A 121,896-nucleotide genomic window follows, 5' to 3' on the forward strand; every position below is an offset into this window, starting at 1 on the left:
CTCTCTCCCTCTTGCTCTCTCTCTCCTGCTCTATCTCCCTCTCTACTGCTCTCTCTCTCTTGCTCTCTCTCTCTCTCTCTCTCTCTCTCTCTCTCCTGCCCTCTCTCTCTCTTGCTCTCTCTCTCTTGCTCTCTCTCTCTTTCCTTCTCTCCTGCTCTCTCCCTCTCTCTTGCTCTCTCTCTCTCCCTCTCTCCTGCTCTCTCTCCCTCTCTCTTGCTCTCTCTCTCCTGCTCTCTCTCTCCTGCTCTCTCTCTCTCTTGCTCTCTCTCTCCTGCTCTCTCTCTCTCGCTCGCTCTCTCTCTCTCCTGCTCTCTCTCTCTCTTGCTCTCTCTCTCTCTCTCCTGCTCTCTCTTCTGCTCTCTCTCTCTCTCTTTCCCTCTCTCCTGCTCTCTCTCCTTCTGGGATGTGGGAAAGGAGAACAATCTAAAAGCACAATCCTGCAGACCACAGTAGCCTACAAAACTGGGTCTCTCTCCCTCCCTCTCTCTCTCGCTCTCTCTCTCAGGGTGTAAGGTGACATCTGTTCACAGCAGGCCTAAGGGACCTCACCTGACTGACTGGGGCCAGAATGTCAGGAATGCGAGTTCAATACTTGGTCAATCGGCCAGAGCGGTCGGCCAGTCTACCAGCCATCCATCTGAGGCATCCCAGGTCAGAAGAACTCACACCCTCAGTTTCTCTCGGCCCAGACTGAGGAATGTTATTGCCCCTTGAGACCTGGGAGAGAGGAGGAGAGAGAGGAGGAGAGAGAGAGAGAGAGAGATAGGGGACCACCCTGCTCCAACCCAACAGCTCATCTCTTACATTGTCCAGAAGGTTATATTTTGGTTTGTAAGGGCATATTGAGCATACACTCCTGATACTGTGTTGACATCAGTTGTTAGGAATGTCTGTCAATGCACTAATCTTTCCCACCCGTCTCAACACACAGTTGAGTGTAGCGTATCACTCTGTTTTGAAAAGGGGACATGTGTGGGAGGTGTGTATTACTTCCTTTGATGTTTGTCAGGTCCTGAATACCACTGCAGAAATATGTTAGAGTGGTCAGAAAGAGAAACAAGATATGGCAACTCTTGACTGGCTAATCATACAGTCGTTTTAAACACAGTGGTTTGAAGAAAAGCAACACTTCAGCAACTAGGAAATGGGATGGAATCTCTCCTCTGTGAATGTAAACACAGTCTCTCTCTTTCTCTCTCTCTCTCTCGCTCTCTTTGTTCTCCAGTGTTTACCATTGTCTTCCTCTTCTCACTCTCCTCAAACCACATGGGCGTGCCGTGCACCCCTCTCCTCTGTTGAGCTCTTCCACATCCTCTGACTCTCTACCACCTGAAGCCCCTGGCACTCAATCGGTTTGAGCCCTCTAATATTCTTCAGCTGTCCAGAACAAAGACCCCTTTCCCCAGCTCTATCCTGCTCTCTATCCCGCTCTCTATCGCGCTCTCTACCTCTCTCTATCCTGCTCTCTATCCCTCTCTCTATCCCGCTCTCTACCTCTCTATCCTGCTCTCTATTCCGCTCTCTATCCCGCTCTCTATCCCGCTCTCTATCCCGCTCTCTATCCCTCTATCTACCTCTCTCTATCCTGCTCTCTATCCCGCTCTCTATCCCTCTATCTACCTCTCTCTATCCTGCTCTCTATCCCACTCTCTATCCCTCTATCTACCTCTCTCCATCCTGCTCTCTATCCCGCTCTCTATCTCTCTCTATCCTGCTCTCTATCCCTCTTTTCTATCCCGCTCTCTATCCCTCTCTCTATCCCGCTCTCTACCTCTCTCTGTCCCACATCAATTTACATCCAGTCCAGACTACTCAACTGCATTTCTCCCCCTCCCCTTCTGCATCATCCTCTCTCGTGACACCCTTCCATTCACATCTCCTTCCCCCATCCTACCCCAACCAATCTCCAGACCGGTTTGGAGCGTTGCGTGAGACGGGGAAAAGTGTAGTCTTTCGTCAAGCCCGCGCAAGTGAAAAGAGGGGGTCAGAATGGGGGGAGGGAGGGAGGGAGGTTTAGGGGGAGCGGCGGGATCGAGGGAGGGGGCTGCTGGGACAGATCCATTTTCAAAGGGCTGTCTCTTCATTTGTTTTCCTTCAACATTTCACTGCTATTTAAAAGGGGAAGAAAAAAAGTGGAAAAAACCTCCCAGAAATGGTCCAGATGGCCATCAGTCATAAAAGGAATCTTTCAGGGACGACTCACCCTCTGCATTAGGAGAAGACGTTCCCCATGCTTGTGGCTGCCAGGGAAGGGGCGGATAGAACAGTATCTGTGCCCAAACAGCAAAGCATCTCTCCCTTTCCAGCTGTCACCTTAAGTGAGCGTCAAACGGGACTCACCTGAAGTTGCTGAGTGGTTGCTTTTGTTTGAAACCTGACACCCCCAGAAGAACTCCTCCACCCCGTCTTGGCAGCCATTAGCAGGGCTAGATATCTGTCTGAGAACACTACCTCCTTCAAATGTAACCAGGATGTATGAATAGATCACCTGAGGGCTGCTTTAATCCACCGTCATTAGAACAACCACAAAGCCACAAATGTACCTTCCCACAAGCCTGCTGAGGACAAACGGGACATTTTAATTCATTTATCTGAAGGGATCTTATAACATTTGACATCGACATACGGTCGTGACTGAGAGCGTTAAGGCATGAACCCTGGTGCAGGGGGGAGCGGAAGGGTATTTGCTCTGAGAGAGAGAGTGAGTAAGAGAGAGAGAGTGAGAGAGTGAGAGGGAGAGAGAGAGTGAGAGTGAGAGAGAGTGAGTAAGAGAGAGAGAGTGAGAGAGAGTGAGAGAGTGAGAGAGAGTGAGAGAGAGTGAGAGGGAGAGAGTGAGAGAGAGAGAGAGAGAGAGAGAGAGAGAGAGAGAGAGATTATTATTTTTTTATTATTATTTACTACCATTTTATATTATTATTTGCTATCATTTACAATTTTGTTACAATGTATATTGTATACATTGTTGCTTTGGCAATATTGACACAATGTTTTTCATGCCAATAAAGCAGCTTGAATATGAATTTGAATTTGAGAGAGAGGGGGGGCACAGAGAGAGAGAGAGAGAGAGAGAGAGAGAGAGGGGGGGGACAGAGAGAGAGAGGGGGGGGGACACAGAGAGAGAGAGAGAGAGAGAGAGAGAGAGAGAGAGAGAGAGAGAGGGGGACACACACAGAGAGAGAGAGAGGGGGGGGTGGCACAGAGAGAGATTGCCTCAGTGGTTAGCACTCCATTACCTTGTGTCTCACATTGTTTTATGTGAACTGCCGTGTCTTTGGTCAGCTGTAACAGGATAGTGGATGTCAGGCCCCACACACTCACTCTTGTTCCTGAAACACCGTAGACCACCCTGATGTCAGGCAACCTGGAGCCGCTAGCTCGGGCGTTTCTGCAAGCCAGCTATCTATTGTCCCCGGTTCAAAGAGGTCAGATTACAGTGTAGGCTAGAAAGTGGTCTCAGTTGCTATTCAGATGATTTGGCCTGAGTGGATTTACAAACCTGCTCATGCTGAAGCTGACAGCCTAAGCCTATCTGTTCACTTACAGACAGGTAAATGAATTTACCAGAAAGTGAAACCAAAGTCAGTGTGTTGCTAATAGTATAGCATCTCCACTGTCCCTGTCCCATACCGGGCTCGAACTCGTGGTCCTCTGATTGAAAACACACCTACTGCCCTCCTTGACAACGTACCAACCAATTGAGCTTTTGAAAAGGATCTAACTTCGATAGCTCCACTGGCAACATTTTCAAGCTGTCTGTGGAGTGAGCTTACGGCACATTCTTATCTCCGTTACACAAGCTTAACTGATGCTTTGGAGTAGACAGTTGTCTTGGAATGGACGGGTCTGGCTAACATGCTAACACGCTAAACTAAACCTGCGTTTCGTAGCAGCTAACAAGCAAACACTTAGTATGGCCAAAACACTAACCCGTTTGTGTCTGCTGATATTCTCCTTCTCCAAAGCAGGAACCTCCACCTATCTCTGTCTGTCGTGGGTCATATCATAGCCCTGGCTGTAACCAGACCCCCCCCCCCCCCCCCCCCCCCCCCCCCCCCCCCCCCCCCCGTGTGAATGGCTACTTCTGAAGAACAGAGAGGAAGAGGAAGTGAGACAAGGAGGCCACAGCCCTGGACTGGTCACATCAGTCATAATCATGTCAGTTTGAAGACGTGCAGTCTGTTGCCCTGGGTGATAAGGGCATGTGACAAGAGCCATTGTGTCAGGAACAAGATGGTACAGCGTAAGAAAGAGTGGCAGTGATGGAGGAATGAGGCAATGCAGTACTGTACACCATGACATAGACACTTAAATCCTCATCTTAATGTGAATTGTGCTACAGGAAATCTAGGAACTAAAACATGAACAAAGCTGCCACTTTTACAGATCTCCACTACTACATAATGAGCCTATTGCCAATCCGAAGTGTTGCAGGCCTGTCCTTTGTTGTTATATTTTTGGCCCATAGTATAGTGAGTTTCCTTCACCAGTTTTGAGACAATTTAAACTTTATATGAAAAATGGTTAGTCAGAGAGGAAAATGGTGGTGAGCGGAAAGAGAGGGAAAAAATTAAATAAACTTTAATCCCAGAAACACTGACCCAGAAAAAAAGGAGAGGAAGACACAAATGGAAACCAGAGGAATTCGATCCAGCTGGGGGATGCATCCAGCCCGTCCAGCCATCCAGCCCAGTCTGCTGCATTTCTACCTAGACGGGAGGCAGGGGTGAGCTGGAGGATGGTGGTGGGGGGAAGGGAAAGGTCCGGAAACAAAAACCAAATTGAAGGAAGAGCTAAAACCAGCACCACTCAAACCCAGAGTCCCAAAGAGCTGCAGAGCTGCTGGCCACACATCTCTGGGCCCTGGCCAAGACTCATTTCTCAGCCCTCCCTCTAGTCTTCACACCCTGGGGAGAGGAGGGGAGAAGAGGAGAGGAGAGGAGAGGAGAGGAGAGGAGAGGAGAGGAGAGGAGAGGAGAGGAGAGGAGAGGAGAGGAGAGGAGAGGAGAGTCGGGAACAGGCAGACAGCAGGGCTGTTTAATTATCTGACTGGCCCAGCAGGATCGGCCACAGCCGCGTCTGTCTGACAGGCTTCCTCCCTCCTGGCCCGGGCCGGTCTCCACGCCCCAGTTGCATACTAAAGCTAACCCACATCCCCTTCTGTACTGAGAGCCAGGCCTACTGATACACACACTGGAGGCTACATGCTACCAAAGCACACTATTCACATTTCATGCTCTCTTACTGTAAGCACACGCTACGTTGACAAGAGGAATATGGATGGATTTGGAAAAAGAAACCCTTCCTCTTTCTCATCAGCTTGCACAGGCCTAGAATGCATTGACACTGCAATTCAAATCAAAGTGTTCTCTGCTGCTATGTTATTCCATCGTCAGCTCCAGAAGAAGTGAAAGCTTCAGGTAACCCTTCTTTGCGAGCTTGGCTGTGTGTCACTTCATCATTGTTTTGCACGCCCAAACAACTCGTCCTCGGGGGGGGAATCGCAATTCACTTCTCAAACCGGATGAACTTTTTCAACGCCATTCTAAAGTGCTGGTTCATGTCATTAAATACGCAAGACAAGCATGTAGTATACACCCCTTGGCTTTTGATTTGGCCTGATGGAGAGAATTTCTATCAAAATGATCTGCTGTTGACACTTAGCAATTGTGTTCTGTGAGAGCTTGTCAGATGTGCCAATGAAATGTGGAAAAATCTAGAGGGACCGAAAGTCCCCTTCAAACAACTGACCTACTGTCCCCAACAGAAACTGTTTGTTTAATCTGTTAATCAAGGATGCCTTTACGTTCCCTATCCTTGTAGAGCACCATCCTCTATGTTTTACTAGCCTTGTGAAAAAGATTTGGTCCGTTGATGTTGTTGAGTGGCATGCAGTGTGCCTCTCTGCACAGAGAGCAGCTCCAGCGGATCTGAGTAATCATGAACAACAGGTGTGCTGGATGCCGTTACTTCCACTGCAAACAATTTGCTTTGAAACCCAAAAAGCCGATCCAAGACAGGGAAAACTTCCCATTAGTGCTGCTTATTTTCTTTTCATGGACCACACAAGCGTGCACATGTACGCATATATATACATATACACACGATTGCGTGCACACATGCACACGCACACACACACACACAAACACACACACACACACAGGCACACACGCACACACACAAACACACACACACGCGCACACACACACACACACACACACACAGGCACACACGCACATGGCACATCCTCTTCGGAAGTCAATCATAATAAACAACATGAAATCATACGAGCATGTGTCTCCTTAAACACACACACACATACACGCACACACACAAACTGGATCCAGAGACAGAAAAACCGACTCATCTGCACTTTCTCCTTTCCTTTCTTCTGGGTCTGTAGCTCTGCTCTGGTGGAGAGAGAGGGCAGAACAGAACAGAGCTAGGGTCTGTAATCAGAGCCCCGGGTCGTCCGCCGTGCCCTGGGGCCAGACATTCCTGAAGAGATCGCCGCCCAGACATCCAGCAGCAGCCAGTCAGCACCGAATTCCAGAATAGCAGTGCCCCCGCTAAAAATGTTCCTCTAGACAGGAGAGCCAGGGACAGGACCGGGTGCAGGATGGGGGGACAAAAGAGGAGAGAGGAAAGGAGAGGAGAGAGGAAAGGAGAGGAGAGAGGAAAGGAGAGGAGATGGAAAGGAAAGGAGAGAGGAAAGGAGAGGAGAGAGGAAAGGAGAGGAGATGGAAAGGAGAGAGGAAAGGAGAGGAAAGAGGAAAGGAGAGAGGAAAGGAAAGGAGAGAGGAAAGGAGAGGACAGAGGAAAGGAGAGGAAAGAGGAAAGGAGAGGAGATGGAAAGGAGAGAGGAAAGGAGAGGAGAGAGGAAAGGAGAGGAGATGGAAATGAGAGGAGAGAGGAAAGGAGAGAGGAAAGGAAAGGAGAGAGGAAAGGAGAGGAGATGGAAAGGAGAGAAGATGGAAAGAAGAGGAGATGGAAAGGAGAGGAGATGGAAAGGAGAGAGGTAAGGAGAGGAGAGAGGAAAGGAGAGGAGAGAGGAAAGGAAAGGAAAGAGGTAAGGAGAGGAGATGGAAAGGAGAGAGGAAAGGAGAGGAAAGAGGAAAGGAGAGGAGAGAGGAAAGGGGTGGTTTATTCCATCTCCATTCACCATGTTATCACAGTGGCTCAGAGGGAAAGGAGAGGAGAGAGGAAAGGAGAGGAGAGAGGAAAGGAGAGGAGAGAGGAAAGGGGTGGTTAATTCCATCTCCATTCACCATGTTATCACAGTGGCTCAGAGGGAAAGGAGAGGAAAGAGGAAAGGAGAGGAAAGAGGAAAGGAGAGGAGAGAGGAAAGGAGAGGAGAAAGGAGAGAAGAGAAGAAAGGAGAGGAGAGAGGAAAGGAGAGGAAAGAGGAAAGGAGAGGAGATGGAAAGGAGAGAGGAAAGGAGAGGAAAGAGGAAAGGAGAGGAGAGAGGAAAGGGGTGGTTTATTCCATCTCCATTCACCATGTTATCACAGTGGCTCAGAGGGAAAGGAGAGGAGAGAGGAAAGGAGAGGAGAGAGGAAAGGAGAGGAGAAAGGAGAGGAGAGAGGAAAGGAGAGGAGAGAGGAAAGGAGAGAGAAAAGGAGAGGAGAGAGGAAAGGAGAGGAGAGAGGAAAGGGGTGGTTTATTCCATCTCCATTCACCATGTTATCACAGTGGCTCAGAGGGAAAGGAGCACCGGGGAGATCTGAACTTGTGACCGGCGTGTATACAGAGTGGCCTTCACTCACACACAGCCCCTAGCTCCTTTTAAAACAACGTGTCAGCTATCTGAGGAACACACGCTCTCCTGTACTCAGGCCTGCTCTGGGCCCGACCCTGTGTTTATTTTTTCCGGCTATGAACGGGCAGCTCGGTTTACAACACCCACCCTAAAACCCTCAATGTGGAATATCCTGACGGCTGCTTGCAGCAGCAGCCAAACGTGCCAAGGCAGCACTGACTAGGCCAGATCTCAACTGCTGTTCTTGCTCTATTTGCAGAAATTCTCCTAATTGGCTCTCATTTAAAACCGTTTTTTTCTTCAGCCTAAAGATTAGTCATCTGAACAGAAGTATTATTTGCATTTTATATAGATTCTCTACCCTGTACGCAGCAAATTCCTCTCTGCGGGTTGTCTTTTGTCCATTGCAGCTTAGTTAAATAGAATGGAAAAAGCAGTGGTCCCTTTTGACTAGACGCTCCGAGGCAAGCTGTAGTAGGATCCAAACCCTAATGTATAGTATATCGACTTCCATGTCTCCCAGGCAGAATCAGGGTCAAAATATAGGACCGGATGGGGGATTTGAGTCTGGGTATTGGGTCTAACCCCCTCCCCTCTCCTTCCCATCCATGGATAAACTCACAGGGTTACCTTCAACAGAAAGGGGGGGGGGGGGGGGGGTGAAGGGAGGTAGTTCAGAAGGTCTGGCAGCTGCATTTTATTTGAGGGTCAAAAAGTGAAACGGGTTTTTCCTGAAGAAGCCAGAAGAAAAAAACAATGATTTGAAACTCAGGTCAAATCAATGTCAGTAGTTATAGTGTGTAGTTCTGATTTGAACATTTCCAATCCATGCTATTGCTGGCTGTCTGCATTATTTTACCTAGAGGATGACAGACATCAGATTTATTACATAATTATTCCTTTGTACCTAGCTACAGTGTTTTGTAACTTCCTATCTCTGTTCTGACCTGCTATTCATTTCGGGAAACTGTTAGCTGAAGACTGATCTGAGGGCAGCACTGAGGTAAACCTGGCTCATAGCCCAGCCTCACTAAAACTACGGATCCTAAAGAGCTGCTCAGTCTAGTTCCTAATTTCATCCTGTTCATTCACCTCTGATATTCTCCCTCCGAGGCTTTTCCAAACACACATTATGGAAACTCAATGCCAGGAATCTAGTTACAAATTAAAAAGACTGATTCATAGTGGTGTATAATGAATGGTTGAATTTGTTAGTGTTTTCAGGGCCCAACAGTTTATGAAGCACAGCACCTATAACAGTAATGATGTGTGAGACTAAAAACTGCTGGAGGTACATTAGTTGTTCTGTAGATGACAGATTATACCCTATATCATGTAGATATTGAGTAAGCCAGCATGATATTTGGTGAGAAGTTTCTAGATCACTTTAGATATACCATGTTTCTCTTCCTGGGCTTGTTGCCCTGTCTGGTCTAGACAGCACGAGCCAGGGGTGCCGCCCCACACATCAGCACCAAAGGCCAAAGACTCCTTAGCTACAGCCAGACCAGCCAGCCAGCCAGCCAGCCAGCCAGCCAGCCAGACCAGCCAGCCAGCCAGCCAGCCAGCCAACCCAGCCAGCCAGCCAGCCAGCCAGCCAGCCAGACCGGCCAGCCAGCCAGACCAGCCAGCCCAGTCCAGCCCAGCCCAGCTTGCCAGCCAGACCAGCCAGCCAGTCCAGCCCAGCCCAGCCTGCCAGCCAGCCAGACCAGCCAGCCAGCCAGCCAGACCAGCCAGCCAGACAGCCAGACAGACCAGCAAGCCATCCACTCCCTCTTAAAGTGGATCAAATTAACCTCACAGCAGAAATGTTCTCCAATGACAACCAACCGATTCTCTCAGTTCTGCGCTCACTAACAAAAACTATTCTTTCTCCAAGACACACACACTCACTCACTTTCTTGTCTGACCTTGAAGTTTCTCGGAGAGATCCCACTGGGCACAGACGTAAGTTCAACGTCTAGCTTTGATATACATTTGGTTGAGTTGTCAGCTAATGTGAATTCAATGTGAAATCAACCAAAAATGTCACCCTGTCAGTGGACTTAGGTTAAAAGTTGGGTTCCCTTTTTGCAAATACAATCAGTTTTCCACTTTGATTCAACATCATCACATTGAATGTTTTGGTTGAAATCACATGGAAACAACGTTGTTTCAACCAGTTTTTGCCCAGTCGGATTCAACCAATTCTCCAAATTTTGCAAGGAGATCACAGTAGGACTTAAATGCCAAGAGAAGCAAGACAGAGGAAAAAAATGAACAACACAGAAAGACAGACGCAGAAACACAACTTCTTTGACGTGATCCATTTATTTGAGTTGGTACAGTACTACAGTAGACGGTTTGTAGTAGAGGGACACATGGCGTTTGGTTCCTCGCCAGAAAATGTCTTGAGACTTATTCATACACGATGAAATCCGATTGTAACTCCCAAAACACATACTCCGACCAATGCTTTCACAATGACATGAGACATCATCACTCCCTTAAGGCTGTATCCCAGACAATGACATCTCTCCATTTACGTTATGAACACATCCCCAAGCAGGCCAAAGCATGGACAGAGTAGCTTTATACATCAAATGAAATGGCTTAAATCGCCAATAAATACAAGTATAAAAAAAACACCTTGATAATAATTAGCATTATCAACAAAGAAATACCTGGATCATACAATATAGAAAGGGCATTCAACTTAAAGCACCTTGGCAGTCCAGGTTCACCAACTGATACCAAATCAAAATCAGAACCATGGCAACAGCCAAGAAAAAGAATGAGCCGTAACAAAAATAATACTTAAATAACATAATAATACTATTATTATTATTGTCTTAATACCATTATCCAGTCAGGTTTCCCTATGATTAGACCTTCTGCTACTAACGGATATGCACCAGTTAATTCCAGTTTGGCAGATAGAGTTTAATCAGATTCTTTCCTTTTTTTTTCTCCTGATATCACTCCCTTAGTTTAGGAATTCCCTGCTTTGGTACAGATGGAGTCTTACCATGACTTGTCTGGGGTCAAACAAGTGGTTGTCAATGTGATGGCACCTACAAGTATGTGTTTATCCCCGTGTTATGCTATGTGTTAGTATTTTAGAGAGGTCACGGACATAATAAGAGGCCATGGATTTCCCTTTTGGGGGGTGTCAATGGTCACCTCTTTCTTTGGAAGTGTACAAATGTATAAGGCCCTGTTCTCTGTGGTTGGGTCACCAGGCTCTATAACACAGTTGGTTCTCTATCTACGTGATGTAAGTTCACAGGTACAACACCGCAATATGACTGATCTTAGGTCAGCTGTTCTCACCCCTCAGGTGTACCAAAACAGAGGGAATATTCAGATCCCACTGACGTCAGATCAGTCCTCTAATCTCTTACGGCCAAACTCAGGGAAGAAATACTTTCTGCCATAACATAAAGCAATATAAAGTTTCTATATTTTGGAGAATCAAAAACAGAAGCGTAATGAAACAAAATACTAACATAGTATAATTTTATCACTGTAAATCCAGTTGACAATAAAAGGCAATACAAAGGGCAATAAAATGCAATATAATACAGAACGGGTCTGTCGTTTCAATCAATACCCAGGACTTTGCACCAGCAGACCTTTGACAACATTCAACATGTTCATTCTGCTGCTTTGGGGGTTGCTATAGTTTCCCATACACATGTTCTGATAATATATGGGAAGTATCAGTCACAGATCTGACGCCCCATCCCAGGGTTGAAATGTGTTGCACACTAAGGCCATTCTAAACACGCCACACAAACACATTCCACAGAACACACTCGGCCTATGACACAACTTTCTTTAACAGCCTCTAGCGTTTGGCTTAAAACAATTCCTTAACACTGAAGTAGAAATATAACAAAAGCCTGCCAGGCTATTATTGTTGTAAAATGAATTCATTTTCAGATGGGGTTCCCCCATCTATGGTTAAAAGTTCCAGGGGCACATACAGAACCCAATCCATTTCATCCCCTGAATCATTGAAGCTTCTTCTCATCTTTGGTTAAAAAAAAAACACAAAAAAACACAAAAAAACTTTCAATTTCCTTTCTTTTTACTCCGAACTCACTTTCTCTATGTCACTTTCACTAGTCTACATATCTGTTTCCTTCAACTCTTTCGCCCTTTCCAACAGGAAAGGCCTCTCAAATCGCACCATCACCAGGAACATTTCTCTTTCCCTCCAACACTTGTTTCCCACTCAAACCTCTACTACACTCTACCTCTCACTTTCACTCCACCATCATTTTCCTCTCTGCTACACGCTACTTTCCTCTAATAGAAACAATAGCTGGCTAATTATGCTAAGTTGACATAATGGCCCTGTACACACAGCTGGAGGCCTGACAGCACACACACCACAGAACCCCCCCCTGCCAGGTGCCGATAACATCTCCCGCACCAACACGTCTCCAGCCATTGTCTGTGGAATGTGCTGTGTCATTAGAGCACTGAAACAAATCCTCCTGCTTAGCCCTTTGTGGAGTGGGAGGGGGCGCCTGGGTTCAAAATGAACTAGGCTATAACATCCACAAATAACAACCTGAGCATTGTGTGGGTCTACACATGACATGGACACTCTTAGAAAAAAAATTACGCTGCTATCTAGAACCTAAAACGGTTCTTCGGCTGTCCCCATTGGATAACCCTTTGAAGAGCCCTTTTCAGTTCCAAAAGGGTTCTACTTAGAGCCAAAAAAGGTTCTACCTAGAGCCAAAAAAGTTTATCCTATGGGGACAGCTGAAGAACCAATTTGGAAACCTTTTCTCTAAGAGTGTAGGGTTTCTTTGCCATTTCCAGCTGGTATGACTCTGTAGCCTAGTTATGCCAATTGAGAGAGAAGTCCTCAAACCAGAGGCAACTCCAGCACTATAGACAGACAGACAAAACAACCACAGACATGGCTGTTTATTTGCCAAGAACATTCCAGGGCTATGAGAGGGCATCTGAGCCATCTACCTTCACTAAGGTGAGCAGCTCCAGACCCCTCCAGCTCGCCTGTCCAGGCCGTGTGTTTAAACCAAATCCCCAAACTGCTGACACATCTATGGGGGAACAAAAAAAACAAGAAAGCACTGCATGAAAAGGCTTGTTTAAGACTGTCATCTCTCTGGGCTTGGATCTTGTTCCTGACAGTGTTTTTTGGGGGACAGAGACGGGACTGTTTCCTCTAAACTGCTGTTTTAGGTCTGTGTGACCCCTGACCTGTGACTGTGTAAGGCTATAGGCTGCTGTGGGTTCCATTAAGGTCCTGGGTCTCTCTCACCACATTCACATGTATATGAATCAAAACAGCACAACTGGTGACAGGTTGGCCTGGCAACCATCTCTCTCCACTTTCAGGAAATGACATACATAATTTTATATAGATCTAAAAGGCACTTCCTACATATTCCCTAAGACCATATGCTAATTTATAGGACATGCGCTTTTATGGTGATATACATAGCTGCATGTTTTACTTATGCGGCCATATTAATATATCATGTATACATGTTTCATTTTAATGGGTAACATAATAATTATATATGTCAATCCACACAAAGGGTTGGAGACAATGAGCTTTGGACTCTTCCAGTACTGCCAGAACCCACCAGTTTTCTATTCAACTAAAATCTACGCAAATATGAATAAATAATTAACATTGTCAGTTATTTTGGCGCAAGACCCTGGTTTGTTTTTTACAGGAAGTAAAAGATCCCAAAAAACATGTGCTCTGTGTGAGTTCTAAGGTGCTTTTTTAAACTCCAACTCAATTCATGGCTCGCTTCGAGAGCCAACCAGTTTCTGGTTGCTGCAATTGTGATTCTAACTTGCCTTTTGCTGAATATGTAAACATTTGAATACAGCAAAGTCTACGGGCGGCTGGAGGAGGCAGGCTGGGTGGCATTCTCTCGTGCCAGTGGTTTTTCTCTCTCCATCGTTTGAAAACCCTGCTAACTGAATTTCCTTTGACTGAGAAGTGCATAGTAGTGTATGTATCAGTGTGTGTATGATATAGTTTCTAACAAGGATTCAATTCCCGGAAAGAAAACAATAACCTCCCAAAAAGTGCAGGCAGGCTATCCCAGCAACACACTGGTCAATGGTTGTCAATGACATACACATTCATGTACATACACACCAACAGAGACAGATGTTATAGCCTCAGCCTGGCCAGCTGGCTGCCTCTTCTCTCCCCCCCCGGGCCCTCCCCGGCTAGGTGAGGTTGCTGCTGATGTCCAGGGCTTGCTGGTACACCTGAGTCATGTCGTCCAGGTCCCCCAGCAGGGAGAAGCTGCCGTTGTCCCCCGGGGACCCCAGCTCTCTGGGGGACCGGCTGAACTTTGACCCGTGGAGCGGTGGGGCCGCCTGGAAGCCCTTGAAGCTGGCCAGTTGCAGCAGGTTTTCGGCTGACACGCAGGCCCTGATGTTGGGGCGGTGGGGGGCGGTGGGGGGCCAGTCAGGGGACAAACTGGGGGACAGGACGTCGTCCTCCAACACCATGCTGGACGGACGGCTCTGGCTACGGGACAGGCCTGAGTCACCCGCCAAGGAAGGCTCCCCGAGAGCACCAGCTGAGGGAGGGCCGCTGTAGGTGGAATACTTCCCGTTGCGCTTCAAGATGCCCTTCCTCCCCACCACTCTCCTAGGAGGGGAGCTGCAGGCGGTGACCCGGGACATGGTGGCGCCCCCTAGCAACTCGGAGGACTCGCTGCGCTCCGGGGAGGAGTAGTACCCTGATTCCCGTTGTTGGTTGTTCTTCAGGATGCCCTTCTTGGGGAGGCTGGGCACCATCTTAGCTGGCGAGCCCCCTGCCAGGGCAGGCTCCTCCTCCTCCTCCTCCTCTCTGTCGGGGCTAGAGCAGCTTCCTTCTCCCTTGGCTGGCCTGAGCTCCATCATCGCTCCACCACTCCCCAGCTCCACCTCCTCCAGGCTGGGTGAGCGCTGCTCTTCCGTCACCCTGGTCTTGAGAATCCCCTTGGGCCTCTTCAGCCCTGGCTTGTCCCCCTCCCCTCCACCGTGGGGCCCATCCCCCAGTTCATTCTCCTTCTTGGACTTCTTGGGACGCTGGCGGAGGACCAGGGGCAGCAGGGTGGTGGGTTTTCCCGGCCGGGGCTCGGTGCGGTTCTGCCAGTCAATGAAGCGGGCCAGCATGGGAGAGGAGGTGCCGCTGTCACGCTGTGTCTCACAGTCGCACACGCTGCTCTTCCAGCCCCAGTTGACCCACCAGTGGTTGGCGATGTCTTCCACCGTGGCCCGCCGCTCTGGGTTCACCATCATCATCCAACGGATCAGACCGCGGGCATCTGGGAGGGGCAACAGGAGGGGAGCATAGACTGACATTCTGGATATGAGCACAGCACAGGTTACACTTCAGGGTTTTATTGTTGCTACAGTATTATCTAATAATAGTTCTACTTAGACCAGGGCCGGGCAACGTTAGTGGCAAAATGGCAAAATGTGTACAATTGCACAAAATGGACTCTAAAACGTACAGAACATTTCTCTCCGCTGTACACCTGTACGTTTTAGAGTCCATTTTGTGCAATTGTACACATTTTGCCACGGGGCTTAGAGTAAATGTGGCCGTTTTAAAGCAAGTTTGCTTAAATTCCACACATTTTGTTATGGGGCAGAAAGAAGATTTAGACATTGTATAACTTTTTTTCATGAATTTCTACTCATTTTGAAATGGGGCAGAGAGGCAAATTAGTTGTTTTATAGCCAATTTCATGCAATTCTACATATTTTGCTTTAGGGTGGAGATGAATGCTTGCAGTTTATAATATGATATCTGAGTGAGACTGACAAAAAATATAAAATGGGGCCCCCCGGCCGGTATGACCATGATAACAAGTTTAGATAGCTGGCTGCTAAACTACTTTAGCAAGCTAGCAAATTTTAGCTGACACGGGCTAATTGACTGACTATCAGTGACTGACATAAAACAAAAGAAAACTGCTAATACACAGCCACATTTCAAAATTGCACCATGTGTATTCTACTATTCTAACTTGCAACAGTAAGTTGGGGGGGGAGGGGGGGGGGGGGGGGGTGATCCGAGGGCCTTCAAAAGGGGGGCTGCGGGGCGCATGGCCGCACGTTGCCTATCCCTGACTTAAGACAGTGTACTGTAGACACTCTTAGAAAGAAAGGTGCTATCTAGAACCTAAAATGTTTCTTTGGTTGTCCCCATAGGAGAACCCTTTGAAGAACCCTTTTTGGTTCCAGTCAGAAACACTTTTTGGTGCCAGGTAGAAATACTCATTTGGGTTCCACATAGAACCCTTTTCACAGAGGGTTCTACATGGAACCCAAAAGGGCTCTACCTGGAAACAAAATGGTTCTCCTATGGGGACAGCCATAGAATCCTTTTGGAACCCTTTTTTCTAAAAGTGTAGAGTAGAGGGTGTATACATAGAGGGAGGCTAGATCTTCGACTGTGTAGGTTGAGGGTTTTGTTCTGCACCTGAGGACTGGGTGGGCTCTCTGTACTCCCCATTGCTGATCTGGCGGATGAGGTTCTTGTGGTCTCCTCCATCGAACGGCATGGTCCCATAGACCAGGGTGTACAGCAGCACCCCCAGAGCCCAGCTGTCTACCTACAGCAATACAAACACACGTGTCAATACACAGGTCCCTACACAGATCAGGATCAGATAGACTCAACGTGAGAGACTCAACGTGAGAGATCAATCAGTTAAATCAGTCACCGGAGACGCAGTTGAAAAGGAATCTCACATTTCCCTTTTCCAATTTCCAGTAACTGATAAATGAGGCTCAATGCCATTACTGAGTTAGCAACAGATTATCAAAACATTAACAAGGAGCGTACTGTGTCTGAACTGGAACGACGTAGCTATGGTGTAGCAACAGCTGAAACACTGTAAGCACCGCACAGCTATACCATATTGCTCTTGGCCCTACTTTCCTTCTCCATCCCCTCATCCATAGAAACAGTGATAAACACCAGAGTGTGGAGTCGGGAGTGTGCCAGTTTGTTTCCATGTAGATAGAACCAGTTCTCCCTCTGTTTTACTTTCTGTCTCTGTCTGTGTGTCAGCCAGAAGCCTGCACTTTGTGACCACTAACCTAATGCAATGTGGCTTTCTTAGTAAATGGGTTATGTAAGACCAGTGTCTGGGGCATAGGGGGGGGGGGGGGGGGGGGGGGGGGTGGAGGGTGGTTAATGAGTCCAGCAGAGATGGCAGAGCTGTGATATCCTGGCCCTGACATATCTCAGGAGACACACTGCCAGCCACTGATTAGCCAGACGTCAAGCTTGGGAAGGGAAGGACAAGACTCCTGGAGGAATGTGGCTGGCTGTTGATGGCCACGGGGTTATAGCCAGCCCAGCGCTGGGACTGAGGTCTGGGACTGACTGTCAGGGACTGACTGTCAGGGCACAGGAAAGTAGATAGGGCTGCTCCAGCAGCTCCACACTGACTGGACTTCCTCTAGGGCCAAAGCCAGGAATGCCTCACCCTGAAACCACTCTGTCATTGGTTCACTGACTGAGACCTCTCTGTCATTGGTCGGCTGTCAGGGCCGCTGGGAGGGTGAGACAGGGCGAGTGCCATTGTTGTGTTCTGTTTTTGTGTCAGCTGTAATTTGTGGATTTTCTGCAACTGGGTTCTGCCATTTTAATTACAATCTCTGTTGAGTTTTTTTGCACAGTGAATTATATACATTTAATGATTGGACTTTTCGGTCTAAAAATACGACTTTATTTTATAACGCACAACTCTTCTTGCAATTCGGGAAACGCCCTGAAGAACAATTACTTTGGAATTAGTCAATAAATAGTTTGAGGCAATTTTGTCACTCTTTCTCCCTTTTCTCAACCAAACAATTTCTCAGTCCCACCCATCATTGGCAATGAAGTTACTGGGCCTGTCTGTGTAACTGCTAAAGTCTGGAAGTTTAAAGTCTTCAAAGGGAGCTGAGACACCATCTGAGGCCTCCCACTGAGGATGTGAGAGTTGCTGGGAGTAGTAACTGACTGGGGTGTAATCCCATCAAAGAGGAGACCTAATGCCTCTCTCTCTCCCTCTCTCTCTCTCTCTCTCTCTCTCTCTCTCTCTCTCTCTCTCTCTCTCTCTCTCTCTCTCTCTCTCTCTCTCACTCTCTCTCTCTCTCTCTCTCTCTCTCTCTCACTCTCTCTCTCTCTCTCTCTCTCTCTCTCTCTCTCTCTCTTTCTCTCTGTCTCTCTCTCTCTCTCTCTCTCTCTCTCTCTCTCTCTCTCTCTTTCTCTCTGTCTCTCTCTCTCTCTCTCTCTCTCTCTCTCTCTCTCTCTCTCTCTCTCTCTCTCTCTCTCTCTCTCTCTCTCTCTCTCTCTCTTTCTCTCTTTCTCTCTCTGTCTCTCTCTCTCTCCCTCCCTCCCTCCCTCCCTCCCTACACCACTATCTCTCTATTAGCTCTGGGACTCCCACCCCACAGTGCCAGGTCCTGGAGATTAGTAATAACTTCTCCCAGGGACAAAAGAAACCCAGTCTCATTGTGTCCTGTCTGTGACCTCTGACCTGTGTGGTGCCTAGTCCCTACCTCTGGGCCGTGGTAGGGTCTTCCGTTGACTATCTCCGGTGATGCGTAGAGCGGGCTGCCACAAAACGTCTGCAGCAGTTTGTCCTTATGGTAGAGGTTGGATAGCCCAAAGTCAGCAATCTGGCGGGGAGACGGAGACAGAACATCATAGTGGTTTGGTAAAACATCATAACAAAGGTCATTCAAAGTATCATGGCACTGACAAGGTGACAGAAAGGACGCCTTCAAGCACCGGCATATCTAAACTCTATTCAAAGTTACAGACTCTGTTAAACATTTACAGACACTGCTCCAAGGTCACAAGCCAGGTTGATAGAGCTGATTAAAAATGACTCTTTCTTACCTTAATGTTACAGTTTTCATCCAGTAGCACATTTTCCAGCTTCAGATCCCTGTGCACCACGCCGTTCTGTGAAAGACAAACAGTCCATAGGTTGTCTCTAGCTCGGTACAGTAGAGGGCCATTCGTTCGCAGTTCAATCTGCTTGCTGACGGTGTGGTGATTTACAGAGACCAAACTCCTGTGTTGCTCTCAGGGGATAGAGTCAGAGTGGGCCAATTGGTCTCGTGCTGTTTCATTTCCCTGCCTCACACTCTATCGTCTTTGTGTTGACATCTGCAGAGATTTTCCCTCGAATGTGTCACAATAAAAAAAAAGAGCCTGTAATTACAGACCCAGATAAATCATGTTCTCACAACAGCCCCGGATTAAAAACAACTCTGTAGTTAGTGGCCCTTTCAAGGCAGGCACTAACATGTGGTACACACAGGGAAAAGAAACACATGCAGCCATTTCAGATCTGGAAGTGATGGGGTGACTTCATTACAGCTGTGGCCGGGTTCTGTGTTGTGCTGTGCGTCTTCAATTGGTTAGCAGTGACAGGGAACACTTGTTCACATGCTTCTGATTGGAGAGGGGGGAGGTGTCTCTAATCAGCCCTCTCACAGTGCACCTCCTTCCTGTGTCAGTCAACCACACTATATCACCCCTGGGATAGGATGACATCATCCTATCCCAGCTGTAGAGATGAGGACTATGGGGGGGGGGGGGGGGGGGGGGGGGGCAGCCAGACATCCACCCTTTCTGGAGGACCATGGTCGAGGGGAGAGGAGGAGAGTGTGTGTCCCGGTTTGAGCTAAGGGGTGATCCAGGGACATGGAGAGACATGACCGCAGATGAGGACCCAGGGAACCACGGCAGAGGCTGGGTCTGCTCAGCACACTATGGGTGACACTGGCTTGCATTGAATCTGTCCTCCCAAACACCAAGAGGCCAAGGAAAGCATAGCTAATACATCAGACTGCTTGACAATGTGAGGGATATATACGGTTATAGGCACACGGTTCTGATATTTCGCCCTGCGTCTGATTAGTAGAAGTATGTGTGTGTGTGTGTATGTGTATGTGTATGTGTGTGTGTGTGTGTGTGTGTGTGTGTGTGTATGTGTGTGTGTGTGTGTGTGTGTGTGTGTGTGTGTGTGTGTGTGTGTGTTTCTCTACAGAATCTTACCTTATGACAGTGGTGCACAGCAGAGACTATCTGTCTAAAGAAGTGTCGTGTCTCTCTCTCGCTCAGGCGCCGGCGCTCACTGATGTAGTCGTACAGCTCGCCCTTACTGGCGTACTCCATCACGATCACGATCTTGTCCTTGTTCTCAAACACTGGAGGAGGCAGAAGCAGTGGAATGGACACAGTCAGCGTGGACACACAGACAGATACCATCTGTTTCAGTCAGCATGGACACACAGACAGATACCATCTGTTTCAGTCAGCGTGGACACACAGACAGATACCATCTGTTTCAGTCAGCGTGGACACACAGACAGATACCATCTGTTTTAGTCAGCGTGGACACAGACAGATACCATCTGTTTCAGTCAGCGTGGACACACAGACAGATACCATCTGTTTCAGTCAGCGTGGACACACAGACAGATACCATCTGTTTCAGTCAGCGTGGACACACAGACAGATACCATCTGTTTCAGTCAGCGTGGACACACAGACAGATACCATCTGTTTCAGTCAACGTGGACACACAGACAGATACCATCTGTTTCAGTCAGCGTGGACACAGACAGAAACCATCTGTTTCAGTCAGCGTGGAGACACAGAAAGATACCATCTGTTTCAGTCAGCGTGGACACAGACAGATACCATCTGTTTCAGTCAGCGTGGACACAGACAGATACCATCTGTTTCAGTCAGCGTGGACACACAGACAGATACCATCTGTTTCAGTCAGCGTGGACACAGACAGATACCATCTGGTTCAGTCAGCGTGGACACAGACAGACAGACACCATCTGTTTCAGTCAGCGTGGACACACAGACAGATACCATCTGTTTCAGTCAGCGTGGACACACAGACAGATACCATCTGTTTCAGTCAGCGTGGACACACAGACAGATACCATCTGTTTCAGTCAGCGTGGACACAGACAGATACCATCTGTTTCAGTCAGCGTGGACACACAGACAGATACCATCTGTTTCAGTCAGCGTGGACACACAGACAGATACCATCTGTTTCAGTCAGCGTGGACACACAGACAGATACCATCTGTTTCAGTCAGCGTGGACACACAGACAGATACCATCTGTTTCAGTCAGCATAGACACACAGACAGATACCATCTGTTTCAGTCAGCATAGACACGCAGACAGATACCATCTGTTTCAGTCAGCATAGACACACAGACAGATACCATCTGTTTCAGTCAGCGTGGACACACAGACAGATACCATCTGTTTCAGTCAGCGTGGACACACAGACAGATACCATCTGTTTCAGTCAGCATAGACACACAGACAGATACCATCTGTTTCAGTCAGCGTGGACATAGACCGATACCATCTGTTTCAGTCAGCGTGGACACAGACACCATCTTTTTCAGTCAGCGTGGACACAGACAGACAGATACCATCTGTTTCAGTCAGCGTGGACACAGACAGATACAATCTGTTTCAGTCAGCATGGACACACAGACAGAGACCACCTGTTTCAGTCAGCATGGACAGACAGACAGACACCACCTGTTTCAGTCAGCTTGGACACAGACAGACACCATCTGTTTCAGTCAGCGTGGACACAGACAGACAGACACCATCTGTTTCAGTCAGCATGGACACAGACAGATACCATCTGGTTCAGTCAGCGTGGACACAGACAGATACCATCTGGTTCAGTCAGCGTGGACACAGACAGATACCATCTGTTTCAGTCAGCGTGGACACAAACAGATACCATCTGTTTCAGTCAGCGTGGACACAGACAGACACCATCTGTTTCAGTCAGCGTGGACACAGACAGATACCATCTGTTTCAGTCAGCGTGGACACCGACAGATACCATCTGTTTCAGTCAGCGTGGACACAGACAGATACCATCTGTTTCAGTCAGCGTGGACACAGACAGACACCATCTGTTTCAGTCAGCGTGGACACAGACAGATACCATCTGTTTCAGTCAGCGTGGACACAGACAGATACCATCTGGTTCAGTCAGCGTGGACACAGACAGACAGACACCATCTGTTTCAGTCAGCGTGGACACACAGACAGTTACCATCTGTTTCAGTCAGCGTGGACACAGACAGATACCATCTGTTTCAGTCAGCGTGGACACAGACAGACACCATCTGTTTCAGTCAGCGTGGACACAGACAGATACCATCTGTTTCAGTCAGCGTGGACACAGACAGATACCATCTGTTTCAGTCAGCGTGGACACAGACAGATACCATCTGTTTCAGTCAGCATAGACACACAGACAGATACCATCTGTTTCAGTCAGCGTGGACACACAGACAGATACCATCTGTTTCAGTCAGCGTGGACACAGACAGATACCATCTGTTTCAGTCAGCGTGGACACAGACAGATACCATCTGTTTCAGTCAGCGTGGACACAGACAGATACCATCTGTTTCAGTCAGCGTGGACACAGACAGCTACCATCTGTTTCAAAGAAGAGGTTTCATCACAAAACATTTGTGGAAAAATCTACTTCATCTTCTCAGTGGACATGTTGAATATCATCTAGATGAGAACCTCTGCCAGATTCACAGCAAACTGGTTGTGTTCAAACTCCAGAGCACGTTGCATCTCTGATTACATTACATCACCACCAACCCCACCTCGTGTGTCTGGCTTGAGTCTTAACAACACTTCTGGGAGGGAGGGGGTGTTTTAGTAATCAGCCAAACGCCTTGGAGAGGAGAGGACATGAGAGGAGAGGACCTAGGAAGAGAGAAGAGGAGAGGAGAGGAGAGGAGAGGAGAGGAGAGGAGAGGAGAGGAGAGGAGAGGAGAGGAGAGGAGAGGAGAGGAGAGGAGAATAGAGGAGAGGACATGAGAGGAGAGGAGAGGAGAGAAGAGGACATGAGAGGAGAGGACCTAGGAGGCAAAGAAGAGGAGAGAGGGGAGAAGAGGACATGAGAATAGAGGAGAGGACATGAGAGGAGAGGAGAGGACATGAGAGGAGAGGACCTAGGAGGAGAGGAGAGAGGGGAGAAGAGGACATGAGAATAGAGGAGAGGACATGAGAGGAGAGGAGAGGAGAGGAGAGGAGAGGAGAGGAGAGGAGAGGAGAGGACATGAGAGGAGAGGAGAAGAGAAGAGAGAAGAGGACATGAGAGGAGAGGACAAAAGGAGAGGAGAAGAGAAGAGAGAAGAGGACATGAGAGGAGAGGACATAAGAGGAGAGGAGGAGAGAAGAGAGAAGAGGACATAAGAGGAGAGGAGAACAGAAGAGAGAAGAGGACATGACAGAGGACGAGACTAGAAGAAACTAGTAAAGAAAGGAAGAAAAGGGAAGAGAAGGGAAGAAGTAAAATAGAAAATAAATACAGGAGGGGGCCTAGTTAACAGAAGGTCCTTAGTGCCTTCTTGCCTTGACCTGGACAGTAAATCATCAACTTCTCATCATGCCACTAACTTTCACCACTCTCTCCCACATTCCAAGCCCCCACACTAAGCCCTATTCACATGGAGAAGAGATAGGAAGCCTCAACGCCCTACAGACTAGACACAGGACAACCTGTTCCACCACTATCTATCTAGCCTCCCATGTATCATTACGTCTACCGCCAGGGCATGTTGCCGTGCCAACAGCAGTGCACCATGTGAGGGATGAGAACTGTCAATGTATTTTCCCACACAACAGGGACTCCAAGGGTGGAGACCTAGTCACCCATGAGCGAGCCCCTTCACAGGCCCACCCCTACCCTCTTCTTCCCCCTCCACTTCGGAGAATAATCCTGTGGTTAAAAACATGTTGATGCTGATTGATGGTAACCCTCCCTGATTTTGGCTGTTCCGCCGGGCAGGGCAGGCAGCACGGAAACCGGGCCAGCTGTCCTGGGGGTCGGATCTGATTGGCTGACAAAGCTTCGACCCGGGACGACCCTTCCGGTGAGCCATGGCGGGGGTCCGTTTGAGAGCCAGCCCCCCAAGATTCACAGGGATAATTACCTGGTTCACATAACGGAGGCCTGTTATCCACGGCCCGCTGGGCTGGGTAGCGCTAGCTAGCTGCCCCCTCCGTCTGTCACTCATTGATTCTTTGTTCCCGCGGCCAGCAGGTCTCAGATCATACTAATTAGCACCTATTGTCCCACTGCCCTGGACTTTGCTTGGTCAGCTTAGGGCCTAGCCCCCTGAGCTGTTAACATGAGAGTCACGCTTAAATCGCTACTTCGGCGGAGCGCAGGGGACAGTGAAGTTACAAAGAACATTTACTTTTGTGTGTTCAAATGTGTGTTGTCTGACAGAGGTTTTTAACATGGGCATTTAGTGCTTTGTCATATTTCACAAGGAGGGCAATGTACAGTAGTCACAAGGCAGAGCAGTTTCCATTCAAACCAGAGAATGAGTAGGAGAAATCTCCCTCTTCTTAAAGTCCTGTCTTTTCTAAACCAGAGAGGGGTGGTGCTTGTCCCTGTCACACCAGGCTTGTTTTACAGCCTTTAAGTTCGCTAGGGAACAAAACACAAAACACTACACAAACAGCCGTCTCAAAGGAATGGACCATACTGACTGCTTCAGGAAGACTTGTCTTGAAATTGTTCCCTTAAAATTGAGTTATGAGGTTATGAATTATGCTGGAAGTGACAAGCAAATGTGCTTCAATTGCTCGCAGGCCCGCTGATGGAGGCAGAAGAATATATTTTTCAAAAAAAAATCCATCAACACTACACATCTGGTTCAGCTTTGTTTCACACAAGCAGTTAGCTGTTGACACGGGCGTTGCCGGATACGCATGTGTGTGTCTATACATTTGCAACGCTATTCTGGGCGGGGGCCAGCCCCACAACAGTAAACAAGAGAAACACCAGAAACCAGGCAACCTCTCCAAAGAAACGACTGGCAAGTGTTGGTAGCAGACAGCGGGTCTGACTGCACGGCACACGCATAGGGGGGAGCAGCACCCCCGTCTCCTTGTAAGCTGGTTTATAGAAGTGTTCTCCTAATCAACCTCTCAGACACACACAAACTAGGTTTAAAAAACAATAACCACAACACTCACGGACGACTGGCCCGTTCCCATGACAAATGTCTCTGTTTGACTGTTCGTCACCAACACGTGGGGTTTGGTAGACTTTGAACCCAATCAGAACAGTCATAGTCAACCGGTTTGGGCACTGTTGTTAGGCGATGTGGCACAACAGTTCTGACGTGGCAGAGAAAATTTTTTTTGAACGACTTGGGATATAGAAATAGGTACTAGGCATTAGTCTGATGTTGACTCATTGTTTAACTGTCCTTTGAAATGGCGGTTCAAACTTGAATTGGAAATGTAAGGTAATGTCAGCTGCATCAACATTCTCTGTTGATCACAATTCCTCTCTCAAACGGAGGTGTGGGGTCAAGTCAAAAGAGTGAATATGCAACACAAGACATGAGTGAAGCCTTTGTTTCTTGGAGGGTTGTCTAGTGGGACTGATACACTGTATGGATGTGGCGTTAGCGTGAGCTTAGGGCCTCTCCTCCCTGTGCATATCTGTGGAGTCAGGCTCAGGGCTAGCCTTCTCTCTAATGGAGTGTTAACCACTGAGGCAATCTCTCTCTATGACTACCTCTCTCTACACCTCTCTCTCTACCTCTCTCTCTCTCTCTCTACTTCTCTCTCTCTACCTCTCTCTCTCTCTCGCTCTCTCGCTCTCCCGCTCTCTCGCTCTCCCGCTCTCCCTCCTACTCTCCTCAGTCTCAGTCTGGCTCCCAGCTGGAGATCTCTCTAAGCACTAACAGATGTATGGCCCTGAGACCGCGGAAGACACAAGAGGAGACCTCTCAGATGTGGGAGAGAGAGGCAAAACCTCACGGACACCCCCCCCCCCCCCCCCCCCCCCCCCCCCCCTCCGACACACATACGTGCATGCACGTGTCCACACACTCTCTGAAAGACACTGGGCTCAGACAGAGAAGCAGAAGAGGAATAACATCTCAAAACCCAAAGGTCCAGATTGTATTATGACATCTGCCTGCCATAACATGGCAATCCTAGAGCAGCACCAGGAAGGGGAAGGAGGAAGAGATTGAAAGCTGTGTGTGTGTGTGTGTGTGTGAGCGTGCGCATATAGACAGACACCCTACCTTCGTAAATAGAGATGATGTGGGGGTGTTTCAGGGAGGACATGATCTCTATCTCCCTGCGGATGTGAACCATGTCCTGCTCCTCCTTGATCTTCTCCTTCCGGATGGACTTGATAGCCACCTGGGGAACAGAGGACAGACACGTGTTCTGGTCAGTTGACCTGGACTACTGTGGAAAATTAGTGGGCAGGTCAAATCAAACCCACAAAAGAGATTGTGATGATAAACCAACGCAGGCCAAACCGCGAGTCGACACACCCACACAGCATATCACAGACACCTTGTTGCACGTACATCAGCAAAGACATTTGGACAGCCAGAATGCTTGCCCTGTTGACCTTCGCAAAATACAGTATGTCTTACATAACATAATCTAAATGAACACTCTTTGACCCTCCTTCCCAGAGCCCCATAGTGACCCACCCGTTGTGACCTCTGCTCTCCACTCAGCCAGTCAACACAGACAGGAGAGGCACTGAGACTCGGTCATCAGAGGCTCCTGCTGTGTAATTCCCCGTCTCTTTAGAGGAGAAAAGGAAGGTGCCCTCGGTGGAAAGAAACAGCGTTGGCGCATGGTGCAGTAATGAGAACTCCTTTGTACGGAGTGTTCACCCTGGTATTAACAGACAGCTGGTGCTAGGGGCTTGGTCTATCTAGTCTGTGATGTGTGTGGAGTGGGGCGGGGGCGACTCCCTCTAGCCTGACTCCGGTCTAATGGACATATCAGGTAGAACATCAAGGAGAATAGGGAGTTTCTGGGCTGTGGGTTTCCATGGCAACTGCAGCTCGGGGGCGGTGTGTGTGCCTGCCAGCAGGGGGAGTGGATTGATGAGCTGAACCTTCTCAACTAGCCTGTGAAGACATTACAGTAGATGCAAGTGCCAAACGAACACACTTTCAGACCAACGTATCGTGTTGATTTACACCATGCCGCCCACAAACACTTACACACGGCGTACAGTATGTAGGCTTACACCCACATCTGTTGTAAAAACTACAAACCAGAGGCCTAAGGTCATGGGCGACAGGCAGCCTAGTGGTTAAGAGTGTTGGGCCAGTAACCGAAAGGTTGCTGGTTCGAATCCCCAAGCAGACTAGGCGAATATGTCGATGTGCCCTTGAGAAAGGCACTTAACCCTAATTGCTCTGGATAAGAGTAAAAAAAAAAATTGGGTCAGCAGAGACTTCCTCCTAATTGGCCTCCCCCTAGTCTCTGTTAGCTAGCCCATAGGGACAACAAAAGCTTTCCTTACTAAGAGAGAGGTCCATTACAGTGGATGCCAATTCTACTCCAGAGCCAGGCAGCAGTACAAACCACACACTCAGTGTGCCAAGCTAATTACTGTGTAAATTCATAAAAATAACCCAACCAGAATAACTCTCCTCATCCAGAGCATGACTTGATTACATAGAATAAAAAAAGATGTAAATATAAACAAGGAAAGGCCCTGTTTTGTTTCCACACGCTGAGTGGTAGTCTTTAGGTCTTAGTTAGTCGCTGGTCTCTATTGGTTAAGTGTTGTACCTTCGCTGTTATTAACAGCATTAGTACTGTATTCACTTCATGCCAAATCCTAAACCATGAGTGGGAACGTAAGTCCCCAGTCTGTCTTTATGTGAAGCAGCACACTGTCTGCACTGCCGGTCCGATTTTCAATTGTGCTGTTTTTCATTGAAGGCTGGGATCTTTCAGTTCCTATAGAAGTACAATACAGGACACACTCTACTTGGAGATGGTGATGTAGAAATAGGGTTGCAAAGGGTCGGAAACTTTCCAGTAAATTTCCGGAATTTTTCTGGAAAATTTCCATGGGAATTTAAGCTCGGGAATTTGGGGAATTTTGCTTAAATTCGTCTAAAAATGTATCTTATAACAATTAACCTTTTTGTGGGATACACATAAGGCAATTCTAGGTCTTGCGGCATATTTTGGTTCAACTATCACCAATTCAATGGAATTGCAACCCTCTGCATGCACAGTGTATTCCTCCATCACATGTGCAGTGCACTCTTCCATCACATGTACAGCTGATTCTCAAGATCTTGCACACTAATGAGATGCTATTGAGCCCACACTACTACACTGTCTGAGCCAAGAACTACATGCTTTCTGGTAAAATTGTATTACAATACTGGGTGAATATATTTTATATCACATACATTGTTTTTTGTTAACTAGTAAATAGTAGCCTACAGCAAAGTGTGTTTAAATCATTTATAACCTGTTAACAATTTCTGCTAGTTAGTTTTTGCTACCATGTGGGTTTTAGCTTGCTTGAGCCTGCTAACTGAGGAGTGTTAATTCACCTGTTTCCATACATGTTTCGTTTTAAAACATGTACAATGCCTTACGAAAGTATTTGGCCCCCTTGAACTTTGCGACCTTTTGCCACATTTCAGGCTTCAAACATAAAGATATAAAACTATATTTTTTTGTGAAGAATCAACAACAAGTGGGACACAATCATGAAGTGGAACGACATTTATTGGATATTTCAAACTTTTTTAACAAATCAAAAACTGAAAAATTGGGCGTGCAAAATTATTCAGCCCCCTTAAGTTAATACTTTGTAGCGCCACCTTTTGCTGCGATTACAGCTGTAAGTCGCTTGGGGTATGTCTCTATCAGTTTTGCACATCGAGAGACTGACATTTTTTCCCATTCCTCCTTGCAAAACAGCTCGAGCTCAGTGAGGTTGGATGGAGAGCATTTGTGAACAGCAGTTTTCAGTTCTTTCCACAGATTCTCGATTGGATTCAGGTCTGGACTTTGACTTGGCCATTCTAACACCTGGATATGTTTATTTTTGAACCATTCCATTGTAGATTTTGCTTTATGTTTTGGATCATTGTCTTGTTGGAAGACAAATCTCCGTCCCAGTCTCAGGTCTTTTGCAGACTCCATCAGGTTTTCTTCCAGAATGGTCCTGTATTTGGCTCCATCCATCTTCCCATCAATTTTAACCATCTTCCCTGTCCCTGCTGAAGAAAAGCAGGCCCAAACCGTGATGCTGCCACCACCATGTTTGACAGTGGGGATGGTGAGTTCAGCTGTGTTGCTTTTACGCCAAACATAACATTTTGCATTGTTGCCAAAAGGTTCAATTTTGGTTTCATCTGACCAGAGCACCTTCTTCCACATGTTTGGTGTGTCTCCCAGGTGGCTTGTGGCAAACTTTAAACAACACTTTTTATGGATATCTTTAAGAAATGGCTTTCTTCTTGCCACTCTTCCATAAAGGCCAGATTTGTGCAATATACGACTGATTGTTGTCCTATGGACAGAGTCTCCCACCTCAGCTGTAGATCTCTGCAGTTCATCCAGAGTGATCATGGGCCTCTTGGCTGCATCTCTGATCAGTCTTCTCCTTGTATGAGCTGAAAGTTTAGAGGGACGGCCAGGTCTTGGTAGATTTGCAGTGGTCTGATACTCCTTCCATTTCAATATTATCGCTTGCACAGTGCTCCTTGGGATGTTTAAAGCTTGGGAAATATTTTTGTATCCAAATCCGGCTTTAAACTTCTTCACAACAGTATCTCGGACCTGCCTGGTGTGTTCCTTGTTCTTCATGATGCTCTCTGCGCTTTTAACGGACCTCTGAGACTATCACAGTGCAGGTGCATTTATACGGAGACTTGATTACACACAGGTGGATTGTATTTATCATCATTAGTCATTTAGGTCAACATTGGATCATTCAGAGATCCTCACTGAACTTCTGGAGAGAGTTTGCTGCACTGAAAGTAAAGGGGCTGAATAATTTTGCACGCCCAATTTTTCAGTTTTTGATTTGTTAAAAAAGTTTGAAATATCCAATAAATGTCGTTCCACTTCATGATTGTGTCCCACTTGTTGTTGATTCTTCACAAAAAAATAAAGTTTTATATCTTTATGTTTGAAGCCTGAAATGTGGCAAAAGGTCGCAAAGTTCAAGGGGGCCGAATACTTTCGCAAGGCACTGTATCTTTCAAAGGAGTTGTTTAATGTAACTACTTAACTATTTATCTGTCCATGGAATTGTATCTGTTTTTTTAACCAATTGTTTTCTAATCTTTACAAGAAAATGCCACGGGCTCTATCTGATGTGTGGGGACATTTCACCACTGCAGCTAATGTAGAAGGAAAAGCTGTATACATTTGCAAATACTGTGCCAAATCATATGTGAAGAATGCAACAGATGCAGAATCAACTGGCCAAGTGCATAACGTTCCCTCATCACTCACAACTAGCAACCTCTGACAAATGTCCCTCTGCTTCTATTCGAGGTGAAATGATGAATCAGACACCATATCGATAGCAACAGCTCATGGTCCTCCTGGAATCAGAAGGTTTTTTGACTCAATAAAGGAACGTAGTCAGAAAAATGCTGATGAATGTCTTGCTCGAGCCGTGTATGCAACTGGTTCACCTCTGATGCTCACAGGCAATGTGTATTGGAGAAGATTTCGGAATGTTCTTCGCCCAGCATAACATGCAGACATGCTTAATCTACTAATTTGCTGGATGCAGAGTTCCACAGAGTTCAAGTGAAGGTCAAGCAAATCATTGAGAAAGCAGACTGTATTGCAATCATCTCTGATGGGTGGTCGAATGTTCGTAGGCAAGAAATAATTAACTACATCCTCTCCACCACTCAACCGGTATTGTACAAGAGCACAGACACAAGGGACAACAGACACACCGGTCTCAACATTGCAGGTGAGCTGAAGGCAGTCATCAATGACCTTGGACCACAGAAGGTATTTGCACTGGTGACAGACAATGCTGCGAACATGAAGGCACATGAAGGCAGCCTTCATGAAGGCTGGTCTAAAGTGGAGGAGTCCTACCCTCACATCACACCCATTGGCTGTGCTGCTCAAGCATTGAATCTGCTTCTAAATGACATCATGGAACTGAAAACAATGGACACACTCTACAAGAGAGCCAAGGAAATGGTTAGGTATGTGAATGGTCATCAGGTTATAGCAGCAATCTACCTCACCAAGCAAAGTGAGAAGAATAAGAGCACCACATTGAAGCTGCCCAGCAACACCTGTTGGGTGTTGTCATCATGTTTGACAGTCTCCTGGAGGGGGAGGAGTCTCTCCAAGAAATGGCCATATCACAGTCTGCCAATATGGACAGCCCCATCAAGAGGATCCTCCTGGATGATGTATTTTGGGAGAGAGTGGTAAGCAGCCTGAAACTTCTGAAACCTATAGCAGTAGCCATTGCACAGATTGAGGGAGACAATGCCATCCTGTCTGTTCAGACTTGCAGATGTAAGAGAAGACATCCATACTGCCCTGCCCACTTCACTGTTGCTCCAAGCAGAGGAGACTGCAGTTCTGAAATACATAAAAAGCGCAAAGACTTCTGCCTGAAGCCCATACATGCCGCAGCGTACATGTTGGACCCCAAGTACAGTGGCTTGCGTAAGTATTTTCCCCTCCTGGCATTTTTCCTATTTGTTGCCTTACAACCTGGAATTAAAATGTATTTTGGGGGGTTTGTATCATTTGATTTACACAACATGCCTACCACTTTGAAGATTAAAAATATTTTTTATTGTGAAACAAATAAGAAATAAAACAAAAAACTTGAGCGTGCATAACTATTCACCCCCCCCCCCCCAAAGTCAATACTTTGTAGAGCCACCTTTTGCAGCAATTACAGATGCAAGTCTATTGGGGTATGTCTCTATTATCTTGGCACATCTAGCCACTGGGATTTTTGCCCATTCCTCAAGGCAAAATTGCTCCAGCTCCTTCAAGTTGGATGGGTTCCGCTGGTATACAGCAATCTTTAAGTCATAGCACAGATTCTCAATTGGATTGAGGTCTGGGCTTTGACTAGGTCATTCCAAGACATTTAAATATTTCCCCTTAAACCACTCAAGTGTTGCTTTAGCAGTATGCTTAGGGTCATTGTCCTGCTGGAAGGTGAACCTATGTCCCAGTCTCAAATCTCTGGAAGACTGAAACAGGTTTCCCTCAAGAATTTCCCTGTATTTAGCATCATCCATCATTCCTTCAATTCTGACCAGTTTCCCAGTCCCTGTCGATGAAAAACATCCCCACAGCATGATGCTGCCACCATCATGCTTCACTGTGGAGATGGTGTTCTCGGGGTGATGAGAGGTGGTGGGTTTGCGCCAGACATAGCATATTCCTTGATGGCCAAAAAGCTGAATTGACCAAAGTACCTTCTTCCATATGTTTGGGGAGTCTCCCACATGCCTTTTGGCGAACACCAAACATGTTTGCTTATTTTTTTCAATAAGCAATGGCTTTTTTTCTGGGCACTCTTCTGTAAAGCCCAGCCCTGTGGGGTGTACGGCTTAAAGTGGTCCTATGGACAGATACTCCAATCTCCGCTGTGGAGCTTTGCAGCTCCTTCAGGGTTATCTTTGGTCTCTTTGTTGCCTCTCTGATTAATGCCCTCCTTGCCTGGTCTGTGAGTTTTGGTGGGCGGCCCTCTCTTGGCAGGTTTGTTGTGGTGCCATATTCTTTCCATTTTTTTATAATGGATTTAATGGTGCTCCGTGGGATGTTCAAAGTTTCTGTTTTTTATTACCCAACCCTGATCTGTACTTCTCCACAACTTTGTCCCTGACCTGTTTGGAGAGCTCCTTGGTCTTCAAGGTGCCGCTTGCTTGGTGGTGCCCCTTGCTTAGTGGTGCTACAGACTCTGGGGCCTTTCAGAACAGGTGTATATATACTGAGATCATGTGACAGATCATGTGACACTTAGATTGCACACAAGTGGACTTTATTGAACTAATTATGTCACTTCTGAATGTAATTGGTTGCACCAGATCTTTTATAGGGACTTTTCTGTTTTTTATTTTTTAGAATTCTTTTTAACATGTAACATGTTAACATTTCACTTCTCCAATTTGGACTATTTTGTGTATGTCCATTACATAAAATCCAAATAAAAATCCATTTAAATTACAGGTTGTAATGCAACAAAATAGGAAAAACATCAAGGGGGATGAATACTTTTGCAAGGCACTATATGCTGGCAAATGCATCCTGTCTGGTGCAGAGATTAACAAGGCCTATGGTGCCATCAAAAATGTGTCTCGCCACCTTGGCCTGGATGAGGGCAAGGTTCTTGGTAGTCTGGCGAAGTTCACTTCCAACCAAGGGCTTTGGGATGGAGATGCAATATGGCAGTCGGTTTTGTGGATCTGAGGCTCTTTCACCTCCTGCCTCCATCATCCTCCAAATCCCACCAACATCAGCCGCCTCAGAGCGCAACTGGTCCTTGTTTGGGAATACACACACCAAAGCACGCAACAGGCTCACCAATACAAGGGTTGAAAAATTGGTGGCCATCCGGGCAAATTTTGGGCTTTTTGTGCCTGACAACGAGCCATCCTCAACAAGATTGGAAAGTGACAGTGAAGATGAGGCCTCAGAGTTGGATGTTCAAGAGGTGGATATTGAGGAGGTCCAGGGAGAAGACATGGAAGCCTGAGAGGAAGACAACCAAAGCTTTAGTTTCTAGACTATCATTTTACAGACATATGTTGAAAACGTTTTTGGGAGATGCAATGGATTATTGGGGATTATTCAATATTCCCTTTCTTTTGTTGTTCAGTGAAATCATCCCATGTGAAGAGTCAACTCATTTAATTAACGTTAAATTCATAACAAAATTATTTTTTAAATTTCCATTGGAAGGATTTAATAATTTGCAATTGTCTACTTATGATAAGGTCAAATGTTTATTTCTGTCTCCATTTGATATGGTAAATATATCCAATGCAATAAACATATACATTTAAATGGTATTAATATTAATTTGCATATATTTCCATTAATTCTCATATATTCCTGTTAATTCCCATATATTCCCGTTAATTCCCACAGAAGGTTTACACCTCTTGTAACGGTTGTCTGTGGTGGAAGAAGGTGAGGACCAATGCGCAGCGTGGTAAGTGTCCATATTGTTTTAATAAGAATCTGAACACTGAACAAAAACAATAAAACGACAAAACGAACAGTCCTGACCGGTGACACAGAACAGAAAATAATCACCCACAGCTCAAGAGTGAAAACAGGCTACCTAAGTATGGTTCTCAATCAGGGACAACGATTGACAGCTGCCTCTGATTGAGAACCATACCAGGCCAAACACAGAAATCCCAAATCATAGAAAAAAAAACATAGACTGCCCACCCCAACTCACACCCTGACCATACTAAAACAAAGACAAAACAAAGGAACTAAGGTCAGAACGTGACATCTCTGAATATTCCCCAAAATGTGCAACCCTATGTATAAATACACAAAGGTCTTACTGTGGTGTGTGTGGTTTAATTTTTAGAGAGATTTGTGGACGACTAGACTGCATGTATTGCAGATAGTACAGTATCAATAGACACTGCCCTTTGACCCTCATTATACTGTAAGTTATATTTTTAATGTCACGTGTGAAATGCCTTTCTTGCAAATGCAAAACCCAACAATGCAATAATCAACACGAAAAACACACGAGAAACAATAAGAAATATGTCAACCTATTAGAGACAGCATTCCAACAATACAGCGCAGACAAAACCCCATCCATCCCACCGGGCTCGTCTCTTACTCCCCTAGACCCTGGAGTGGGTGGGATCATTAAACACGCAGGCTTGTGTATCATCCACCTGCCAGCTGGCTGACTGGCTACAGTACTGCAGCCCTGCTTTTGTCTTTAAGTGGTGGGCTATTACTGTCAGTCACACAGATGGCTGCCCTGCCGGCCTTGCCCAGCCACCCTGTGCCAGGTATCGTCCTCCTCTACAGGCTGTAGGCTGGAGTGTGTTTGATGCGAGAGGCCGCGCTCCGCTCCCCTAGAGCCTGACAACGACCGGCATTTTCTCAGCCCATTAAAATAGATGAGGTATCCATCACTAGTTCCCCACTAGATCATGTTCATTTGTGTGGATGGAGAGATTGTGTGTGTGTCTGTGTGTGTGTGTGTGTGTGTGTGTGTGTGTGTGTGTGTGTGTGTGTGTGTGTGTGTGTGTGTGTGTGTGTGTGTGTGTGTGTGTGTGTGTGTGTGTGTGTGTGTGTGTGTGTGTGTGTGTGTGTGTCAGGGGAGTTAACAATAGCAGGGAGGACCCTATGATTGATTGAGAGAGCTGAGCCATCTTTTTACCACAGTGCCAGAGTGAAGAAGAAAAACTGCTGATAACTGCACAACTACAGCCCATAACAGTGAATCTCAGTCATTTTCTCCTCCCAGTTAATCCCCAGTGAATCCATTGTTTGGGGGTGAGGTAATCTAGTGCTTTAAACTCAAATGAATGTGACTTTCTAACCCCTAAACTGAAGCCCACCCCTTCCATTATGATGGGGTTCCCTATCTTGAAACTGCTCCCCTCCTCCCATCTCCCTCCCTCCCTTCTCCTCCCCCATCCCTCCCTGACTCATTCCCTCCCTCCCTCTGCTTTGGACCCCCCCCACAGGATAATAACTTTCCATTCGTGTCTTATTTCCTGCTGGGGACGGCCTTTCATGTGTCAATGCCCACTGCTGTCACCACAACTTTTTTCCTTTGTGCAAGGCATCTCCTCCCTAACACACACTAAAACGGACAAGCATACACGCATGTAAGCACACACGCACCTTTCATTAAAAAATATATGTTTATTTAACAAGGCAAGTCAGTTAATAACAAATTCTTATTTACTATGATGGCCTAGCCCGGCCAAACGCTAACCTAGACGACACTGGGCCAATTGTGCGCCACCCTATGGGACTCCCAATCATGGCCGGTTGTGATACAGCCTGGAATCTAACCACGGTCTGTAGTGACGCCTATAGCACCGAGATGCAGTGCCTTAGACCGATGTGCCACTTGGGAGCCCTTATGCATACAGTAGTCAAATCAAACCACACATACAGTAGTCAAATCAAACCACACATACAGTAGTCAAATCAAACCACACATACTGTATGAGGACACAGACACACTGACGTTCAATCCAAAGTGAGCAGCCGACAAACACAACAGATTCTATGTCGACAGGCTGTCACACTTGAACACATGCTCTCATGCACCCCGACATCTAATCAATCTCTCTGCAATGATAAACCCACAAACACAAGTCATCAGTCTCTTCTCTTTGCACTTTTGCTCTTCTCATTTAGTCCAGCTGCAAAGGAAGCTGGGGCATGGCAGGGAAAGTAATACGGGCAGGGTCAGCAGAGGGATTCCATAACGATCACCCTGTTGCTATCTCTATCACATGGACACCGGGGGCTCTTTAGGTCAGGGGTCATGTACACTCTCACAGCACCATGCCAGACACACGTGCCCTGGGGCCACAGTCTGCACACCCTCTCTATCTCTGTCTGCGTGCCTCTGAACTGAATGTACTCAAGTGTTGATTTACAAAGGGCCCATGGCCACTTGTACTGGTAATAATGTTGTGACACATTCAACGGCAACAGTTCAGGTTGATTTATAATTAGCTACCACCTACACACTGTTCCAGGGTCAACTCTGCTGCCTGCGATTTGAAGTGGAATAATTAAGGGCTGAAGAACTAAGGCAGGCCAGGCTAACTGATAGAGGAGGAATGCATGGGGATCAGGCATTACCATCACTCCATAAATCTCTAGAATGATGTCAGGGCATGTGGAGATGGCAATGACGTACAAAGTGGTGAAACTGTGGTAATTAATGGGATATAACATAATAGCCTTAAACATTTCACCAAATGTGACTAGGCTTTTAGAAACAGACCCAAACAGATCTTGATTTTCACTTGAACCAAGCACCCTGTCTGTTTAATGAGTTGGAAAACTTGCAATAAGGCATTGATGCCATAAAGCAATGGCACCAGCCAGGCAGGCCATGTGAGGGTGCTATTTGAGCTATGGGCTAATGGTGCCCCCACCAAGCATGCGGGTGCCAGGAGCTATGGAACACAGAGGGACGTGTTGACCCGACTGAGTTTCCCCCCTGGCATTCTGAATCTGAACACACGTAAGGAAATTTCCTCTCGTTGTGCCAAAAGGGGATCATGGGTAAAATTATGCAGCACATAGAAATATCTGAAGAGGTGAGGTGCATGGGTCCCCAAATATGGTGCATGGGGGCAGATGACGAGCACTCAATGACATGCTACTGTCCTCCCAGTCATGGATAAACTCCAGGAAAGTGTTGACCAAAACAACACCAAGACACAAACAAAAACAAAACAGTTTAGGGACATTGGTCAAAGAGACACAGTCATAGGTCCGGTAGGTAGCCTAGTGGGTGAAGCATTGGGCCAGTAACCGAAAGCTTGGTGGATTGAATCCCTGAGCTGACAAGGTAAAAATCAGTCGTTCTGCACCTGAACAAGGCAGTTAACCCACTGTTCCCCGGTGGGCCGTCATTGTAAATAAGAATTGGTTCTTAACTCTCTTGCCTAGTTATAGTTGAAGTCTGAAGTTTACATACACCTTAGCCAAATACATTTAAACTCGTTTTTTCACAATTCCTGACATTTAATCCTAGTAACAATTCCCTGCCTTAGGTCAGTTAGATCACCACTTTATTTTAAGAATGTGAAATGTCAGAATAATATTAGAGATAATTATTTCTTTAAGCTTTTATTTCTTTCATCACATTCCTAGTGGGTCAGATGTTTACATACACTCAATTAGTATTTGGTAGCATTGCCTTTAAATTGTTTAACTTGGGTCAAACGTTTTGGGTAGCCTTCCACAAGCTACCCACAATAAGTTGGGTTAATTTTGGTCCATTCCTCCTGACAGAGCTGGTGTAACTGAGTCAGGTTTGTAGGCCTCCTTGCTCGCACACGCTTTTTCAGTTCTTCCCACAAATGTTCTATAGGATTGAGGTCAGGGCTTTGTGATGGCCATTCCAATACCTTGACTTTACTGTCCTGAAGCCATTTTGCCACAACTGTGGAAGTATGCTGGGGTCATTGTCCATTTGGAAGACCCATTTGCAACCAAGTTTTAACTTCCTGACTGATGTCTTGAGATTTTGCTTCAATATATCTACATAATTTTCCTGCCTCATGATGCCATCTATTTTGTGAAGTGCACCAGTCCCTCCTGCAGCAAAGCACCCCCACAACATGATGCTGCCACCCCCGTGCTTCATGGTTGGGATAGTGTTCTTCGGCTTGCAAGCCTCCCCCTTTTGCCTTCAAACATAACGATGGTCATTATGGCCAAACAGTTCTATTTTTCTTTCATCAGACCAGAGGACATTTCTCCAAAAAGTACTATCTTTGCCCCCAAGTGCAGTTGCAAACCGTAGTCTGGCTTTTTTATGGTGGTTTTGGAGCAGTGGCTTCTTCCTTGCTGAGCGGCCTTTCAGGTTATGTTGATATAGGACTCGTTTTACTGTGGATATAGATACTTTTGTACCTGTTTCCTTCAGCATCTTCACAAGGTCCTTTGCTGTTGTTCTGGGATTGATTTGCGCTTTTCGCACCAAAGTACGTTCATCTCTAGGAGACAGAACGCGTCTCCTTCCTGAGCGGTATGACGGCTGCGTGGTCCCATGGTGTTTATACTTGCGTACTATTGTTTGTACAGATGAACGTGGTACCTTCAGGCGTTTGGAAATTGCTCCCAAGGATGAACCAGACTTGTGGAGGCCGACAATTGTTTTTCTGAGGTCTTGGATGATTTCTTTTGATTTTTCCATGATGTCAAGCAAAGAGGCACTGAGTTTGAAGGTAGACCTTGAAATACATCCACAGGTACACCTCCAATTGACTCAAATTATGTCAATTAGCCTATCAGAAGCTTCTAAGGCCATGTCATATTTTTCTGGAATTTTCCAAGCTGTTTAAAGGCACAGTCAATTTAGTGTATGTAAACTTCTGACCCACTGGAATTGTGATACAGTGAATTATAAGTGAAATAATCTATTGGAAAAATGACTTGTGTCATGTACAAAGTAGATGTCCTAACTGACTTGCCAAAACTATAGTTTGTTAACAAGAAATGTGTGGTTGAAAAACGAGTTTTAATGACTCCAACATAAGTGCATGTAAACTTCCCACTTCAACTGTAAATAAAGGACACATAAAAAATATAGATATATTCTTTTAACATGCAGTTCAATTATTTCAACAACATCAAAAAGAGGTGTTATTCTAGGCCAGCTCTCAAGTTTTGAGTTTGACAAACTAGAAACCTCTTAACCTTACCTCAATAAATGGCACATTCCAGCCCATTCAATGTGAGTAGGCTGAAGTGTCTTGGAGGACTGTTGGCCTGTTTCAATGATGTGTATCGTTGAGGACAGCGCGTGCTAAAGATATTCCCAGGGTCTCTAGGGCCTTATGAGCACGGGGAAATTCCCATAGGAATTTAGACACACATGTCTAGAGCACAGCAAAGTAGCTATTTGGGGCCTCTTTGTTGTAGCTATGTTTTCTATGGCTCAGGATTGGGCGTCTCAGGTCTGTAGACTTAAATTACACAGGCAGCCCAATTCTGATCTTTTTTTCCGCTAATTGGTCTGTTGGCCAATTACATCAGATATTTTCCTGATCTGATTGGTCAAAAGACCAATTAGTGAAAAATAGATCGGAATTGATTGCCTGTGTAAACGCAAGAATAACTTTTACAGATGTCTCAGGCATACAGGGTTCTTGAAACCCCTATACGCAAAGAGTGTTTAAAACCGCTATGCATAAATAAATGTCTCACCTCTCTGCCGGAGTGTCGTTCAATTGCCTTCTTGACTTTGCCATAGGTCCCTCTTCCGAGAGTCTCGAGCAATTCGTAGCGGTGTTTCAGGTTATGCTTGTGGTGGTGTTTCTTGAAGCCTGAATTTCTCCTACTGCCATCGCTAGCTGCCGGTGTCTCTGCCATTGAATGACCGGCAGGTAGCGATGGAGGGGACAGATCACCCCTAGATGGTTTACCCACTGAGGTGGGGGTTTGTTTGGCCTCAGGACGGGTCAGCCCTCGGTGGGCCGAGAGACAAGCTGTTTCCATCTCTGGGGAAGTATTCAAACTAACTTCCCACGGTTAAATATCTTAAACTAAGCTATTTGTTACAAATATTTATACTATAGTTATACTTATTATAGGCCTAATAATAGTCGTAATAAATAAAATAAATTACAATGAATAATGCGTAAATATTATAGTAATAAACATAGAAATTATTCAGATTGTCTAATGATCACTCCCTTTGTTCATTCTTTTCCTGATCAAAGAATTCTCTCCACATCTAGTCATTCCTTTGTCGGCTTTAAAGAGTGAGTCATTATTATACGATTAAATAAAAAAGCAAAAGGTTATAAACGAGACATGTGACATCACCTGTCTTTGCGCGCCTGATACATAATGCAATGCATATTATATTTTTTTTACTATGAAGGTATATTCTAGGGCTGCAGTCCTCTAAATATGTATTCAGCATTCGACAGACGAATGCATGTCGGAAGCTGAATCCACTTTCGATTGTATGTCTCCTCGGATATGAACAATGGTGCTCAAAATTTAGCAATCCAGAAATATTTTATTTTATTTAGGTTATTTAAACATCAGGCTATTCTATTCTCGTTATCCGTGTAGTAGCCTATACTGGCATTATTATCTCATAGTCTTTCGTTTATTCTAGGCCGTTCACATAATCTACCGTAAAAATGCTGCCAACATCGTTAACTCACAACTAACAGGCGAAACCTTCAGCGTCATTGCCTCCCGAGAAAGCAGCGACGAAACCGGCGTTCTGGATGAAGATGACCCTCATTTTGTCCTCAAACCAGGTGTAACGTCATTCAGCTGAGCTCTGTGTATGGCGCGAGTGCTCCATGCCCAAGTCGACGTTGCAAATGCGCTATGATCGGATATGTCAAGCTCAGACGTTTTGATTATTGCCATTGTCGTTTTGCTCTCCTTCTTCTTGTGCCCTTCTTCTCCCTTTCTCTATATTCTCTAACGTGAGGGGCTGTGAATAAGGAATGTGAAATGATCGAGTCCGGAGGCGGAGTTTACAGTCCTCCTTCCTTCTCTCCGCTGTGCTCTCTGCCTCTCTCTGGATTTTGGACTGCTGCTGCTGACTGCTTTTCCCTTGACAGAGGCTGTGGAAGTACAGCCCTGTTTTTGGCAACCTACAGTCATTTTACTATAGCCTAATGACTAAACTGTGTTTCAGATACAAAAAACAATAATAAAGTCATGATAAAACCTAACATTGTAATAACCCGTCAATGAATATCCTCCTACCTGCCTGTCATTCATTATTTTAGCTGTGTCAAAATTATTAGAGTGCAAGAGAACATACCGTTTTGATTGGCAACTCAGGTTGAGGCAGTTTAATTATTAATATTGCTGAAACCTTTGTGAAGTCACAGGAGTTGTCTTTCACTTTCACAGGAGGTCCTTCACTTTCACAGGAGGTCTTTCACTTTCAAACCAATCTTTTTTCCATTAATAATACAACCACTGCTGTTACTGTGCGCGAGTCTATAAGAGCCAACGGTACTTATGAATCAGGAAGCAGAAACAGGTATCCAATGTTAGGTTTATCACTAAATACATGTTATGCATTCCTACTCTGGCATGACAATGACGGATGACATACAGTAAGACCCGTTGAGAACCTGGCTGTGCAGAATTCACAATCTATCTCAGTGTTACTGTCATTCCCTGGGGATACCACAGTATGTATGTTATCATTACGCAACATGTTTGCATCTGGTTGTTAGAATGGAAAGGAACGCAACAGAATATCATAAGGGATTTTCTAATTAAGGCCTACCAAGTTGCTGAAGGCCACATCACATTGTATAACACTACTGATCCCTACGTGCAAGAATATCACGTTGTTGTCTGTAGGTTTTTACAGAGTGGATATAGTGGCCATTTACTGCGGAATAATAGATTGTCATGGAAATATTCTTGAAATATGACTTTTATTTTTAAGCAGCAGAGGTCAAAGGTTGCCATATTAACTCTAACACTAATCCACAATAAATGTATTCATTTGATTTATTATCTATAGATTAAATATTTAAAGATTATTATGAGTGAGTCCAGGTTTTATCCCTCTTCTGAAGGAAAAAAGAGCCCTCTACTGTAAGATATCACTTGCCTTTAGTAGCCAGGGAAGGAGAGTAGCGTAGTGAATTCTTCACCCCTGGGCTATGCCCTCGTCCTGCTCAATCTAGCTGCAGTATCAGACGGCCCAGTGCCATTCTGCTCAGGGAGCCTCACCTCACCTCTGGTCCTAAACTGGTTTGTATTTAGTGAAACATTCAGAATGTTGCAGCTAGAAATTCAGTCTACTTTCAATTCTACTCGGCAGACGACCATAGTTCTACACAATACATTTCTACACAATACAATAGTTCTACACAATACATTTCTACACAATACAATAGTTCTACACAATACATTTCTACACAATGCAATAGTTCTACACAATACGTTTCGATCTGAGGGTTCTGTAATGTTGCACACCCCAGAGAGACTCACTTCACTTCTGGTCCTAATCTAGACCCAGACTCTGAGACGTTACCAGGAGATGACCTGATGCAGCCTGCAGCTCATTGGGTTTACTGCAATTGCGCTTGTTAACGTTGGGCTGTGTATGGTGTAATTTATGCACTAATTAGAGAGAGGGGAAGTTTATGTCAAACATCATCTGATTAGAGTGACCTGTTTTCCTCTATGACCTATATGATAGCAGAATACATGCAGAACATTTGTGTTATTTTTTCTCTCTAAACATGGTCATTGGGTATCCATTTACAGCAACACGGACTCAGTCAAAGATTTATATTTGATATGATGCAAAGTTGGCCTTATTTGCACTCGTGCAAATATTTGTTCTTGGACAAATATAATGTACATACTGCCCTCTAGTGTGGAGAGATATGGAGATGTCCCATCAAATCAAATCAAATTGTATTTGTCACATGTCCTGAATACAACAGGTGTAGAATGCTTACTTACAAGCCCTTAACCAACCATGCAGTTTTAAGAAAAATACCAACAAAAAAATCTAAAATTAAGTAACAACTAATTAAAGAGCAGCAGTAAAATAACAATAGTGAGGCTTTATACAGGGGGTACCGGTACAGAATGTGTGGGGGCACCGGTTAGTCAAAGTAATATATACTGTACATGTGGTAGAGTTATTGAAGTGACTTATGCATAGATAATAACAGAGAGTAGCAGCAGCGTAAAAGAGGAGGGGGGGGGGGGTCAATGCAAATAGTCTGGGTAGCCATTTGATTAGATGTTCAGTAGTCTTATGGCTTGGGGATAGAAGCTGTTTAGAAGCCTCTTGGACCTAGATTTGGCACTCTGGTACCGCTTGCCGTGCGGTAGCAGAGATAACAGTCTATGACTAGCGTGGCTGGAGTCTTTGACAATTTTAGGGCCTTCCTCTGACACCGCCTGGTATGGAGGTCCTGGATGGAAGCTTGGCCCCAGTGATGTACTGGGCCGTACATACTACCCTCTGTAGTGCCTTGCGATCGCAGGCCGAGCAGTTGCCATACCAGTCAGTGATGCTCTCGATGGTGCAGCTGTAGAACCTTTTGAGGATCTGAGGACCCATGCCAAATCTTGGCGTGCTTGAACCATGTTAGTTTGTTGGTGATGCGGACACCAATGAACTTGAAGCTCTCAACCTGCTCCACTACAGCCCCGTCGATGAGAATGGGGGCGTGCTCGGTCCTCCTTTTCCTGTAGTCCACAATCGTCTCTTTAGTCTTGATCACATTGAAGGAGAGGTTGTTTTCCTGGAACCACACAGCCAGGTCTCTGACCTCCTCGCTGTCTCGTCGTTGTTGGTGATCAGGCCTAAAGCTTTACCAAGTCAACCAAGAGGACAGGCTTAACAGTCACATTATTCTCCTGACGCAATTTATTTCCAAACAGTAGCAGCAGTTCCAAATAAAAATGTATTCCTCTCCACTAAGGTTTTTTATTTATGAATTTATGATTTTAGAGTTCCCAGCTAGTCAGAACCCAATGAGTTAACCATTAGACAGAGGATGATTGCTGCCAAATGGCCATAAAAGTGGATTCTGGGCAGCACCTGTGGAAATATATCGAATGGCTTCTACATAAAAGAGATGTTGATCTGCTTGTATTTGTCACAGTCGCCTCTAGGAACCTATTTACCACTATGTCATATTTTTGAAATAATATTCTCTAATCAGTAAACTTGTATTTTGTAGGTTACCCCATGTAGGTTCAAATCAAATCAAATCAAATGTATTTACATAGCCCTTCTTAGATCAGCTGATATCTCAAAGTGCTGTACAGAAACCCAGCCTAAAACCCCAAACAGCAAGCAATGCAGGTGTGGAAGCACGGTGGCTAGGAAAAACTCCCTAGAAAGGCCAAAACCTAGGAAGAAACCTAGAGAGGAACCAGGCTATGAGGGGTGGCCCCTTCTGGCTGTGCCGGGTGGAGATAAGTTATAGCCTATGACAGTCAGTGACAGATGTCACAATAGATCATTTCCAAAGCAGTGGAACCTGATATGGAACGTATTTTATGTTTCAATGTCAGTGTGTTCAATAATATTAGGCCTCAGCTATAACACTATACATAGCCCTGTCCCAAATGTCAATTTCCATTCTCTGCAATGTACCCAACCGAAAAGTTATACCATGTATTTATAAAAGAGGTTATGTAACTTTATGGTTATAAAACACAAAATAAAAAATCAGAGTAATAATTCACAAACTACAATTTCATGTTGTGCTCTTGGTGAATCCGAAAAACATCTCTGAACTCTGGATCAGTGATTTCCGTGAAATGCATGGCCACGTCCCCAATGGCACCCTATTCTCTACATAGTGCACTACTTTTGAACTGAGACCTATGGGTACTCTGGTCAAAAGTAATGCACTATATGGGGAACAAGGTGCCATTTGGGACACAAGCCTATGTGTTTCTGCCAGGTATTCAGAACCCCTGGGCCACTGGCAGAGGTAACTCACAATAACAACTTCAAGATCAACAAAACTATTTGGGCACACAGTGGGCATCCAAAATAGAATATTTTTCATATGACATAAGAAACTAGGCCACTGTAAAAGAGAAAACAACACTGCTGTATTTAGAATGCCCAAAATAGGGACTGATCCACACTTCAAGAATTCAGACCTACTTTGTGATTACATTGGATATCTGGGATACAGTCATAAAAAAAAGCAATAATTAAGAAACAATGTAATCATTACAGGTGAATAGGCCTATACATAGCCCTGTCCCAAAATAGAAACAAAAAAAGAGGTGGGGGTCAGCCTAATTGGGCATATAGTTTCATCCCAATGTCAACAGATCATTCCATCTTTCTCGACTCACACTGACTTACCAAATCACCTCATCATAAATTGTATATAGTGAGTGTCCCACCTGTCTAAGATGGAAAGTTGTGTTAACTGCCAATAGACCAGGAATAGCCCGAGAGGAATGTGGACAGAGGTGAAACAAGGACACGCTGTATCCAAATATATGTATATATTTTTTTTTACATAAACTGATTTGACTTGTATACTGTGACTTATGCAAAAACACAACCACAAGGAAACACGTTTGGCTGGAAAGTCACTGCACATCCACTGTGACGCCTACCCCACATGGACCAACATCCAAGCAAAGATGTCGTCCAAGGTCAAAACAAGGTTATTTTCAGTCCATGATGGAGGGGTCTTGAAGCTGGCAGGCCTTCCCAAGGATAGAACAGCAATGCTGGTGGACCAACATCCAAGGAGAGATGTCTGCCAGACACACAGAGATCATATGTTTCATGAGGGTTGGGTGAAAGAAAGTTGAGTGCCGTCAGCACTCAGAGAAACCATGTGAGGATGTGAAAAACAAAACAAGTGAACCAACACCAGGGAAGGGATAAGGTGCGGACACTGATACTTTCCATGAGAGAGTGCAGAGCCGGAGACATGTTTGGAATAATATGAATATTACAGGTACAACCTATCTGTGATTCGGCATGCGTTGCATTACCAGCCCTCTCTGCTTCGGTCTCATGAAACTCCAGAACTGCCAACACAGAGAGAGAGAGAGCAGAGCAAGAGTAAGGAGTAGATCATTCTGCCTAAAATCATTCTAACAATCGCCCAGGCCAGGAATCAGCATATGTTTTTACCAATTTTAGTGTGAGGCTAATGTATAGGGTTTGTTGACAATGATATTCTTGACAAACAATTGAGTAAAACAAGCATGTATTTTGAGTTCTGGTGGGGTACGACAGGTGAACTAAGTTCATTAAGTACTTATACATGTTCCACTCTTCAAGAATCAATAGGCCTAGCTATTTAATTGATTAAAATTTCTAATTTGTCAGTTTGTTCTATTGGCAAGTGAAGAGGAACTATTTCGCACTGTCTCTCGAGGCTATGATGTCCCCTGATCAGGGGTACACAAGTCTGTTTTGAAGGTAAAGTAAACAAGAACAAGCAGTAGAAATTTAGCTACTAGCTGGGTGCCCAGGAAATAACAACTCTTATTTAGTGTAAAATGTGTATTCTAAAGGGCTTTGAATATAAAAGTAGGTGTTGTTTAAAAACACAGAGATATAGAGTGAATTTTATGTGTTTTGTTTTTAGTGGATGTAGGGTTTGTTGCCATGTCTCTGTGTGCTACTAATCAACTTCTATGAGAAAAATAAGTAATTTGTCACGCCCTAACCTTAGAGAGCCTTTTTATGTCTCTATTTGGTTTAGTCAGGGTGTGATTTGGGGTGGGCATTCTATGTTTTGTTTTCTATGATTTTGTGTTTCTATGTTTTGGCCGGGTATGGTTCTCAATCAGGGACAGCTGTCTATTGTTGTCTCTGATTGGGAACCATACTTAGGTAGCCCCTTTCCCTCCTTCTGTGGTGGGTAGTTAACTTTGTTTGTGGCACTTAGCCCTGTTAAGCGTCATGGTTGTTTTGTTAGTTCTTGGTTTTATATTTTATATAAATAAAAGAAAATGTACGCTCACCATGCTGCACCTTGGTCACCTTGGTCTCCTTCCAACGAGAAGGAATAAGAATAAGGCTGTCTCCAGACCTGAACCCAATAGAAAATCTTTGGAGGGAGCTGAAAGTCCGTTTTGCCCAGCGACGGCCCCAAAACTTGAAGGATCTGGAGAAGGTCTGTATGGAGGAAAGGGCCAAAATCCCTGCTGCAGTGTGTGCAAACCTGGTCAAGAACTCAAGGAAACGTATGATCTCTGTTATTGCAAACAAAGGTTTCTGTACCAAATATTAAGTTCTGCTTTTCTGATGTATCAAATAATGATGTCATGCAATAAAATGCAAATTACTTAAATCATACAATGGGATTTTCTGGATTTTTGTTTTAGCTTGTCTCTCACAGTTGAAGTGTACCTAAATTATTAAATATTTGAAGTCTTATTTTATAATCCTACTTAAAATCTCTCTCATCAAAATTTTTTGTTTTCATGATTATTGTATTTATTATTATATTTAAGATGCTTTGTGTCCCTGATTTCACTTTACACTATTGTTTGTAGTAATCCCCTTAAAAAAAAACAGCCACTTCCCACAATGACATCACATTCAGGAAGTCTCCACATTTTGGGGGTGGGAAAACAATGGTCTGAAGCTAAATAAATGCAAACCCTTAGTTTTATAAAATGTTTCATGATGTTAGTTTGTTTGTCTCACTCAAACATTTCCACCCTGTTGGGCTAAATTATAGAGAATGTATCAAATTTGCACATTTTAAATTGTCTACTCATCCTAGAATGAGGGGGGGAAAAACGATTTAATCAATTTTAGAATAAGTCTGTAACCTAACAAAATGTGGAAAAAGTCAAGTGGTTAGCCTCAGTGAAATCCATGAGCGGTTTCTTTCTTCTTCAACTGTAGTGACTGGGTGTATTGATGCGCCATCCAAAGTGTAATAACTTCACCATGCTCAAATGTCTATTTAATGTCTGCTTTATTTTTTTACCCATCTACCAATACAGTGGGGAGAACAAGTATTTGATACACTGCCAATTTTGCAGGTTTTCCTACTTACAAAGCATGTAGAGGTCTAATTTTTATCATAGGTACACTTCAACTGTGAGAGATGGAATCTAAAACAAAAATCCAGAAAATCACATTGTGTGATTGCGCACTGTAATCTTAGGCTTGTGTGTGGCTGCTCGGCCACGGAAACCCATTTCATAAAGCTCCCAGCGAAGTTATTGTGCTAATGTTGCTTCCAGGGGCAGTTTGGAACTCTGTAGTGAGTGTTACAACCGAGGACTGCCACTTCGCGGCTGAGCTGTTTCTCCTAGATGTTTCCACTTCACAATAACAGCACATACAGTTGACCGGGGCAGCTCTCGCATGGCATAAATTTGATGAACTGACTTGTTGGAAAGGTGGCATCCTATGACGATGCCACGTTAGAGTAACTGATCTCTTCAGTAAGGCAATTCTACTGCCAATGTTTGTCTATGGAGATTCCATGGCTGTGTGCTCAATTTTATACACCTGTCAGCAACGGGTGTGGTTGAAATAGCCTAACCCACAAATTTGAAGGAGTGACCACATACTTTTGTGTATATATAGTGTATTTAGGCTTCCCATAACAAAGGGATTAAATAGTTGTTGACTTAAGACATTTCAGCTTTTAATTTTTTTGTATTTTGTAAAAAATTCTAAAAACATAATTCCACTTTGACATTATGGGGTATTGTGTTTAGGCCAGTGAAAAAAATTGTTACACAACATGGAAAAAGTCAAGGAGTGTGAATACTTTCTGAAGGCACTATGTTTTTCTGAAAGTCAAACGTCCTTTTCTGAAAGAACACATTTTATTTTTAAATTATGACATCCAAAATGTGCAACATAGTAGAAATGACCCAGCTAGCTACATTTTGAACAATGACCTGTTGAAAAGCACATAATCCCTGCAGATGAACTGAGAGGGATAACACCACTTCATGCTTTATCCAGCGATGTTGCTCCGTTTTCGCGTCTTCTTTTATAGCAGACTACACCTACTGTGCGGGGTATTGAAACAAAAAATATTCCGTTGCGGGATGGGGTGGGGAGCCCGACATCATACAAAAGGTTTTGTTTAAAAACACCCCACTCCTTCAGTCACAGCTCAAATTCCATCCCTAAACAGGCTCAGATGCCTGTGAAGTCAGAGCATTCATCAACAGGATTCTTTGTAATGCCTCTGCTCTAAAATCCTAGTCACAAAAAATCTCAGCGGTACTCACAATGATGCGTATTTTCTTAGATTTCCTCTCTGTTTGCGCTGTGCAGTTGATAACCAAAGTAATACACCCTACATAGTCCACCTTCTTAATTAACATGCTACACATGCCTCTGTTGACAAGGAATATTCTCTGTTGTCTCTACTCCTACTACCATTGTTTCTTCAACTTCACTCATCTCTTCCACTCTTCTCACTGCCTCCAGATAGGAGACATGCTGGTCTGCCCTGATTCTTACCACCTCCGTCTCCTTCACCCTAACAGGACATTTCAGAAATTCGGGTGCATGTTCATAACCACAATTGTAGCATTTAGGTTCAGCTGGCATAGGAAACTCTTGCCATCTACATACACTTGACACATGACCAATACATTTGCATGTATTACACTGCATGGGTTTGGGCATGTCCTGCTATCTCTTTCTTCCCTTTCAAATATCGTGCGATTGATGACGTTTCCCATTTCAACCAATCAAAATATCCAACTTTTTTATCGATTTTTTTTTGCCCTATCATACATAATTCGGTTTGGTGGCCCTTTTGGAAGATCTGTCTTGCCAAAAAAGGTTATAACCAGATAGGTTAACATCAGTGTTCAAAACACTATTTCTTAACCACGTCTCAGTAATGACCAACACATCTGGATTGGAGCTGTGAACCCACACTTTCAATTGATCCATTTTAGGTAATAATCTTCTAGTGTTAACGTGCAGAAACCCCAGGCTTTTAAGAGATCAGAAATCAGTGAAGCAGATGTCAGAGCACAAGTCAGAATTGGGGCTAGCAACAGTAGATGGGCCAGGGTGTACATGCACATTTCCAGATATCATCAACAGTAATACAATCAAGGCACCGCATAGGACAGGGAGAGCTCTGCAGTGCTGTTTTATGACATCTGAGTGTGCATCGAATGGCAACAAGATCATATTGTACAGCAATTTCATCAGGTAACATGAATACAAAGCCGGTGAGAGGTGGTTAGAATAGGATGAGTGGCCAAAAGTCTATGTAACCAATAGAGAGTCAGAGTCCCGAGTGTGGGAACAAACATAGTCTGTCCCACGGTTGGGTAAAGAAAAGTTTGTAGTCAAAGTATACAGGAGTCATGAGGCAAAATGCACAAGAAAAAAATATATAAATAACGACTTGGGGCTAGCCATTGTAAGTTCAAAGTCACTCGTCCCAACAAGTAGGGCGAAAGCGAAAGCTCGGGAAGGAGAGGTGAGTGTGGTGGGGGTACCTGTACCAGACAGGGGTCTGCTACCTGAATTGTCTCAGAAAAAAGAAAAAAATACTCAGAAAAAAAAACATAACTAGGCCTACAGTACCACAGCGTGGTCAAACAGGTGTGTGTGTTTCATTATCTAGTATCCACAGCAACAATATTGATAGTTCTCAACCCTCAGTGCATGTGATGTACTATCTTAGCCGTGCTCTCATTAACCCTAATCTGTTATCTTTCTCCACTTCCGGAGGCCCTGAGGCTCTTGGACCTCAGCGTTTATCCAAAACCCCTTCAAAAGTGGCATTCATTTCCCCGTAGGCTTTTACCAATGAACCGTGGCAGAGTTACTCCTCATCCTGAAGTTGCGCCATCGACTAGCTTTTGGTGTAGCGCCGACTGGTAAAACGCTTCAGATGGGTGGTCACGTGTGCTAGCAAGGAATTTGAGGTGGTGCGATGAGACACTTGAGGGAGGACGGTCAGGTGGTGTGTTTGTGAGGCAGAGTTCCCAAGTTCGAGCCAGATATGGGCCGAATCGGGAGGCAGTGTTACTCGTTAAGCAAGCAGCGTGACGTCCTTTACACCAACAAAAAGATGCCATTTCTATTTCCCTCTATAGTAGTGTTATATTAACGAGGCTCTACTCTATGTCCCTGTCCAGTGTGTGTATGAACCGGTGATGATTCACTCACCCCCCTACTGACCAGGAGATGAGCCAAGCCACCCGGCCTTGCTACCTCCCAGACTGTCTGGAGGGTGAGATACAGTATATAGGTCTCTCCATGGGTGGAAGATGGACATTTAAGCTTATAAACACTCTCTTTAGTTTACTGACTTGTGGAATGATTGATCCATTCATCCCTCCCCAGCTTTCCTCTCCTCTGAGTGCCCAGTGAGGGTGGAGCTCAGTCAGAGAGCTGTTGAGGGACTGGTTAGGAAGAACACTTCTACAGCCAGTGAGGTGAGAGGTCACACATGGTTTTGATGGTAAATATTTGTCCCGCAAGTAAAAGGGAATATGTTACATCATCTATGTTCATTTACATTAGTGCAAATTGCCCACCGATATTCATGTAATTTCTCACCCTTTTTGGTTGTATGAAAGTTTATTTCCCCTCAGGCACACACATTTGTTTTTTTGTCATTATGAAAGTAATTTTCCCCACATTTTTCTTTACATTGCTTATGTACTGTATATTTGGTGGCCTGATTGCATCCAGACCTTCACTTGGATTCACCTGTTCAGACTGTCATGGAAAGAGCAGGTGTCCATAATGTTTTGTACACTCAGTGTACATACCATGCACAATTTTGACAAGGTGGAAGATACATACTGAATTTATACTTTTTTTCATACTAAGATGAACTAAGATATGTGTTTTGCAAGAATTGGTTGATTGGTTGGTTCAATGGTTTTCCAAAATGTTGATGCCATTGGGTAAAATAGTAAGAATAGGATACAATGTCTAACCCAAACTTTAAGCTTGTTTTACTCCATTGTTTGTAAACAATATAATTTTACATAGCAATTCTTAGTTGGCTGGCTTTTGGGTTAAGCGGGCATTGTGTCAAGAAACAGTGCGGCTTGGCTGGGTTGTGTTTCAGAGGATGCACGGCACTCTACCTTCTCCTCTCCCGAGTCTGTACGGGAGTTGCAGCGATGGGGCAAGACTTTAACTACCAATTGGATACAGCAAATTTTGGGAGAAGAAGAAGTAAAAAAAATATATATATATAAACGATCCTGGTGAAGACGATGAGCACGCAGATGAGCTTCCCTGAGACGGTTTCTGACAGTTTCTGCAGAGATTCTTCTGCTGTACAGGTGACTGGTCTCAGATGATCCTGCAGGTGAAGAAGCCGGATGTGGAGGTCCTGGGCTGGCATGGTTACACATGGTCTGAGGTTGTGAGGCCGGTTGGATGTACTGCCAAATTCTCTAAAATGACATTGGAGGTGAAATACAACTACAAACAGCTCTGGTGGACATTCCTGCAGTCAGCATGTCAATGGTATGCTTCCTCAAAACTTGGGCCATCGGTGGGATTGTGTTGTGTGACAAAACTGCACATTTTAGAGTTGCCTTTTATTGTCCCCCGCACAAGGTGCACCTGTGTAATGACCATGCTGTTGAATCAGCTTCATGATATGCCACACTTGTCAGGTGGATGGATTATCTTGGCAAAGGACAAGTGCTCACTAACAGGGATGTAAACACATTTCTGCACAAAATATGAGAGAAATAAGCTTTTTGTGCATGTGGAACATTTCTGAGATCTTTTAGCTCAGCTCATGAAACATGGGACTAAGACTTTACATGTTGCGTTTATATTTTTGTTCAGTGTCAATATTACATGAAATGTAAATATGAAATATCAAAACTGAATGGAAACCCATTTGTTAAACCGAATCAACCGCGGGACGCCAGACAGGGACAGACCTGTTGTTTCAATGCTCTTGCTAACGTTCGAGTTGGCGGGACTATTTGAAGAAAGGTGTCCGTGTGCGAGCACGCAATTACATCTTTTTAGTCGCGTGTGTGAGAAAGCAGCACGTGAACACATTTACGAAGAGCAATTTGCTGCAACAGAGGTATGTTGCCTTGTACAACAATTTTTCAGGAATAAAGCAATATTTTATTAGTTAGGTTATGCACCGTGTTGTATTTTCATCACGTTTATATAGCTACAAACCTGCAATAAAGACGAGTTTTGGAAGCATAATGTCAGTCAACTAGCGACTGTTCGCATAGCTGGCAACATTAGCGTGCTAATAAATTAGATGCAACGGCAATTGTATTAGCTATCAAGTGCAATGCGTTGCATGACCGATAAAGCAATCAAGTGCAATAGTGGCCACACTTATGTAAATTAGTTTGATAAACCACCAGTCACATTGTTTTGTTTTCCCCTCTTCAGCATCTAGCTACTTGCAGACATGGTAACAGCAGTGCAGTGTGTGATAGCCAAGTTGCTGGCCCCACTATGGAGAAAGGTAGAGGAGGCTGAAGTGGATGGATTATATGGCACAGGTAAGTTTTCAAATGAGCTCACCAAGCAGCCTGACAGCTTCTCAATGCACCTGTCCTGTTTCAGTCGACAGCAAATGAGTGCTATAAATCCCAGAATGTGATCGATCCAACATTGCCAGTGGCTACAACCCACCTGTTCTCAAAGGAATTTTAACTACTTTTCTTTGTCAAATCTCTGATTTAGTCAACCCTTGACAGTTACAGTGACGAGAAAAAGTATGTGAACCCTTTGGAAATACCTGGATTTGTGCATAAATTGGTCATAAAATGTCCTATCTTCATCTAGGTCAAAACAATACAAACACAGTCTGCTTACACGAATAACAAACAGTTATATGTTTATGTCTTTATTGAACACAGTGTGAACATTCACAGTGCAGAGTGGAAAAAGTATGTGAACTCTTGGATTTAATAACTGGTTTACCCTCCTTTGGCAGCAATAACCTCAACCAAATGTTTTCTGTAGTTGCGGATCAGACCTGTACAACTGTCAGGAGGAATTTTGACCCATTCCTCTTTACAAAACTGTTTCAGTTCAGCAATATTCTTGGGATGTCAGGTGGGAACCGCTCTCTTGAGGTTATGCCACAGCATCTCAATCAGGTTGAGGTCAGGACTGACTGGGCCATTCCAGAAGGCATATTTTCTTCTGTTGAAGCCATTCTGTTGTTGATTTCTGTGTTTTGGGTTGTTGTCCTGTTGCATCACCCAACTTCTGTTGAGCTTCAATTGGTGAACAGATAGCCTAACATTCTCCTGCAAAATGTCTTGATGAACTTGGGAATTAATTTTTCCGTTGCTGATAGCAAGCTGTCCAGGCAGTAAAGCAGCCCCAAACCACGATGCTCCCTCCACCATACTGGTTTTGATGTTGGTGTGCTGTGCTTTTTTTTTCTCCACACATAGTGTTGTTTTGTTCCTTCCAAACAACTCAGTGCTGAATTTTCTCTATTTATAGAGAGGCTTTATATAGGCTTTTAGAGATACTTTTGTAACCCTTTCCAGCTGTATGCAAGACAACAATTCTTAACCTTGGGTCTTCTGAGATCTCTTTTGTTCGAGGCATGGTTTACATCAGGCAATGCTTCTTGTGAATAGCAAACTCAAATTGTGAGTTTTTTTTTTTTTTTTTTTTTAATAGGGCAAGGCAGCTCTAACCAACATTCCAATATCGTCTCATTGATTCAGGTTAGCTGACTCCTGACTCCAATTAGCTTTTTGAGAAATCATTAGCCTAGGACAGGGATGGACAAACTTTTTGGCTCGAGGGCCACGTTGGGATTTTGAAAGTCAATGGAGGGCTGCATTTTGAGGGACCAATTGTTTGTTAAAATCAATTTGCGGGGGCCTCCCGAGTGGTGCAGCGGTCTAAGGCACTGCATCGCGTCACTACAGACCTAGGTTTGATCCCAGTCTGTTTCACAGCTGGCCGTGACTGGGAGACCCACGTGGCGGCGCACAATTGGCGTCGTGAGGGTTTGGCAGGCAGAGATTTCCTTGTCCCATCGCGCTCTAGTGGCTCCTGTGGCGGGCCGGGGGCGTGCACACTGACACGGCCGGCAGGTGTACTGTGTTTCCTCCAACACATTGGTGTGGCTGGCTTCCAGGTTAAGCAGACATTGTGTCAAGAAGCAGTGCTGCTTGGCTGGTTCGTGTTTCAGAGGACGCATGGCTCTCGACCTTCGCCTCTCCCTAGTCCGTACGGGAGTTGCAGGGATGGGACAAGACTGTAACTACCAAACTATGAAATTGGGGGTAAACAACAGTCTCGTGGGCTGTACTGTGCCCCCAAGGGGCCTATACTTTTTCCAACCTACACTGTGAATGTTTAAATTATGTATTCAATATAGACAAGAAAAATACAAATTGTGTGTTATTAGTTTAAGCACTTTGTTTGTCTATTGTTGTGACTTAGATGATCAGATCAAATTTGATGACCAATTTTTGCAGAAATCCAGGTACTTCCAAAGGGTTCACATACTTTTTCTTGCCACTAAGTTTTTCAATGCAATGATCAATGACCAGTCATAATCTTTTGTGTGTCAGCGATGGAGGAGGTCCGTAACCTGCGCTGCGGCGTGGTGACCCTGCTGTGTCAGGACTACGGCATGATCGACGACGATGTCTACTTCACCACTGGAGAGGTGCTGGGTGGCGTGCCGCTCAGAGTCGGGGATGCAGTCAACGGCCTTGCAGTACGAGATAGTGCCCAAGGAGGGTGGAAAGCACTGAGGGTGAGACACTTTGACCAAGACCTTACTTTAACCAGTATGGTTTTGTTATCTACGAAGATGAGACCTGGCTGGGTCATACTATTTAAATTGGTTTCTTACTTCGTATCCTGGCCTTTATTGCAATTGCCGGGTGAAATGACTAGAGCCCGACCGATGTGAGATTTTTGGTCCGATTTTAGAGTGGAAATATAATATACAATATCTGCATATTTTTATTATAGCTTTAATAATAAAATAAAAACGTCTAAGGATTGTGCTTTCAACAGCCCTATAAAGATACTCAGAAAGCTGATTTCTTAAATTTGAGGAAAGAACATTAATGTGAATGGTGTCAAGTACACTCATAGGTAGTTAGCTGGCTAGCTAGCTAGCACTCGTCATGGAAACGGGGTTGTCGAAAAGTGAATTTGCACCAGTCCCTGACAAGTGACAACAAATGCATCCAAGCGTAGCTATGAAGCACTACTTTGTAACCTTCTATGTTTTTTTAGTGTCTCGGAAAACATTTGATTGACAGAGCTTGAGGAATACCCTTGGCAAAGAGCAAATATAACACTCCAGATTTTTGCAGTCTTCACTAAAGGGCTGTAACGATAATATTACCACAGAGTAGAACATTCTGCTTGCTATACATTTGGGCATAGCATCCATTATTTGTCACAACACCCTACCATGACACTTTATGTAACAGTAAATGGCCAGTGTGTAAGCTTCTATCTACTCAGCACTCACCGTAGAAGCAGTAACTTCACTCTCCTCTCTGACTGGTGTAGTTGCGTTGCAGAATAGTGTTGAGTCTTGCTGTAGCGCTCAAAGGAAAGATAGGCTTATTGCCATGTAAAGAGCGCCCTCTTTACAAAAAGTCAGTTTATGATGGGGATGGGGATTTTGGTGTGTTTTCTTGCATCTTATATTGGTCCTTTTCGGAGGATTAAATATATTTAAGTTTCAACATTGTATTTTTTTACAATATGTTATTTTTATTCAAAGACTTAATCAATGGACACTTACTGACAGTTGTGGCTGCTTCACGTGATGTATTGTTGTCTCTACCTTCGTGCTGTTGTCTGTGCCCAATAATGTTTCTCCCATGTTGTTGTGCTGCTGACATGTTGTTGCTACCATGATTGTAATGTTGTGTTGCTACCATGTTGTTGTCATGTGTTGCAACTAGAGTTCGACCGATTAATCGGAATGGCTGATTAATTATGGCCGATTTCAAGTTTTCATAACAATCGGAAATCGGTATTTTTGGACACCGATTTTGCTATAAAATGTATTTAATCTTTATTTAACTAGGCAAGTCCGTTAAGAACACATTCTTATTTTCAATGACAGCCTAGGAACGGTGTGTTAACTGCCTCGTTCAGGGGCAGAATGACAGATTTTCACCTTGTCAGCTCGGGGGATTCAATCTTGCAACCTTACAGATAAACAAGTCCAACGCTCTAACCACCTGCCTCTAACTGCACTCCATGAGGAGACTGCCTTTTACGTGAATGCAGTAAGCCAAGGTAAGTTGCGAGCTAGCATTAAACTTATCTTGTAAAAAACAATCAATCAATCATAATCACTAGTTAACTACACATGGTTGATGATATTACTAGTTTATCTAGCGTGTCCTGCGTTGCATATAATAGATGCGGTGTGTCTCGTTGCTCCAATGTTTACCTAACCATGAACGTAAATGCCTTTCTTAAAATCAATACACAGAAGTATATATTTTTAAACCTGCATATTTAGCTAAAAGCAATCCAGGTTAGCAGGCAATATTAACCAGGTGAAATTGTCACTTCTCTTGTGTTCATTGCACGCAGAGTCCGTGTATATGCAACCGTTTGGTCCGCCTAATTTGCCAGAATTTTACGTAATTATGACATAACATTGAAGGTTGTGCAATGAAACAGGAATATTTTGACTAATGGATGCCACCCCTTAGATAAAATACGGAACGGTTCCGTATTTCACTGAAAGAATAAACGTCTTATTTTCGAGATGATAGTTTCCGGATTCGACCATATTAATGACCTACGGCTCGTATTTCTGTGTGTTATTATGTTATAACTAAGTTTATGATTTACTAGAGCAGTCTGACTGAGCGATGGTAGGCTGCAGCAGGCTCGTAAGCATTCATTCAAACAGCACTTTTGTGCGTTTTGCCAGCAGCTCTTCGTTGTGCGTCAAGCATTGCGCTGTTTATGACTTCAAGCCTATCAACTCCCGAGATTAGGCTGGTGTAACCGATGTCAAATGGCTAGCTAGTTAGTGGGGTGTGCGCTAATAGCGTTAGCTAATAGAGTGGTTGTTCCCCTTGCTCTGCATGTGTAACGCTGCTTCGAGGGTGGCTGTTGTCGTTGTGTTCCTGGTTCGAGCCCAGGGAGGAGCGAGGAGAGGGACGGAAGCTTTACTGTTACACTGGCAATACTAAAGTGCCTATAAGAACATTCAATAGTCAAAGGTATATGAAATACAAATCGTAGAGAGAAATAGTCCTATAATTCCAAAAATAACTACAACCGAAAACCTCTTACCTTGGAATATTGAAGTCTCATGTTAAAAGTAACCACCAGTTTTCATATGTTCTCATGTTCTGAGCAAGGAACTTAAACGTTAGCTTTTTTACTTGGCACATATTGCACTTTTACTTTCTTCTCCAACACTTTGTTTTTGCATTATTTAAACCAAATTGAACATACAGTGCCTTGCGGAAGTATTCGGCCCCCTTGAACTTTGCGACCTTTTGCCACATTTCAGGCTTCAAACATAAAGATATAAAACTGTATTTTTTTGTGAAGAATCAACAACAAGTGGGACACAATCATGAAGTGGAACGACATTTATTGGATATTTCAAACTTTTTTAACAAATCAAAAACTGAAAAATTGGGCGTGCAAAATTATTCAGCCCCCTTAAGTTAATACTTTGTAGCGCCACCTTTTGCTGCGATTACAGCTGTAAGTCGCTTGGGGTATGTCTCTATCAGTTTTGCACATCGAGAGACTGACATTTTTTCCCATTCCTCCTTGCAAAACAGCTCGAGCTCAGTGAGGTTGGATGGAGAGCATTTGAACAGCAGTTTTCAGTTCTTTCCACAGATTCTCGATTGGATTCAGGTCTGGACTTTGACTTGGCCATTCTAACACCTGGATATGTTTATTTTTGAACCATTCCATTGTAGATTTTGCTTTATGTTTTGGATCATTGTCTTGTTGGAAGACAAATCTCCGTCCCAGTCTCAGGTCTTTTGCAGACTCCATCAGGTTTTCTTCCAGAATGGTCCTGTATTTGGCTCCATCCATCTTCCCATCCATTTTAACCATCTTCCCTGTCCCTGCTGAAGAAAAGCAGGCCCAAACCATGATGCTGCCACCACCATGTTTGACAGTGGGGATGGTGTGTTCAGCTGTGTTGCTTTTATGCCAAACATAACATTTTGCATTGTTGCCAAAAAGTTCAATTTTGGTTTCATCTGACCAGAGCACCTTCTTCCACATGTTTGGTGTGTCTCCCAGGTGGCTTGTGGCAAACTTTAAACAACACATTTTATGGATATCTTTAAGAAATGGCTTTCTTCTTGCCACTCTTCCATAAAGGCCAGATTTGTGCAATATACGACTGATTGTTGTCCTATGGACAGAGTCTCCCACCTCAGCTGTAGATCTCTGCAGTTCATCCAGAGTGATCATGGGCCTCTTGGCTGCATCTCTGATCAGTCTTCTCCTTGTATGAGCTGAAAGTTTAGAGGGACGGCCAGGTCTTGGTAGATTTGCAGTGGTCTGATACTCCTTCCATTTCAATATTATCGCTTGCACAGTGCTCCTTGGGATGTTTAAAGCTTGGGAAGTCTTTTTGTATCCAAATCCGGCTTTAAACTTCTTCACAACAGTATCTCGGACCTGCCTGGTGTGTTCCTTGTTCTTCATGATGCTCTCTGCGCTTTTAACGGACCTCTGAGACTATCACAGTGCAGGTGCATTTATACGGAGACTTGATTACACACAGGTGGATTGTATTTATCATCATTAGTCATTTAGGTCAACATTGGATCATTCAGAGATCCTCACTGAACTTCTGGAGAGAGTTTGCTGCACTGAAAGTAAAGGGGCTGAATAATTTTGCACGCCCAAGTTTTCAGTTTTTGATTTGTTAAAAAAGTTTGAAATATCCAATAAATGTCGTTCCACTTCATGATTGTGTCCCACTTGTTGTTGATTCTTCACAAAAAAATACAGTTTTATATCTTTATGTTTGAAGCCTGAAATGTGGCAAAAGGTCGCAAAGTTCAAGGGGGCCGAATACTTTCGCAAGGCACTGTACTGTATTTGTCATTTGAGGCTAAATTGATTTTTATTGATGTATTATATTAAGTTAAAATAAGTGTTCATTCAGTATTGTTGTAATTGTCATTATTACAAATACATTTAAAAAATCGGCCAATTTAATCGGTATCAGCTTTTTTTGGTCCTCCAATAATCTGTATCGGTATCGAAAAATCATAACGGTCGACCTCTAATAGAGACACATGCCTACTATGTTCTGTGGTGACAACTGTGGCCATTCCATTCCTCAGGTGGAGAAGAACGCTGATGCCTGGGAGGAAGGAGGGGGAGGAGCCTCCCTGGAGGCAGACAGCAACCAGCTCCGTCCTCTGATTGGTACTGTGACGTCATGTGACCGGGACGGTGGCTTCATCAATCAGACCACTTTTTTTCCACGAGAAGCTCTTTGTGATGGTACTGTCAACGATCAAAATAGATTTACTCCTATTTATGTTCTACTATTCTATTTCTATGCTGCCAAGCTGTCCCAGATGCTATACCTGTTTAGCCTTTAATTTCCTATTCTATGCTTCCTTTTTTTCAATTCCTTGCTCCTGTCCATCAGGTTTTGAACCCATGAAAGGGGACTGGGTCCAGGCCCAGTACTTTATTAGTCCCACCCAGTGGAGCAGCCAGGCCCGGTCTGTGTCCCCCTTACGCTACCGCCGCATGGACCAGGTCAGTCCCTCCTCTAGAACTTCATTCATTCCTTGCAAATGGCATTTCAACTTTACCTCACTGAAGACATGGCAACATGCAGTACCTACATGTTTCGTACCCATGGATTTTGATCTGTAGTCCAATTATCACCGTCAAGTCCACATTAATGTGACGATACAAACTTTTAGTCTCACCCCCTTCTGATTTGGAAAGGCACACACCTGTCTATATAAGGTCCCACAGTTGACAGTGCATGTCAGAGCAAAAACCAAGCCATGAGGTCGAAGGAATTGTCCGTAGAGCTCCGGGACAGGATTGTGTCGAGGCACAGATCTGGGGAAGGGTACTAAAAATATTTCTGCAGCATTGAAGGTCTAGTCTCACTTCCTTCTCTGCACACACACTCTCCCCCCCATACCCCCACCCTACCCAGGTGCGTGTGTCCAGTGTGTTTGGCAGCAGCGGCGTGGTGGAGGACAGTGTGTTCTTCAGCCTGGACAACCTGCTACTCCCGGCCGGGTACCGTCCCTCCCCTGGGGACATGGTCAGCCTGGTGGTGGTGGAGAGCAGCCAGTCCTTCTACTGCTGGAGGGCTCTGTGCATGGCTACCAGCCAACACAGGTAAATAACCACAAACAGATCTGTTGGAGGGCTCTGTGCATGGCTACCAGCCAACACAGGTAAATGACCACAAACAGTTCTGTTGGAGGGCTCTGTGCATGGCTACCAGCCAACACAGGTAAATAACCACAAACAGTTCTGTTGTAGGGCTCTGTGCACGGCTCCTAGCCAACACAATTCGCTACAAAAATAGGCCCTGGACAATGATCAGTGAATTAATACATTTCCCACTGCTACACACACAAACCCTTGTATCAATGAAATGACCTATGATGGTCTCATGGCATTATCAGAATTCCACCATGTATGTTGGGTGAAATCTAAGGAGGAATTCATATGATATTAAAGGCTGATAATGAATTAGGACTTGGGCCACTAACCTACACCATTACCTCTGGTCTTTTTCCTCAAACAGTATGAGTACTGTCAATAACAGGTCCGTCCCAGAGGCGGAGATCAATAGTCTCCTGGAGGACAAGGGGGGCCTGGTGGTTGGCGACAAGACACACTTTGGGGTTCTGCTGCTGGGAGAGAGCCGGGAGCTGGTTGTCTGGATACAGTGAGTCAGCCATGGAGTGTCTACTTGTCTTAAATGAGAGAGAACTACCCTGTAAATCTGTAAATACCCTGATGAAGGCTTTTGTAGAAATGTGTTTGTTTTACAGTGCATTCGGAAGGTACTCAGATCCCTTCTTTTTTTTAACCAACTTTTGTTACATTACAGCCTTATTCTAAAAATCATCATTAAAAAAATGTTTTACTCATCAGTCTACAAACAATACCCAATAATGACAAAGCGTCCTGTTTCCATTGATCATCCTTGAGATGTTTCTACAACTTGATTGGAGTCCACCTGTGGTAAATTCAATTGATTGGACATGATTTGGAAAGACACCAACCTGTCTATATAAGGTCCCACAGTTGACAGTGCATGTCAGAGCAAAGACTAAGCCATGAGGTCGAAGGAATTGTCCGTAGAGCTCCGAGACAGGATTGTGTCGAGGCACAGATCTGGGGAAGGGTACTAAAACATTTCTGCAGCATTGAAGGTCCGTAAGAACACATAAGGGACTGCGACTCTGACTCGTCTTTTATGCATCGTGCATCGTGTTATGGTCATCAGCGAGGACATCGCTAAGCAACTGATTACTGACAGATCTGTGGCGCCGTGTTTTAGTATTGCGCTTGACGAAAGCACTGATGTAAGTGACATTGCCCAATTATGTGTCTGGATCCGCTTCCCTCAAAACGAGGCGTTCCGAGAGAAACTTTTAGGTTTACTGCCCCTTCAGGGACAAACACGAGGAGAGGATATTCTGAAAGCCCTTGTTACATTTTTTTGCTGTTAATAATAATGACCGGTCAAATCTGGCAACTATGTGCACTGCCGGTGGCCCAAACATACGAGGGAAGGGGAAGGGACTCATAGGCCAGATGAGAAAAAGAGAGGATATTCCCATATTTGTTATGTTTCATTGTATCATTCATCAGGAAGCACTTGTGGCTAAACTCAGACCTGTGACTTACAGAATGTGATGCAGCAAGTCGTGCTCGTGGTGAACATTTATTATTGCGAGGGCACTCAATCACCGGCAATTCCACCAGTTACTGGAGGAATACCAGACAGAATACGGCAACTTGATATTTCACAATGAGGTGAGATGGCTGTCTCGTGGCAGAGTTTTGAAAGATTTCTTTCTCTCCACCCTCATCTGTGAATTTGTTGCAAGCAAGGGGAGAGAGGAGCCAGAGCTGGATGATCCACACTGGATATTAAAGCTGGCTATTTTTTTTAAACTGACATCACCTGCCATCTGAACACAGTGTATCTCCAGCTCCAAGGGAAAGCTAAAACTCTGGGCAAAATGCTGCGTGTGGTCACAGCGTTTCAACATAAAGTCACCAGACTGTTCATACCTGATAGTTTGTTCATTTCCCAAACCTCAGAGCAGTCACCACATCCAACCCTGACATACTGCCACATTTAAGCTATGATGCATTTGTGCGTGTGTTGGAGGAGTTGAATTTGGAGTTTGAGTAAAGATTCATGGATATGGAGTACAACATAATTGAGAACCCCTTTTCATGTGCTAGTGTCATCTCTGACCCCAGTCATCACAACCCTCTGTCCTGACCGTGCTGGAATAGAGAGTGAGATAGTGGCGCTGCAGGCCTATGACACATTGTAAGGTGAACTAAGATCAGGTGTTACCCATTTCTGGAGCCTTGTGTCAGACACAGAGTATCCACTTCTAAAGCAGTGTGCAACATTTTCAACAATGAACATTGTGAAACTAAAGCAGAGAAACAGACTGACCAATGCACACCTGGATTGCCTCACAAGAATAGCAACAACAGACTATACATTTAGAATGAATTCAGTCAAGGAGCAGAAGGGACATTTTTTGCTCATCCAACTACTGAGGTAACCCTTAATATGGGTCTAATACATGTGATGTAGCCTATTTGATGTGTGTATGTATATATTTGTGATGTGCTGTACATCAAATCAATTGCATGTGCTCTAAATTTGCTCTCAATTGATATTGGAATAAAAAGTACAACAAATAAAGATCTGTGCGGCCCTCTGTATCATCTCAAAGTGGCCCTCTGTCTCATCTCAAAGTGGTCTCCTTACAAAAAATAGTGAGTAACACTCCCCCTAATTATTGCCGTCGGGGTGCCCAGCACAGGTACTCCCAGCAGATGGAGCCAACGTCGCGGCACATACCTCCCCTCTATCACAAACCCCCGGGGTAGACCTCCCAGGATACCGCGAGGGGGAAAAAACTATTTAACCTTTTGTGACTAGGGGGCAGTATTTTAATTTTTGGAAAAATAACGTTCCCGTAGTAAACAGGATGTTTTGTCAGGACAAGATGCTAGAATATGCATGTAATTGACAACTTAGGATAGAAAACACTTTAAAGTTTCCAAAACTGTAAAAATATTGTCTGAGTATAACAGAACTGATATTGCAGGCGAAAGCCTGAGAAAAATCCAATCCGGAAGTGCCTCATGTTTTGAAAGCGCTGCGTTCCAATGCCTCCCTATTGAGCAGTGAATGGGCTATCAACCAGATTACTCTTTCTCCATATTCCCCAAGGTGTCTACAGCATTGTGATGTAGTTTTACGCATTTATGTTGAAGAATACCCGTAAGCGGCTACATTGCGCAACTGGTCACCTGATGGTTCCCAGAGTGATTCTCGCGTAAAATACAGAGGTAGCAATTATTCCAATCGGTCCTACTGAAAAACCAATTGGATATATTATCGAATAGATATTTGAAAAACACCTTGAGGATTGATTATAAACAACGTTTGCCATGTTTCTGTCGATATTATGGAGCTAATTTGGAGTATTTTTCTGTGTTTTCGTGACTGCAATTTCCGTGCGATTTCTCAGCCAAACGTGAAGAACAAACGGAGCTATTTCGCCTACAAAAATAATATTTTTGGAAAAAAGGAACCTTGGCTATCTAACTGGGAGTCTCGTGAGTGAAAACATCCAAAGCTCATCAAAGGTAAACGATTTTAATTTTCTGAAGTTTTTCTGATTTCCGTGACCAAGTTACCTGCTGCTAGCTGGACAAAATGCTATGCTAGGCTATCGATAAACTTACACAAATGCTTGTCTAGCTTTGGCTGTAAAGCATATTTTGGAGATCTGAGATGACAGGGTGATTAACAAAAGGCTAAGCTGTGTCTCAACATATTTCACTTGTGATTTTCATGAATAGGAATATTTTCTAGGAATATTTATGTCCGTTGCGTTATGCTAATTAGTGTCAGGCGATGATTACGCTCCCTCATGCGGGATGGGGAGTCACTATTAATCCATTTTTGAATAAGGCTGTAATGTAACAAAAAGTAAAGGGGTCTGAATACTTTCCAAACGCACTGAAATAACATTTAAGCACACTTTTTTGGACCATTGTCCTACCAAGACTCTCTGAATATCATTTTATTGTGAGACATATTTAACCTTTTTATTTCATCAGGTGAGCCCTGAATGACATAAATCATAGAAATAAACACATCAAAATGCAAGCAGAAAGAAAACACGGTTGTAAAAAAACAATAAGGTCCTCAAAGAGCTTTCTGAATTGACCTAGAGGCACCAGAACGTTTAACATTTTGAAGATTTTACCCCCAAAAACAGTGCAGAAAAAGCTAAACGCTGATTTACCTAACGCTGTAGAGACAATGAATTTCCAGAGTTGGCCATCCCTGAGACTGTGTGGAAACTAGTATGTCTAAAGGTTAGTAATGATGTTCGATACAGTGGGACTTTTTTCTAAAAGGGCTTTATAAATGCAACCATAGCAATGTATCAACCTACGTGACATCAGAGGGCCAACCATGCAGTGATGAGTACTAAACCTAATGACCCTGCGTGGCATATCTTTGTCTATATATATATATATATAGCTTCTTCAGCTTCTTGATATGCCACACCTGATAGGAGTGGCATATCTTGGCAAAGGAGAAATACTCACCAACAGGGATGTAAACAAATTTGTGCACAACATTTTGAGAGAAATAAGCTTTTGGTGCTTATGGAACATTTCTGAAATCTTTTATTTCAGCTCATGAAACATGGTACCAACACTTTACATGCTGAGTTTATGTTTTTGTTCAGTATAGATACGCTTTTGGCACGAGCGCATCCAGTGGGGGAAAAAGTGCCCAATTGTCATCCTTGAATAAAAGTAAAGATACCTTATTAGAAAATGACAAGTGAAAGTCACCCAGTAAAATACTACTTGAGTAAAAGTCTAAGTATTTGTTTTCAAATATACTTAAGTATCAAAAGTAAACGTATAGACCTTCCCGAGTGGCGCAGCGGTCTAAGGCACTGCTTTTTAAGACACTTTAAGGCACTTTTCTAAGGTACTGCCCAGATATTTGTAAGCAGGAACACAATCAATATGGGCACCATTTTTAAAGTACATAAGCTTAAATCATCAGTTATTTGTATGTCTAGAGAACAACATATACTTAGTTTTAACTGTATTCAATACTAATTTCAGGTCAAGAAAGTTTTTCTGTAATACAATGAAGCAGACTGTGGTTCAGATAGAGCCTGTTCAACTGTGGTGGCAATACCATACACAACCGTATTCTCGGTATACAAGTGGTTACATTTTTCTTTACAGACAAGTCAATATTGCTAATGTAAACAGGGTGAAGTACAGGACTATAACTCAATTTTTTTTTTTTCTTGTGGGCAATTCAGGATGTCTCTCAATTAAAAAATAAAATAATGATTGTTCTCTAAGCGGCGTTGTACAATTAAAGGTCAAATACACTGCATGTCAAATGAATTCAGGACTTGTGAAGTTATACCCAGGCTAAATATAAGCCTTCCACAAGACCCACTAATAACTTTATTTTATCCAAATAGTTTAACATTTGTAGAAAAAAAATATGCATCTAGAACCATGCATAATGCACATTACCTAATACTGACTAAGTTCTTGTAGCAGACGTTAGGCTATCGAAAATGTAACTGCTTGTCGGAGGAACATGTGCTCTCTCAACTTTGTTGGCGTGTCACGCAGGGCGAGGGCTTGGTTTGTGTGTAAAGCTTTTTGGGTGCTTTAAGCAAAAATGTCATGTGGGCCCCCCACTTTGCGAGCAAAACATATTTGCGCCTCCCCTTTTGACAGCAGCGAGAAATTGAACGTTTTAGAGTACATTTCCTGAAGTCTGCACATTTTGCCATGGGCGTAGAGAAAATGTTGCAGTTTTTATAGCAGGTTTGCGGCAATTCTACACATTTTACGATGGGACAGAGAGAAACGTTTGCAGATTTGAGTCATTTATCTGAGCGAGAGTGACTAACAATCATGCCCCCCCCCCCCCCGGTCATTAGTTTGGCCATGATTACTATACGTTTAGATAGCTGGCTGCTTAACTACTTTACCAATCTAAAAAATGTTAGCTGACATGGGCTAATTGAGTTACTGTCTGTGACTGACATAACAAGAGAAACTGCTGATGCGCAACCATATTTGCACCTTGTGCAATTTTCCATCCCTGAGCTGCAGATACATGCAGCCTGGTCTAGCCAATTTGAGGAAAGCCTCTGAATTAGCAAGTGATCAATAGTATCGAAGGTCTTTGACAGGTCAACGAAGAGGGCAGCACAATGTTGCCTTTTATCCATTCAATTATCCACTTTTATAACTAGGGATGCAGTGCAATGACCTGGTCTAAAACCTAACTGATGTACATTTAGCTATGAAATGTGTTCTAAGAAAGATCTGAGAATTAATCAAGGATTTTAATATTTTAGCTAGGTAAGGAAGTTTTGAAATTGGTTGATTTTAGTTATGTAGGCCACAAGGGTCACCAGCTTTGAAGGGGGAGTAGATGAGCCGCCTTCCAAACCTTGGGGATAGCACCAGACAGTGGAGGCTGCTGACGAGAGGACGACTGTTAATAATGGCTGGAACGGAGCGAATGGCAAAAAACATATGGAAACGATGTGTTTGATATTGTTGATACCTTTCCTCCTGTGGTACCAGATATACAGTGGATTCGGAAAGTGTTCAGACCCCTTCACTTTTTCCACATTTTGTACGTTACACATAATACCACATAATGCCAAAGTGAAAACAGGTTTTTAGACATTTTTGCTAATTTAATAACAAAAATAAAAACTGATACCTTAAGTATTGAGGCCACTGTGTTCAAGTTGTAGAAACATCTCAAGGATGATCCATGGAAACAGGATGCACCTGAGCTCAATTTCGATTCTCATAGCAAAGGGTCTGAATACTTATGTAAATAAGGTATTAGTTTTTTATTTTTAGTACATTGGCAAACCTGTCTAAAGACCTGTTTTCGATTTGTCATTATGTGGTATTGTATGTAGAGTAGGGATTTTTTTTTTTACTGTAATCCATTTTAGAATAAGGCTGTAACGTAACAATGTGGAGAAAGGGAAGGCCTCTCGATACTTTCCGAATGCACTGTATTCTCTTTTCTCTTGACAGGAACCGAGGCTCTGAGACCCATAGACTGAAGTGCTGTGAGTTTGCTGGCTGGGACTCAGAGGAGCAGTTCAACCTAGGGACTGTGACAGACCCACCGGGACAGAGAAAGGGTGTTGTACAGCTTCCTGCTCTAACACAGATCCTCAATCGGGGTATTCAGGGCCTATCCAGCAAGCACACTCCCATGGTGGGTCCCGCTCTCTACCCGCAGTCCGGGTCTGCTGGGCCTACTGTACTGCTCAATGGTGATGGGAAGGAGATGAGTGAGATAGATGGAGATGTGGTTGGAGAAACTGGTGAGGCACATCAGGACACTGTTCACAAGCCTGCCATACGGACAGATGAGCGAGACGTGGAGATCGCACCAGGGGAGAAGGTATCTGTGAAAGTGGGCTGCCGAGCCAAGTAAGTCATGCTTTAGCTAGCTGCGCTATACAAGTCTGGTATAGTTGTCTATTTCTGGTGGTGTCACTATTATCTGACTGAATCAATATGTTCTGAAGATTCAGGTTTTTTAAAACATTGATTATGTATCCCTCCATCTTACCCTAGGAACTTGGGGCGTTGTGCGGAGCTGCTACTCCTGCACTTCCCCTCTTTCACCATTGGGAGGCGTCTGGAGGTCACAGTGGGCAGTAAAGAGGAGAGTCTTCTCCAGCCCGTTGCTCCCTACTGCCCGGCAGCCCCACTGCCCCTTCCTCAGGCTGCCCAGGTGGTCACTGTGATGGCTGCACATCCACCTCAACGGTAAACTACACCCTGATAGTGTCTGTGCTGTGTTGTGTAGGTATGTTCGGCCTACCTGCAAACCACATTTCCCTATAGAATAATGGCGATTATCTTGACTAGTTGGTGATACTGTCCAACGTTTTCTCTATAATCAAATGTTTTTTTCCCCCGAACCTAGTTACTCTACCCATGTTGGACATATTGAATGATGACAGTTTGGTCCACATTGATGTATTACACCCCTCCTGTGTAGTTAGATTTACACCCCTCCTGTGTAGTTAGATTTACACCCCTCCTGTGTAGTTAGAATTACACCCCTCCTGTGTAGTTAGAATTACACCCCTCCTGTGTAGTTAGATAAAATCACTAGCCTATGACTTTCTTATTTTATTTCACAGGCTGACTAAGCGCCACCTGCCTAACTTCCTGGGTAACTACCCGGTGCCCCAGGCTCTACGGGACTGTATGGAGGCCGACCGTGACGTTTTGGTGGCCCAGCCGTGTCTTGGAGAGGTAAGGGAAGGAAGTCTTCCATCGTCCATGCTTTGTTCCCACCAGCCTACAGGAATCTGGCTCCAATTTGGTTTTGATTGAAAAGTCGCTCTGGATTTTGATATGGGGGCCTTTGCGCCTCCACTGTAAAATAATGGATTAGTTAATCTCCCTCTATTTCTGACAGACTCTGTCGGCGGCCAACATGCGTCTCCGTTTCTCGTCCCTGCTGTGGCTGGAGGAGCTACAAGCTGAGAGCGAGCTCAGGGAGTTCAGCATCAGTGGAGCCCTCCTCAGGAGAGGCGCCATTTATCTGCACCTAGAAGTGCTTGGCCTGGCTGAGGGCAGGCCCAGTCTCTTCATAGGTATCTGTTGTGTCTTAATTTGGCCTTGTAATAATAATGGAACGTTTGATTGTCACACACACCAGATGGGTACAATGAAATGTGTCGTTTCACAGAGTCAGCTATACTTGAATTTAGATGTTTGATATAGTGTTTTGTCTGCTCTACAGGTGACAGAGTGGCACTGAAGAAGCCAATCAGTGGAGGCGTGGTGATGGAGTACATCGGTTATGTCACAGAGGTACTCACAAGTTTTGATCTTAGCGTTTTGCTTGCCGCGCTGATATTTCTCCTTGTGCTTTGTTCACACTGACCTGAACACTGTGGACCTTATCCACAGATCAATGATGAGGACGTGAGTCTGAGGGTGAACACTGAGTTTCAGCATGGCTACCTGGGAGAGCCTCTAGATGTTGAGTTCACCTTCAACAGGTACCTGCCTTGTCCTGGTTCTAGGAAGGATCCTTTCTGTGTCACTAAGTGTTTTTTTTTTTTTTTTTTTTTTTGTAATTTATTTCACCTTTATTTAACCAGGTAGGCTAGTTGAGAACAAGTTCTCATTTGCAACTGCGACCTGGCCAAGATAAGGCATAGCAGTGTGAACAGACAACACAGAGTTACACATGGAGTAAACAATTAACAAGTCAATAACACAGTAGAAAAAAAGGGGAGTCTATATATACATTGTGTGCAAAAGGCATGAGGTAGGCGAATAATTACAATTATGCAGATTAACACTGGAGTGATAAATGATCAGATGGTTATGTACAGGTAGAGATATTGGTGTGCAAAAGAGCAGAAAAATAAAAATAAATAAATAAAAACAGTATGGGGATGAGGTAGGTGAAAATGGGTGGGCTATTTACCAATAGACTATGTACAGCTGCAGCGATCGGTTAGCTGCTCAGATAGCAGATGTTTGAAGTTGGTGAGGGAGATAAAAGTCTCCAACTTCAGCGATTTTTGCAATTCGTTCCAGTCACAGGCAGCAGAGAACTGGAACGAAAGGCGGCCAAATGAGGTGTTGGCTTTAGGGATGATCAGTGAGATACACCTGCTGGAGCGCGTGCTACGGATGGGTGTTGCCATCGTAACCAGTGAACTGAGATAAGGCGGAGCTTTACCTAGCATGGACTTGTAGATGACCTGGAGCCAGTGGGTCTGGCGACGAATATGTAGCGAGGGCCAGCCGACTAGAGCATACAAGTCGCAGTGGTGGGTGGTATAAGGTGCTTTAGTGACAAAACGGATGGCACTGTGATAAACTGCATCCAGTTTGCTGAGTAGAGTGTTGGAAGCAATTTTGTAGATGACGTCGCCGAAGTCGAGGATCGGTAGGATAGTCAGTTTTACTAGGGTAAGTTTGGCGGCGTGAGTGAAGGAGGCTTTGTTGCGGAATAGAAAGCCGACTCTTGATTTGATTTTCGATTGGAGATGTTTGATATGGGTCTGGAAGGAGAGTTTAGAGTCTAGCCAGACACCTAGGTACTTATAGATGTCCACATATTCAAGGTCGGAACCATCCAGGGTGGTGATGCTGGTCAGGCGTGCGGGTGCAGGCAGCGAACGGTTGAAAAGCATGCATTTGGTTTTACTAGCGTTTAAGAGCAGTTGGAGGCCACGGAAGGAGTGCTGTATGGCATTGAAGCTCGTTTGGAGGTTAGATAGCACAGTGTCCAAGGACGGGCCGGAAGTATATAGAATGGTGTCGTCTGCGTAGAGGTGGATCAGGGAATCGCCCGCAGCATGAGAAACATCATTGATATATACAGAGAAAAGAGTCGGCCCGAGAATTGAACCCTGTGGCACCCCCATAGAGACTGCCAGAGGACCGGACAGCATGCCCTCCGATTTGACACACTGAACTCTGTCTGCAAAGTAATTGGTGAACCAGGCAAGGCAGTCATCCGAAAAACCGAGGCTACTGAGTCTGCCGATAAGAATACGGTGATTGACAGAGTCGAAAGCCTTGGCAAGGTCTATGAAGACGGCTGCACAGTACTGTCTTTTATCGATGGCGGTTATGATATCGTTTAGTACCTTGAGCGTGGCTGAGGTACACCCGTGACCGGCTCGGAAACCAGATTGCACAGCGGAGAAGGTACGGTGGGATTCAAGATGGTCAGTGACCTGTTTGTTGACTTGGCTTTCGAAGACCTTAGATAGGCAGGGCAGGATGGATATAGGTCTGTAACAGTTTGGGTCCACGTGTTGATCTCTGTTCCTTTAGCATAGATAACGTGTGACAGGTTGACAGTTAATGAATTATGTAGGATGTTTGCGTTGACAGTATATTAATTATGTATGATGTTTGTTGACAGTATATGGATTATGTATGGTGATGTGTGTGTTGACAGTATATGGATTATGTATGGTGATTGTGTTGACAGTATATGGATTATGTATGGTGATGTATGTGTTGACAGTATATTGATTATGTATGATGATGATTGTGTTGACAGTATATTGATTATGTATGATGTTTGTGTTGACAGTATATTGATTATGTATGGTGATTGTGTTGACAGTATATGGATTATGTATGGTGATTGTGTTGACAGTATATGGATTATGTATGGTGATGTATGTGTTGACAGTATATTGATTATGTATGATGATGATGTTTGTGTTGACAGTATATTGATTATGTATGATGTTTGTGTTGACAGTATATTGATTATCTATGGTGACGTTTGTGTTGACTATATATTGATTATGTATGATGTTTGTGTTGACAGTATATTGATTATGTATGATGATGTTTGTGTTGACAGTATATTGATTATGTATGATGTTTGTGTTGACAGTATATTGATTATCTATGGTGACGTTTGTGTTGACAGTATATTGATTATCTATGGTGATGTTTGTGTTGACAGTATATTGATTATGTATGATGTTTGTGTTGACAGTATATTGATTATGTATGATGTTTGTGTTGACAGTATATTGATTATCTATGATGACGTTTGTGTTGACTATATATTAATTATGTATGATGATGTTTGTGTTGACTATATATTGATTATGTATGATGTTTGTGTTGACAGTATATTGATTATGTATGATGATTGTGTTGACTATATATTGATTATGTATGATGATGTTTGTGTTGACAGTATATTGATTATGTATGATGACGTTTGTGTTGACAGTATATTGATTATGTATGATGACGTTTGTGTTGACAGTATATTGATTATGTATGATGATGTTTGTGTTGACAGTATATTGATTATGTATGATGTTTGTGTTGACAGTATATTGATTATGTATGATGATGATTGTGTTGACAGTATATGGATTATGTATGATGATTGTGTTGACAGTATATTGATTATGTATGATGATTGTGTTGACAGTATATTGATTATGTATGATGACGTTTGTGTTGACAGTATATTGATTATGTATGATGATGTTTGCGTTGACAGTATATTGATTATGTATGATGATGTTTGTGTTGACAGTATATTGATTATGTATGATGTTTGTGTTGACAGTATATTGATTATGTATGATGATGATTGTGTTGACAGTATATGGATTATGTATGATGATTGTGTTGACAGTATATTGATTATGTATGATGATTGTGTTGACAGTATATTGATTATGTATGATGACGTTTGTGTTGACAGTATATTGATTATGTATGATGATGTTTGCGTTGACAGGTTGTCCATGAGGCGATGCCACTTAGCACTGGACCAGAACAAGCACTTTGAAGAGAATGGTGATCTTGGCTTTTTTCTCTCAATACCATTTCCAAAATGTGTTGTATTTACCGTAATTTCCGGACTATAAGCCGCTACTTTTTTCCCACGCTTTGAACCTCACGGTTTATACAACGACTAGGCTAATTTATGGATTTTTCCCACTTTCACAAGATTCATGCCGCCAAAAAACTGAGCACCGTCACATAATGTGACATAAATCGAGTGCGCTCAAACTTCCCATCATTCTGATTACGGTAGTCATTTTGTCACTCTCATCATGGCAAAGACACGGAGAAATGCATATGATGCAGCTTTCAAGTTGAAGGCGATCGATCTGGCTGTTGGAAAAGGAAATAGAGCTGCTGCACGGGAGCTTGGCCTTAATGAGTCAATGATAAGACGTTGGAAACAGCAGCGTGAGGAACTGACTCAGTACAAAAAGACAACAAAAGCTTTCAGAGGGGAAGAAAAGCAGATGTCCCGAACTAGAAAATTAGCTTGAAGACTGGGTCAACACACAGAGAGCAGACGGCCGAGGTGTTTCAACTGTGCAGATCCGACTGAAAGCCAAAACAATCGCCACCGCAATGAAGTTTGAGGATTTTAGAGGTGGACCATCGTGGTGTCTAAGATTTATGAGACGTAAAGGCCTGTCCATCAGGGTACGGACGAGTCTGTGTCAGCAGCTCCCTCCCGACTACGAGGAAAAAGTTTCAAACTTCCGCAAATTCACTGATGCAAAGATAGAGGAGCATTCCATCGGCCCGCACGACATCATACATATGGATGAGGTTCCTCTGACGTTTGACCTGCCTCTCACTCGGACTGTCAACAGGAAAGGCGACTCATCCGTCACACTGAAAACAACTGGGCATGAAAAAACGCACTTGACCTGTGTTCTGAGCTGCACGGCATCGGGAGAAAAGCTTTTTTTAAACGCATGACGATGCCAAAAGAAAAATTCCCGAGAGGAACTGTTATGAAAGTCAACAAGAAAGGATGGATGACGGAAGGCCTAATGCATGAATGGCATACGGAGTGTTACGGCAAGCGACCGGGAGGATTCTTTCACAAGAACAAGGCATTGCTCGTCTTGGACAGCATGAGAGTATTTGCAGCCACTCGACATCAGTGTAAAACGTGCATTTAAGGTGGCGCTCCGTGTTCAGTGGGAGGCTTGGATGACAAGTGGGGAGAAATCCTTCACTAAAACGGGCCGCATGCGAAGAGACACTTATGTTCAAGTCTGCCAGTGGTTCCTGATAGCGTGGAGCATTGTCAAAAAATCCACTATCATCAACGGGTTTCGAAAGGCTGGACTGCTGCGTGTTGTTGAGGGCAGTTCAGCGGGGAATTTGCCTCCGGATGAAAGTGACGAGAGCGACAATGAAAACGATCCAACGTCGGATGAAGCAATTCTGAGGCTATTCAACTCCGACACCGAAGGAGATGACTTCAGTGGTTTCAGTGCACAGGAGGAGGAAGATAGTGACCAATGACTTTCTTGGTAGGCTACTGTTTAATTTTTGTTACAAGCCGTGTTTCGTTTAAAGGCTGTGTAAAGTTCATTTGTTTCAATGTACCGGTAGGCACCTGCGGCTTATAGACATGTACGGCTTATTTATGTACAAAATACATATTTTTTAATAATTCAGTGGGTGGGGTTTATATTCCGGTGCGCTTAATAGTCCAGAAATTACGGTAGTCAACTATTTCTTCTTCTCTCTCCCCAACCCCTGGTAAGTTTATTTCCTGTCTGGTCCACCACTGATTGTGCGTCTTCTCCTCTCTTCCCAGTGTTCTTCCCTAAAGCTGTGATGCTTCAGGCCCCTCTATGGACGGGAGAGTGGGGTCCAGAGGAGGTGAAAGAGGGCACCCTCACAACCGATGGGGTGAAGCTGTCAAGCGTCTCCGTTGACATGGTCTCAAAGGCCACACAAACCAAACCAGGTGATATAAGCATTGGGAGTCCTTCATTCTGACAGCACAGAGATGATCTGTATACTACAGCTGCTGAAGTGTCATAAACCTGAAGGGCATTAGAACTCGTGTCCTAACTAGGACAGTTCAGTACATCTGTGAGACCGAATGATCAGTCAAGGAGAGGGGAACGAGTATTGAGCCTCTTTAATTCTCCCAGATTCCAGGCTGCCATCTAAACCCATCCCTAACCCAGGCCAGTTATTCAACCAGCAGCTGAACCCGTCTCAGAGGGAGGCAGTGAAGCGGATCCTGGCAGGGGAGTGTCGGCCCACTCCGTACATCCTATTTGGACCCCCAGGGACAGGAAAGACTATCACGCTCATAGAGTCCATACTACAGGTAGACACCCCTCAACCTGGGAGGTATCCTAGTGGTTAAGAGCGTTGGGCCAGTAACCAGAAGTTCGCTGGTTTTAATCCCCGAGCCGACTAAGTGTAAAATCTGTCGACATGCCCATGAGGAAGGCAATTAACCCCAATGGATATCAAATGTTATTTGTCACATGTGTCATAAACAACCGGTGTAGACAAACAGTGAAATGTTTACTTAAGGACCCTTCCTAACAATGCAGTGAGAAAAATAAACAACCAAACCCCCGGTTTATATAGGATTGGTTTTCTTTCAAATGTTTTGACTGTTTGGGTCAGCCTGTCTGATGAGCAGGGTTTGCACTTGTGGTATGTTCCATCGATTCCATTGCACCTGGCAAGCTCTATCAAGTTTCTTATATTTGGTTATTTACAGAAGTTTCCCTCCATTTTAGTTCCCTGAATAAATAATAGTGGCCTCCTCCCATAGGTGTATCACCGCCTGCCCAGTAGTCGTGTGCTGGTGTGCACTCCCTCCAACAGTGCTGCAGACCTCGTCTGTATCCGTCTCCATGAAAGTGGGTACCTGAACTCTGCCAGCCTGGCCCGCGTCAACGCCTCCGGTCGACAGGAAGAGGTACTGCACCCATTGCCGCCGCAGGAATTTCATCAGTCCTATTTTTTTCCGACCAGTTCGTGCCTCTGTCTGTATCGCATTTCCCTCTGTATCTCCATAGGCCATCCCGGAGGTTCTAAGGCAGTACTCTCAGGCTGGGGAGGACATCCGACAAGCCTCCTTTCACAGGATTGTGGTCAGCACCTGTTCCAGCGCCGGCATGTTCTACCAGATTGGACTGCGGTGAGGGAGGGTAATGGGGTTCAGTGTTAACCTCCCTCACCAGAGGAAACGTAACTGTAGTAAACCTGATCTAAGGTCATTGTCTCTTTGCTGCGTTTCCTCAGTGTGGGTCATTTCACCCATGTGTTTCTGGATGAGGTTGGCCAAGCCACGGAGCCAGAGGCACTGATCCCTCTGGGGCTTCTGTCAGAGAGAGACGGACAGGTTAGACTGAACACCGAGTACATCTACAATCCTTACTACAGTGGCGCAACTGTGAAGAAAACAACCCATTGCCCGTAACTGACATAAGTCATAATTGACCATGCGTTCTGTAGCTTCCTGATCAGGAAGTGAGTCATATTTTCTGTTGCTCTCGCCATCCTTTAGATAGTTCTGGCCGGAGACCCCCGGCAGCTGGGTCCAATTGTGAAGTCCAAGCTTGCGCAGGCGTTCGGCCTGGGGGTGTCCCTGCTGGAGAGACTGATGGCCAACACTCTGTACTCCAGAGAGAATGGTGGATACAACCCAGTGCTGGTGAGTAGACACACGCACAATCCCTGTCAGTGCCGTGATCACTAAAATCCTGCATAGTGAATCCACCAACTATGAATACAAATTCTGCATGTTTTTCTAAATAATGTTTTGCCCTTGCATTGTAATATAATGTATGCCATTTAGCAGACTTGTTTTATAACCTACAGTCATGTGTGCTAGCATTTTACTCATGGATATCCCCAGCGGAAATCAAGCCCACGACCCTTGGTGTTGCAATCACCAAGCTCTACCGACTGAGCCACACAGGACTGCGTGGTAAATAAATGCTACCACAGTTGACGCGTTCTCCTGGTGGCCTTTCCTCTCCTCTTCCAGGTGACCAAGCTAGTGTACAACTACCGTTCCCACGAGGCCCTCCTGGCCCTGCCCTCTAGACTGTTCTACAACGGGGAGCTGTGTGTCAGGGCCCAGAGGCTCGTTGTGGACTCCCTCTGTCACTGGAGCCGTCTGCCAACCAAGGGATTCCCCCTCATCTTCCACGGAGTCAGGGTAAGGACCCCGTCTCTTACTCCCTGTTCTCGTCAATCAATCAACTGAATGTATTTTTTAAAGCCCTTTTTACATCCGCAGTTGTAAAAGAGGAGGGGGGACGGACAGCAGGTCAGGGACAAGGTAGCATGACCTGTGTCCCATAGTCGCAGGCAGAACTTGCCCAAAAGGAACTCAAGACATGGCCTCTTCCTAAATAGTCTCGTCTTTACATACTCATATCCTCCTGTCCTCTTCCAGCCCCTTTCTCAAACAATCAGCGTTTCCTCTCCTTGCTTACCACTGACATTTTTTGAACATTTTGACCAACATGGGTTTTCCTCTTTGGTTGGAGCAAAACCTAGACGTCGAACACCAATAATGCCAGTCACCATTCCCCCTCTCAGGGCACAGAGATGAGGGAGGGCAACAACCCGTCGTGGTTCAACCCTGGAGAGGCGGTACAGGTGATGCTGTACTGCTGCCAGCTGGCCAAGAAGCTCTACAATCCTGTAGCTGCTAGTGACATTGGCATCATCGCCCCCTACAGGAAACAGGTTAGAAGTGCACATATCGTCCATCACTGGTTGGTCCTATTCTGTTTTGTCAATCTGCTAGTTTTGATGTTCACCCCAGAGTCTAAGCCTCTAGAAGGCGATATCTACTAAGCTAACATTTAAAAGGCCTCAAAAACTCATAAAAAGTGACTCATTCTGTCACAGTAGTACAGTTTTCCCTCAACTCTGAACACTGGTCTGAACCCCTGAATCATGAACCTCTCCTCTCCAGTCGGAGAAGATCCGTGTGCTGCTCCACCGGGTGGGCCTGTCTGACATCAAGGTGGGCTCTGTGGAGGAGTTCCAGGGACAGGAGTTTCTGGTTATTATCTTGTCCACGGTAATATTCCAATCTTTCCTCTGTCCTACTCATTATTGAACTCTGACTAATTTCTCCCTTTACAGGGTCTCGGTTCCTTTTCAATTAAGGGAATCAATTATGAAATTGAAAAATATTAAATAATGTGTCACTTTTGTATGAGCTGAATATCACTTTGCTGAAATTGACTGAATTGAAGTTGTAATTCACCCTAAAACATCTACATAAAAGACCTCTTGTTGTTCCAGGTGAGGGCAAATGAGTTGGTGCAGGGCAACGACCTGCAAAGCATACTGGGATTCCTGTCCAACCCTAAGCGCTTTAACGTAGCCATCACGCGGCCCAAAGCCCTGCTCATCGTCGTGGGCAACCCGCACATCCTCGTCAAGGACCCATGCTTCACCGCTTTACTCCAGTATTGTTTTGAGAACGGGGCCTACCTGGGCTGTGACCCCCCAACCTGTCTCAGGGCAGCACACCGGTGTGTTTAGAGTGTATTATGCACCACACACACACCGTTTTAATTTGAGTACAAGCAAGACGCTTCATGATGTGGCTTTAATTTGTCCGTAATAACACACATTCATCTGTTTCTCCTCAGAGCTGCCAGTGAGAAAGAGGAGTGAGAGAGTTCACCGCCCTCACGGCTGACACTCCACTGCTACATGTACAATTATGTTCAAATACAAGTTTCTTCTTTCATTCTTTACGTTACGATGACTTAGCTCTCTGCATTTGTTATTCTACACCGTCGGCTGCATATGTCTTAATCGGTGGGAAATGGTTTGTAAAAGATGTATTAAGAGAATGCACTCCCATTTCTTAACTGCTGTATGTTGCTGTTATCATGCCGTCCACTGGGTGGCAGTAATAAATATGACAAACCTTTGGTGTTTTTTCTTACTGGGTTATTGTACTTTGACACCAGTGTCAATGATGCATTATTGATGATGCAATATTGGTGATGCGTTATACCTGTATGTGTGCTTAAGACTCATACAGGTATAAGGACTGGTACCAGGGACTACCTGTGAGAAACCTAGCCTGAATTAGAGAGGGACTGGGACTGTCACCATGGCACCTGAATCCCACTTCAAAAAGCTCATGTAGAAGTTTTTTTTTTTGAGTTAGGCTCGTTGGCAACTCATTAAAGTTCTATTGAGTGAATGAGCCCCCCCCCCCCCCACCCACACACACACTCTCACTGGGCTCCATCAGGGCTGACTCACTGGAGATTCAGACTGTCAGTTGCCACATCCAGTCTCTGTGTGGACCTGCAGACAGACAGACGCTGCCCGTCTGCCACAGATGTTTAGACACACTGTCTCCTGCAGCCCAGTGTATCCCATTCCTCACATTGCTAAAAAATGTCTTGAGATGCTTAAAATAGTCACTCAATAGAAAGGTTATGGTTTTCTACATCCAATGGTTGGTATATCTACTAGGGCCCTGTGTTTTGCTTAATAATGTGACATGCTTGGATTTTTTACCTTTTTATTTAAAGCTTTTTCATCAAACTGTCCCTTAATTCGGGTAGTCCACCATCCTCTGACAAATGCTTTCATTTTTTGTGTAAGTCTTATTTCTGGATAAGGATCAAATCTCGCTATGTCATGTGATTTTGCAAAACGCATGACTGGCCTCCTTCACTGTCAGAAGATGCTGTGTTGACTACTTACGGGTATCTTAGTTGGGTATCTTAGTTAAGAGCATTGGGTCAGAACCGAAAGGTTGCTGGTTCGAATTCCCGAGCCAACTGTGCCCTTGAGCAAGGCACTTAACTCTAATTGCTCCTGTAAGTCCCTCTGGATAAGAGCGTCTGCTAAATAACTAAAATCAACAACAAATGTAAATGTACTTTGAAAATACTTTTCAGTTCCTTACACCCACGGTTTAGGAATGTTGTATGGTAGAGGCAACATGATGAGTGACTAATGGAAGTCAAGCTAACAGATCTACAGCTCCAAATACTATTAATTAGTATCTAAATATAAACAATGCAGTCTTATGTGAGAACTTGCTGACATGGACCGGTTTAATTGTGGAAAAGTGGTTGGTAGCGTACAGAGCTCCCTCGGCTATTGTGGTACTGGTTCAATGACCAGTTTGTCTGGACCCCTATTGTACACTGAAACCAGGTGTTCACACACTACAATTATGGTATAGGTAGATGCACCTATAGTAAGATGACCATAAACACAAAGACTTGTATGCTAGCTAGTCCAACTGTGGTTTTACAGTGAACATACTGGATGTGTGAGTGTGCTGTTCCTGTGCATCCCCGCTAGACGTTTGATGAACAGGTGCCCAACAAAACAATAGTCTCCATTATTGGCAGGCAGCTTAGGGCAGGCCACACATTATCAACACAAACACAGCGTCTACAGATGGGCAGGGGGGCCGTTAGAAAGAATAACAGCTCCCTGCCGGGATAATGGCAGAGGGAGCTTGTTAAACGTGTGGCCCCATTGTTCTGACAAATTGGTCTGTGGCTCTAAATTGCCCCTCAGTAGCGCTCCTCGTCTGAACCCAGGCCCCCGGCTCAGATCAGACTGGGGCTGGCCAAGCAGTAATCCTTTAGGAGGGGGCTGCATAGCTAGGGCCGGTGGAGCTCTGACTGGAGACTGAAGGCTGTGGGAAAGTAAGGGGCCAAACCGACTGGGCCTGTATTCATGAATCATCTCAGAGTAGGAGTACTGCTCTAGGATCATTTTTGCCTTTAATATCATAAGGAATAAGATGACATGGACAGGGGGACCTGATCCTAGATCAGCACTCCTACTCTGAGACGCTTTATGAATATGGGCCCTGGGGCTTAGCTTGGCTAGCCTGGCACGTCTTCAGCCTCAGCCACTATTCCTTGTGTGTGGGACAACAAGACTCAGCCCTATTACTGACTTTAAGCCTTCTGGGCACAAACCCATCGAAGATACACATAGTTGTGGAGACAGGCATAATCCACACAACAATTGCATTGAGTTACTTATCAACTGTACTTTCATTTTCTGCTGCCGTTAGAAGCTAAAGTCCTGAGAGACGGAGGGAGTGAGAGAGCCAGACCGTCATTAGAAGCTAAAGTCCTGAGAGACGTAGGGAGTGAGAGAGCCAGACCGTCATTAGAAGCGGAGCCTGGGCCACCAGTCTGCATCGCAGTGTGAGATCTCTTCTAGTTGTCTGAGAGGGTAGGAGCATCCTGTGGCTGTCTGATGATAAAATCACTGTGTTCCTCCAAAGCTGCATTGAAATAGTTTTTCTGTTACGATCAATATAACCCATCTCGTCTCTTTTCCCAGGAATTTGTGGAATCTTTTTTGTACCCTTAATGTGTAATATGAAAGCATAAAAAGTATTAATATGCCTAATTACTTTTTTTTGCACAAGATTTAAAAGAGGTGAAGTTGGCTCTATGATTTAAACATGTAAATAATTGCCAAGAGAAATCCCACTGGCACAAGCTGGTTGAATCAACATTGTTTCATCATAATTTGTCAGCATATTGTGATGTGGAATCTATGTGGAAAATACAATGAATCTGACATATCATATTTCAGGATTGTCATCAGTAGCTAGGTTTCCATCCAATTTGTGAGAGATTTCCATGTGAATATTCTAAAATCTGCATAAAATAATATGCCCATATTCAGAGGTGGAAAAAGGACTCAGTTGTCACACTTGAGTAAAAGTAAAGATAGCTTAATATTAAATGGCTCAAGTAAAGGTGAAAGTGACCCAGTAAAATAGTACTAGATTTTAAATGTACTTAAGTACAGCGGTGTAAAAAGTACTCAATTGTCATACTTGAGTAGAAGTACAAAGTAAACGTAAAAGCTATACATCAAATGCCTTACATTTAGCAAACCAGACAGCAAAATGTAATTTTGTATTACTTGTTTTGACAGCCAGGGGCACACTCCAACACTCAGACATAATTTACAAAGGAAGTATTTGTGAATTGGACCTTTTTCCTGTATTGCTAAGCATTCAAATTGTAACTAGTACTTTTGGGTGTCAGGGAAATGTATGGAGTAAAAAGTACATACTTTTCTTTAGGAATGTAGTGAAGTAAAAGTAAAAGTAGTCAAAAATATAATTAGTAAAGTACAGATACCCCCCAAAACGATTTAATTAGTACTTTAAGTACTTATAGGTACTTTACAGCACTGCGCATATTCCCACCAGAGATTTACATCAAAACTGATGTTTGCGAATAAAAGTTTGTGCGTGATGACGTCAATACAAATAACGTTTGCGGTTAATTTCCTATGTACCGAAAAATACAAGTTAAATGGCTTTCCATCGCATTTTCTACTCCATGGTTTTGTCATAAAAAAACAGTTGCTATGCGCCCACTCTGCTCTTGGCGTGCGCTCTAGCCAACAGCTGGCAGATACAGTGCGGTAGGCTACCTATTGTATGGATAAGAGCTGTGTTATTTGTATTTGTCGAACGGCAGTCATATATCGATCCTCATGTCACCAGAATAAGACCCTCGACATTTATTTGAAAGGAGCATCACCCTCATCACGTGCATTTTCACCACTCTGTGAAGTTGATCATTATTTATTTCATCTGTAGCCTAATAAACTGCATGGTTTCGCGAGTCGTAGCTGGAGGACCACACATTTCGTTGCGTGACTCCCAAGTTTACTTCGATATGATGGTTATTATATCAAAATTGCGTTTCCACCGCAATTTCTCGCATAATGCATTTTACCGGAACAACAAGATCCCACCATGTCGCACGAACATATTGTCTGTCGCATGTATAAAATTGAACGGGCAAATCCTGTCCCCATCAGCCCAGTTATTGCTTTTTTTAATATGAGCTAATACATCTGCATGAAATGGTTGGATGGAAACCTGGTTAGTGTAACCAATTTTCTACATAGACAAATCGTGTATAAAATATGCTGGATTTGTACCTTTGAAACCAAGAGAGATCTTCAATGTTATATCCATTATGAGGGGGGAAAAAACTATAGGCTGGGCAGCACATTCAACTGGCAAGTGGTTCTATCTACATCTATTCATTTGGTCTCCCATCCAGGGTTTTAACCAAGCCCAGCTTTGATATTTGCCTCTGACTATACCATTGTGCTATCGTGAGAGATCTCATAAATCATATATTATCAGTGATACTATTTAGGCTTATATGGAATCAAGTCATCAACAGCTATTGTTTCAATTCAACCCAGGGTTCCACCTACAAATAGACTAGGCCTAGGGCAGTATTTCCCAAATCCGGTCTTGGGGTTACAGCCAAAAGTATACCTTTTTGTTGTTGCCCTGGGCAAGCACACCTGATTCATTTTATCCAATAATCCTCATGCCCTCAACAACAAAAATGTTCATGGCTCCACCGCAACCAAAAATCAAAATCTAATTTTATTTCTCACATGCTTTGGGAACAACAGGTGTAGGCTAACAGTGAAATGCTTACTACGGGTCCTTTTCCAACAATGCAGAGTTAAAGATAATATTTTTAAAATATATAGAAATAGTGACCGTGAATAACGAATAAAAAAGAAAAGAATAAAGACAAAAAATAACATGGCTATATACAGTGGGGAGAACAAGTATTTGATACACTGGCGATTTTGCAGGTTTTCCTACTTACAAAGCATGTAGAGGTCTGTAATTTTTATCATAGGTACACTTCAACTGTGAGAGACGGAATCAAAAATCCAGAAAATCACATTGTATGATTTTTAAGTATTTAATTAGCATTTTATTGCATGACATAAGTATTTGATCACCTACCAACCAGTAAGAGTTCCGGCTCTCACAGACCTGTTAGTTTTTCTTTAAGAATCCCTCCTGTTCTCCACTAATTACCTGTATTAACTGCACCTGTTTGAACTCGTTACCTGTATAAAAGACACCTGTCCACACACTCAATCAAACAGACTCCAACCTCTCCACAATGGCCAAGACCAGGGAGCTGTGTAAGCACATCAGGGATAAAATTGTAGACCTGCACAAGGCTGGGATGGGCTACAGGACAATAAGCAAGCAACTTGGTGAGAAGGCAACAACTGTTGGCGCAATTATTAGAAAATGGAAGAAGTTCAAGATGACGGTCAATCACCCTCGGTCTGGGGCATCAATGATCATGAGGAAGGTGAGAGATCAGCCCAGAACTACACGGCAGGACCTGGTCAATGACCTGAAGAGACCTGGGACCACAGTCTCAAAGAAAACCATTAGTAACACACTACGCCATCATGGATTAAAATCCTGCAGCGCACGCAAGGTCCCCCTGCTCAAGCCAGCGCATGTCCAGGCCCGTCTGAAGTTTGCCAATGACCATCTGGATGATCCAGAGGAGGAATGGGAGAAGCTCATGTGGTCTGATGAGACAAAAATATAGTTTTTTGGTCTAAACTCCACTCACTGTGTTTGGAGGAAGAAGAAGGATGAGTACAACCCCAAGAATACCATCCCAACCATGATGCATGGAGGTGGAAACATCATTCTTTGGGGATGCTTTTCTGCAAAGGGTTCAGGACGACTGCACCGTATTGAGAGGAGGATGGATGGGGCCATGTATCGCGAGATCTTGACCAACAACCTCCTTCCCTCAGTAAGAGCATTGAAGATGGGTCGTGGTTGGGTCTTCCAGCATGACAACGACCCAAAACACACAGCCAGGGCAACTAAGGAGTGGCTCCGTAAGAAACATCTCAAGGTCCTGGAGTGGCCTAGCCAGTCTCCAGACCTGAACCTTTGGAGGGAGCTGAAAGTCTGTATTGCCCAGCGACAGCCCCGAAACCTGAAGGATCTGGAGAAGGTCTGTATGGAGGAAAGGGCCAAAATCCCTGCTGCAGTGTGTGCGAACCTGGTCAAGAACTACAGGAAACGTATGATCTCTGAAATTGCAAACAAAGGTTTCTGTACCAAATATTAAGTTCTGCTTTTCTGATGTATCAAATACTTATGTCATGCAATAAAATGCAAATTAATTACTTAAAAATCATACAATGTGATTTTCTGGATTTTTGTTTAAGATTCCGTCTCTCACAGTTGAAGTGTACCTATGATAAAAAGTACAGACCTCTACATGCTTTGTAAGTAGGAGACACTGCCGATTTTGCAGGTTATCAAATACTTGTTCTCCCTACTGTATAAGGAGTAGAAAATAACATGGCTTTATTAAATTGTATTTGTCACATGCGTGAAATACTTACTTACAAGCCCTTAACCAACAATGCAGTTTTAAGAGAATAGAGTTAAGAAGATATTTACTAAATAAACTATAGTATAAATAAAGTAACACAATAAAATAACAATAGTGAGGCTATATACAAGGGGTACCGGTACTGAGTCAATGTGCTGTGACACAGGTTAGTCATGGTAATATGTACATGTAAGTAGGGGTAAAGTGACTATGCATAGATAATAAACAGAAAGACATTAACTTTTTTGTCCTGAATACAAAGCGTTATATTTCGGGCAAATCCAACACATCACTGAGTGCCACTTTATATTTTCAAGCATGGTGGTGGCTGCATCATGTTATGGTTATGCTTGACATCGGCAAAAACTAGGGAGTTTTTTAGGATGGAAAGAAACGGAATACAGCTAAGCACAGGTAAAATCCTAGAGGAAAACCTGCTTCTGTCTCCTTTCTAACAGACACTGGGAGACAAACTTACATTTCAACAGGACAATAAACAAAAACTCAAGGCCAAATATACACTGGAGTTGCTTGCGAAGACGACATTGAATGTTCCTAAGTGGCATAGATACAGTTTTAACTTAAATCGGCTTGAAAATGTAAGGCAATTCTTGAAATGGCTGTCTAGCAATGATCAACAACCAACTTAAAGAATAATGGGCAAATATTGTACAATCCAGGTGTGCAAAGCTCTTAGAGATTTACCCAGAAAGACTCACAGCTGTAATTGCTACCAAAAGTGATTCTAACATGTATTGACTCAGGGGTGTGAATACTTATGTAAATTTGATACATCTGTATTTCATTTTCAATAAATTTGCTAAACATTCTAAAAACATGTTTTCACTTTGACATTATGGGATAATGTGTGTAGATGGGTGATATATATATATTAAAAAAAATGTAATCCATTTTGAATTCAGGCTGTAACACATCAAAATGTGGAATAAGTCAAGGGGTATGAATACTTTCTGAAGGCACTGTATAAATGTCTTCATACGTAATCATAGAAAGCACGCATGTTCAAGATAGCATGCAAAGGTCGCAGGTCTGTGGAGATCTTGACAATTGCCATAATAATCTTGCTCAGAATCTTGAACAGCATTGATCAGTTGCACTATGTACTTTTAATGTAATCTCAACAGCCATCCAGGTCATTCAGTTGTGCTGTTAAATGAAGCACAGTGATAATACATGAATTTCTTGTATAAATACAAAATATCTGACATTGTATTCCCATTTGAACTTTGTTGTGGCTTTAAATGGTTGAAATTATCACTTTAAAATGACATGGGATTCTTTGTGTTTTTTTGTAGCAGCAGCATAGAGACTCATAGCTTCATATGACTGTTTGTGTCTGTCTATGCTGCAGTCAAGTATGATAAGATAACATGCATTTGAAGTAGACAGTAATCTAGTATCACATCAAAGCCAGGTGAGAGAGCTGGAAACACTATCCTGCTAATGGGAGTGTGATCTGTCTGATCAGGACCCTTCTCAGGAAACCCTTTAGTAAAGGAGGAGACATGAAAGAGGCTCAATATTAAGGAGACTTCCTGTCTGTCTACACAACCCTCTAAAATGAAATAAACTTTTACTCCTGTGTAGAATATGAACTATAAACAGTCTTCACCAAATCGTTTTTTAGAAGAGAATCTGTCATTACACTACTATGTTTACCTCTCAAAACAATAAGCTCATAAGATTTTTAAAAAAGTGCAAAATGCATGAATACATAATGTCCAGCAAAGCAGCCTGTGTGAACTAAACAGTACAGTAGCTATGTCTAGTGTAAAAGTCATGGATTTTCAATGGTGAAATGGACTGGGTCGAAACAAATATAATAGTTTGCATTGCAATGCTTTGGTTGTGATTGCTCTCATAATGCTCCCCCTCTTCCATTCATCTATTACCCCCCGCTCTGTCTGCATTCATCACAAAACAAGCCATTGTCTCCTCTCACACGCCGTCTCAGTCTCTTTGATGGGTAGTTGATAACAGTCTGATTGGGCTGGGCTGACTGCATATATAGAGGAGACCACTGGTACAGAGAGACATTACCTCTCCTACAGAAACAAGCAACCGCAGCACCCACCTTCTCGTTTGGATTCTCAGTCAGGACTTTGTTTCTCTTCACTATGGATCTCCTCACCGTAACCCTGGCTCTCTTGGTTCACCTGACCCCAGCCTGGGGCTTCGACATGGGCCAGTCGACCCGCTGTGTCCCCATCCCCCACCAGATGAGTGTGTGCCAGGACGTGGGCTACTCGGAGATGAGGCTGCCAAACTTCCTGGGCCACAGCAGCCTGGAGGGCGAAGTGGTTCCCCGCTCGGAGGACTGGAGACCCCTGCTGCAGACTGGCTGCCATCCCCATGCCCAAGCCTTCCTCTGCTCCCTCATCGCCCCTATCTGCCTCGACACGTACGTCTATAGCTTCTGTTAGCCTTTTACCTATTCACGTCCTCTTTGTATGTCCTTGCTCTGTCTGTCTGTCTGTGTCTGTCTGTCTGTCTGTCTGTCTGTCTATCTGTCTGTCTGTCTGTCTGTCTGTCTGTCTGTCTGTCTGTCTGTCTGTCTGTCTCCATACTATGCCTCTCTCATCCCTCTCTGTCAATCTAGCTGTTCTTTCTCCTGTGTTTGAGTCAGTCTGCCTAGTTCCTTCCCACTTTCTCTTGCTAACTCCTTAAGAGGAATCTATCCACTACCCAATTTTCACCCTCAAACTATTCACACCAGTGTGTGTCTACAGTGTAACATTCCTTCAATTTCCAGAGAGTGCCCACTGCGTTCTTAAACGTAACCCTGTGTCTCTCCCATCACCAGGTTTATCCAGCCGTGCCGTAGCCTGTGCGTGGCCGTCAGGGACAGCTGTGCCCCAGTACTGGCCTGTCAGGGCCACGTCTGGCCAGAGGCGCTGGACTGTGACCGTTTCCCTGCCCAGGAGGACATGTGTCTGACCCCCCACCCCAAACATAGCAACAGCCACCTCGCCAAAGCATTGCCTCAGCCTGCATGCCAAGCCTGTCCTTCCGTGGAGGAGCACCCTACACTGAAGACAGTTCTGGACGCTCTGTGCCAGGATGACTTTGGTAAGCGTGTGCAATAATGTACTTATGCCTGTGCATGTTTCTATTGATTAGTGTGTTATGGAAATGTATTAATGTTATTTTGTGTGTACATTTGTGTGCGTTTGTACCATACATATGTGTGTAATTCTGTCCAAGCTAGCGTACTCACCCTCTCTCCCCTCTCTCTTCCCCCAGCTGTAACAGCCAAGCTGTCTCGCCGGCGCCGGCCGTCAGGGGAGCCAGAGTTTGAGGTGGAGGGCCGGGTAGAGTTTATCCGCCAGGGCCCCCTGCTTCCCTACGACACCCAGTACCTCCTCCAGCAGTGGCTGCTCATTAACCTACGGTGTGCCAACGCCCTAGTCCGGCCCGGCCGCGCCCAGCTCTACCTGCTGACTGGGGCGGTGCAGCCAGAAGGCACCCTGGCCCTCACCCGCCTCTTCCCATGGCACAAGAAGGACCACAGCATCGCAGTTGCCACGCGCAAGTGGAAGCACCACAAGTGTTGAGTGCCTGGACGATGTATCGGAATGGAAAAACCTGAGCTCTGATGAATCTGTGTTGCATAGAACGGCATCCTAACTCACACAAGCCAGGACTCGGCATAATATCAGTTTTCTTGGAAATAATTGGTATAAGGCCTAAGTATAGGACGTTTTCTGATGTTAATGACTTGATGCAGGAGGGCAGAGGAACGTGGAGTTGGAGCTGGACTCTCTCACTGACATGACCCTCTGCTGCCCTCTGCTGCTCCTTCACAGTATCTCAGCTCCGTCTGAATGCACACAGCAACATAATGCACTCTAAAACTGTACATAGGAAGAGCTAAATGCAAATGATTTCTAAAGAGTATTCTTTTCTATTTCGTTAATGCCGTATTTATGTGTCATGTATGTTCGATTTGTCTGTTAAGTCAGTGAAAAGGATATTATAATAAAATATTTACCGAGCATATTTCAACTGAAGTAGTATTGGTTTTTCCACTGTCTATGATTGATACGTTTGATTTAAAATAGCCGAATAGCTGGACCCTTATGGCTAAGGTGAGTGCAGAATGTTTGTTTTTTTTGCGTTGTTTTTACATGTGCACAATTTCCTTATAGTGTAAGATGTCCAAGTGTAAGATGTATTATGTACAATAAACAAGTATTACCTGAATACACTCTCAAGTTAACACATTCAGTCAATCAAATGTATTTATAGAGTCCTTTTTACAACACCAGTTGTCACAAAGTGCTTATACAGAAACCCAGCCTAAAACCCCAAACAGCAACCAATGCAGATGTAGAAGCATGGTGGCTAGGAAAAACTCCCTAGAAAGGCAGGAACCTAGGAAGAAACCTAGAGAGGAACCAGGCTCTAAGGGTTGGCCAGTCCTCTTCTGGCTGTGCCGAGTGGAGATTTTAAGAGTTGCCATTAAGGCCAGATCGTTCTTCAAGATATTCAAATGTTCATAGAAGACCAGCAGGGTCAAATAATAATCACACTTGTTAAGGGCGCATAAGGTCAGCACCTCGGGAGTTAATGTCAGTTGACAGAAGGAGCTTTATGGCTGGTGGCATTGTCATGCTGGAGGGTCATGTCAGGATGAGCCTGCAGGAAGGGTACCACATGAGGGAGGAGAATGTCTTCCCTGTAACGTACAGTTTGAGATTGCCTGCAATGACAACAAGCTCAGTCCGATGATGCTGTGATACACCGGCCCAGACCATGACGGACCCTCCACCTCCAAATCGTTACACCGAGTACAGGCCTCGGTGTAACGCTCATTCCTTCGACAATAGACGCAAATCCGACCATCACCCCTGGTGAGACAAAACCGCAACTTGTCAGTGAAGAGCACTTTTTGCCAGTCCCGTCTGTTCCAGCGACAGTGGGTTTGTGCCCATAGGCGACGCTGTTGCCAGTGACAGGCCTTACAACAGGCCTACAAGCCCTCAGTCCAGCCTCTCTTAGCCTATTTCAGACAGTCTCAGCACTGATAAGGGGATTGTGTGTTCCTGGTGTAACTCGGGTAGTTGTTGTTGCCATCCTATACTTGTCCCGCAGGTGTGATGTTCGGATGTACCGATCCTGTGCAGGTGTTGTTACACGTGGTCTGCCACTGTGAGGATGATCAGCTGTCCATCCTGTCTCCCTGTAGCGCTGTCTTAGGCGTCTCACAGTACAAACAGTGCAATTTATTGCCCTGGCCACATCTGCAGTCCTCATGCCTCCTTGCAGCATGCCTAAGGCACGGTCACGCAGATGAGCAGGGACCTTGGGCATCTTTCTTTTTGTGTTTTTCAGAGTCAGTAGAAAGGCCTCTTTAGTGTCCTAAGTTTTCATAACCGTGACCTTAATTGCCTACCGTCTGTAAGCTGTTAGTGTCTTAACGACCGTTCCACAGGTGCATGTTCATTAATTGTTTATGGCTCATTGAACAAGCATGGGAAACCGTGTGTTTAAACCCTTTACAATGAAGACCTGTGAAGTTATTTGGATTTTTTCCGAATTGTCTTTGAAATACAGGCTCCTGAAAAAGGGATGTTTCTTTTTTTGCTGAGTTTATGTGTCCAGTTTTCTGTGGGTTAGGAGAACATTCCTTCAACGTCCCACCAAACATATACAGAGAATGGTTGCCATGTTCCCAGAACATAACAATGAATGTTCTAGACACGTTTCATAGGAACATTGAAAGAACACATTAAGGTACTGTTGCTGAGCCAATCAAAGACCTGATTGATGAACCACTGATCCAGTCCTAGTTGGTTAAGGTTAAGGATTACACATGCAGGGTTATTTAACATGAAGTGTTTTAAATTGACATACATGATTATATTGGGTGTGTTCATTTACACTTGAATTAGTACTCAGCATGTCTTCACTTGGGATTTAAACTCACAACTGATTCATTCACAGTACTCTGATCTTCCTGCTACGCCACCATGGCTGTGTCAGCTAGCTGTTATTCTGACTCTTCTCTCATTATTGATTTGATTGACTTATTTCATTTCTTTATAGTTGTCTTATGTTGATGGGGGGCATATTAACCTGTTTTAATGATACTCATGAATCACTATGATCAATAAAAGTTTCTCTTAAGTATACTTTTAACAGAGCTTAGATTTACACTTCATAGAAGGGCCTGAAGCATCACAGCTTTGGGGGGAAAACACTGGGAAGAGAGGACGCACAATCAGGGGTGGACCAGACCAGACAGGAAACTGTGGATCGGGAGAGAGAAGAGAAGAATAAATAGTTGACTAAATACAACACATTTTGGAAATGGGATTGAGAGAAAAAAGCCAAGATCACCATTCTCTTCAAAGTGCTTGTTCTGGTCCAGTGCTAAGTGGCATCGCCTCATGGACAACCTGTCAACGCAAACATCATCATACATAATCAATATACTGTCAACACAAACGTCATCATACATAATCGATATACTGTCAACACAATCATCATCATACATAATCAATATATAGTCAACACAAACGTCATCATACATAATCAATATACTGTCAACACAATCACCATACATAATCAATATACTGTCAACACAATCATCATACATAATCAATATACTGTCAACACAAACGTCATCATACATAATCAATATACTGTCAACACAAACATCATCATACATAATCAATATACTGTCAACACAAACATCATACATAATCAATATACTGTCAACACAAACGTCATCATACATAATCAATATACTGTCAACACAAACATCATACATAATCAATATACTGTCAACACAAACATCATACATAATCCATATACTGTCAACACAATCATCATACATAATCAATATATAGTCAACACAAACGTCATCATACATAATCAATATACTGTCAACACAAACGTCATCATACATAATCAATATATAGTCAACACAAACGTCATCATACATAATCAATATACTGTCAACACAAACATCATCATACATAATCAATATACTGTCAACACAAACGTCATCATACATAATCAATATATAGTCAACACAAACGTCATCATACATAATCAATATACTGTCAACACAAACGTCATCATACATAATCAATATATAGTCAACACAAACGTCATCATACATAATCAATATACTGTCAACACAAACATCATCATACATAATCAATATACTGTCAACACAAACGTCATCATACATAATCAATATATAGTCAACACAAACGTCATCATACATAATCAATATACTGTCAACACAAACATCATCATACATAATCAATATACTGTCAACACAAACATCATCATACATAATCAATATACTGTCAACACAAACATCATACATAATCAATATACTGTCAACACAAACGTCATCATACATAATCAATATACTGTCAACACAAACGTCATCATACATAATCAATATATAGTCAACACAAACGTCATCATACATAATCAATATACTGTCAACACAAACATCATCATACATAATCAATATACTGTCAACACAAACGTCATCATACATAATCAATATATAGTCAACACAAACGTCATCATACATAATCAATATACTGTCAACACAAACATCATCATACATAATCAATATACTGTCAACACAAACGTCATCATACATAATCAATATATAGTCAACACAAACGTCACCATACATAATTAATATACTGTCATCACAAACATCAATATACATAATCCATATACTGTCAACGCAAACATCACCATACATAATCCATATACTGTCAACACAAACATCATCATACATAATCCATATACTGTCAACACAAACATCATACATAATCAATATATATATATATATAATCAACCTGTATACTGTCAACCTGTCACACATTATCTATGCTAAAGGAACAGAGATCAACACTTAGTGACACAGAAAGGATCCTTCCTAGAACCAGGACAAGGCAGGTACCTATTGAAGCTGGGCTCCCGAGTGGTGCAGTGTTCTAAGGTACTGTGTCTCAGTGCTAGATGGGTAACTACAGACACTCTGGTTCAAAGCCAGGCTGTTTCACAACTGGCTGTGATTGTGGTGCACAATTGTCTGGTGTAGGCTGTCATTGTAAATGAAAGTTTGTTCATAACTGACTTGCCAAGTAAAATAAAAAACATCTAAAGGCTTTCTACTAGATGTTGGAACATTACTGCAGGGACTTGCTTCCATTCAAATAGAAGAGCATTGGTGAGGTCAGGCAATGATGTTGGGTGATTAGACCTGGCTTGCAGTCAGTGTTCCAATTCATCCCAAAAGTGTTCGATGGGGTTGAGGTCAGGGTTCTGTGCAGGACTGTTTCCACAAAGTTGGAAGCACAGAATTGTCTATAATGTCAGTGTATGCTGTAAATACTTTTACAGCATACACTGACATTATAGACAATTCTGTGCTTCCAACTTTGTGGAAACAGTCCTGCACAGAACCCTGACCTCAACCCCATCGAACACTTTTGGACCATGAATGCATAACATTTGAGTCTATCATGTCAGCTCCCCAATTTTGCATGGGGAAGCTGCTACCGCGAGATGGCAGTGTGTGCGAGGGGCATAGACGTTGGGGATCTCTTTTGACTCTAGGTTGAATGAAGTGCAAGGGAATTGTTATGATTGTCACATGGTTTTGCATCCAGTGGGTAGGCCTATGCTTAGTGGAACTATAAAAATATCATTATAGATAGAGTCATTATAGATAGATGGGCTTAATTTGGGCCGGATTCTGCTGGATTCTCTCAGTTTTGGACTGTTTCGTTCCGAAACCCATTTGCCAAATGCCTTGTCTCGTGGAATGAATTTTTTTCACTTTTTGCAATGTAAAAATTCTAATAAAAGCAATCAGAGATCATTCAAATGGACTCCTCTGTAATTCACCTGCCCCTTTTAAAACCTCATGTGAAAGCGTGCCGGATATTCTAATGTTGGGCCAGCCCGGTTTTATGGTTTGCACAACATTGTAGCCTATATAGACCAACACTTGGACATTGCTGTTGTGAGAGGGAGAAGCGTGCCTGTATCTCTCAAAGAACCAAAATGACATGAACTTTATATGATCTCTCCCTCTCTCGGCTCTGATAGACATGAGCCTGCAACTCTCACCTCTCCAGTGTTGTACTTCATTTATTTCCTCATAGAATCATAGCGGCGGGAAGTGTGCTGGAGGAGCTGCAGCATCCGTGGTAAATTGAAATACATCTGCCAAGTTATGTGTGTTCAGAAATAAATGAAATAATTCAGAATGCTACGCCAAGAGTAAGTCTACAATATAACCATAGAGGATCAAGCTATAGTTTATAAAAAATGTCTAGCTGTGGATTGTGTGTAGCTCAATCACAAGGCAAGCCTACAGTCAGGAATGCGTGAGTGAACAGCATGCAGCCAAAACAGGCCTTTTGCAATAGTTCAAATACAATCGGTTCAAATACAATCAAATACAACAGGTTGGAAAGCAAATGGCTCCTGCTGAAAAGAGAAGACTAATCTGTTACTAGGCTGCCAAGTTATCAACTTCCCAACAGGCCTATTGAGTGAGCGGCACTGTTTAACAAAGTGAATTAAGAACTACAGTCGTGGCCAAAAGTTTTGAGAACGCCAAATATTAATTTCCACAAAGTTTGCTGCTTCAGTGTCTTTAGATATTTTTGTCAGATGTTACTATGGAATACTGAAGTTTAATTACAAGCATTTCATAAGTGTATTTTAAGGCTTTTATTGACAATTAAATGAAGTTGATGCAAAGAGTCAATATTTACCTGGTTTGTTTGATGTTAATAGTTTGCGATTAATACTTAACAAATAGCACATTTCTGTTCTGTTTAATTCTGTGTTTCTTAAAAGCACTATTTTTATTGATTAACTGTATTTTTGTAAATATTAAAAAGACTAACTTATTAAGTTTGTCTTGTATTACTATGGGATGCTCAGCATCTTGAATATTAACATGGAATGAAGAAATCAGCATTTAATGAATATTTTATTTACAGATTTTTTTTCCAGTTAGGAGTAAAACAAACATTCTGAAAACAATATTACATGTTAAAGCATTTATGGTTGTGTGCAGATGACTAACCTTCAATGTGTGTTAATATACAACGTATGGTCTAATAAATGTTTTGTTTTTGTATTGATCATTCAAAAACACTTTCCAAAAACACTTTTAGTCAGTCTACAAAATGTTGCTACACAATAGCAACCCACACAATATTAAAATGACGAGTATTTTATTGTTATGGAGTGTTAGTCGTTTTATCCAATGCTCCGACAGTCCCTTTTCAATCATGCCTCACAACACTGACCCTCATCTTCCCACTGGGCACAGACGTCATTTAAACTTCTAGGTTTGGTTTACATTTGGTTGAGTTGTCAACTAACATGAATTCAATGTGAAATCAACAAAAAATGTTACCATGCCGTTGGATTTAGATAAAACGTTGGATAAAAAAAAAGACTCAGTTGCCTTATGTTGATTACTTTTTTCCAATCCAATCAGTTTCCACGTTGATTCAACATCATGTATCATTTTTTGTTGAAATGATGTGGAGACAACGTTGATTCAACCAGTTTTTGCCCAGTGGTTTCTCTCAGTCTTTCATCCTCTCAGGGGTCAGAGGTCATAGTGTGTCTGTGCAGACTCATTGGCTGTATCAAAGTCACACGTTTCTTGCATGGCTCTTTCTCTATGGTAACTCCTGTCTCCCTGTCCCACTGCTGCGATGATGATCTGTCTAATGCCGTGCCCGTGCTCTCTGGTGCCTCCTCTTCCTGTTTGCAGCCCCGGGACATGAGCTCCTCCATGGGGGAGCGGCCGCTGTGGGCCTCCTTCTCCTTACAGTTCCTCCACTTCATCCTCCGGTTCTGGAACCAGATCTTCACCTACAGTAGACACACAGGTCAGTGAGAGGTTCAGACTGAGGTGCCATTCATTTTGTTTAGTCAAATCTAAGTCTATGATACAGCAGAGAGCATGATCTATTTGATCTACTTGCAATTATCACAGTAGTGAAAGCCGTACTGTAATAGCATTTTAAGATGAGGAACACTTACAATAGAAGTGACTCTAGATATTTACTAAATCTAGGCTGGAGCATCCAAATAATATGTGTTTGCATGCAATGAAGAGGCGAGATGAGAAGGTCTATAATGTAGCATGGGATGTAAAAGGAGGTTGTTATGGGCACCGACCTAGACAGGAGTTATATGGTATCCTACCTGAGACTCCTTCAGGCTGAGATCTGCTGCCAGTTTGTTCCTGTCTGTCTTGCTGATATACTTCTGTCTCTTGAACGTTTTCTCCAGCTCCTTCCTCTGTTCCTCAGAGAACACCGCCCTCCTCAGGATCCCTCGCCGGGATTTGGGGCTCGTATCCGGGGACCACATGGGAATGTTGGCTCCCTCTGGAAGGTCAGAGGTCAAAATCATTCATATTAATGTTTTTATTCCTTCTAATAATAACCTGAAGGGGAAATGGCACAGGGTTATGGATGAGTTAACTCATTTGCATTGATTGATTATATTCTCTGTTGCAGGAAGGCAATGGCACATTGCACTACTAGAGACAAGTACCTATTATTGAATATGGAAATGGTTCTAACTTCAATAAGGTCAATAACAAGCATGCATTTGAATAAGAAAATAAATGTATTATATTTCCATATCAAGCGGACCGAATGAGAAAATCATCCAAATAATAAATGGGGAAATGATCTGCAGCATCATTCTGGTTTATCATGTCCAGTCCAGTCCAAAGCACTGAATATATCCTCATACTGATGATAAAAGGCAGACTCACTCATCCCCTAAATGGCTCACTTCCTGACTCACTATCTACATGGATTGTGCCCATCTACTGTAGCCAATCTTATACACGCTTACTCTCCACTTGCGTCAATCTGTCTAATTTAACAAAATGGGGGTGACTAAAGAGAGAATGGAGACCCGTTTTCACCGGGGAGAAAGGGATTTGGTGAACTCTGAGGAGCAATCCCACGCTGCCTCACTCACAGGTGCACGCACAACAAAAGTCAAGTGGAACAATTGACCAAATACCATTGAGCAATGCCTTTTTAATCTGTACGACAAATCTGCACACAGACCACCTCGGGGGAGCGAGTAACTGGTTTAGACATGCTCCTCAGGCCTCCATTGGGCCTCAATGGCTTCCACTTAAACGGACGATTAACAGGTCACTCCCGGGGGCTACGTGTGTGTCTGCCCCCTTGGTCTGAGCTCACAACCCTGAGGGACCCACCACAAAAGAGACTGTTCGTTGAAAGGCCACTACTCTTGCTGGCTCAGCGCTCCTCACTAAATCTTTTCTCTTGCAGGTATGGGCCCGGTTCTATGGGAAGATGAGCTCGAATAAGTCTATAAAAGTCACTTTCATTGAGTTCTTTATGTCCCATTAAGGGAACTTTAAATGGGCAGGAATGAGAGTGAGGTGACAGGAGAAAGGAGGGAGTCGGGAAACGGGGTTCTTTGGCCACACAAAGGGTGAGGGGGCTGTTCCCGGGCACAGCCCCCTTTCTGCAGAGGAATGGCTGTGTTTTCAGAATTCATTGCTGCGGGGAAAAATTGCAGCGGGGTCGCGTGTGGATGGTGGAGTGAAAGTGCCGATTGGTCACGGCCGGGCATGGCATTGTCCTGTTGCTGGGCACTGTGGGAAAGTGTCAGCCCACTAAGAGGGACCAGGGGGTATTTACTGAGGGATGCTATTTGCTGCCTCACTTGTCAGAAGTCACAGGACTTAGCAACTAGCATCACAACCCTGACAGAAGTTAGGATAAATCGATATTGTCCACATAATGAGACTTTCCCTATGAAAAGGTTCATACAGACTTCACAACCAATGCAATTACATAATATAATTCAGATTCATATTCCAGGGGATATAGATTCTGGTTTGATGTGCATTTTTCAGATAATCAGCTACAGGAAATCATCTTAAGAGCCTCATTATAAACACAAACAATCCCCTCATTTGGCAAGGATCATAAACAGTTTCCTCACACTGGACCAATTATCACAGTAGGATCAACTATCAGCCAAACGTTCCTTTTTTGCTGAGTCTGAGCTCAATGCTACTGAGAGGCAATAAAAATGTCACACAGAGACCAATAACAGACTGTTACAGTGGCATCTCATTGATCATTACAGTCCTAATCTGACCGAGACAAAATGTTTATTAACTCTGCATATTTGAGTGAGTCGGTGTGTGTATCTATATGAGTGCAAATGGGGGCCTCTACGCCCCCCCCCCCCCACACACACACACACACCACCGCTCCATAACCTCCTCCCCACCCCACCCTCTGGGTCTAAATAGCTGTGAATGGTCATGAATAGCAGTGCAGAGAGTTGAGTGGAGAATTAGCTCCCTGGCATTGCATCAGTAATTAGCCGTAGAGAATATGGGAGACCCTGCTGTTAATGCTTAGAGAGGAGCTGAGGCATCGCTGATGAAGCATGAAACACTCACCGGAGAAGACAGACGGAGGGCTGGACCCACCACAGCACACTGCGGCCAGCAGATACTGAGGGCCTCGTAGAAACACATTGCTCAACAGGCCTGTAGAGAGGAGGGAGGGAGGGAGTTTCGTGAAATTACACTGTAAATGTACAATAAATGCTGGCAGGTGAAAATCCATGAATGAACTGCGGTGGAAGTATATTTTTCTGCTAAACCATCCACTCAGTGTAAAAACAATTACATACATCATGTTTTGAGTAGCCAAATGATTATCGTCTGGAAATGAAATGTATTAAAAATAAATGAATGGCTGTAGTGAAATGAAATGTGGTAGAACATATCAGCATCTGGTTATACGGTCATTAAAGGGGCAATCTGTAGTTTGCTACATCCATTTTTGGACTTGTAAATTAATGATACACGCTCAATGATTCTTTAAGAATATTATATATGTCTCATGAGCTTAGTTCAGCTGTTGTACCCCATCAGAAAACAAAATATAAGCTTGTTTAAGTCAAATCTTTGTAAACAAAGCACTATATAGCCTCAATAAATGGTTAAAACTATGATTTGATAGCATGGACGGTTAGTTCTTGCATCCATAGCCCTGTCTAGGAATTTGAGAGTGGTTACATTTCTCCAGACCTATCCCTCAGCTATTTACCAAAACAAGGGTGGGGACATTTCTTTGTTATTGTTTCAACTGTTGATTACCGTTTTAATATTCTACTTTGACTGTGAATAATACAATGTTTTACATGTGTAGTGCTATGTTATGTCTTATTTCTTAGAATAGATCTTAAACATGAGCATTCTTCTGTAAACGTTTTGATGAATACAATTTCTAATGTTTTAGTAATATAATTATATTTAGAAAAAATAAAGCAAATTAAGATAAAGCCAGTACAGTGTATACATTTTTATCTGATATTATGTTCAGAAAAATAAATATTATATCTGAACTGAACGCATGAAAGAAAAATAACGTGCATTTTCCCCAAGTGTGGTTTCAAATGTCTACAGGCTAGATCTCACAATCAATAGTATGATAGAATAGCACACATAATACTCATCATGATGTTTTGTATCATATGAGGCTTTTACCTGAGTGTGACCGAGGAGGGAGCCCCCTGTCTTTGACTCGTTTACAGTTCTGACTCTGGCCCTCGTAGACAACATGCTGAGGGCCCCAGGTTCTCCTGTGGTGGCCGGTCAGTGGACCCCTGAAGAACCCACCTGTTGGTCCATCTGAGTTGGGCGAGGATGAGGAAGAGGATGGCCCCGCCGAGCGCAGCAGATTGTCGATGAGGAAGCTCTTCCCTGATCTCCCAAAGCCTGGGTGAGTAGGTGAAACTGTCGCCATATTCATGGTCTTCTTCCCGCTCTGCTTCTGCCCTGCGATCATCCCCTTCATGTGACCCTAAGGAAAGTGCCCTCACTCACCTCACAGCACAGCAGTCACAGGGCCAAGTAACACAAGTGACTCCAGTCTGAGCTATAATCCCTCCAAGACTAACCAGGGCCAACTTCATTAAAGTCCCAGGAAAACAAAAGTTCTCTCTAAACTCTCTTCTTCTCTGCTCTCCTTCTCTTCTCCAGGGTCTGCAGTTTGCTCCGGGGCTGCCGTGCGATTGGCTAAGAGGCTCTAATGTGATTCTCAATTCAGATAAGACTGGGCCCGTTCTGGAGTGGCAGAAGGTGTGTCCGTCTCCATTCATTATGTCAACTTGCCTATTAAATGATAGACACCCGAGACAATGGACTGCTGGCCAAAGTTTAACGTGGACCAAATGTATTTCTCAGTCTTGCAGTAAATAGTTTTCTATTTTCTGCAGCCACCTTCAGAGCACCCATTGTGTCCCATAGAAAGGCATGGAGGCAATTAAATAGTTGCAGCTTCGTTCACACAGTGCACAATAATAGTATTTGGTTTGGTCTGATCTAGGTCACCGTTTGTGTTAAGTTTGTTGCGCGATGACCAACTAGAAAAAAGCTAATGCCCACATAGAATGTGATTCTGCACATTGCGTTCTCATTAATACATTTTTCAAAAGTCAATAATTGTATAATTATCCTGATGGTGTAATACTGTCCAAGTGTGACATAGAACTGAAATATCCAAGACATTTAAATGACATTTTTTTTCCCCTTTGTTTTCTAGTCAAATGTCAGACTCATCAGGTCATTCATATTCAACTTCTGACTCCATGAACTCAAACCAATTAATACCTCTTTCAGATTGCCTCAGTAATGGCCTAAGTGCTATTCTCCAGCCACTTCCCTCCTCTTTTCAGTGACTATTTGGACCACTCCACTATGGCTTGTCACTCACATATTTGACAGGCCTATTGGTTCCTGCTTAAGATAGAAAATTACTCTGCCCGAGATTGCCAGATTCTGTCTGTTTTAAAAAGACTTACCGTCCAGCTTGACAGAAATATGCACAAAGCTGATACAGTACTGTATGTGAAGGATCTACAGCAGTTAACGCCAGGTTCTGATGTGGACGGAAGGGAGAGACTTGGTAAGAGATCAAAACTATAGACTCCACTCCTACTGTACTGTGGAGTTGAAATATCAAAGATCAAATGAAGTGGTTATGTAAGTAGAATTAGACAAGCGGCTGCAGTTTATCACTGTATATAATATTGCGGCGAATTCAGGAGTAGCCAAACTGGGACTCAAACCCAGACCTGTTGTTATACATTCATTGATTTTCAGAGGCACAGTTGAAGCCTACAGACACACAAACACAGTGAGGTTGCGTGTGGTATATATTAGCCAATGGGTGGCTGGCGTCACGTGTAACCATGTAACCCTGATCTGACTGCTCCTGCTAATGATACTCAGCCTCATAATAGAGGAGCTGGGGAAAAGGAGGCCGACTGAAATGAAACAACATTGGGGGACAGTAAACAAGCATGTCCGGGCAGGGCGAGGGGGGGGTGCACGGTTCGGGGGACACCTCATGCTGGGCATGGAAATTGCTCCAGACAGCCGGGCCCATTGTCTGGCCACCAGGGAGCCAAAGGTTGCTTGTAATCAAATTTGAGGTTTTATATTCACCAGACTAGTGGAGAAAGCGACTGTGGTGTCTCGTGTGAGGGGTGTTAGTGGGCTCAGGCTGTGCTATCTACCTCTGTGTGTACCTAATGCGGGTTTACATGCTCCACATGGGCTGCTGTTTGTGATACAGCCATAGGCTTTTGTCTGGTGCGGAAGGGAGCCATTTGTTCATGACACGTTGAAGCATAGGCTGAGCCACAGGCAGCAGTGTGAGACAATTAATCTCCACATAAATAGATACTGCTAAAGCAAAGTATTACCTTCATAAAGCACACTGCAGCGCTTAGGATAATGGCTGCAAGATGAGTGCTATGTTGTTTGTGTAAGAGAGGTGTCATTTGAGAAGCTGGGGATGTAACGTGTATGTTTCTTTGGGTTGTTCCATTTCCATTTCAGCTCTGTACCAAAGAGGGTTATTTCCTTGATGATTTTGACTACGCTTATAAACAAACGGATTGTGCATGGCTTGTAATCTTGTAAGACTTGATATTTGGTATGAAAAGCATCGTTGGGATTCACAACTTGTTAACGGGCCAGATTCCGTAGGTAGCATTCCAAGGGAGGGAGGTATAATTGAGCCATTGGGAATGCAGTTCTTGAAAATACCCTGAAAGCAAGTTCATGTGAATTTATTTGATGTCCATTCTACTTTCTATTGGAGGGAAAAAGTGGGGTCCCCCATTCAGAGCTCCACAATGGTCCTGTTGAGATCCAGCACTGTGCAGACCAGCTGAGGTCCTTTCTGTCCCTGGCCTCTTAAAAAGATACCGGGCCATTACACACTCAATTGATATTCCACCACTCGAACTTAATATCATGAATGGAGGGCCAGACTCTATGAATCAGAAGACAATGCGCTTAGCTTAGCAGCAAACTGGCACTTTGTGTGGTGTCTGTGGCAGCAGCGAGGAAGTGTCTAATGTGAGGCTCACAATTGTGCTTCTATAGAGTTCTAATGAGCTTCAGCGTGGAGGATGAATGGTCAAGCCCATTCAGAGCCAGCTCTGTGCACACCCACACAATGGAACCCAGATGATGGGAGGCAGGCAGGCACTGCACTGCAGAAACACTGCCAAGCAAAGCTATGACAGTCTGTAATATATAGCAAGACAACGAGAAAGAGATATATCAAATATAACCCCACTCTGAATACCCAGTGGGCACACCACGTTATTTCAACGGGGATAATTGGGTAATATCTGGTTGAGACGTTGATCAATGACATGACAACCTATATTCACCCACTCAAACAGGTGTTAGAGTTAGATTAATTTAGATAAAAGTTGGACACATGTTCAGTATGTTCTCAATATGCTTTCAACCATCTAAAAAGCACAGCCAAATTCCAGTGCAAAAAAAACTATGTCTGATTTTTGGTTTAGTTGTCACCCAAATGTCTATCACCGCGCCTTCAACCATTTAAAAGCAAAGTTCAAATAGGAATACAATGTCAGATGTTTAGTTTATTTATACAACAGATGAATGTGGTGTCACTGTCCTTCATCTAATAGCAGAACCAAATTACCCGGATTCCAGTTGAGATTACATTAAAAGTACACGGTTACATAAGAAGATATTTATAGTTACAGTAATGTCAAATTAATGACTTATATGCTGATTTCACGTCTCCAGCTCAACCAAAAATCAAAGACAGAAATAGGACTAAATCAAATCTAACTTGAAATGTGCTTTAAATAAAGTTTGATGTGATTTAGTCCTATTCTTTAACTTACATCCTTGGTTGAGATGGAGACGTAAATCCAACACATCAATTATTAATATGTAGACAAACTGGAATTAAAGACAGACTAAGTCAGTTGCACAGATGGAACTATCCAGGCAGATGTTTCAAATGTTGACATTTGTCTGTGTTGACAACCACAAGCAATATCGTTAAATATCATTACATTTGAAATCAACCAGAGCTTGAAACCCTATTGTGTTGTCTATTTTTAGATGAATTCTGTGTTGAATTGAAACAAAAGCTGTTGATGACTTCCCAAATGCTATACAAAATAGCATCATTGACGATATATGAGTGAGAAAGTATGGTCACATTTCATTTGCTCTTGTTATACCCTACCCTTTGGAATTACTTTGCAACAGTGAATCTGTTTTGTTTTTAAGTGGTGATCTCTCAATGGTCACTCTCAAGACAGCTCATTGGTAGTAGTCAGGGACAAATATAGTATCAGGGCTGGGCTTAGTTAAAACCTGAATGGGAGACCAGATGGTATCTGTAGATACAGTAGATCAATTCTCCAGTAGGAGGACCTGCCCAGCCTATTGCTGGTGATCTGAAAGTCACAATTTCAACATATTTTATGCAAGGTTTGTCTATGTTGAAATTTGGTTAGCATGATGACATAATCCTTTGGTTGAAATGTCACCCTCAAAACAACAGTTGATTACTTTTTCAAATCCAATGTATTCCCCGCGTAAATTCCTCATCACAATATGTTGACAAAGGACATTGAAACAACGTTTATTCAACCACTTTGTGCCTAGTAGGTAAATACTGAAATGTGTGGTTTCATTGTTTTGACTGAATTGAATGTACATATAATTAGCGTTACTGTCACTGGTAATGTGTTATTATAGTAAACAAAGAACAATGTAATTTGTTTGAGCTTACCATGCAGGGAGCTCAGCCATGCACACCCTGATGTGACTGAGTCACTATTACAGACAGTAAGTAGCAGCTTCTGATATGTGTGTGTGTGTGTGTGTGTGTGTGTGCCTATCTGCTGTAACCCCATAGAAGAGTCATAATAGTTTGTAGGCCAAACTGTTCGGACGCTACAGACGATTTTGTGAGAGGACCAATTTTCAGGATGTCTCATGGTCTGACAAATATTGCTTGCGTGTGTGTGTCTGTGTGTGCGTGTCTGTGTGTGCGTGTCTGTGTGTCGTCTATCTGCTGTAGTCCCAGAACGTCCCAATGACATAAGGCTCATGTCTCCTCAGACTCTCATGACTGTCATTCACGAGTCTAAGGACCGGACATCATCGTCACAGCCGCTGAAGCATTCCGCTTCACAATCACCATAATTAAGTCTGTATCCAGCGGGTTTCTCCAACTGAATGGGGTAAAAATGTATGGAAGTTGGAATAAAGACACCGGGGAAATCAATCGACTCAATGCTCTGAAGACATTCACCCTTCAAGAAAAGAACACAACCACCAGTATTCTTTTTAAATGGCTTCTTAGTGATTATGAAGGAACATCTTATCCCCAGAATTGCTCACATCAGAAAGCTTTTTGCTACAGCGGTTCATTGCAGCAGTACAGTATGGTCAACCCTCACATAGGGCAGAGTAGGAAGCCACTGAACGTGGTTTGGGAACCATTGCAATGGACTCCGTGGTCTTTGGGGAGACGTATTGAGACCACATCGCCCTCCTCCAACTCTAAAGACAATGTATTAGACACACGTGCATCCTATCCATTAGAATCATATATAGAATTATCCAGAACGTTCTGATTATTGTGGTGGAGGAAAACGGTCATATCATGTATAGTGTGGTAATCATGGGCTGTACATCTGAAGTAGTATACTTTTTTCACTGGTGCTGTGAAGATGCTTGCAGTTGGGTTGTAGGTCATGCCATTGAAGACTCTACTGTATACCAATATTAATTATTGAATGGTCCTACTTGTCCTAAATTAGCCCAACTAGCAGAGAAGGCCACCTTTGGTCTGACTGGGCTCTCTGCCTTTAGCTCCTCCACCTCCCTCTCACTGACTGTGACTCTGGCCTTCAAGGCTGTGTTCCCACTCTCACTGGCTGTCACTCTGGCCTCCATAGCTGACAGTTCATCAGCTTGGGCTGCATTTCCTGTCTTCAGCTCCTCCACATCCTCCTTGGTCAGCCTAAGCTAAAGTCGTTGCTCCTCCGCCTGGTCCTCACTGTCCTTCAGTCTGGCTTCTGTGTTCCTCAGCTCTGTTCTCCATTCCACCACCATGTCTCTTAGTTCTTTCAGCTCGGTCCAGATGTCAGGGGTTGTAGTTGTCCGGCTGCATGTCTGTTTGCAAGTCGTCTCTGTAGCTTCAGTCCGTTGGCTCTCGATGAAACTCTCTCTGATCCCTCTGCTCTCTCCCTGAGCCCATTATCCAGACAGACAGATTAGCAACACCCGCAGATCTACAGCACCCCTTATTCTAAAACAACACCGATGTGGTCTATGAGCCGCAGTCCCCTTCTTGATATGCACTCAGAAAGTGAAAAAAAAAAAAAGTGAAACACTGGGTGAGCTGCAGACCTCATAGCAGAGTGTTTGAATCTGACAGTGCATAAAGCTGTGGGAGAACTCAACCCATTATTTGTTTGATGTTCTCTCCATCTCCATAAAGTCTGCACATGTTAGCCCTGGGTTTACAGCTTTTGTGGAGTAGGTATACACTCCCGTCCGTATTTATTTGGAGCGTGAAGCTACGTTTTTTGATTTGGCTCTATACTACAGCATTTTGGAATTGATATAAAATGTTTCATGAGGCGACAGTACCTTTAATTTGAATGTAAATTAAAAATAAAAAAATCAATATCTGTTTTACTGTTTAAAAATGAAAGCCCTTTATGTATCTAGTCCCCCCTCATTTGAAGAAGTCATAAGTATTTGGCCAAATCCACTTAACCTCTACTGCACACATTTAGGTTTTAAATGGAAAAACAATTACATATGATTTTTTGGAAGATGAAGTCTTTCTGATTGTAGACCCAGAATAGCCAAAGGAGGTGATATTTGGGAGCCATGATTGTACAAAAACAATGCTTGAATTTATTACGGATGCAGGGTTTCAGGATACATGGCTTGTCTCCTTAGCACCAACATTCAGGATACAAAAACGGACAAAAATGACAGCGAGTCTAAAGCTCAGCCCCTCAATGGGGTTCCTGCTGCAGCTAAGACAAGGCCTAAATGCTAAACAGCATAACAAGGAATTACCCCTTTCCAGCTCTAAACAGAACCTAACGCTCTCCTTATTGGGAATAGCCTAAATCAACTGCCTATACATACGGGACAAAACAAACAAACTGCTATGGAGCACATTGCAAAATGGTGGTCAACCTGAGCACAGCATATATACCTTTGCTCCTCGAACCCGCCCACACTTATTAACCAATGAGAAAGAGCATTTCATTAGAATAACTTTACGTTGTTTATTAGACCAGGTAACACTATGGAAAACATGATTTAAGTTAATTGCATTCATTTGTTTAAATGACCATATTTAGTCAAGTAAACTTTAGTTTAAAAGACAGAGCTACATCAAATAGAGCATGATTAGAGCTACGACTCAGGGAGACTGAAAGCATGGCTGAATTGCACGCTGGTTATCTAACTCAACACACCTTGCTTAAACCTGAGCAACCAATACGGTAGCAAACAGTTAAGGTCAGGAACATCTACACTGGTAGATAGCTATGCATTGCAATCGACTAGTGCACTTGATCCAAACCCCACATGTGTATACTGTCACTTTACTATTAACTTCATTAAAAATACAAATTAAATACCTTTTAAAATGGCGATGAGACTAAGGCTGCCTCATCAGACTGATAATATAGCAATAATATAAAGGGTCACTTTTACCCACACACCCAGTGTGTTGCCTCAACACTGTGCCATCAGGTTACTGAAACACCAGTGAAAATTTGATATTTTCAGGAAACATTTATTAAGTGAAATATAATAGAAACAAGCACTGTTTTCATAAACAGCCTACCTGGTTAAATAAAGATGTTTTTTTTTTTTTAAATAAGGAAATACAAGTTGGGGGCATAAACTAGTATTGCACTGCCTCTCAAACCTGATTCTTCCTCGCTGTCACTGTCCTCCAGCTCATTGTCCTCCAGCTCACTGTCCTCACTATCAGAGGGTGATCCTAACTGCTCCATTAGGATCCTTTCGCCCATAGAATGTCGCTGTGTCCATTGCATGTGAATGTCAGTGGATATTTTGGCAAAGATATTGACCAAGCCATCATTTTACATCAAATTACATGTTCATCATTGAGAATGACATTGCCCTAAAACTGAACTGAAATGAACAACGTTGCCCTGAGCCAACAAAAAAGCTGCCTAACTGCACAACGTTGTCCTGAGGCAACAAAAAAGCTGCCTAACTGCACAACATTGTCCTGAGGCAACAAATAAGCTGCCTAACTGCACAACATTGTCCTGAGGCAACAAAAAAGCTGCCTAACTGCACAACATTGTCCTGAGGCAACAAAAAAGCTGCCTAACTGCACAACATTGTCCTGAGGCAACAAAAAAGCTGCCTAACTGCACAACATTGTCCTGAGCCAACAAAAAAGCTGCCTAACTGCACAACATTGTCCTGAGGCAACAACAAAGCTGCCTAACTGCACAACATTGTCCTGAGGCAACAAAAAAGCTGCCTAACTGCACAACGTTGTCCTGAGGCATCAAAAAAGCTGCCTAACTGCACAACGTTGTCCTGAGGCAACAAAAAAGCTGCCTAACTGCACAACGTTGTCCTGAGGCAACAAAAAAGCTGCCTAACTGCACAACATTGTCCTGAGGCAACAACAAAGCTGCCTAACTGCACAACATTGTCCTGAGGCAACAAAAAAGCTGCCTAACTGCACAACATTGTCCTGAGGCAACAAAAAAGCTGCCTAACTGCACAACATTGTCCTGAGGCAACAACAAAGCTGCCTAACTGCACAACATTGTCCTGAGGCAACAAAAAAGCTGCCTAACTGCACAACATTGTCCTGAGGCAACAGGAAAACGACATATTTGAAATATATATGAAATGAAATATGCTTCTTTAGAGCAATGTATCTTACCCTTCACTCACACCATGCGCTTATGTTGCTCTGCTTCCTGAAAGAAGGTCCCATCCCTTAATTGATACATCATACCAACTTCTGCACCTCATTGGATTGTTTAAAGACATGTCATCACATATTGTCATGTGTAGGATTTTTTAAAAATAATATGGGGTTGTGTGAGGAGTAAACAGGTTTTCTGTTACCTGGTGGCAACGATGTGCAGTAGAGGGTTAAAGTAGTCAGAAATGGCCCATATTCCGAGCCCGCAATGACTACATCAATCAAGCTTGTGACTCAACAAACTCGTTGGATGTGTTTACAGATTGTTTTAATTGTGATTCCGGGAGATTATGTTTGGCCCAATAGGAACTGATTCAAAATACTTTCTTGAGTAAGGTGTGTAAATCTAACACTTTTATTCTTAGGTTTACACTCTCTCTAAACTGAAAAACTAGATGTCATAAAATATATATGGCTGAATGTAGAATATATACTGAACAAAAAATGTAAATGCAACATGTAATAATTTCAAAGATTTTACTGAGTTACAGTTCATAGAAGGAAATCAGTCAATTGAAATAAATAAATTAGGCCCTAATCTATGGAGTTCTCAAACGACTGGGCAGGGGTGCAGCCATGGGTGGGTCTGAGAGGGCATTGGCCCACCCACTTTGGAGTCAGGTCCACCCACTGGGGAGCCAGACCAAGCCAATCAGAATTTATTTTTTCTGCTCCAAAAGGGCTTTATTACAGACAGCAACACCCGCCTCCTCCTCAGACGATCCCGCAGATGAAGGAGTCGGATGTGGAGGTCCTGGGCTGGCGTGGTGCACGTGGTCTGTGGTTGTACGGCCGGTTGGATGTACTTCCAAATTCTCTGAAACAACGTTGGAGGCGGCTTATGGTAGATCAATTAACAATCATATTATCTGGCAACAGCTCTGTTGGACATTCCTGCAGTCAGCATTCCAATTGCACGCTCCCTCAAAACTCGAGACATCAGTGGCATTGTGTTGTTTGACAAAACTGCACATTTTAGAGGCCTTTTATTTTCCCCAGCACAAGACACACCTCTCAGGTGGATGGATTATCTTGGTAAAGGAGAAATGCTCACTAAAAGGGATGTAAACAAATGTAAACACAAAATATGAGAGAAATAAGCTTTTTGTGAATATGGAACATTTTGGGGATTTTTTTATTTCAGATCATGAAATAGCAGGACCAACACTTTATATGTTGCATTTATATTTTTGTTCCGTGTACATAAGACCAAAGTATCAACTCTCCCCAGACTCAGTGGAACCACAGTGACGCCACATGTTCTGATCCAGTACTTCTACTAATATATTGGTCAAATCTCTGTAATTCCCCTCCATGCTCACTAGATGGCACCAAGAAATATAAATCAGACCAATATCGAGTGTTCCACTGCAAAAGCAGGATTTGTACTTTCCATTGAGCTGTATTGTAAACTTGAAGCTTGTAGGTAACAAGTCCATAGGCTTATTAATAACTCACCATACTGTGAATGAATGTATCTTAGCAATAGGAACATTGTCTGTATTTATATGATCTCTCACCATTTTGGATAATGCCAGACTTGGAATGCTTCAGGCTTGAAATCATATGCCTTATCCCAATTCTTCAAATACATGTTTTCCAGACTTGAAATCATATGCCTTATCCCAATTATTCAAATACATGTTTTCCAGACTTGAAATCATATGTCTTATCCCAATTATTCAAATACATGTTTTCCAGACAAGTCAATTGTCATGGCTCCTGCACAGGACAAATGAAGATTGTATAATCACAACAAGTCTAGTATTAGAAGTGATTTATGTAACAGTCAAGGAGAACTGTCACTACGAGGCTTGTACAGTATCAGGTTACAGTATAATATCCCATAGGAGCTGAAAGGAGCACTGGGGGCCGAGAATAGCAATTCCCCAAGCTAGTTTCAAACACAAATACCCTGAAGTAGCTACCAACACTGACTATGACTGCTTAATGCTGTAGCCTTTTTGATATTTGTATTGCTAGTTGCCAAGATTATAGAGAGTGGGTGAGTTCCCAAGTGAACGGCAGGCTATGCATCCTCCATCTGCCTACTCTCTCTGTCATTGTCATAAGAGGCTGTTTGCATTGTTGTTTATTTTTGGCTGCATGGCCACATGTTTGAATTACTTTATTTTCCTGACAGCACTTTAGGAAATGATGACATGTGGGCATTACAAAGTAATTACATTTCCTGTGCCTTGACCCAGATGAGATTCAGTATTAATAATGAATTGAGAGTTGGAAGCTCTCTCATACAGCAGATGTGCTTCCTTGGCACGGTTGTCGTATTGGAAACAATAACTTGGTTATATTCACAATGGCTGCCCAGTGTTACCAAAGATAGGTTGAAGAGTAGATAACTAAGTTGGATAAAGACAGACAGCTAAAAGTTGGAGTATGGAGAGTATTTGCCATAGATTCACAACAAAGCTCAAAACATAACTATGAAGCAACAATTCCAATCAAGACAATAGCAATGAAGTGTTAAAACAATTCCAATCAAGACAATAGCAATGAAGTGTTAAAACAATTCCAATCAAGACAGTAGCAATGAAGTGTTAAAACAATTCCAATCAAGACAGTAGCAATGAAGTGTTAAAACAATTCCAATCAAGACAGTAGCAATGAAGTGTTAAAACAATTATAATAAATACAACAGTTGGACAATGGATGAAGATAGCCCAAATTTTAATATTTTTATAATCCATCAGATATTGACTAAATTATAGCACATAAAACATTTTTCTGGCGCATGAATGGAGTTCAGGGATTTTGGTGGGAATTCAGGTATTAAACTTTTTTCTGTAACGGCTGTCGTAGGTGAAAGAAGGAGAGGACCAAGGTGCAGCGTGGTACATGTTCATGATCTTTTAATTACACCGAACACTAGAACAAATATAACAAAACGGAACAAACGAAACAGTCCTGTCTGTTACAGAGACAGAGACAGAAAACAACTACCCACAACTCAAGGGCAAAACCAGGCTGCCTAAGTATGGTTCTCAATCAGAGACAACGATTGACAGCTGCCTGTGATTGGGAACCATACCAGGCCAAACACATAGAAATACAAACATAGAACAAAACATAGAATGCCCACCCCAACTCACGCCCTGATCAACCTAAAATAGAGACATAAAAAAAGGAACTAAGGTCAGGACGTGACATTTTCTTAGAACGTACTACACACTTTATTATTGTATCAGGTATTATTTTGTACATTTCGTGTTAAAATATAGACAATTATATGTGCTTAATTTGCTAAATATTGCAGGTGTATTTGCATATATGAATCAATAAAGAATAGAGGGGTGGAGCAGGGCTGCAAACACCAAACATTTGCTCTGTCTACCCTCCCTGCTCTGTCTACCCAACCTGCTCTGTCTACCCTCCCTGCTCTGTCTACCCTACCTGCTCTGTCTACCCTACCTGCTCCGTCTACCCTCCCTGCTCCGTCTACCCTCCCTACTCCGTCTACCTACCTGCTTTGTCTACCCTCCCTGCTCCGTCTACCCTCCCTGCTCCGTCTACCCTCCCTGCTCCGTCTACCCTACCCGCTCCGTCTACCCTACCCACTCCGTCTACCCTACCTGCTCTGTCTACCCTACCTGCTCTGTCTACCCTCCCTGCTCTGTCCACCCTACCTGCTCTGTCTACCCTCCCTGCTCTGTCCACCCTACCTGCTCTGTATGCCCTACCCGCTCTGTCTACCCTACCTGCTAAGTCTACCCTACCTGCTCTGTCTACCCTACCTGCTCTGTCTACCCTCCCGCTCTGTCTACCCTACCTGCTCTGTCTACTCTACCCGCTCTGTCTAGCCTACCCGCTCCGTCTACCCTACCTGCTCTGTCTACCCTACCTGCTAAGTCTACCCTACCTGCTCTGTCTACCCTACCTGCTCTGTCTACCCTCCCGCTCTGTCTACCCTACCTGCTCTGTCTACTCTACCCGCTCTGTCTAGCCTACCCGCTCCGTCTACCCTACCTGCTCTGTCTACTCTACCCGCTCTGTCTAGCCTACCTGCTCTGTCTACCCTACCTGCTCTGTCTACCCTCCCGCTCTGTCTACCCTACCTGCTCTGTCTACTCTACCCGCTCTGTCTAGCCTACCCGCTCCGTCCACCCTACCTGCTCTGTCTACTCTACCCGCTCTGTCTAGCCTACCTGCTCTGTCCACCCTACCTGCACTCACTGTGCTGTCTGGACTGCCTGTTGTTGTCACATTCTCGTGTATAACTCGCCAAATGTATCAATAGCAGGATACCTCTGATTAAAAATCAACACGCTTGGCTCTAGATTACACCTATCTAAACACACCTTTACATTGTTTGTGAGATCAAACATTATATCACTATAATCCAAGTGTGTATTTTCAGAAGTTTGATTTCAGCGCATCTAATTTGTAAACATTTCAACTGTATTAAATTATACACATTTTTAATTCCGCAAAAAAATGAACACCATCAAAATGATCTTTCTTCTCTTTATTGTGATGTAGCCTAAGTGTCGAGGCGGTGCGTTAAATTCCCGTCAAAGCTTTAGCGTTATAGATAACACACTGTATTATCACTTGCAGTGGAGGCTCCTAACAGGAGGAAGGCGAGGACCATCCTCAGTGAATTTCTGAAACATTTAAATAGTGAAACATTAAAACAGTTATCTTTTTTAGATAAAACTCTACAAAATATATTCACGTCACCAAATAATTGATTAAAACAGTGTTTTGCAATGAAGGTCTACAGTAGCCTCAACAGCACTCTCTGGGGTAGCACCATGGTGTGGCAGGAGGACAGCTAGTTTCCGGCTTATGGTTTTCACCCCCTTCCATAGACTTACTCAGTAACTACGACAACTTCCGGAGGACGTCCTCAAACCTATCAGAGCTCTTGCAGCATGAACTAACATGTTGTCCACCCAATCAAAGGATCAGAGGATGATGTGGTGAGTAGCTGAGTCAAAGAGAGAGAAAGAAAATAGTTGAAAAAATGTTTATTCAAAAATGAAGGAGAAGTAAGAGGGGGAGAGAGGGAGAGAGAGAGAGATATATTTCATTGTATTTTTTTCACTTTCACTTACTTAGCTAGTGAATGCAGCTAGCTAGTTTAGCCTACTCAAAACACCCATCTAAAATAGAGAGGGTTGCTATGTTAGCTAGCTGGCTATGGCTATCCAACACTGGAACTCTTCCAAGTCAGTGAAAACTTTTGGTTTTATTAATTTATTGCCACTGGGGCCCGTCTGTGTTGCTGCACACTGTACACTGTACTGCATGACTGTAGCGGGTTTACTAACGTGCTAGTTCTAGTAGCTATGTTGACTATGACTAGTAGCTACTGTATGTTGACTATGACGTTAGCTAATATGCTGACAACGATGTAGGCTGAGTGTAGCAGTTAGTGGTTATGGTATGAAGGTTTGGCTTGGAAAGTTTTTTTTGCCTGGTCACAGACAGCTTTTGCGTTGTGAACTGAAGTCCACAAGCGAAGGGATAAGGTGAGAGGAGAAGAGAAGAGCGAGAAGGAATTATACAATGAGCAAAGTGATGATGCTGCTATGAAAGTGAACTGGGTTTGCAGATGATCAGGGGTGTATTCATTCCGCCGATTCGGTTGAAAAATGTATCTTAAGCAGAAGCAAACAGGAATGAAACGGAGATAAACATAACTGAATTTGTCTAATAGAAACTCTTATTTGCAACTGTTGGACTAATGAGTATGCATCAGCTAGATGTAGGCAAGGGTGTGCAAGACGGTATTCAATGTGTCGCTGTCTGTCACCTTGATTACAAAATAAATTATATCAACCTGTGCACCTACATTGTAAACTTTCATTTGTCGGCTAGGTTGTAGCAACCTCATGATGGGTATAGGGCAAATTTGAGTATCATGTAGTTGCCTAAACCTATCGATGTTACATTGAACTGGGTGAATGGAATATTAATGCCAGTCATCCAATATGCTGTAGCTAATAGAAATAAGGTCATGCTCATTAAAATAAAAAAATCATCCTCTCTCATCATAACCGACACCGACTGCCACTGATGCCTTGATCTCTTGATCAGTGGTGTAAAGTACTTAAGTAAAAATACTTTTAAGTTCTACTTAAGTCGTTTTGGGGGGTATCTGTACTTTACTTTACTATTTATATTTTTGATTATTTGAACTTTTACTTCCCTATTTTACTCCATACATTTTCCCTGACACCCAAAAGTATTTGTTACATTTTGAATGCTTAGCAGGACAGGAAAATGGTCCAATTCGCACACTTATCAAGAGAACATCCCTGGTCATCTCTACTGCCTCTGATCTGGCGGACTCACTAAACACAAATGCTTTGTTTGTAAATTATTCCTGTGTGTTGGAGTGTGTCCCTGGCTAGCCGTCAATAAAAGGAAAGACAAATTGTGCAGTCTGGTTTGCTTAATATAAGGAATTTGAAATTATTTATACTTTAACTCTTACTTTTGACACTTAAGAATATTTTCTCAATTACATTTAGTTTTGATACGTAAGTATATTTAAAACCAAATACTTTAAGACTTCTACTCAAGTAATATTTTACTGGGTGACTTTCACTTTCACTTTAGTTTTTTTCTATTGGTATCTTTACTTTTACTCAAGTGTGATATTTGCGTACTTTTTCCACCACTGCCCTTAATCATGTAGTAATTACTTTAGAGTGTTTTAGTATACTGTGTAGAATACTATACAACAACTAAGGGATAATCAACGAGGGCCTAACCATTCTATGGAAAATAATTAACTACATGGAAGGTGAGTTTTCCACAAAGCACGAGCAGAGTGGAACGGACCTTCCACAGAGTTGCATTACTTTCCAGAGAATGCATAGAGCCCAGAGTTGATTATCCCTTTCATACCACAGCTCTAATTGATCACATTTGTGTTCATTTTCAGGTAGAAATGTGTTCAACATCCACTGAAGTAGCTAGGAAGTTTACTAGATAGCTACAGTAGTTGCAGTGGTAAACTAACAGACTTGCTAGTGTAGCTAACCAAACCATTAGTCCTAGCTTGCTAGTGTAGCTAACCAAACCATTAGTCCTAGCTTGCTAGTGTAGCTAACCAAACCATTAGTCCTAGCTTGCTAGTATGAAAATCGAATTCAAAAATACCAATACTGTTTTAAAATCTGACTTTTGCTGTCAAAAGCATCTCAAGCAAAACATGTAAAAATTAGCTATAGCCATTGAATTCTACCGGGCAAATATACAGTGCGTTACAGGGAAATAATGCACGCTCTAGAATGCCATTCAGAAAGGAATATTCAACAATGCCATGGTATTAACTGTATTATAAACTGGGTGGTTCGAGCCCTTAATGCTGATTGGCTACCATGGCTAAGGACTGTATCCAGGCACTCCACGTTGCGTCATGCTTAAGAACAGCCCTTAGCCATGGTATATTGGCCATGTGCAACATCCCCCCCCCCCCCCCCCCCCCCCCCCCCCCCCCCCCCCCCCCCAGGCCTTATTGCTTAAGCACCCCTTGATCACATGTTTACTTTTGAATTTTTAAATCGGTATTGGATTGTTAGCTAACTTTACTGCTATCTGCTAGCTTTGTCGATGCTGGATTTCCTCTGAGGTTCCCCAATCATAGTATTGTGACGACCCTGGGTTTATAAGCACGGAGCGCCAGACCTCGGGCTCGAAGGTCGAGGGTTCAAGACCTGCTCCCTGCTGTTTCTTTACATTATAGTGCTTACTATAGAACTTTGTAGTATACTGTAGAATACTATCCTCAACACTGTAGTATCCCTTGATTGATTACATTTAATTTAAAGATTTAAAAACACAATACAACCGCAAAGAATAACGAGAACAACACAAAAAAGTTTAACAAATATATTTCCATTGTTGTCCCAGTTCAAACATGTTACCCACATGAAAAACTACTATATTGTGGTCTAAATACTGTAGTATAACTATATTTGCACTGAACAAAAATATAAGCGCAACATGCAACAATTTAAACGATTTTATTGAGTTACAGTTCATATAAAGAAATCAGTCAATTGAAATGAATAAATTAGGCCCTAATCTATGAATTTCACATGACTGGGAATACACATCTGTTGGTCACAGATGTCTGGTGAGTATAGAGGCCATGGAAGAACTGGGACATTTTTAGCTTCCAGGAATTGTGTACAGATCCTTGCGACATGGGTCTGTGCATTATCATGCTGAAACATGAGGTGATGGTGGAGGATGAATGGCACGACAATGGGCCTTAGAATCTCATCACGTTATTTCTGTGCATTCAATTCGCCATCAATAAATTGCAATTGTGTTCCTAGCTTATGCCTCCCCATACCATAACGTTACAGCCACCATAGGGCACTCTGTTCACAACCTTGACATCAGCAAACCGCTCACCCACATGACACCATACACGCTGTCTGCCATTTCACAGTTACAGTTGAAACCGGGAATAATCCATGAAGATCACACTTCTCCAGCGTGCCAGTGGCCATCCAAGGTGAGCATTTGCTCACTGAAGTAGGTTACGAAGACAAACTGCAGTCAGGTCAAGACCCCAGTGAGGACGACCAGCATCCCTGAGACAGTTTCTGACAGATTGTCCAGAAGTTCTTTGGTTGTGCAAACCCACAGTTTCATCAGCTGTCCGGTTGGCTGGTCGCAGACGATCCCATAGGTGAAGAAGCCGGATGTGGAAAGGGAAAGGTGCATACCTAGTCAGTTGTACAACTGAATGCCTTCAACTGAAATGTGTCTTCCACTTTTTACCCAACCCCTCCGAATCAGAGAAGTGTGGGGGGCTGCCTTAACCAACATCCACATCTTCGGCACCCGGGGAACAGTGGGTTAACTGCCTTGCTCAGGGGCAAAATTACAGATTTTTACCTTGTCAGCTCAGGGATTCGATCCAGCAACCTTTCGGTTACTGGCCCAACACTCTAACCACTGGAGGGGCTGGTGTATCCCCAGCACAAGGTGCACCTGTGTAATGATCATGCTGTTTAATCAGCTTCTTGATATGCCACACCTGTCAGGTGGATGGATTATCTTGGCAAAGGAGAAATGCTCACTAACAGGGATGTAAACACACCAACAGGGATGTAAACACATTTCTGCACAAAATTAGATAAAAACGCTTTTTGTGCATATGGAACATTTCTGCTATCTTTTATTTAGGCTCATAAATCATGGGACCCACACTTTACATGTTGCTTTTATATTTTGTATAAAAGAGGAGAAGAAGAGGACTCTCACCAGTTTTTTTTGTACAATTGATATTGGCTCCTAATGACTGTGAAATGCTAGGGGCACAGTCAAGCAGCCATTTTGAGTCTATTGATCTGTTGTACTTGGCACTTGTACTGTTAATGGACACCTGTTAATGCTAACTAGGCTTGTTTTATTGCTATGCTTGCTACTTTTGTTAGCTTTATTTTGCTTACTTACTTGCCATGCTATGCTATGTAGCCATTGATGAATTAGCCTGCTGCAGCATGCTATTGATCCCCCTTTCTGGCCATTCATTGTTAACTGCTGCTATATTTATGCATAGGGTTACCAATTTATATGCTTATTGCGTTTATATTTTCATTGATTATTGCCATTAATAACAGCCTATTAATTGTGTATGTTCATTGCTGTTATTGTCCGTTATTGTTTGCACCTTTCTGTCTCCTTTTAGATAAACCATACTCTATACAAAGCCAACCAAGTCTCCATTCAAGACAAGTCTCATTTCAACGACGGTCAATCATTCTCTGCCCTGTATCATCTCCATTACCTGAATCTATAAAGACTCTTAAACTGAACTGCATCTCTGCCTCCACCTGCTCTTAACAGGAGTCCCACGGTGGATGGGCATCACCATAACCCTCACCTAAACTTCAATCAGTTACAATCGTGTAACTGAAGAATATTGTGACAGGCTAGGAACCAAAGTTTTGGTCAGTTTCCCTTTATTAGGGGAGGACATGCAGGAAATGTATAAAGGCACGCCTTTGTCATGTTCAAGTGAGAGCGTTCTACTTGGAAGGGCCTTTGTGTGTATAGGCTGTACAGTGTTGGGGGATGTTGGTTTATTTCTGTACGCAACCATTTTGTGACCATGCTGTCTTGAAGAAGGAAGTCCACTCAAATTTCAGTTTTGGTTGTGGGTTAAAAATGTCCGTAACTGATAAAAGAAAAAGCTGCCTTGTTGAGGAAGACATTTGGTAGGGTACACAGTGGGGTTACTTTGGATTAAGTATATAAGCAACGCAGGTGTGAGATTTTAAAATCCTCATGTTAATGTGGATCAGAAAAGGGATACTGTTGACTCTTCTTTGGATGCTGTTTTTACTACACATGAAATGCATTCAGCCGTAATAGACTGTGGATATACAGCCCCAGGTCATGATCAATTGTGCTATGGAATGTTTAATCATCTACCTGATGAGATCATAGATGCTCTGCTGGTATTATTTAATAAGATTTGGAGTGAGGGGGTTATACCTTCTGGTAGAAAACGTGCAGTAATATTGCTGGTGACACTGTCTGTTGAAGATTTGTTTAACACTTTTTTGGTTACTACATGATTCCATGTGTTATTTCATAGTTTTGATGTCTTCACTATTATTCTACAATGTATAAAATATTAAAAATAAAGAAAAACCCTTGAATGAGTAGGTGTGTCCAAACGTTTGACAGGTACTGTATATACAGTGCCTTGCGAAAGTATTCGGCCCCCTTGAACTTTGCGACCTTTTGCCACATTTCAGGCTTCAAACATAAAGATATAAAACTGTATTTTTTTGTGAAGAATCAACAACAAGTGGGACACAATCATGAAGTGGAACGACATTTATTGGATATTTCCAACTTTTTTAACAAATCAAAAACTGAAAAATTGGGCGTGCAAAACTATTCAGCCCCCTTAAGTTAATACTTTGTAGCGCCACCTTATGCTGCGATTACAGCTGTAAGTCGCTTGGGGTATGTCTCTATCAGTTTTGCACATCGAGAGACTGACATTTTTTCCCATTCCTCCTTGCAAAACAGCTCGAGCTCAGTGAGGTTGGATGGAGAGCATTTGTGAACAGCAGTTTTCAGTTCTTTCCACAGATTCTCGATTGGATTCAGGTATGGACTTTGACTTGGCCATTCTAACACCTGGATATGTTTATTTTTGAACCATTCCATTGTAGATTTTGCTTTATGTTTGGATCATTGTCTTGTTGGAAGACAAATCTCCGTCCCAGTCTCAGGTCTTTTGCAGACTGCATCAGGTTTTCTTCCAGAATGGTCCTGTATTTGGCTCCATCCATCTTCCCATCAATTTTAACCATCTTCCCTGTCCCTGCTGAAGAAAAGCAGGCCCAAACCATGATGCTGCCACCACCATGTTTGACAGTGGGGATGGTGTGATCAGGGTGATGAGCTGTGTTGCTTTTACGCCAAACATAACGTTTTGCATTGTTGCCAAAAAGTTCAATTTTGGTTTCATCTGACCAGAGCACCTTCTTCCACATGTTTGGTGTGTCTCCCAGGTGGCTTGTGACAAACTTTAAACGACACTTTTTATGGATATCTTTAAGAAATGGCTTTCTTCTTGCCACTCTTCCATAAAGGCCAGATTTGTGCAATGTATGATTGTTGTCCTATGGACAGAGTCTCCCACCTCAGCTGCAGATCTCTGCAGTTCATCCAGAGTGATCATGGGCCTCTTGGCTGCATCTCTGATCAGTCTTCTCCTTGTATGAGCTGAAAGTTTAGAGGGACGGCCAGGTCTTGGTAGATTTGCAGTGGTCTGATACTCCTTCCATTTCAATATTATCACTTGCACAGTGCTCCTTGGGATGTTTAAAGCTTGGGAAATATTTTTGTATACAAATCCGGCTTTAAACTTCTTCACAACAGTATCTCAGACCTGCCTGGTGTGTTCCTTGTTCTTCATGATGCTCTCTGCGCTTTTAACGGACCTCTGAGACTATCACAGTGCAGGTGCATTTATACGGAGACTTGATTACACACAGGTGGATTGTATTTATCATCATTAGTCATTTAGGTCAACATTGGATCATTCAGAGATCCTCACTGAACTTCTGGAGAGAGTTTGCTGCACTGAAAGTAAAGGGGCTGAATAATTTTGCACGCCCAATTTTTAAGTTTTTGATTTGTTAAAAAAGTTTGAAATATCCAATAAATGTCGTTCCACTTCATGATTGTGTCCCACTTGTTGTTGATTCTTCACAAAAAAATACAGTTTTATATCTTTATGTTTGAAGCCTGAAATGTGGCAAAAGGTCGCAAAGTTCAAGGGGGCCGAATACTTTCGCAAGGCACTGTATATACATATACTCTATACACTACCATTCAAAGTTTGGGGTCACTTAGAAAATATGTCCTTGTTTTCCATGAAAACATACATGAAATTAGTTGCAAAATGTATAGGAAACATAGTCAAGACATTGACAAGGTTATAAATCATGATTTTTAATTGAAATAATAATTGTCCTTCAAACTTTGCTTTTGCCAAAGAATCCTCCATTTGCCACAATTACAGTCTTGCAGACCTTTGGCATTCTAGTTGTCAACTTGTTGAGGTAATCTGAAGAGATTTCAGCCAATGCTTCCTGAAGCACCTCACTCCCATAAATTGGATTGACTTGATGGACACTTCTTACAGTCAAGCTGCTCCCACAACAGCTCAATAGGGTTGAGATCCGGTGACTGTGCTGGCCTCTCCATTATAGACAGAATACCAGCTTACTGCTTCTTCCCTAAATAGTTCTTGCATAGTTTGGAGCTGTGCTTTGGGTCATTGTCC

The 121,896-nt window shown here is 43.4% G+C and overlaps 4 protein-coding genes and 1 pseudogene across 6 annotated transcripts; 2 read left to right on the forward strand and 3 right to left on the reverse strand.

The window, feature by feature from the left end:
• Window positions 1–10,047: 10,047 nt before the first annotated feature.
• nuak1b (NUAK family, SNF1-like kinase, 1b) lies at window positions 10,048–40,926 on the reverse strand. Of its 2 annotated transcripts, XR_005037486.1 has the most exons (8): window positions 39,568–40,926; window positions 25,899–26,019; window positions 19,813–19,964; window positions 18,646–18,711; window positions 18,303–18,422; window positions 16,228–16,360; window positions 13,900–15,064; window positions 10,048–12,820 (listed from the first exon to the last, which is right to left on the reverse strand). XR_005037486.1 is itself a non-coding variant. In XM_036952857.1 (7 exons), exons 1-7 carry the CDS (start codon window positions 39,856–39,858, stop codon window positions 13,974–13,976), a joined length of 1,974 nt encoding a protein of 657 aa, XP_036808752.1. In that variant the 5' UTR covers window positions 39,859–40,926; the 3' UTR covers window positions 10,048–13,973. The 2 variants fall into 2 exon arrangements, 1 of the variants encoding a protein (XP_036808752.1); XM_036952857.1 differs by having other exon boundaries at window positions 10,048–15,064.
• An 11,806-nt stretch (window positions 40,927–52,732) lies between these two features.
• On the forward strand, window positions 52,733–79,377 carry mov10l1 (Mov10 like RISC complex RNA helicase 1). Its single transcript, XM_021567981.2, has 25 exons — window positions 52,733–52,895; window positions 53,222–53,334; window positions 55,381–55,568; window positions 60,139–60,301; window positions 60,453–60,565; window positions 60,981–61,168; window positions 61,584–61,727; window positions 68,174–68,578; window positions 68,726–68,920; window positions 69,301–69,415; window positions 69,582–69,759; window positions 69,909–69,979; window positions 70,079–70,170; window positions 73,416–73,474; window positions 75,255–75,407; window positions 75,598–75,779; window positions 76,239–76,385; window positions 76,486–76,607; window positions 76,712–76,811; window positions 76,977–77,123; window positions 77,460–77,633; window positions 78,020–78,169; window positions 78,402–78,509; window positions 78,737–78,969; window positions 79,090–79,377. The coding sequence occupies exons 2-25, from the start codon at window positions 53,241–53,243 to the stop codon at window positions 79,112–79,114; spliced, it is 3,546 nt and encodes a 1,181-aa protein (XP_021423656.2). The 5' UTR covers window positions 52,733–52,895; window positions 53,222–53,240; the 3' UTR covers window positions 79,115–79,377.
• An 8,371-nt stretch (window positions 79,378–87,748) lies between these two features.
• On the forward strand, window positions 87,749–89,550 carry LOC110533812 (secreted frizzled-related protein 5-like). Its single transcript, XM_021618342.2, has 3 exons — window positions 87,749–88,087; window positions 88,490–88,755; window positions 88,930–89,550. The coding sequence occupies exons 1-3, from the start codon at window positions 87,804–87,806 to the stop codon at window positions 89,238–89,240; spliced, it is 861 nt and encodes a 286-aa protein (XP_021474017.2). The 5' UTR covers window positions 87,749–87,803; the 3' UTR covers window positions 89,241–89,550.
• Window positions 89,551–95,414: 5,864 nt separating this feature from the next.
• LOC110501772 (homeobox protein DBX2) lies at window positions 95,415–100,777 on the reverse strand. Of its 2 annotated transcripts, none has more exons than XM_036952873.1 (4): window positions 100,403–100,777; window positions 99,176–99,265; window positions 96,910–97,094; window positions 95,415–96,573 (listed from the first exon to the last, which is right to left on the reverse strand). In XM_036952873.1, the coding sequence occupies exons 1-4, from the start codon at window positions 100,578–100,580 to the stop codon at window positions 96,298–96,300; spliced, it is 729 nt and encodes a 242-aa protein (XP_036808768.1). In that variant the 5' UTR covers window positions 100,581–100,777; the 3' UTR covers window positions 95,415–96,297. The 2 variants fall into 2 exon arrangements, with proteins under 2 accessions (XP_036808768.1, XP_036808761.1); XM_036952866.1 differs by having other exon boundaries at window positions 95,417–96,573; window positions 100,271–100,777.
• A 4,759-nt stretch (window positions 100,778–105,536) lies between these two features.
• Window positions 105,537–108,132, reverse strand: LOC110501774 (annotated as a pseudogene).
• Window positions 108,133–121,896: the final 13,764 nt, after the last annotated feature.

Source organism: Oncorhynchus mykiss, chromosome 2, assembly GCF_013265735.2.
Source record: "Oncorhynchus mykiss isolate Arlee chromosome 2, USDA_OmykA_1.1, whole genome shotgun sequence".
Lineage (NCBI taxonomy): Eukaryota > Metazoa > Chordata > Actinopteri > Salmoniformes > Salmonidae > Oncorhynchus > Oncorhynchus mykiss.

Coding starts and splice junctions, on each gene's coding strand:
- nuak1b (XM_036952857.1), bottom strand. CDS start 39,858: ATGGAAACAGCTTGTCTCTCGGCCCACCGAGGGCTGACCCGTCCTGAG. Junction 19,965..25,898: donor CATCATCTCTATTTACGAAG/GTAGGGTGTCTG, acceptor TGCCTCCTCCAG/TGTTTGAGAACAAGGACAAG. Junction 15,065..16,227: donor AGAGCCCACCCAGTCCTCAG/GTGCAGAACAAA, acceptor TGCCCCTCCCAG/ATGCCCGCGGTCTGATCCGT.
- mov10l1 (XM_021567981.2), top strand. CDS start 53,241: ATGGTAACAGCAGTGCAGTGTGTGATAGCCAAGTTGCTGGCCCCACTA. Junction 68,579..68,725: donor AAAGTGGGCTGCCGAGCCAA/GTAAGTCATGCT, acceptor ATCTTACCCTAG/GAACTTGGGGCGTTGTGCGG. Junction 69,760..69,908: donor CAGGCCCAGTCTCTTCATAG/GTATCTGTTGTG, acceptor TCTGCTCTACAG/GTGACAGAGTGGCACTGAAG.
- LOC110533812 (XM_021618342.2), top strand. CDS start 87,804: ATGGATCTCCTCACCGTAACCCTGGCTCTCTTGGTTCACCTGACCCCA. Junction 88,088..88,489: donor GCCCCTATCTGCCTCGACAC/GTACGTCTATAG, acceptor TCCCATCACCAG/GTTTATCCAGCCGTGCCGTA. Junction 88,756..88,929: donor TCTGTGCCAGGATGACTTTG/GTAAGCGTGTGC, acceptor CTCTTCCCCCAG/CTGTAACAGCCAAGCTGTCT.
- LOC110501772 (XM_036952866.1), bottom strand. CDS start 100,580: ATGAAGGGGATGATCGCAGGGCAGAAGCAGAGCGGGAAGAAGACCATG. Junction 99,266..100,270: donor CCCTCCTCGGTCACACTCAG/GTAAAAGCCTCA, acceptor TCCTCTCTACAG/GCCTGTTGAGCAATGTGTTT. Junction 96,574..96,909: donor TCAGCCTGAAGGAGTCTCAG/GTAGGATACCAT, acceptor TGTCTACTGTAG/GTGAAGATCTGGTTCCAGAA.